Raw genomic sequence first — 121896 nt, 5'->3', positions numbered from 1 at the left:
TTATAAAAGGGGCTCAGCACTGAACCTGGTGGCACAGCCACACCTACTGACTTGTATATAATAGCACTATGTTTCTGTTTGCTTCTCTTTCTTTAGCTTTGTTGTCCTTGTTTAGCTGTATGCTAATATTCACACCTTCCTCTACATTTGTTCTTGCTGCGGTGTGAAAGTATATTGAGAGCTAATTCCAACCAGAGTCAAATGACTTGTAGGCGTCAACATACATGGTCCATGAAGTTGATTCAGTTTCTGATGATTTGCTCTGAAGACAAACTGAAATCCATAAAAACAAACTGTTTCTAAAACACACACTGTGATTTTTCACTTTATTGAGAATGTTACAGTGAAAGAATTGAACAAAGCTGCCACACTCTGCATAATGTATTAAAAAGAAAGACAAGAAGAGAAAAATACTAAAACAATCAAATATCTAGCAGACAGCTAATGATTCAGCTTCATGTTCTATTATTATACAAGTCACAATTCAAAGTGGAAATAAACTAGAGAATGAAAATAACACTATACCACAGAATTTATACTCAGTCACTGCAGATATATATGTGTATATATGTATTTATATATGTAGGATGACTGAATCTAACCTGTGCATCAAAAGATTCATTTTACAACCAACCACAAAACATGAACATTGACATTTGTGACTGCTGATCAAAGTGATCAATGAGACGAACTGATGAGATCTGATGGTGAGAAAAGGCGAGCAGGAAACAGTCAGTCAGCATGTGAGCAGCTGGTGGACGGTCCCTTGTTTCAGAGGATCCTCAGCAGAGAGAGTCCACAGCAGTACACCAGACTCTTCACTATCAGCACTGTGTAGAGCACACAGAGCAGCTTCACCCTGCACTGAGACTGGAAGGACACTGACACACACACACACACACACACACACACACACACACACACACACACACACACACAGACAGTGTTAGTTTCACCTTTCACTGCACACACAGTCATTAGATTCATTCTTCATATAGAAATATTTATAGTGGAGCTTTAAGATATAATCCTCAAAGTTTCTATAGCAGCCTCAAAGGCCAAAATGTAATATAGTGGCCCTAAAACATGTGATTTGTCAGAGTGTGGAGTGAAAGCTCTGTCACTGGGATTAGTTGTGCTGTTGGACACTCTAACAGAATCAGGGAGTGTCTGTTTAACTCCTTCAATGATGAGCAGAAAGTGAACAGACTGATCTGCAGCCCTAACTGCAGCAGAACATTGGAGCTGTCCATGCAGAGAGGCAGCAGGTGATCTTACAGTCAGCTTGCTGCAGAGCTGGCAGGTCTGCTGGCTCTCTCTCTGGAGGACAGGAGGCTGCTGGAGCTGCTGGAACCTCTGAAACAGAAAAGAGGCCAAAAGAAATGTCAGTCCTCTGCTCCTCTGCTCTCTTTGACAGCGTCTCCACATGAAGCTGAATCACTGCTGAACACAGTCACCAAGCCTTCATCACCTTGTTCTGTTGGGGCCTCCACTGTGCCCCACTCGTGCTGGACGGAGCAGTGGTATTTATACGTGGAGGTGGCGTTCCCGTCAACCAGCAAGATGGCGGCGGTGCGTTCCGACGCTCTGAGCTCCAGCTGCTCTCCCTCAGCAGGGAGCCACTGCTCCTGATCCTCCTTTCGTCTTTTCCAGGAGAAGCGGACCAGAGGAGGAAACATGGCTGAGGCCACACACAGCAGGGAGCTCCTCCCCTCCAGGTGGGCTCTGGATGCTGCTGGGTACACGCTCACCACGGGCTTCACTACCTGCTCATCTGAAGTTTGACAGCAGCAACAAGCAGCACAGACACACATTGACACAGTCAACAGCAGCTTCCAGCACTGCACTGCATTCAGTGTGATCCTGGAAACTACATGAACTCTGATCACTAAACTACTCATCAATACAGCACAAAGTTCAACACATAGACTGGATTCACCTGCACATCAAACACACTCATCATGTCATGTCATCATATGTTATATGGGGACAAACAACATTATGTGTTCAGCACTTCTTTCTTTCAATCTGCACATTCATCATTATTATGACTCTTACTGATAATAATATAACATCATATTTTCATTTTCACATTTTAATGTTTACATCATCCACCACATATTATAAATATTTTTAAAAAATGCATCTTGAATTTCATGTTGTTCTTAAATTTCCTAAATTACAAATAAATGTTTTCACATGACTAGTGTGAATAAAGACATTATTCAATATAAGAGAAGGTAAAACTTTGTTGATTTAATTATATGAAACATGATATAATTGTGATAATGATTGTTGCAAAATTTAAGACCTTCTCTAAATATTATGCTAATATATATCTTATAATAAAATCTATTTTTACATTCACATAAAATACTTTTTAGTTGATTACAACATGTCTAACATATTACAGATTTAACATCCTGTACTTTAGTCCAGCTGCTAAAGAAAAACAGTTTATCAACAATATCAATAATTTGTTTTTCAGTATTTTAACATTTATACACAATTACAATGAAATGTTCAGGTAAGTTCAATTTGAATAATAAATGCTCTGTAATATAAGATGAAGACAGGTAATCATTTATTGATCATCACATTTAGTGATTAAATGTCATAATTAATATTATGTTATAAATTAGAATACAATATCGAATAACATAAGATGAGATAAGTTTTTTTAAAAACAGTATGTTGTACACGATATTTACCATCATGTGCTGCATACATTTACTTATTTGGATACTTATTTGAAATTAGGTTTGGAATTATTATTTTTCATTGTTTAAATGATATGTTAAATTATTAGTGAATATATTTATCATTATATTTAAAATATTTAAAAGTCTATCAGCATAGAAAATACATAGTTTCAGGTGCCACTGTATGTCTTATTGTAATGGGTTTTTTTTTAATCAAATATAATGTTTTTTTTATATTGTAGTATGGTTTCTTTATTATATATTTATTGTGATGCCATCTTCAGTGTTTGTCTTCATGTATAAATATATTTTACAATTAAAGACATTTGTACCATCAAATAAAATACAATGTCTTGATGCAGTTTGACATTTAAAATCAGAAATGTAATTATTGTAACATAACATGATATATAATATTAAATGAATATATAACACATCTCAGTTGAATTATAATATCTGCAGTGTCATATACACAATATTTACCATCATACATTTACACAATATATTTACTTTTAAATTGTGCAAGGCTTCATTTACTATTAACTACTACTATTTACTGTTAATTAATTAATTTACATTAAAATCAGATTAACATGAAACACATATACGTGTAACATTATATAACATCTGATATCACATCTTGAAATATATAAATTTATGTGCATTTATCAAATTTATTGTAACATCATGTTCAGTATGTGTTTGTCTTCATGTATAAATATATTTCACACTAAAAGACATTTGTACCATTATATGAAACACATTTGACCATTTATTAATGAATTATTAATGATCCTATACAACCTATTTAAAATTGTATGTTTTTCAAATATATTTACTGACATATATTAAATGATGTTTAATATCATATATGATGATGTTTCATTAAAACAAGAGATGGTGCTGAATTACTGAGAGGATCAAATACTGTATATTTGTAACATTGTCAATATCAAACTTTTTCTCTATGAATCAGTTTGATCTCCTGCAGAAATAAAGAAGAACTTCAGCTGTGCAGTGAGATTTAAACATCTTTTCAGGAGTTATGAACCTTTTTATGGAACAATAGCTGCACGGCTGCAAGAATTCTCTACTAATTATCAACAAACTAACATGTAAAGCCTGAAGCAGCAGAAACTCATTAAAAACACATTTTACACTTGTTCAATAAAACAACTGAAGGAAAATGAAGCTTTATTCTTACCTGTTACAACCAGTTTAGTTCCAGAGCCAAAGATCAGGTATCCATACCACGTGTTCCCCCACAGTGAGACAGAGTAATACAAAAACCTGTGTGCTGTTGAACGTGTCGGCTGAGGTGAACGAGTCCAAATGATGAAGCAGGATCATGTTTCAGCTCCATGATGTGTTTCTCTAATGTTCATATCAACATGACTGTCTCTTCTTTTATTGTCTTTTTAGACACACTAGCAGTGTTGCTCTGTGGATGCTGATGTCTGTCGCTCCACTACTTTAGTCCACATGGATTGGACCTGGACCAAAGGATGGATGGATGGACTGACATGACATTTTCTACAGACATTCTTGGTCCCCAGAGGATGAACTTCATTCATTGACTTGGTTGATTCTGACTTGTTATCTAGCTCCACCAGCAGGTCCACCAGTTCCTGGTCCTCAGTTTGCGGCCCAGTCGACACCTGTTCCTGCTTCCTTGTCTGCAGGTCAGCAGACTGGCTCCAGAGCCGGACCGGCGGTCTTTCCTGATCCCCGTCCAGACCTCCAGCTGCCGGCCTCCTGCTCTGCCTTGCAGCAGTCCTCTGTTCCTGTTCTGCAGCAACCTGTCTGAGCTGAGCTGCAGCTGTCTCCAGTTCCTGTGCTGAATCAGTCTCCTGTGGCTGTGGTTCTGTAACCTCTTGTTTTCCTGACTCTGACAGCTCCACCAGCTCCAGTGGCAGCTCCTGCCAAATCTCTCAGGGGGGCAACTGTTGTGATGATGTCTGAGGTGACTCAGGGAAATGAAGGCAGCTGATATTCATGAGTTCAGCCTCAAGACCCCTTTAGATGTAAAGGTAACGACATGTTAGAGCTTTAAAGGACAGTGGCTCTGGGCCTGATAATGTGCAATTAATAAAACTATTTACAGTTCAACCGTTGAGGAGATATAAATGCAGTGTTGTAATGTTCAATTTAAATTCACTGACTCACTGACTCACTGATTCACTTTACTTGAATAGTTCCATTTGATGCTACTTTATGCTTCTACCCAGAGGCAAATACTTGACCTTTTACTCGATCACATTTGTCTGACAGCTTTAGTTACTTTTAACCTTTCAGATTACAGATTTTCATCACCTTCCTGTCCAGTGAAAACCATGAATCTCCAGATGTGTTGATGTTGAACGTTTGTGATAAACTGAAGGATGAAGTGTTCCTTCATGTGTTGACTAAATTCTCATTCTTCTTCTTCAGCTGAATAAACTCTTATAGAATATGATGCATTGGTGTAGATAAACTAGCCAACAGTGCATAAAGTGGTGAATTTGCTGAGAAGCATGAATGTCTAACTAAATCTTCCAATCTGTTACATTTATTGCAAACTGTTGTTTAAAAAAAATGCACAGTTGGTTTAGCCATATTAAAACATGTTCATGTTTTAAACTGAAACTTTGTTGACCAGGATAACAAACTTCACCCTCCAAACTTCTCTTTCATAAGTGAAACTAGAATGCATAAAAAAGGAAGAGGTGTTAGTATTGGTTTAATGACTTACTCAAATGCAAGCGGGTGGTTTATGGATGTTTCTGTCTCTTCTCTGCAACATCAGAATGGAAAAAAGGAATGTCAAATTTAAGAACTGAAAAGGTCCAGGAAGTCCCGCTTCTCAGACATTATCACCAAAAACAATAATGATGCTTGTGCCCTGTTTGCTACTGTCAACAGGCTAACATAACTTCCTGTACCAGTAGCCTCTGAACTTCTATCTAACAAAGCCTGTTATGAATTTGCATCCTTCTTCATTGCCAAAATTCAGAAAATTAGACAAGCGGTCAGTGCCACCGCACCAGGTGCAGGAGGTGTGTTTTGTCCATCTCTGCTTCAATCTGTAGTGTATAAAACTACAAACCAAGACACAAACCTCAGTGTAATCATAGACTCAGACCTAAATCTCAGCAGCCACACTAAGACTTAAGAATATATCCATGATAAAAGGACTTCAGTCTCTGCAGGATTTGGAGAAACGTGTCCATGCATTTATCTTCAGCAGACTCGAATACTCTAACAGTGTTTTTGCAGGACTCTCCCAAAACTCCATCAGACAGCTGCAGCTGATTCAGAATGCTGCTGCTCGCATCTGAACAAGAAACCAAAAAAGTAGATCACATCACTCCAGTTCTTAGACATTTACACTGGAGAAGCAGCATTCAGTTATTATGAACCACATATCTGGAACATATTCCCTGAGAACTGCAGGTCTGCTCCGACTCTCACCTCTTTTAAATAAAGACTGAAGACCTTTCTGTTTGCCGCTGCTTTTAACTGAAACAATTTCAATTCTTTGAACTGCATTGTGACATTTATTCTTGTCTCTTTTAAACCTTTTCTATTTTAGCCTACTTGTTTTAATGTGTGTTTCTTGATGTATTCTTACTTGTTATTGAATGCAATTTTAATGTCTTCAAAAAACATTTTTACAGTCTTTTAATGTAATTTGTGTGCTCCAGTAAAGCACTGTGAGTTGCTTTGTGTCTGAATTGTGCTATACAAATAAACTTGCCTTGCCTTGTGGAACTCTTTACAGCAGCCCAGCACCATATCACTGACTCCCACCTATTGCTCCTAAGGAATTTTAGGAGGAACAAATGAGAAATGTTTGAGACCAAAAAAGACTAAAACGAGACTCAAATGAGAACTCTCATTGAGCTCCTTTACGGCTCCATAGCCCTAAAGGAGCAAGCTTTGAGCAGTAACATTTTCTCCTGGGCTCAGGACAAGGCTGTTGGCTTCAGAGATGCTGAAGGCCTGGTAACTGGAATCAGAGCCACTGGTAGATGGAAACAAGGTAGATTACTGAGGGCAAAAAGCAAAAGTGAGTTAGATCTCTTTGAGACGGGCACAAAAAACAACATGGGAAAACTCTTAAAGAGATTAGCACAAGCAGGGGCCATGTACTTCTCAGTACTGACAAAATCATCTCTAAGCAGGTGATACGGCCTCCTCCGTTATCTGGGTATGTGTATCTGATCGGTACGGCGTCTGGTAATCTCCCCCAACCATCAACCGCCCTCCAGACCATCACTCTGTTTAAATAGCTGCTCTCAGTTATGATTTGGCCCTTTGATCAACTGGCCTTGCATGTGTTGTGCTCCCCTGTGGTAAATGTGTTTACTTCTGTAGGAGCTTTAGTTAGTAATCCACAAGTGTGAAATCTTTGTGTTTCTTGTGTTACCTTAATCTGTGGACTGTGGTAAGGAAATTGGGCACGGATCTTAGTGGGGTTAACTGACACCAACCAATCTATTTCTTGAGTTAAGCAGCATCCAAAAGCATGTTCCTTTTGTACACCCTGCAAATAAATAACTTGCAATTTTACCAGAAACATTCTGGTTCATGTTTCTTACTTTTTCCCCATGAAAAAAAAAATGGGGGCTCATCCGGGATCACTCTTAATTGAGGTCCCAGTGCAAGTTATTTGTTGGCAGAGCATTTCCATTGGTTGATTGATTGTTTGACAATTTGTAAGGGAGTGCAGCTGGGTAAGTGTGCACTGTGGCTGAGCGATTTGATTTGAAGTACTTTGTAGCCAATCCTACCTTGAATCATATAGATAGCTGTCGGAAGGATGAGTTAGGCCAAATTGCAATCCACTTCGGAATCACTTTCACTAAACACCCATTGAAAAGGGAGCACAAAGCTCTAGTAATTGATAAGTTGGTGGAACAAGGAGTGATTGTAGGACCTGAGCAAACTGAATCTGCTGCCATTGTTGTTGGCATCCCAGCTCCAGCTGAGGAGGACCAAAGCCGTGAGACACAAACAGCCTCCAGGGTGGAAGTCGAGGCAGGTGGGTGGATGAAACACCATTCACACTTCCTCGCTATGATCCATCCCTTGCGATCAGTACTGGCTCTGGAGACGAGGCCTGACTGAAGGTCCACCTTGCCCATCTCCAGTTGGAAACCCAGGAAAAGGATCGTGAAAGGCAGGCACAGTTCCATCTTCAGCTGGAAGTAAAAAAGCTGGAGATTGAGGCTGACAAAGCTGTGAGGCTGCGGAAGCTTGAGCTTGAGACTCGAGGCGCACCTGCTGGTTCAGGTATGATACCTTTTTCCACCATCTCCACTTATGTTGGTAAAACAGCATTTGATTTTAGTAAGCATATTGCTTTAGCACCTGTGTTTCGTGAGACTGAAGTGGACTCCTATTTTGGTGTTTTTGAGTGTATTTCGGCTACATTGCAGTGGCCGGCTGAGGTGTGGTCACTATAACTTAAGCGTAAAATTCATGGAAAAGCCCAAGATGCCATTGCTGCCCTCTCCTTAGGAGACAGTTTGAGTTATGGTGCTGTGAAGACTGCAATTCTTCATGCTTACGAGTTAGTCCCTGAAGCGTATAGGCAGAAATTTAGAGGTCAGAGGAAAGCTCAGAGTCAAACTTATGTTGAGTTTGCTAGAAAGAAGGGAGTACTTTTTTGATAAATGGAGCACTATTTGTAAAGTTAATGACTTTAACTCAGTGAGGGAGTTAATTCTGGTAGAGGATTTTAAGAAATGTTTGCCCGAGCACATTGTAGTGTATCTCAATGAGCAGAAAGCAAGTGCCTTGTCTGAAGTGGCAGTCTTAGCGGATGAGTATGTGTCAACACACTAGGCTACTTTCTCCTCAGGTCCCGTTGAGGGGTCACGCCGTAACACCCCTCCTCATAACACACCCTGTAACCCTGTTTCTGCTCCTTCATTTCCTAGTCTGCCCAGAGTGCAGAGCGGAAGTGCTTCTACTGTCACCAGACAGATCATATAATCTCTATCTGTTTGGTCCTTAAAAACAAGGAGCAATCTGCTCGTGTTTCCCAGCCTAAAGGTGTAGGGTTGATTAAAGCTGAGTCTTGTGTAATCTCTGAGTGTGACAAGCAGTGAGATATTGACGTTGTTTTCAACACACTTATTTCTCTCACAGAGGAGCCTGCTGACCAGCACTCTAAGCATGTCGTGAGAGACACAGGTTGCTCTCAGTCCGTTATTCTGGCCACAGTGCTTCCATTTTCTGAACAATCAGCCAGCGGTCATGGCTCAATATTACGCGGCATTGAAATGGGATATCTTCCTCGAGCAGCACATAGTGTCCACATCCAATCTAAATTAGTTACTGGACTTTCTCCTGACGCTGTCTGTTTCGAGTTGCCAATCCAGTCGAACGTTCTATTGATGGGTAACGACATTGCCAGAGGTAAAGTCAACCCTGCACTGGAAGTGTTAGATTCACCGATGGGTGATGAATCATCTCCAGTAGCTCAGCTACCGTCCACTGTGTTTCCCACCTGTGCCATCACACGTGCTCGTGTGAGGAAGAGTGAAAATGATGTCTTTTATTTCTATTTATTTCATGTTTTGACCATAGCACATGAAAGCCAATGGTCTGGACATTTAGGAGTGACAATTCTAAAACATTTCTTTTGGCCCGGATTGAAATCAGATGTAGCTAAGTTCTGCCGTGGCTGTCATGTGTGCCAACTTGCAGGTAAACCAAATCAGCCTATTCCCCACGAGCCAGGTCGTAACAGTAGAGTGTAGACCAGAGCTTATCAGCTGGTGCTGATTGCCAACCTGATGCAGGTGTGTGTGTGTCAGCAGCTCCGCTGAGGGGAAAACCCCACGAGCCTCTCAGAGCACCTCTGAAAGGACAACAAGCACAGAAAAAAACAAAAACAGCGCAGCACAAACCCAACACAGAAAATGGACGACTGTGACAGGTTACAGCCAGGTGTTGTCGTCTCTAGTTCAGGTCATGTTAGCTTATTCAACTGTTAATGTTTTGAATGGTGGGAAGTGCTTAAAACTGCTTCAAAGGCCTGATTCAATTGTGTGTAACTTTATATACATTTCATTACATCTGACAATGCGCGTGACCCCAAGCCCATCGTGCCTTTCCCCTGAAACGCTAGAGCAGCCACCTGGGAAATCAAGAGCACAGTCCAAGAGGTCCAACACAGTCACCCTGACCCTGGTATAGGTACATCGAATCGCCTCTTCATACTAGGGGAGGTCCCAGGTGTTACAGTGGTGCCATACATCCAGGTTCACCTGGAGCCCAGCGGTCACTGTAATTCCTTCACCAGCACTTCTGGTGGCCTGGCCAAGCTCAGGACATGGTTGAGTTTGGGGCAGCCTGTGTTGTGTATGCCCAGAGCAAGTCATCCCATCACTCCCCCACTGGTCTCCTCAGGCCTCTGCCTGTTCCCAGTTGTCCCAGGTCCCACAAAGGATTTTGTCACTGGTCTTTCTCTCTCAGATGGACACACCGTCATTCTCACCATTGTGGACTGTTTCTCCAAGATGGTTTGCTACATCCCCTTGGTCAAACTTCCGTCCGCAGGGCGCCGTTTAGCTCAGTTGGTAGAGTGGGCGTCCCACGTACCTCTCTCTCATCCTATTTCCTGTCACCTCTTTAGCTGAACTATCAAATAAAGCCATAAAAGGCCAAAATAAATACTTAAAAAAAGAAACTCCCACCTATGAACTGCATCTTCTCTCCGTCCAGGAGGGTGAGATTGTAGTTTCTGGGCTGTCTTCCTCAAAGGTGTCGGCGTGTAGTAGGTTGATAAAAGAATTCTGCGGAGGCAAGGCTGGGTGGAATGATAGAGCAATCTTTATTAAAACAGACTTCAGATAGCCTAGCATCCAAACAGAGTGTGGCCACACATCTGGTGTTCTCCAATCTAGGGCAAAGTAATGCCAAACGCTTTGCCCTCTGCCCTATCAGAACTCCTACCGCCTTCGATCTCAGGAGATCTACCAAAATGCCACCCCCAGTCTCTACTCATGGGATCCTTCTTAAAGTCCCTTGGGCGGTACCTGCTTACTCCTAATTGGTCACTCTGGTGGGTTGAATGTCCATCTATCCAATCAACTAGAAAAGGAGGTGGTCTATCTCCCATAAATGACTAAATCTGTTACTGTCACTCCTTCAGTCTTGTACTCCTAAATTATCTAAATGAGCCCTCTATCCTTTTCTGGAGATGTATGTGTTTAGATATCATTCTCCATCTGACACAGGAGTCAGGCTCCATTTTAGTCCCTATAGTGGCCTTGTCCCCTGCTAACCTTTGACCCACACACAGCTGAATGCTGGCTCCAAGGTCTCTTGGAGCTGTGAGCCCCGTATTGTCTGCATTCCCTACCTCACACAAGGAGGAGGAACAGGTTATATTTAAACTTAGTTGAATTAAAGGCCAGAATGTGTTGCCGTCCAGAAACCTCAAGATCACTGTTTCTTCTGTCCAAGATAATATCAATCAGTTTGGTTTGGAGGTCAGCCTGTGATTTCATCACCCATTCCACCTGGCACAGTCAGCAGCTGGCAGATCATCACCATGTCCCTGCTCCCCAGTACCATCTGGGACAAAAGGTGTTGTTTTCCTCCCAGTATGGAGCTGAGAAATCAGCTGCATGGGGAGAACACTTTGTTTGCCGATTTGAGGTAGATAGAATAATCAACCCCATTCAAGATGCCCGCATCCTTACCTGTATACCTTACCTTACCTTACCGCTATATGTCATGTCTCGTAGCTCAGGCCCCTGTCTTTCAGTGAACTGCAGAGGTGCCTGAGAAGCTGGGCGGAGCTTGCCGCTCGCCAGAGCTGCTGACACAAGACAGGGACTTAGTCTGGGACTTTCCACATTATCACCTGCTAGTTCCACGTGAAGTCAATAAATTACCCTGTGCTCAACTCCTGCCTCAGTGTCTGCTTTGGGTGTACACTCTTGTAACCAAACATAACACATCCTCTGGGAAGCAGAGACATCCACAGGAAACTGATGGAAATGTGTCCAACAAGATGAGCATCCTAATGAGCTGCTGCGAGAAAGACAAAGTCCTGAGCTGACATGTATCCAATATTTGTCTTTTAAAATGTCCTGAAGTGAAATGATGTGGTGAAATGTGCTGAAAGGTGTTAAACAACAAGTGCTGCTGGAAGTGTTTTCATTCAGAGCACATTAGTGTTGTGAGGGACGGATGGACTTTATTCAGCAGCAGGACGTTGGGCTGTAAATATTTGATTCTGTTTGATATCATTTTATTGAAATATTCTGAAGTATGTTTGTTGTTTTACTGATTCATCTGGATTATGTTTGAGTTTGTAATTGAATTATTTTCCTCTTTATTTTCTCATTGTGTTTGTGTTTGTCTCCTTTTTCCTCTCTGTGTGAAACAACAATAAACCTGCTGGAATATCTGATCAACATATAAATAAATAGAATATGAAATAAATCCCTCAGTTCAGTGTGTTTGTGACTGTGGCTGAGATGGAGGTGAAACATGTGAACCTGGGCTGTGGTTTACTGCTCTCTTCCTGTCACAAACACTGTTTGACGTCTGTTCATCTGTTGGTTTTTGTTCAGGCTGCTCAGATCATTTCTCACTGTGGGATCACTCTTATAACAGGAGCAGTAGTAGGTGGCTGAATGAATGAGTTTAACTTTCTTGATCTCCAACTCACAGCCGTTCTGATTTTTCACAGCTGAGAAATCATTTTTCTGAGGATGATTGAACCTAGACTTTACACTACAATCGGTCATTTCAATAAGTATAATCCTTGTGAATGTGTCTTTCTTTTGGAACCAGAACACATCGGTGTAGTCACACTGGTAAGTTCGACAGCTGAAGGAGACGTCTCCATCAACTCTCCTGGTCAATGTTAAATCGTCCTGAATCACCTGTGCTGCCATGGCAACCAGCGCTGTAGAGAAGCAGACAGATAGATGAAGGTGAGTGTGACAGTGTTTGTTCCAGGTGGACTTTGTTGGCTCCTGATTGGCTGGAAACACTCACCTGAACACAGACAGCACAGAGCAGCAGCTGGGAGGAAAAGCATTTTGTGCAGTGGTGTTTCCTCTGGTGAACCTGGGGAGAAGTGGCGCTCTGACGCAGCTGAGGCCAAACCAGGACGAGCTGCCAGATCAGACGAGGGCCACGTGGTTTCTAACAGGTCCTCAGAGCTCCCATCAGCCCCTGCGGCTCACAGATAAGGCCGCCGCTGCCGATCGACGGCTCGGCTGAAGCTGCCGTGTGATAGAAATAGAAACCGACCGACTGATAGAAACTGACTTAGCTCTGCAATCTGACTCTGAATTTATAGAAGCACAGAGCCACACAGAAAAAAGAGTCCTGAGAGTTTAGTTTGTAGTTAAAACTTAATGTTTCATTACATCTGACAAATTGTTATAGAAACCTGGAATTTGTATTTACACAGTTTTGTTGGCAAATCACACAAAATACAAATATGTAAATATTGTTGCTGTAACGCAGGTTACAAATGATCTTCTGGAGCTTCGATGAAGAAGTTTTCTCTGACTCTCTCTGGACCATTGTTCCTCTGAATCCTGCCATTTTGTCACTTTGACAGAATTCTGAATGCTTTCTGTTCAAACTCGGGTCGGTCAGTTATTCTAGAAGCATTTTTTTGTTTTATTTATAGAAAATCTGTGAACATCCCGACAGCAATCAATAAATCAAACACTCTGACAGATAACAGAGAATAAATCCAGTATCTGTGGCTGCTGCAGGCCTCTAATCAGCACACATAAACAAACTTGTACAATCCTGCTTTTTCCAACTCCGGAACATCTCCAAAATCAATTCGATGCTAACAACCAGCCATCTTGAACTTCTAATCCACACCCTGATTTTCTCTCACCTTGACTAATGCAATGCTCTCTTCACCTGTCTCAGCCGTGCAGCCCTGTCTCGCCTGCAGCTCGTACAAAACGCTGCAGCCAGACTACAAACCAAAACCAATCGCAGATCCCGCATCACACCAGTTCTTGCATCCCTTCAATGGCCCCCAGTAAAATACAGAATAGACTTCAAGACACTACTCCTCACATACAAGGCCCTTCATGGTCTTGTCCCTCCCTACATTTCTGAACTCTTGCACCCTTACTGCACCTCTAGACCACTCAGATCTCCTGACCTCGGCCTCCTATCTGTACCCGCTGCTTCCTCAAATCTAAGGGTAACAATGCTTCTGCCGTCAGGGCCCCATCCCTCTGGAACAGTCTGCCCTCTTCTGTCAGAGCAGCTGAATCACTAAATATGTTTAAAGACCTTCTCAATACTCATCTCTACCTTCTTGCATTCCCTACAATACAACTGTAATTATTTTTTGCAGATATCTGTACATGCATGTTTGGTTTATTTTATCTTATCTAACTTATTTTGTCCACATTTATGTTGTTTAACAATATTTTCAATTATGTTTTATCTTTACGTTTCCCTGTACAGCACTTTGCAAACTTTGTCTTGAAAAAACTGCCTTTAAATCAAAACTTACTTACTTACTGTGTGTCCAAGATTTGTCTTTTAAAATGTCCTGAAGTGAAATGATGTGGTGAAATGTGCTGAAAGGTGTTAAACAACAAGTGCTGCTGGAAGTGTTTTCATTCAGAGCACATTAGTGTTGTGAGGGACGGATGGACTTTATTCAGCAGCAGGACGTTGGGCTGTAAATATTTGATTCTGTTTGATATCATTTTATTGAAATATTCTGAAGGATGTTTGTTGTTTTACTGACTGTGGCTGAGATGGAGGTGAAACATGTGAACCTGGGCTGTGGTTTACTGCTCTCTTCCTGTCACAAACACTGTTTGACGTCTGTTCATCTGTTGGTTTTTGTTCAGGCTGCTCGGATCATTTCTCACTGTGGGATCTTTCTTCGAACAGAGGCAGTAGTAGGTGGCTGAATGAAGGAGTTTAACTTTCTGGATCTTCAACACACAACCGTTCTGAATATTGACAACTGAGAAATCATCCTTCTGAGGATGATCGTCCTTGTGCTTTATGTCACAAGTGTTCCTGTCATAATACAAAATCCTTTTGAATGTTTCATTGTCTTTCTTCTGGTACCACTCTGGATGAAATTTATCATTGTCACACTGGTCAGTTACTCGACAGCTGAAGGAGACGTCTCCATCAACTCTCCTGGTCAATGTTAAATCGTCCTGAATCAGCTGTGCTGCCATGGCAACCAGCGCTGTAGAGAAGCAGACAGATAGATGAAGGTGAGTGTGACAGTGTTTGTTCCAGGTGGACTTTGTTGGCTCCTGATTGGCTGGAAACACTCACCTGAACACAGACAGCACAGAGCAGCAGCTGGGAGGAAAAGCATTTTGTGCAGTGGTGTTTCCTCTGGTGAACCTGGGGAGAAGTGGCGCTCTGACGCAGCTGAGGGCAAACCAGGACGAGCTGCCAGATCAGACGAGGGCCACGTGGTTTCTAACAGGTCCTCAGAGCTCCCATCAGCCCCTGCGGCTCACAGATGAGGCCACCGCTGCCGATTGACGGCTCGGCTGAAGCTGCAGTGTGATAGAAATAGAAACACACATTCATGTGAGCAGCAACACATTCAGGCTGGTGGTGAATTTAGTAGCACAGACTGTTATCTGTTGTTGAACAGCTGTGATGAAAAGACAAAAGGACAAATCCACAAAACTCCTCGACTGTGATTTGAAGCCTTAAACGTCTCCTTACATTTCTGTCATTTCACTGAATCTGGTTCTGTTCCCTGGAAGGAGCTCAGGGTTCTGCTCTCTACTTCCTCCAGGTAGAGGTCAAAAATCCAACAAATAAATGGAAAACAGCCCAAATTTCCCCCAAAGAATGCTGACTGACTGAGCAGGAATGAAATCTACACATTGAGACAAAGATGATTTAAACGGTGAAATGAAAAATAAAGCCTGACATGGAAAAAAAATAGCCGAACAGGTAAAATAACACTGAACTATGAACAGAGATGGGAACAATTTTTTTTTTTTGTTGGTCTGTGATGAGCTTCACTGAACTTTCATTGGAGCTTCATCTGAAAATAACTTTTACAGAAAACATTAAATAAAGACACAGCTGTTTGTCTGAGATTCTGAATGAAAAGAGCTAAAGGAAAATAAATACTAATACAAGTAGTTCTTCATTATATTCATGGACGTGAGCTCCAGGTGGGGGGTCACTGTTGGTCTCTGGGCTCAGTCTAACTTTGTGTGGGTGGAGGGCTCAGTGGAAAAAAGGCTTCCAGACAACAAGAGAAAAGACAAACCAGTCCAGAGAGGGAGAGGAGTTGATGAGTGTGTACAGCAGCAGATATGAATCTGTTCTCAGTGGTTATTAGGACTCAGAAAAAACTGTTGAGAGCCAACCAGCACTTCCTTTCCTGCAGCAGACGGGCTGTGTGGGTTTCTGCTCTGCAGCTTCAACAACACAACGACAGTTACAACAGTTACAGCGCTCAGTACTCACTGTCTCAGCTTCCATCTGTCTTATTCACCTGGGAGACAAACCTGGGAGCTGAGAAGCTCAAATAAAAGATCTGTTGATTCTGTTTGATTGATTCTGTAAAGGTGACAGTTTACTGACAGTTTCTGCAGCCTGACACCAACTTGGAAGGCCACTGATGAAGCTGCTGTGTGATCATTTTATAGCAGTTGTAGCTTGAAAGCAGCTCGCTCTGCTGTTTGTTCATGTGTGGAAACAACAGTGTCATCAGCGTAGAGTTTGACATCCACACTGACACAATTATAAAAGGGGCTCAGCACTGAACCTGGTGGCACAGCCACACCTACTGACTTGTATATAATAGCACTATGTTTCTGTTTGCTTCTCTTTCTTTAGCTTTGTTGTCCTTGTTTAGCTGTATGCTAATATTCACATCTTCCTCTACATTTGTTCTTGCTGCTGTGTGAAAGTATATTGAGAGCTAATTCCAACCAGAGTCAAATGACTTGTAGGCGTCACCATACATGGTCCATGAAGTTGATTCTGTTTCTGATGATTTGCTCTGACGACAAACTGAAATCCATAAAAACAAACTGTTTCTAACACACACACTGTGATTTTTCACTTTATTGAGAATGTTACAGTGAAAGAATTGAACAAAGCTGCCACACTCTGCATAATGTATTAAAAAGAAAGACAAGAAGAGAAAAATATTAAAACAATCAAATATCTAGCAGACAGCTAATGATTCAGCTTCATGTTCTATTATTATACAAGTCACAATTCAAAGTGGAAATAAACTAGAGGATGAAAATAACACTATACCACGGAATTTATACTCAGTCACTGCAGATATATATGTGTATATACGTATTTATATATGTAGGATGACTGAATCTAACCTGTGCATCAAAAGATTCATTTTACAACCAACCACAAAACATGAACATTGACATTTGTGACTGCTGATCAAAGTGATCAATGAGACGAACTGATGAGATCTGATGGTGAGAAAAGGCGAGCAGGAAACAGTCAGTCAGCATGTGAGCAGCTGGTGGACGGTCCCTTGTTTCAGAGGATCCTCAGCAGAGAGAGTCCACAGCAGTACACCAGACTCTTCACTATCAGCACTGTGTAGAGCACACAGAGCAGCTTCACCCTGCACTGAGACTGGAAGGACACTGACACACACACACACACACACACACACACACACAGACAGTGTTAGTTTCACATTTCACTGCACACACAGTCATTAGATTCATTCTCCATATAGAAATATTTATAGTGGAGCTTTAAGATATAATCCTCAAAGTTTCTATAGCTGCCTCAAAGGCCAAAATATAGTATAGTTGCCTTAAAACGTGTTATCTGTCAGAGTGTGGAGTGAAAGCTCTGTCACTGGTATTAGTTGTGCTGTTGGACACTCTAACAGAATCAGGGAGTGTCTGTTTAACTCCTTCAGTGATGAGCAGAAAGTGAACAGACTGATCTGCAGCCCTAACTGCAGCAGAACATTGGAGCTGTCCATGCAGAGAGGCAGCAGGTGATCTTACAGTCAGCTTGCTGCAGAGCTGGCAGGTCTGCTGGCTCTCTCTCTGGAGGACAGGAGGCTGCTGGAGCTGCTGGAACCTCTGAAACAGAAAAGAGGCCAAAAGAAATGTCAGTCCTCTGCTCCTCTGCCGTCTTTGACAGCGTCTCCACATGAAGCTGAATCACTGCTGAACACAGTCACCAAGCCTTCATCACCTTGTTCTGTTGGGACCTCCACTGTGCCCCACTCGTGCTGGACGGAGCAGTGGTATTTATACGTGGAGGTGGCGTTCCCTTCAACCAGCAAGATGGCGGCGGCGCGTTCCGACTCTCTGAGCTCCAGCTGCTCTCCCTCAGCAGGGAGCCACTGCTCCTGATCCTCCTTTCGTCTTTTCCAGGAGAAGCGGACCAGAGGAGGAAACATGGCTGAGGCCACACACAGCAGGGAGCTCCTCCCCTCCAGGTGGGCTCTGGATGCTGCTGGGTACACGCTCACCACGGGCTTCACTACCTGCTCATCTGAAGTTTGACAGCAGCAACAAGCAGCACAGACACACATTGACACAGTCAACAGCAGCTTCCAGCACTGCACTGCATTCAGTGTGATCCTGGAAACTACATGGACTCTGATCACTAAACTACTCATCAATACAGCACAAAGTTCAACACATAGACTGGATTCACCTGCACATCAAACACACTCATCATGTCATGTCATCATATGTTATATGGGGACAAACAACATCATGTGTTCAGCACTTCTTTCTTTCAATCTGCACATTCATCATTATTATGACTCTTACTAATAATAATATAACATCATATTTTCATACAATGGAAAATCTTCATCTGTATCATGATAAAAGACAGATTATAATAAAGGACATATTTACCCTCAAGTTTAATACACGCTGACATTTTAATGTTTACATTATCCACCACATATTATACATATTTTTAAAAATGCATCTTGAATTTCATGTTGTCTTAAATTCACTAAATTACAAATACATGTTTTCACATGACTAGTGTGAATAAAGACATTATTTAATATAAGAGAAGGTAAAACTTGATTTAATTATATGAAACATGATATAATTGTGATAATGATCGTCGCAAAATTTAAGACCTTCTCTAAATATTATGTTAATATATATCTTATAATGAAATATATTTTTACATTGACATAAAATACTTTTTAGTTGATTACAACATGTCTAACATATTACAGATTTAACATCCTGTACTTTAGTCCAGCTGCTAAAGAAAAACAGTTTATCAACAATATCACTAATTTGTATTTCAGTATTTTAAAATGTATACACAATTACAATGAAATGTTCAGTTCAATTTGAATAATAAATTATCTGTAATATAACATGAAGACAGGTGATAATTTATTGATCATCACATTTAGTGATCAAATGTCATAATATTATATTATAAATTAAAATACAATATCGAATAACATGATATACGTTTTTTTTTTAAAAAACAGTATGTTGTACACAATATTTACCATCATGTGCTGCATACATGTACTTATTTGGATACTTATTTGAAATTAGGTTTGGAATTATTATTTTTCATTGTTTAAATGATATGTTAAATTATGAGTCAATATATTCATTATTATGTTTAAAATATTTAAAAGTCTATCAACATAGAAAATACATAGTTTCAAGTGCCATTGTTCATCATACTGTAAAGTTTTTTTTTCAAAATATAATGTTTTTTTTATATTGTAGTATAATTTCTTTATTATATATTTATTGTGATGCCATCTTCAGTGTTTGTCTTCATGTATAAATATATTTTACAGTTAAAGACATTTGTACCATCATATAAAATACAATGTCTTGATGCAGTTTGAGATTTAAAATCAGAAATGTAATTTAAAATGTAATTCTTGTAACATAATATGATATATAATATAATATAAAATGAATATATAACGCGTCTCAGTTGAATTATAATATGTGCAGTGTCATATACACAATATTTACCATCATACGTTTACACAATATATTTACTTTTAAATTGTGCTAAGCTTCATTTACTATTAATTGTTATATTTACATTAACATCAGATTAACAAGGAAACACATATATGTGTGTAACATTATATAACATCTGATATCACATCTTGAAATATATAAATTTATGTGCATATATTATATTTATTGTAACATCATGTTCAGTATGTTTTTGTCTTCATGTATAAATATATTTCACACTAAAAGACATTTGTACCATCATATGAAACACATTTGACCATTTATTAATGAATTATTAATGATCCTATACAACCTATTTAAAATTGTATGTTTTTCAAATATATTTACTGACATATATTAAATGATGTTTAATATCATATATGATGATGTTTTATAAAAACAAGAGATGGTGCTGAATTACTGAGAGGATCAAATACTGTATATTTGTAACATTGTCAACATCAAACTTTTTCTCTATGAATCAGTTTGATCTCCTGCAGAAATAAAGAAGAACTTCAGCTGTGCAGTGAGATTTAAACATCTTTTCAGGAGTTATGAACCTTTTTATGGAACAATAGCTGCACGGCCGCAAGAATTCTCTACTAATTATCAACAAACTAACATGTAAAGCCTGAAGCAGCAGAAACTCATTAAAAACACATTTTACACTTGTTCAATAAAACAACTGAAGGAAAATGAAGCTTTATTCTTACCTGTTACAACCAGTTTAGTTCCAGAGCCAAAGATCAGGTGTACACCTCCTCCCACAGTGAGACAGAGTAATACAAAAACCTGTGTGCTGTTGAACGTGTCGGCTGAGGTGAACGAGTCCAAATGATGAAGCAGGATCATGTTTCAGCTCCATGATGTGTTTCTCTAATGTTCATATCAACATGACTGTCTCTTCTTTTATTGTCTTTTTAGACACACTAGCAGTGTTGCTCTGTGGATGCTGATGTCTGTCGCTCCACTACTTTAGTCCACATGGATTGGACCTGGACCAAAGGATGGATGGATGGACTGACATGACATTTTCTACAGACATTCTTGGTCCCCAGAGGATGAACTTCATTCATTGACTTGGTTGATTCTGACTTGTTATCTAGCTCCACCAGCAGGTCCACCAGTTCCTGGTCCTCAGTTTGCGGCCCAGTCGACACCTGTTCCTGCTTCCTTGTCTGCAGGTCAGCAGACTGGCTCCAGAGCCGGACCGGCGGTCTTTCCTGATCCCCGTCCAGACCTCCAGCTGCCGGCCTCCTGCTCTGCCTTGCAGCAGTCCTCTGTTCCTGTTCTGCAGCAACCTGTCTGAGCTGAGCTGCAGCTGTCTCCAGTTCCTGTGCTGAATCAGTCTCCTGTGGCTGTGGTTCTGTAACCTCTTGTTTTCCTGACTCTGACAGCTCCACCAGCTCCAGTGGCAGCTCCTGCCAAATCTCTCAGGGGGGCAACTGTTGTGATGATGTCTGAGGTGACTCAGGGAAATGAAGGCAGCTGATATTGTCATGTTGCAGTGAACTATTTGTATAGTTTGGATGAACATTACACAGTGATCATCCACAGATGGGTCGACAATCATGAGTTCACCCTCAAGACCCCTTTAGATGTAAAGGTAACTACCTGTTAGAGCTAATAAAGGACAGTGGCACCGGGCCTGATAATGTGCAATTAATAAAACTATTTACAGTTCAACTGTTGACGAGATATAAATGCGGCGTTGGGAGAAGAAACTGTTCTTCAGTCTGTTTGTTTCAGATCTGATAGATCTATATCTCTTCCCAGAGGGCAGGGGTGTAAATGTCTCTGAGAGGGGGTGTCGTCCCGATGACACGCTCTGCTTGTCCTCACCACCCTCTGCAGGTCCTTCCTGTCCCGTGTTGTGCAGCTGGAGAAACACTGTGCAGCAGCAGGTCAGGAGGCTTTCTGTCACTGACTGATAGAAGTTGGTCAGCAGTTGTTGAGGGAGGTGAGCGTGCTTTAGCTTTCTGAGGAAGTAATGTCTCGGCTGGGCCTTCACCGTCTGATGAGAGATGTAAGTACGATGAAAATTTAAATGAAACAAAAACACTCCGAAGAGGACAGCACACAGGCTATGAAAATTATCTACACTAAGTATATACAAAAGGTACAACAAAAAGTGCTCCACAAGGAGGAAATCAAATGGTTATGAAAGATTTTAAACTGAAAATCAAATCCTAATCAGAAAACTATTAAATCAAAATCACTCTTCTCAAGAGGAACAAATACAGAAAATAAAACTTGGCAATACTTCATTTGAGGAATGCAAGCCCGAATCCTGACGGCCCAGGCTGATCAGGATGATCCCGATGAAAGTCTGTCATGAGGTTGGTGTCTATGATGTGACGGGATGGTACCCATTGCCTGCCCTGGCCCTGGTTATGAACTGCCAACAGTCGCTTCACTTTGTACACTGGACCTCCTTCAATGACCTTGGATGGTGGTGGGGGCGTGGTGATCAGCACCATCTTGCTTTCCTTGACTGGCTTGACTTGACTTACATGGAAGGTTGGGTGTACCCGAAGGGACCGGGGCAGATGCAGTCGAACAGGCGCAGGACCAATAATCCTAGTGATGGGGAAGGGACCCACGAACTGAGGAGCTAACTTCTTGGATGGGACTTTGAGGTTCAAATCCTTCGCTGACAGCCATACTCTCTGACCCTGCTGATAGTTGGGAGCAGGACGCCTTCTAAGATCTGCCGTCCTTTCAACCTAGTCTCCCTGGCAGATCAGTACCTGTCGGGCGGCTGCCCAGATGCGTCGGCAACATCGAACCCATGGCGTAGGCGGAGGGAACCGACACTTCCATTTCATTGTCTGGAAACAGCGGGGGGTGCTAACCTAGGGCACAATGAAAGGGAGAAAGACCAGTAGCAGAGGTGGGCAACGAATTGTGAGCATACTCTACCCAGACCAGGTGTTTGCTCCATGTCGAAGGATGTCCTTAGGAAATCCGTGGACTCGAAACACATGGTTCATCATTTCCTCTGCCGTCTCCTTGGCGGATGGTAACTGGTGTGCCACTGCTGTGGTGTGCCAGTGTTTAGGATGAGAGTGGATGATGTGCGGCCTCCCATCCTGACGTTTTGTGGTCTGTTGCTAAGACAGTCCAGTATCCATATGCACAGTGAACTGTCTAGACCCAGGTTGCTCACTTTGAGGGGGATGACCCTGTTGAATACTCAGCTGAAGTCCACAAACAGCACTCTTACATATGTGTTGGGCTGGTCCAGGTGTGTAAGGGCTGTGCTGACAGCATCCTCTGTCCACCTGCTACTTGAAGATTTCTATTTGATGTTACTTTATGTTTCTACCCAGAGGCAGATATTTAACTCTACTCCACTACATTTGTCTGACAACTTTAGTTACTTTTAACTTTTCAGATTACAGATTTTCATCACCTTCCTGTCCAGTGAAAACCATGAATCTCCAGATGTGTTGCTGTTGAACGTTTGTGATAAACTGAAGGAGGAAGTGTTCCTTTATGTGTTGACTTCTCTCTTCCTTTTCTCTTCCTTTTCTCTTCCTTCTTCAGCTGAATAAACTCTTATAGAATATGATGCATTGCAGCAGATTAAACTAGCCAACAGTGCATAAAGTAGTTACAGTGAGCTCAACCTGCAGTAAAATGGCACATCACATTAATGCAGCTGCAATATTAATCCAGAAACATCATATATAAGAGGAGAGCTCTGACCATGTTACTGCAAAGATTCACGGTGATACGACTTCCCTCCCTCAGTAGAAACTTCCTGATAGTTAAACTTGCTCTGGTGTGTCTAATTTTTTAATTGTCAGGTCATCCTGAATACTGAGCTGTATTTCTCTGAACAGCACAATGAATTTGTAGCTCTGAGTTGTGGTTACGTTAGCCATGTTGACTTGACTGTGGGGGCTCGGGAAGTCACATTCTCCGGACTACAAAATTGGTGGGCGTGACTCGGGAAATCTCGTTAGAGAGACTACAGGAAACACCGAACATGACTTGTTGAAGTCACGTGAAAACACGAATTCAGAGGTGATGATTCTGATTCTGCTGAATCACATACCTTGAATTAAAAAATGGCGGGAGTAAGTGTGCTGACCAAAGATGATCATTGCACAAATACGTAAAATTTGAACAGTCGTCTTTGGCTTCATTTGCACTTTGATCACACCCGAGGTGAATTTGGAGGGGTTAGACCCACAGATCCTAAAAAGGGAGTTGTGTTACCAAGAGGCGTCTGCCTGTGCAGTCAGTAAGAAGGAAAATCGCTAGACACGTATGTTACAGTGGGGTTGTTAACTATAGGTCTCCAACAGATCGCTCATAAGATTACATATGTGTATTACCCGGGATATATATGCATGGAGGTGTGTGTGCGGATGTGTGAGTTAGTAAAAGGAAAGAAGCTAAGCGAGAGCTTACCAGACAACAAAGAATAACACAACGACCATACGGTGCACTATGGTCATCTCTCCCTCAACCAGTTGCGAATCGAAGTTCGCTCATCATCTGCTGAATACAACGTACTGTTATCACACACAGCAGCAAAACTGGAGCTTTGATGAAGAAGTTTTCTCTGACTCTCTCTGGACCATTGTTCCTCTGAATCCTGCCATTCTGTCAGTTTGACAGGATTCTGAATACTTTCTGTTCAAACTCGGGTCGGTCAGTTATTCTAGAAGCATTTTTTGTTATATTTACAGAAAATGTGTGAACATCCTGACAGCAATCAATAAATCAAACACTCTGACAGATAACAGAGAATAAATCCAGTATCTGTGGCTGCTGCAGGCCTCTAATAAGCCCGTCCAATGGTTTTATTGGACCCGTATGAAATGATTGGACAGGCTACCTGTCTGTCTACATCTGTACCTGTCTGTCTGCTCACTCTGACCTTTGCACTCTGCATCACTGTGTATGACCGGAGTCTTCCACAGGACCAGGTGATGTTTTGCTAAAGCTGTTAGCGAGCTAGTGGAACACGATGCTGATCAAATCTGAACACCAAACACATTTTAGTGCCAGATCCTTTGTTACCAGCCTGGTCTGTGTATCTTTTGGTCATTTGATTTTCCTTTCAGAAACGGATATTAAAAACAAAAAACTAGTGGTTATTTCATTTTGGTTTTAAATTTAAAAAATGAGATTGAAATAAAAGCCGTTTTTCTTTTTCATGGTCAAAAAGGGATGAGTCAAATTTGGAAAATCTATTTCATATAACAAAAAATAAAATCACTAGAAAACATAAATGGAAAAAAAAGCCTGTTTTTTCATATTCTGAGACTGGATGTTGTCATTTACAGGACGAAGCTGTGCAGAAGAAACAGGAGGCTACAGCAAGTTAATCTACCAGGACACATGGACATGGAACTATGCAACTACAATCAGTCAATGAGTAATTTCTCTTGTTTTGGTTTCTAATTTCAAAACGAAAACTGGACACAAATCCTTTCCTATTTCTTTGATTTTTGACTTCAAAAAGGAAATCTAATGGCCTCAAAGTACACAGACTGACATGTGTCCAAGATTTGTCTTTTAAAATGTCCTGAAGTGAAATGATGTGGTGAAATGTGCTGAAAGGTGTTAAACAACAAGTGCTGCTGGAAGTGTTTTCATTCAGAGCACATTAGTGTTGTGAGGGACGGATGGACTTTATTCAGCAGCAGGACGTTGGGCTGTAAATATTTGATTCTGTTTGATATCATTTTATTGAAATATTCTGAAGTATGTTTGTTGTTTTACTGATTCATCTGGATTATGTTTGAGTTTGTAGTTGAATTATTTTCCTCTTTATTTTCTCATTGTGTTTGTGTTTGTCTCCTTTTTCCTCTCTGTGTGAAACAACAATAAACCTGCTGGAATATCTGATCAACATATAAATAAATAGAATATGAAATAAATCCCTCAGTTCAGTGTGTTTGTGACTGTGGCTGAGATGGAGGTGAAACATGTGAACCTGGGCTGTGGTTTACTGCTCTCTTCCTGTCACAAACACTGTTTGACGTCTGTTCATCTGTTGGTTTTTGTTCAGGCTGCTCGGATCATTTCTCACTGTGGGATCTTTCTTCCAACAGGAGCAGTAGTAGGTGGCTGAATGAAGGAGTTTAACTGTCTGGATCTCCAACTCACAGGCGTTCTGATTATTCACAGCTGAGAAATCATTTTTCTGAGAATGATCGAACCTATGAAGTATGTTACAATCACTCAGCCTAATGAGTAGAATCCTTGTGAATGTTTCTGTGTCTTTCTTCTGGTACCAGTATACATAGCTGCCACACTGGTCAGTTCCTCGACAGCTGAAGGAGACGTCTCCGTGAACTCTCCTGGTCAATGTTAAATCGTCCTGAATCAGCTGTGCTGCCATGGCAACCAGCGCTGTAGAGAAGCAGACAGATAGATGAAGGTGAGTGTGACAGTGTTTGTTCCAGGTGGACTTTGTTGGCTCCTGATTGGCTGGAAACACTCACCTGAACACAGACAGCACAGAGCAGCAGCTGGGAGGAAAAACATTTTGTGCAGTGGTGTTTCCTCTGGTGAACCTGGGGAGAAGTGGCGCTCTGACGCAGCTGAGGCCAAACCAGGACGAGCTGCCAGATCAGACGAGGGCCACGTGGTTTCTAACAGGTCCTCAGAGCTCCCATCAGCCCCTGCGGCTCACAGATAAGGCCGCCGCTGCCGTTCGACGGCTCGGCTGAAGCTGCCGTGTGATAGAAATAGAAACCGACCGACTGATAGAAACTGACTTAGCTCTGCAATCTGACTCTGAATTTATAGAAGCACAGAGCCACACAGAAAAAAGAGTCCTGAGAGTTTAGTTTGTAGTTAAAACTTAATGTTTCATTACATCTGACAAATTTTTACAGAATCCTGGAATTTGTATTTACACAGTTTTGTTGGCAAATCACACAAAATACAAATGTGTAAATATTGTTGCTGTAACGCAGGTTACAAATGATCTTCTGGAGCTTTGATGAAGAAGTTTTCTCTGACTCTCTCTGGACCATTGTTCCTCTGAATCCTGCCATTCTGTCAGTCTGACAGGATTCTGAATGCTTTCTGTTCAAACTCGGGTCGGTCAGTTATTCTAGAAGAATTTTGTTTTATTTATAGAAAATCTGTGAACATCCCGACAGCAATCAATAAATCAAACACTCTGACAGATAACAGAGAATAAATCCAGTATCTGTGGCTGCTGCAGGCCTCTAATGAGCACACAGAAACAAACTTGTACAATCCTGCTTTTTCCAACTCCGGAACATCTCAAAAATCAAATCAATGCTAACAACCAGCCATCTTGAACTTCTAATCCACACCTGATTTTCTCTCATCTTGACTAATGCAATGCTCTCTTCACCTGTCTCAGCCGTGCAGCCCTGTCTCGCCTGCAGCTCGTACAAAACGCTGCAGCCAGACTACAAACCAAAACCAATCGCAGATCCCACATCACACCAGTTCTTGCATCCCTTCAGTGGCTCCCAGTAAAATACAGAATAGACTTCGAGACACTACTCCTCACATACAAGGCCCTTCATGGTCTTGCCCCTCCCTACATTTCTGAACTCTTGCACCCTTACTGCACCTCTAGACCACTCAGATCTTCTGACCTCGGCCTCCTATCCGTACCTGCTGCTTCCTCAAATCTAAGGGTAACAATGCTTCTGCCGTCAGGGCCCCATCCCTCTGGAACAGTCTGCCCTCTTCTGTCAGAGCAGCTGAATCACTAAATATATTCAAAAAACTTCTCAAAACCCATCTCTACCTTCTTGCATTCCCTACAATACAACTGTAATTATTCTTTGCACATATCTGTACATGTATGTTTGGTTAATTTTATCTTATCTATTTTATTTTGTTTACATTTATGTTGTTTAATGATATTTTCAATTATGTTTTATCATTACGGTTCCCTGTACAGCACTTTGCAAACTTTGTCTTGAAAAAAGTGCTTTTAAATAAAAACTTACTTACTTACTATGTGTCCAAGATTTGTCTTTTAAAATGTCCTGAAGTGAAATGATGTGGTGAAATGTGCTGAAAGGTGTTAAACAACAAGTGCTGCTGGAAGTGTTTTCATTCAGAGCACATTAGTGTTGTGAGGGACGGATGGACTTTATTCAGCAGCAGGACGTTGGGCTGTAAATATTTGATTCTGTTTGATATCATTTTATTGAAATATTCTGAAGCATGTTTGTTGTTTTACTGATTCATCTGGATTATGTTTGAGTTTGTAACTGAATTATTTTCCTCTTTATTTTCTCATTGTGTTTGTCTGCTTTTTCCTCTCTGTGTGAAACAACGATAAACCTGCTGGAATATCTGATCAACATATAAATAAATAGAATATGAAATAAATCCCTCAGTTCAGTGTGTTTGTGACTGTGGCTGAGATGGAGGTGAAACATGTGAACCTGGGCTGTGGTTTACTGCTCTCTTCCTGTCACAAACACTGTTTGACGTCTGTTCATCTGTTGGTTTTTGTTCAGGCTGCTCGGATCATTTCTCACTGTGGGATCACTCTTCTCACAGGAGCAGTAGTAGGTGGCTGAATGAAGGAGTTTAACTCTCTGGATTTCCAACTCCCAGCCATTCTGATTATTCACAGCTGAGAAATCATTTTTCTGAGGATGAGTACTGTACGACGTATCTATGTTACCATTACGCCTGTCAATATCAAGAATCACTCTGAATGTTTCTGTGTCTTTCTTCTGGTACCAGACTACATAGTTGCTGTCACACTGTTCAGTTCCTCGACAGCTGAAGGAGACGTCTCCATCAACTCTCCTGGTCAATGTTAAATCGTCCTGAATCAGCTGTGCTGCCATGGCAACCAGCGCTGTAGAGAAGCAGACAGATAGATGAAGGTGAGTGTGACAGTGTTTGTTCCAGGTGGACTTTGTTGGCTCCTGATTGGCTGGAAACACTCACCTGAACACAGACAGCACAGAGCAGCAGCTGGGAGGAAAAGCATTTTGTGCAGTGGTGTTTCCTCTGGTGAACCTGGGGAGAAGTGGCGCTCTGACGCAGCTGAGGCCAAACCAGGACGAGCTGCCAGATCAGACGAGGGCCACGTGGTTTCTAACAGGTCCTCAGAGCTCCCATCAGCCCCTGCGGCTCACAGATAAGGCCGCCGCTGCCGATCGACGGCTCGGCTGAAGCTGCCGTGTGATAGAAATAGAAACCGACCGACTGATAGAAACTGACTTAGCTCTGCAGTCTGACTCTGAATTTATAGAAGCACAGAGCCACACAGAAAAAAGAGTCCTGAGAGTTTAGTTTGTAGTTAAAACTTAATGTTTCATTACATCTGACAAATTGTTACAGAAACCTGGAATTTGTATTTACACTTTTGTGTTGGCAAATCACACAAAATACAAATATGTAAATATTGTTGCTGTAACGCAGGTTACAAATGATCTTCTGGAGCTTTGATGAAGAAGTTTTCTCTGACTCTCTCTGGACCATTGTTCCTCTGAATCCTGCCATTCTGTCAGTCTGACAGGATTCTGAATGCTTTCTGTTCAAACTCGGGTCGGTCAGTTATTCTAGAAGCTTTTTGTTTGATTTATAGAAAATCTGTGAACATCCTGACAGCAATCAATAAATCAAACGCTCTGACAGATAACAGAGAATAAATCCAGTATCTGTGGCTGCTGCAGGCCTCTAATAAGCTCGTCCAATGGTTTTATTGGACCCGTATGAAATGATTGGACAGGTTACCTGTCTGTCTACATACGTACCTGTCTGTCTGCTCACTCTGACCTTTGCACTCTGCATCACTGTGTATGACCGGAGTCTTCCACAGGACCAGGTGATGTTTTGCTAAAGCTGTTAGCGAGCTAGTGGAACATGATGCTGATCAAATCTAAACACCAAACACATTTTAGTAAAAGATACTTTGTTACCAGCCTGGTCTGTGTATCTTTTGGTCATTTGATTGTCCTTTCAGAAACGCGTATTAAAATACTAAAAACTAGTGGTTATTTGATTTTGGTTTTAAAATTAAAAAAACTAAATTGAAATACAAGGTGTTTTTCTTTTTCATGGTGAAAACGGGATGAGTCAAATTTAGAAAATCTATTTCATATAACAAAAAATAAAATCACTAGAAAACGGAAATGGAAAAAAAAGCCTGTTTTTTCATGTTCTGAGACTGGATGTTGTCATTTACAGGACGAAGCTGTGCAGAAGAAACAGGAGGCTACAGCAGGTTAATCTACCAGGACACATGGACATGGAACTATGCAACTACAATCAGTCAAAGTAATTTCTCGTTTTTTGGTTTCCGATTTTAAAACGAAAGCTGGACACAAATCCTTTCCCATTTTCTTTTATTTTGACTTCAAAAAGGAAATCTAATGGCTACAAAGTACACAGACTGACGTGTTCAAGATTTGTCTTTTAAAATGTCCTGAAGTGAAATGATGTGGTGAAATGTGCTGAAAGGTGTTAAACAACAAGTGCTGCTGGAAGTGTTTTCATTCAGAGCACATTAGTGTTGTGAGGGACGGATGGACTTTATTCAGCAGCAGGACGTTGGGCTGTAAATATTTGATTCTGTTTGATATCATTTTATTGAAATATTCTGAAGCATGTTTGTTGTTTTACTGATTCATCTGGATTGTGTTTGAGTTTGTAACTGAATTATTTTCCTCTTTATTTTCTCATTGTGTTTGTGTTTGTCTCCTTTTTCCTCTCTGTGTGAAACAACAATAAACCTGCTGGAATATCTGATCAACATATAAATAAATAGAATATGAAATAAATCCCTCAGTTCAGTGTGTTTGTGACTGTGGCTGAGATGGAGGTGAAACATGTGAACCTGGGCTGTGGTTTACTGCTCTCTTCCTGTCACAAACACTGTTTGACGTCTGTTCATCTGTTGGTTTTTGTTCAGGCTGCTCGGATCATTTCTCACTGTGGGGATCTCTCTTCCAACAGGAGCAGTAGTAGGTGGCTGAATGAAGGAGTTTAACTTTCTTGATCTCCAACTCCCAGCCGTTCTGATTGTTTACAGCTGAGAAATCATTTATCTGAGGATGAGTACTGTACGACTTATCTATGTCACCATTACGCCTGTCAATATCAAAAATCACTCTGAATGTTTCTGTGTCTTTCTTCTGGTACCAGTATACATAGTCACGGTCACACTGGCCAGTTCCTCGACAGCTGAAGGAGACGTCTCCATCAACTCTCCTGGTCAATGTTAAATCGTCCTGAATCAGCTGTGCTGCCATGGCAACCAGCGCTGTAGAGAAGCAGACAGATAGATGAAGGTGAGTGTGCCAGTGTTTGTTCCAGGTGGACTTTGTTGGCTCCTGATTGGCTGGAAACACTCACCTGAACACAGACACCACAGAGCAGCAGCTGGGAGGAAAAGCATTTTGTGCAGTGGTGTTTCCTCTGGTGAACCTGGGGAGAAGTGGCGCTCTGACGCAGCTGAGGCCAAACCAGGACGAGCTGCCAGATCAGACGAGGGCCACGTGGTTTCTAACAGGTCCTCAGAGCTCCCATCAGCCCCTGCGGCTCACAGATAAGGCCGCCGCTGCCGATCGACGGCTCGGCTGAAGCTGCCGTGTGATAGAAAAAGAAACACACATTCATGTGAGCAGCAACACATTCAGGTTGGTGGTGAATTTAGTAGCACAGACTGTTATCTGTTGTTGAACAGCTGTGATGAAAAGACAAAAGGACAAATCCACAAAACTCCTTGACTGTGATTTGAAGCCTTAAATGTCTCCTTACATTTCTGTCGTTTCACTGAATCATTTCATTTCTATGACACATCAAACCTTTTCCAGTACAAATACACACAGTACCCACCAGCAGAGATGTACTTCAACTAATACTGCAGTACTGTCTCAAGTGAAGTGACACAGTGCTGTGATCAGTTAGACTTCTATAGTTATAGTTAGTATAGTACATGTCAGAGTAATATGGCACCATCTACTGTAACAGGCAGCAGCAGAATAATATAGTAATAATATAGTTCATAATATAGTTGCAGTAGAAAAAGGATTTGAAGTATTTTTAGAAGTAGTACCAACAATAATGCCAGTAATACTCCTCATTTACTGCTGTGTGTTTTTTATCCACTAGATGTCACTGTGGGTTTGTCGCCAGTAAAATAAGAGGGCGGAGCGTCATCGTGTCGTCATGGCGACCGTCACCAGCATCACGTGGATGTCCACACAGAGAGGAGTTGATGAGTGTGTACAGCAGCAGATATGAATCTGTTCTCAGTGGTTATTAGGATTCATAAAAAACTGTTGAGAGCCAACCAGCACTTCCTTTCCTGCAGCAGACGGGCTGTGTGGGTTTCTGCTCTGCAGCCTCCTCACCGTTAGCTGCACTTTTTCACATGAACAACACAACGACAGTTACAACAGTTACAGCGCTCAGTACTCACTGTCTCAGCTTCCATCTGTCTTATTCACCTGGGAGACAAACCTGGGAGCTGAGAAGCTGAAATAAAAGATCTGTTGATTCTGTTTGATTGATTCTGTAAAGGTGACAGTTTACTGACAGTTTCTGCAGCCTGACACCAACTTGGAAGGGGACTGATGAAGCTGCTGTGTGATCATTTTATAGCAGTTGTAGCTTGAAAGCAGCTCGCTCTGCTGTTTGTTCATGTGTGGAAACAACAGTGTCATCAGCGTAGAGTTTGACATCAACACTGACACAATTATAAAAGGGGCTCAGCACTGAACCTGGTGGCACAGCCACACCTACTGACTTGTATATAATAGCTCTATGTTTCTGTTTGCTTCTCTTTCTTTAGCTTTGTTGTCCTTGTTTAGCTGTATGCTAATATTCACATCTTCCTCTACATTTGTTCTTGCTGCTGTGTGAAAGTATATTGAGAGCTAATTACAACCAGAGTCAAATGACTTGTAGGCGTCAACATACATGGTCCATGAAGTTGATTCTGTTTCTGATGATTTGCTCTGAAGACAAACTGAAATCCATAAAAACAAACTGTTTGTAAAACACACACTGTTATTTTTCACTTTATTGAGAATGTTACAGTGAAAGAATTGAACAAAGCTGCCACACTCTGCATAATGTATTAAAAAGAAAGACAAGAAGAGACAAATACTAAAACAATCAAATATCTAGCAGACAGCTAATGATTCAGCTTCATGTTCTATTATTATACAAGTCACAATTCAAAGTGGAAATAAACTAGAGGATGAAAATAACACTATACCACAGAATTTATACTCAGTCACTGCAGATATATATGTGTATATATGTATTTATATATGTAGGATGACTGAATCTAACCTGTGCATCAAAAGATTCATTTTACCACCAACCACAAAACATGAACATTGACATTTGTGGCTGCTGATCAAAGTGATCAATGAGACGAACTGATGAGATGTGATGGTGAGAAAAGGCGAGCAGGAAACAGTCAGTCAGCATGTGAGCAGCTGGTGGACGGTCCCTTGTTTCAGAGGATCCTCAGCAGAGAGAGTCCACAGCAGTACACCAGACTCTTCACTATCAGCACTGTGTAGAGCACACAGAGCAGCTTCACCCTGCACTGAGACTGGAAGGACACTGACACACACACACACACACACAGACAGTGTTAGTTTCTTCAGAATGGTTCTCTGGTCAGTGATTGTCTTTGTACGTGAAGAACTCACCTGCTTGACGCTGTGTTACGATGGACTTGGGCAATTTGCTGGATGTGGTGTTGCTGATGTTTGTTGTCTCACCTGCAGCTGTATTCAAACATACAGTACATCCACACTGTTACACCACTGCATGAAGGCTGTTGTGTCATTCTATGTCATATAAAGTAGACACTGTACAAATAAGCTTCATTTAATCTGACTAAGACTGTTTTTAATTAGTAACAAGGTTTAACTGTAACATTAAGCAAAACTAATGATATTAATAATAATAATAATAATAATAATAATAATAATAATAATAATAATAATAATAATGACAACATAGCAGTGGATCAGAGACGTAATGATTTCCACCACAGAATTGTATCTGTTTTTAATGCAGTCTGAGGCCTGAACATCACGGCCCTCCAGTATTACTTTTCTTCCCTTTCCCTTGCATACAGAGATTTATTTACATTCTGTAAATTTTTTAATTGTTTTATGTAATGGAGACAAAGCCCACAGTAACATATAACTAACAGAACTCACCTGCTTCAGGCTGCGTTACGATGGAGGTAGGTGGTGCGCTGGATGTGGTGGTGATGCTTCTGCTTGTTGTTTGAACTGCAGCTGTATTCAAACATACAGTACATCCATACTGTTACACCACTGCATGAAGTCTGTTGTGTCATTCTACTTCATATAAAGTAGACACTGTGCAAATTAGAAAACAAAAACTGTACAAATTGGCAGATTAGAAGGTTCTTCTCCAGCAGCTTCTGCAACACTTTCCTGAGAGCATCTGGACAGTTACAGAGTCAATTAGCCTGATTATTATAGTACAACAAAAACATGTAGCTGCAGCAGACAGAGAAGGACAAACAGCTGCTGCAGCCTGCACACTGCTACTTACAGCAGTGAGTCAACATGACACGTTATTACCTACTTGTGATTATGCAGTAGGAATGTAAAAGGTTGCACTTCAATTAAATAGTTACACATGCCCGGCAATGTGTCTAATTATTGATCAGTGAATTTCAGCACAATGTGAAACAGTCTAGGTATGAGGAGGAACACTGAACAGCAGCAACAGCAGCAGGTGAGCAGATAAGTTAACAGGCTCGACATTCAGATGATTCATAAACATCCTGAGCAGCTAACAAAGCTTCATTATCAGGCCTGTCACTCTCTCTCTGACCTGAGATCCACATCAGTAACCGTCCTCCACTTTCAATGTGCAGCACAGTCAGTGCTCATATGACACGACAACCCAAGTGCAGACCAGAGTCATGGCCAGGTCAAATGATTCTTTCTCTCTTTCTTCAGCACAACACACTCATTACCTTGTTCTGTTTGGCCCTCCACTGTGCCCCCCTCGTGCTGGACGGTGCAGCGGTATTCATACGTGTCGAGAGCGTCCCGATCAAGCGGCAAGATGGTGGCGGTGCATCCCGACTCTGTGAGCTCCAGCTGCTCTCCCTCAGCAGGGAGCTGCTCCACCTGATCTTGCCTTCGTCTTTTCCAGGAGAAGCGGACCAGAGGAGGAAACATGGCTGAGGCCACACACAGCAGGGAGCTCCTCCCCTCCAGGTGGGCTCTGGATGCTGCTGGGTACACGCTCACCACGGGCTTCACTACCTGCTCATCTGAAGTTTGACAGCAGCAACAAGCAGCACAGACACACATTGACACAGTCAACAGCAGCTTCCAGCACTGCACTGCATTCAGTGTGATCCTGGAAACTACATGGACTCTGATCACTAAACTACTCATCAATACAGCACAAAGTTCAACACATAGACTGGATTCACCTGCACATCAAACACACTCATCATGTCATGTCATCATATGTTATATGGGGACAAACAACATTATGTGTTCAGCACTTCTTTCTTTCAATCTGCACATTCATCATTATTATGACTCTTACTAATAATAATATAACATCATATGTTCATACAATGGAAAATCTTCATCTGTATCATAAAAGACAGATTATAATAAAGGACATATTTACCCTCAAGTTTAATACACGCTGACATTTTAATGTTTACATTATCCACCACATATTGTAAATATTTTTAAAAATGCATCTTGAATTTCATGTTTTCATAATTATTTACAGTTAATTTAAAATAACAAATACATGTTTTCTTTTGACTAATATGTAAAAAGATGTAATTTAATAAACATTATGTTGAAATAAATTTTACAATGAAATAAATATTTATGTTCACATGAAATTCTTTTTAAAGTTATTACAACATGTCAAACATATTAAAGATTTTTGACCGTGTACTTTAGTCCAGCTGCTAAAGAAAAACAAATCAGTTCATCAATAATATTATAATTGTTTTCTTAGTATTTTTACATTAATTAACAATTACAATGAAATGTTCGGATACGTCAAATATGAGTTATAATTACTTTGTAATATAATATGAAGAAAGGGGAGAATTTATTGATCCATTACAGGAACTTCACATGTGATCAAAAAAATGTGATAATATAACACAACATAATATGAAATAATATAATATAATATGATATTATATGTCTTTCTGAAAACAGTATGTTGTACACAACATTTACAATCACACGCTGCCAATCAATTTAAGTATTTTAAATTAGGTTTGGAATTTTTTTTCGTTTAAATTATATGTAAAATATATATGAATATATTTAACATAATATATAAATTATTGTAAGTCAAACATAAAAACGGCACATTTTCATGTGCCGTTGTAAATAATACAATGTATTTGTATATGTTTTTTAAAAATATTTTACTGTAATTTGTATGTTTTATATTTATTGTAACATTTTATTCAATACACGTTCTTCTTCATATATAAATATATTTCACACTAAAATACATTTGTACCATCATATAGAATACATTTGGTCATTCATTAATCAATTATTATTGATCGTATGCAACATATTTAAAATGATATGTTCTTCAAAGACATTTACTGACATAAATTAAATGATGTTTAATATCATATATGATGATGTTTTATAAAAACAAGAGATGGTGCTGAATTACTGAGAGGATCAAATACTGTATATTTGTAACATTGTCAACATCAAACTTTTTCTCTATGAATCAGTTTGATCTCCTGCAGAAATAAAGAAGAACTTCAGCTGTGCAGTGAGATTTAAACATCTTTTCAGGAGTTATGAACCTTTTTATGGAACAATAGCTGCACGGCTGCAAGAATTCTCTACTAATTATCAACAAACTAACATGTAAAGCCTGAAGCAGCAAAAACTCATTAAAAACACATTTTACACTTGTTCGATAAAACAACTGAAGGAAAATGAAGCTTTATTCTTACCTGTTACAACCAGTTTAGTTCCTGAGAGAAAGGTGAAGTATCTGTTTCCTCCCACAGTGAGACAGAGTAATACAAAAACCTGTGTGCTGTTGAACGTGTCGGCTGAGGTGAACGAGTCCAAATGATGAAGCAGGATCATGTTTCAGCTCCATGATGTGTTTCTCTAATGTTCATATCAACATGACTGTCTCTTCTTTTATTGTCTTTTTAGACACACTAGCAGTGTTGCTCTGTGGATGCTAATGTCTGTCGCTCCACTACTTTAGTCCACATGGATTGGACCTGGACCAAAGGATGGATGGATGGACTGACATGACATTTTCTTCAGACATTCTTGGTCCCCAGAGGATGAACTTCATTCATTGACTTTGTTGATTCTGACTTGTTATCTAGCTCCACCAGCAGGTCCACCAGTTCCTGGTCCTCAGTTTGCGGCCCAGTCGACACCTGTTCCTGCTTCCTTGTCTGCAGGTCAGCAGACTGGCTCCAGAGCCGGACCGGCGGTCTTTCCTGATCCCCGTCCAGACCTCCAGCTGCCGGCCTCCTGCTCTGCCTTGCAGCAGTCCTCTGTTCCTGTTCTGCAGCAACCTGTCTGAGCTGAGCTGCAGCTGTCTCCAGTTCCTGGGCTGAATCAGTCTCCTGTGGCTGTGGTTCTGTAACCTCTTGTTTTCCTGACTCTGACAGCTCCACCAGCTCCAGTGGCAGCTCCTGCCAAATCTCTCAGGGGGGCAACTGTTGTGATGATGTCTGAGGTGACTCAGGGAAATGAAGGCAGCTGATATTGTCATGTTGCAGTGAACTATTTGTACAGTTTGGATGAACATTATACAGTGATCATCAGCAGATGGGTCGACATTCATGAGTTCACCCTCAAGACCCCTTTAGATGTAAAGTTAACTACATGTTAGAGCTCATAAAGGACAGTGGCACCAGGCCTGATAATGTGCAATTAATAAAACTATTTACAGTTCAACTGTTGACGAGACAGGAGGAACAATGCGGTTTTCGTCCGAGCCGCGGAACACTGGACCAGCTCCATACCCTCCGCAGGGTGCTCGAGGGTTCATGGGAGTTTGCCCAACCAGTCCACATGTGTTTTGTGGACTTGGAGAAAGCATTCGACTGTGTCCCTCGTGGCATTATGTGGGAGGTGCTCTGGGAGTACGGGGTTGGAGGCCCTCTGTTAAGGGCCGTACGGTCCCTGTACGAGCGGAGCAGGAGCTTGGTTCGCATTGCCGGCAGTAAGTCAGACCTGTTCCCGGTGCATGTTGGACTCCGTCAGGGCTGCCCTTTGTCACCGGTTCTGTTCATTATTTTCGTGGACAGAATTTCTAGGCACAGCCACGGGCCGGAGGGGATCTGGTTCGGGAGCCACAGGATTTCATCTCTGCTTTTCGTGGATGATGTGGTCTTGTTGGCTCCTTCGAGCCGGGACATCCAGCATGTCCTGGGGCGGTTTGCAGCCGAGTGTGAAGCGGCTGGGATGAGAATCAGCACGTCCAAATCCAAGGCCATGGTTCTCGACCGGAAAAAGGTGGCTTGTCCCCTCCGGGTTGGGGGAGAGCTACTGCCTCAGGTGGAGGAGTTCAAGTATCTCGGGGTCTTGTTCACGAGTGAGGGAAGGATGGAGTGTGAGGTTGACAGGCGGATCGGTGCGGCGGCCGCAGTAATGCGGTCGTTGTACCGGTCTGTCGTGGTGAAGAGAGAGCTGAGTCGAAAGGCGAAGCTCTCGATTTACCGGTCAATCTACGTTCCTACCCTCACCTATGGTCATGAACTTTGGGTCATGACCGAAAGCATAAGATCCCGAATACAAGCGGCTGAAATGAGTTTCCTCCACAGGGTGGCAGGGCGCTCCCTTAGAGATAGGGTGAGGAGCTCTGTCACCCGGGAGGAGCTTGGAGTAGAGCCGCTGCTCCTCCACATCGAGAGGAGCCAGTTGAGGTGGCTTGGGTATCTGTATCGGATGCCCCCGGGACGCCTTCCTTGGGAGGTGTTCCTGGCATGTCCCGCTGGGAGGAGACCCCGGGGAAGACCCAGGACACGCTGGAGTGACTATGTCGCCCAGCTGGCCTGGGAACGCCTTGGGATCCTCCCAGAAGAGCTGGAGGAAGGGGGTGGTGTCGTCATGATGACACGCTCCACTTCCTTCACCACCCGCTGCAGGTCCTTCTCGTCCCGTGTTGTGTAGCTGGAGAAACACTGTAAACCAGTAGTTCAGGAAGCTGTTTAACGCTGACCGATAAAAGTTGGTCACCAGGTGTTGAGGGAGGTGAGCGTGCTTTAGCTTCCCGAGGAAGTAAAGTCTCTGTTGGGCCTTGTACACCTGATGAGAGATGTGTGTGGTCCAGGTGAGGTCTGCAGAGATGTGAACCCCAACGATCTTAAAGCTCTCTACCTCCTCTCTGTGCATGTAGAGGGCAGAGAGCTCTACAGTTCCTTGGTTTTTTAATGTGTTTAAGTCTAGATTATTGTCTGAACTCTGTCAGATGTTGAATCTCTTCCCTCTAGGCTGACTCGTTATTTGTTATCAGTCCTACTATGGTCGTGCCATTAGCAAAATTGATGATGGTGTTGGTGGGGTGGATGGGGGAGCAGTAATGTGTGAGGAGGGGGCTGAGGACACATCCCTGTGGTGTGCCAGTGTTCAGGATGAGAGTGGATGATGTGCGGCCTCCCATCCTGACGTTTTGTGGTCTGTTGCTAAGTAAGTCCAGTATCCATGTGCACAGTGAACTGTCTAGACCCAGGTTGCTCAGTTTGTGGGTTAGTTTGTGGGGGGTGACCATGTTGAATGCTCAGCTGAAGTCCACAAACAGCACTCTTACATATGTGTTGGGCTGGTCCAGGTGTGTAAGGGCTGTGCTGACAGCATCCTCTGTCCACCTGCTACTTGAATATTTCCATTTGATGCTACTTCATGCTTCTACCCAGAGGCAGATATTTAACTCTTTACTCCACTACATTTGACTGACAGCTTTAGTTACTTTTAACTGTTCAGTTTTTCATCACCTTCCTGTTCAGTGAAAACCATGAATCTCCAGAAGTTGATCCTCCAGATGATGATAAGCCAGCCGCCTCTGTAGAGATTGAGGTGTCTGCACAGTTTCACATTCAGAGCTTAGCTTTAATAGAGATAGTTTGTGTTCCCTATCTGTGAGGGAAGAGATGTGACCGATGTGATGTTTACATATCTAGGGGCCCCGGAGCAATTAAACAGCTCTGTGTGTGGTAAAGTTTAGCTGGAGGACAGGCCTGTATGGAGCACTTAAAACTGTTGTTCAGAGCTGACTTAAGGTATACATTTTCCATATAAGCATGAAGAGACAATCCTGTCACTTTTAGGCTGTAATCTCCAAGCGGTGACATCAGCAAAGTTAGATAATGTACAGAAGGAGGCAGGTTAACTTCTCTCTCAGCTATTGGATAGATGGACTCTCAAAGTGACCAATTAGAAGAAGTCGGAAGATGCAAGTGAAGAGACTTTAAAAAGGGCTCGCAGAAGTAGAGAAGGGGGTGGTATTTTGTAGACGTCCGCGATCGAATCTGATCGAGCAGAGGACAAAGCACTGGGCAGAACTTTGTCATACATTTGAGAACCCCAGGTAGTGGCTGTCAGGTCGGGGTAAAAAGGGGAAAACTATGGAAAGGGAAGGTGGACCCAAACGCAGTTACCGGAGGCAAGATCAGGGAAACAAAAGGCGAGCTTTATTTAAAAGCTGTTTACAAAAAACCAAAAGCAGACAAACGTAAAAAATCCAAACCTACCAAACAGGAGCAGGAGCAAACAGGAAACAGAAAACATTGACCAGACAAGGAGTGAGGGGAACACAGAGACTAAATACACAGACACTAATGACATGACGAGGAACAGGTGAGGAGAGAGAGGAGGAAGGAAGCCAGGTGAGATAATGAGGGGAGGAGCACAGAGGAACAGACCAGGAGGGAACAAGACAACAGACAGAGGGAGCCAGAGGGGAGAACACAGGAGAAACTTAAAGGACACATGAGGGCCTGGAAAAACAAAACATAACACAAGACATGATACAATGACGTAAATCAAATACAAGAAACCAAAAACCAGATACAAGAACAAACAAAAACAGGAGTCATGACAGTGGCCACCTGGTACAGATGTGGGCATTGAGGTCTGTTTGAATAAAGATTGCTCTATCGTTCCACCCAGCCCTGCCTCCGCAGAATTATTTTAACATACTACACACCACCACCTTTGATGAAGGAAGCCAGATACTACAAGATCTTCCTTTACCAGCGGTCACCCGTCCCTCTTGAGCTCCACGGGCCTTCAGGGTCGTCCTCCTCTGTGGAGGTGAGGGTGGTCGGGGCACGACTGCAGGAGAGAGAGAGATGGAGAACGCTCAGGAGAGCAGAGCCAGGTGACTGATTGACAGAGCTGGCACCAGTCACTAATCATTCACTCCCTTTTAAATGCAGTAGTGTGCTGGACCTCAGATGGCAGAGGCATGAGAGGACACCCGGACAGGAGACGAGAGCAGGATGGGAGCAGTGAGAGCAGTACGAGACATACGAGACGCACAAGAGGCACAAGCCGTGTTCGATTCCTGGGTCTGCTTCAGTGTGTTTGTGGGCTTGAGTGAATAAAAGAAGCTTAAACCAGCAGCAATGCGCGTGGTGTTTACGAGCAGAACTCACCGTTAGCTGGAAAGGGCTACAGAGCCGTTTTTCTATTTTTCGACTTCAAAATGGAAATCAAAGGGCCACAAAGTACCGGATCAACATGTGTCCAAGATTTGCCTTTTAAAAATGTCCTGAAGTGAAATGATGTGGTGAAATGTGCTGAAAGGTGTTAAACAACAAGTGCTGCTGGAAGTGTTTTCATTTTGGTGATTGAATTATTTTCCTCTTTATTTTCTCATTGTGTTTGTGATTGTCTCCTTTATTCCTCTCTGTGTGAAACAACAATAAACCTGCTGGAATATCTGATCAACATATAAATAAATAGAATATGAAATAAATCCCTCAGTTCAGTGTGTTTGTGACTGTGGCTGAGATGGAGGTGAAACATGTGAACCTGGGCTGTGGTTTACTGCTCTCTTCCTGTCACAAACACTGTTTGACGTCTGTTCATCTGTTGGTTTTTGTTCAGGCTGCTCGGATCATTTCTCACTGTGGGATCACTCTTATAACAGGAGCAGTAGTAGGTGGCTGAATGAAGGAGTTTAACTGTCTGGATCTTCAACTCACAGCCGTTCTGATTATTCACAACTGAGAAATCATTTTTCTGAGGATGATCGACCTGCCACCTATGTTACAATTGTCATGGTCAAAGTACAGAATTCTTTTGAATGTTTCTGTGTCTTTCTTCTGGTACCAGTATGAATAATAACTACTGTCACACTGGTCAGTTCCTCGACAGCTGAAGGAGACGTCTCCATCAACTCTCCTGGTCAATGTTAAATCGTCCTGAATCAGCTGTGCTGCCATGGCAACCAGCGCTGTAGAGAAGCAGACAGATAGATGAAGGTGAGTGTGACAGTGTTTGTTCAGGTGGACTTTGTTGCTCCTGATTGGCTGGAAACACTCACCTGAACACAGACAGCACAGAGCAGCAGCTGGGAGGAAAAGCATTTTGTGCAGTGGTGTTTCCTCTGGTGAACCTGGGGAGAAGTGGCGCTCTGACGCAGCTGAGGCCAAACCAGACGAGCTGCCAGATCAGTCAGACGAGGCCACGTGGTTTCTAACAGGTCCTCAGAGCTCCCATCAGCCCCTTCGGCTCACAGATAAGGCCGCCGCTGCCGATCGACGGCTCGGCTGAAGCTGCCGTGTGACAGAAATAGAAACCGACCGACTGATAGAAACTGACTTAGCTCTGCAGTCTGACTCTGAATTTATAGAAGCACAGAGCCACACAGAAAAAAGAGTCTGAGAGTTAGTTTGTAGTTTAAAACTTAATGTTTCATACATCTGACAAATTGTTACAGAAACCTGGAATTTGTATTTACACAGTTGTGTTGGCAAATCACACAAAATACAAATATGTAAATATTGTTGCTGTAACGCAGGTTACAAATGATCTTCTGGAGCTTTGATGAAGAAGTTTTCTCTGACTCTCTCTGGACCATTGTTCCTCTGAATCCGGCCATTCTGTCAGTCTGACAGGATTCTGAATGCTTTCTGTTCAAACTCGGGTCGGTCAGTTATTCTAGAAGCTTTTTGTTTGATTTATAGAAAATCTGTGAACATCCTGACAGCAATCAATAAATCAAACCTCTGACAGATAACAGAGAATAAATCCAGTATCTGTGGCTGCTGCAGGCCTCTAATAAGCTCGTCCAATGGTTTATTGGACCCGTATGAAATGATTGGACAGGCTTACCTGTCTGTCTACATACGTACCTGTCTGTCTGCTCACTCTGACCTTTGCACTCTGCATCACTGTGTATGACCGGAGTCTTCCACAGGACCAGGTGATGTTTTGCTAAAGCTGTTAGCGAGCTAGTGGAACATGATGCTGATCAAATCTAAACACCAAACACATTTTTAGTAAAAGATACTTTGTTACCAGCCTGGTCTGTGTATCTTTTGGTCATTTGATTGTCTTTCAGAAACGCGTATTAAAATACTAAAAACTAGTGGTTATTTGATTTGGTTTAAAATTAAAAAAACTAAATTGAAATACAAGGTGTTTTTCTTTTTCATGGTGCACAAAGGGATGAGCTCAAATGTAGAAATCTATTTCATATAACAAAAAATAAAAATCACTAGGAAAACTGAAATGGAAAAAAAAGCCTGTTTTTTCATATTCTGAGACTGGATGTTGTCATTTACAGGACGATGCTGTGCAGAAGAAACAGGAGCTACAGCAGGTTAATCTACCAGGACAAATGGACATGGAACTATGCAACTACAATCAGTCAAAGAGTAATTTTCGTTTTTTGGTTTCCGATTTTAAAACGAAAAGCTGGACACAAATCCTTTCCCTATTTTCTTTTATTCTGATTTCAACAAGGAAATCTAATGGCTACAAAGTACACAGACGACAGGTGTCAAGATTTGTCTTTTAAAATGTCCTGAAGTGAAATGATGTGGTGAAATGTGCTGAAAGGTGTTAAACAACAAGTGCTGCTGGAAGTGTTTTCATTCAGAGCACATTAGTGTTGTGAGGGACGGATGGACTTTATTCAGCAGCAGGACGTTGGGCTGTAAATATTCTGATTCTGTTTGATATCATTTTATTGAAATATTCTGAAGCATGTTTGTTGTTTTACTGATTCATCTGGATTATGTTTGAGTTTGTAATTGAATTATTTCCTCTTTATTTTCTCATTGTGTTTGTGTTTGTCTCCTTTTTCCTCTCTGTGTGAAACAACAATAAACCTGCTGGAATATCTGATCAACATATAAATAAATAGAATATGAAATAAATCCCTCAGTTCAGTGTGTTTGTGACTGTGGCTGAGATGGAGGTGAAACATGTGAACCTGGGCTGTGGTTTACTGCTCTCTTCCTGTCACAAACACTGTTTGAACGTCTGTTCATCTGTTGGTTTTTGGTTCAGGCTGCTCGGATCATTTCTCACTGTGGGGATCTCTCTTCCAACAGGAGCAGTAGTAGGTGGCTGAATGAAGGAGTTTAACTTCTTGATCTCCAACTCCCAGCCGTTCTGATTGTTTACAGCTGAGAAATCTTTTATCTGAGGATGAGTAATTTACGAAGTTTATATGTCACCTTTACGCCTGTTAATTTCAAAAATCACTCTGTATGTTTCTTTGTCTTTCTTCTGGTACAAGTATAAATAGTCACGGTCACACTTGCCAGTTCCTCTACAGCTGAAGGAGACGTCTCCATCAACTCTCTGGTCAATGTTAAATCGGGCCTGAATCAGCTGTGCTGCCATGGCAACCAGCGCTGTAGAGAAGCAGACAGATAGATGAAGGTGAGTGTGCCAGTGTTTGTTTCCAGGTGGACTTTTTTGGCTCCTGATTGGCTGGAAACACTCACCTGAACACAGACACCACAGAGCAGCAGCTGGAGGAAAAGCATTTTGTGCAGTGGTGTTCCTCTGGTGAACCTGGGAGAAGTGGCGCTCTGACGCAGGCTGAGGCCAAACCAGGACGAGCTGCCAGATCAGACGAGGGCCACGTGGTTTCTAACAGGTCCTCAGAGCTCCCATCAGCCCCTGCGGCTCACAGATAAGGCCGCCGCTGCCGATCGACGGCTCGGCTGAAGCTGCAGTGTGATAGAAATAGAAACACACATTCATGTGAGCAGCAACACATTCAGGTTGGTGGTGAATTTAGTAGCACAGACTGTTATCTGTTGTTGAACAGCTTGTGATGAAAAGACAAAAGGACAAATCCACAAAAACTCCTTGACTGTGATTTGAAGCCTTAAATGTCCTCCTTACATTTCTGTCGTTTCACTGAATCATTTCATTTCTATGACACATCAAACCTTTTCCAGTACAAATACACACAGTACCCACCAGCAGAGATGTACTTCAACTAATACTGCAGTACTGTCTCAAGTGAAGTGACACAGTGCTGTGATCAGTTGGACTTCTATAGTTATAGTTAGTATAGTACATGTCAGAGTAATATGGCACCATCTACTGTAACAGGCAGCAGCAGAATAATATAGTAATAATATAGTTCATAATATAGTTGCAGTAGAAAAAGGATTTGAAGTATTTTTAGAAGTAGTACCAACAATAATGCCAGTAATACTCCTCATTTACTGCTGTGTGTTTTTTATCCACTAGATGTCACTGTGGGTTTGTCGCCAGTAAAATAAGAGGGCGGAGCGTCATCGTGTCGTCATGGCGACCGTCACCAGCATCACGTGGATGTCCACACAGAGAGGAGCTGATGAGTGTGTACAGCAGCAGATATGAATCTGTTCTCAGTGGTTATTAGGATTCTAAAAAAACTGTTGAGAGCCAACCAGCACTTCCTTTCCTGCAGCAGATGGGCTGTGTGGGTTTCTGCTCTGCAGCCTCCTCACCGTTAGCTGCACTTTTTCACATGAACAACACAACGACAGTTACAACAGTTACAGCGCTCAGTACTCACTGTCTCAGCTTCCATCTGTCTTATTCACCTGGGAGACAAACCTGGGACTGAGAAGCTGAAATAAAAGATCTGTTGATTCTGTTTGATTGATTCTGTAAAGGTGACAGTTTACTGACAGTTTCTGCAGCCTGACACCAACTTGGAAGGGGACTGATGAAGCTGCTGTGTGATCATTTTATAGCAGTTGTAGCTTGAAAGCAGCTCGCTCTGCTGTTTGTTCATGTGTGGAAACAACAGTGTCATCAGCGTAGAGTTTGACATCAACACTGACACAATTATAAAAGGGGCTCAGCACTGAACCTGGTGGCACAGCCACACCTACTGACTTGTATATAATAGCTCTATGTTTCTGTTTGCTTCTCTTTCTTTAGCTTTGTTGTCCTTGTTTAGCTGTATGCTAATATTCACATCTTCCTCTACATTTGTTCTTGCTGCTGTGTGAAAGTATATTGAGAGCTAATTACAACCAGAGTCAAATGACTTGTAGGCGTCAACATACATGGTCCATGAAGTTGATTCTGTTTCTGATGATTTGCTCTGAAGACAAACTGAAATCCATAAAAACAAACTGTTTGTAAAACACACACTGTTATTTTTCACTTTATTGAGAATGTTACAGTGAAAGAATTGAACAAAGCTGCCACACTCTGCATAATGTATTAAAAAGAAAGACAAGAAGAGACAAATACTAAAACAATCAAATATCTAGCAGACAGCTAATGATTCAGCTTCATGTTCTATTATTATACAAGTCACAATTCAAAGTGGAAATAAACTAGAGGATGAAAATAACACTATACCACAGAATTTATACTCAGTCACTGCAGATATATATGTGTATATATGTATTTATATATGTAGGATGACTGAATCTAACCTGTGCATCAAAAGATTCATTTTACCACCAACCACAAAACATGAACATTGACATTTGTGGCTGCTGATCAAAGTGATCAATGAGACGAACTGATGAGATGTGATGGTGAGAAAAGGCGAGCAGGAAACAGTCAGTCAGCATGTGAGCAGCTGGTGGACGGTCCCTTGTTTCAGAGGATCCTCAGCAGAGAGAGTCCACAGCAGTACACCAGACTCTTCACTATCAGCACTGTGTAGAGCACACAGAGCAGCTTCACCCTGCACTGAGACTGGAAGGACACTGACACACACACACACACACACAGACAGTGTTAGTTTCTTCAGAATGGTTCTCTGGTCAGTGATTGTCTTTGTACGTGAAGAACTCACCTGCTTGACGCTGCGTTACAATGGAGTTGGGCAATTTGCTGGATGTGGTGTTGCTGATGTTTGTTGTTTGAACTGCAGCTGTATTCAAACATACAGTACATCCACACTGTTACACCACTGCATGAAGTCTGTTGTGTCATTCTACTTTATATAAAGTGGACACTGTGCAAATAAGCTTCATTTAATCTGAATAAGACCTTTTTTTAATCAGTAATATGGTTTAACTGTAACATTAAGCAAAACTAATGATAATAATAATAACAATAACAACAACAACAATAATAATAATATTAATAATAATAATAATAATAACGATAACATAACGTTGGATCAGAGACGTGATGATTTCCACCACAAAATTGTAACTGTTTTTAATGCAGTCTGAGGCCTGAGCATCACGGCCCTCCAGTATTACTTTTCTTCCTTTTCCCTTGCATACAGAGATTTATTTACATGCTGTGAATCTTTTAATTGTTTTATGTAATGGAGTCAAAGCCCACAGTAACATATAACTAACAGAACTCACCTGCTTCAGGCTGCGTTACGATGGAGGTAGGTGGTGCGCTGGATGTGGTGGTGATGCTTCTGCTTGTTGTTTGAACTGCAGCTGTATTCAAACATACAGTACATCCATACTGTTACACCACTGCATGAAGTCTGTTGTGTCATTCTACTGCATATAAAGTAGACACTGTACAAATTAGAAAACAAAAACTGTACAAATTGGCAGATTAGAAGGTTCTTCTCCAGCAGCTTCTGCAACACTTTCCTGAGAGCATCTGGACAGTTACAGAGTCAATTAGCCTGATTATTATAGTACAACAAAAACATGTAGCTGCAGCAGACAGAGAAGGACAAACAGCTGCTGCAGCCTGCACACTGCTACTTACAGCAGTGAGTCAACATGACACGTTATTACCTACTTGTGATTATGCAGTAGGAATGTAAAAGGTTGCACTTCAATTAAATAGTTACACATGCCCGGCAATGTGTCTAATTATTGATCAGTGAATTTCAGCACAATGTGAAACAGTCTAGGTATGAGGAGGAACACTGAACAGCAGCAACAGCAGCAGGTGAGCAGATAAGTTAACAGGCTCGACATTCAGATGATTCATAAACATCCTGAGCAGCTAACAAAGCTTCATTATCAGGCCTGTCACTCTCTCTCTGACCTGAGATCCACATCAGTAACCGTCCTCCACTTTCAATGTGCAGCACAGTCAGTGCTCATATGACACGACAACCCAAGTGCAGACCAGAGTCATGGCCAGGTCAAATGATTCTTTCTCTCTTTCTTCAGCACAACACACTCATTACCTTGTTCTGTTTGGCCCTCCACTGTGCCCCCCTCGTGCTGGACGGTGCAGCGGTATTCATACGTGTCGAGAGCGTCCCGATCAAGCGGCAAGATGGTGGCGGTGCATCCCGACTCTGTGAGCTCCAGCTGCTCTCCCTCAGCAGGGAGCTGCTCCACCTGATCTTGCCTTCGTCTTTTCCAGGAGAAGCGGACCAGAGGAGGAAACATGGCTGAGGCCACACACAGCAGGGAGCTCCTCCCCTCCAGGTGGGCTCTGGATGCTGCTGGGTACACGCTCACCACGGGCTTCACTACCTGCTCATCTGAAGTTTGACAGCAGCAACAAGCAGCACAGACACACATTGACACAGTCAACAGCAGCTTCCAGCACTGCACTGCATTCAGTGTGATCCTGGAAACTACATGGACTCTGATCACTAAACTACTCATCAATACAGCACAAAGTTCAACACATAGACTGGATTCACCTGCACATCAAACACACTCATCATGTCATGTCATCATATGTTATATGGGGACAAACAACATTATGTGTTCAGCACTTCTTTCTTTCAATCTGCACATTCATCATTATTATGACTCTTACTAATAATAATATAACATCATATGTTCATACAATGGAAAATCTTCATCTGTATCATAAAAGACAGATTATAATAAAGGACATATTTACCCTCAAGTTTAATACACGCTGACATTTTAATGTTTACATTATCCACCACATATTGTAAATATTTTTAAAAATGCATCTTGAATTTCATGTTTTCATAATTATTTACAGTTAATTTAAAATAACAAATACATGTTTTCTTTTGACTAATATGTAAAAAGATGTAATTTAATAAACATTATGTTGAAATAAATTTTACAATGAAATAAATATTTATGTTCACATGAAATTCTTTTTAAAGTTATTACAACATGTCAAACATATTAAAGATTTTTGACCGTGTACTTTAGTCCAGCTGCTAAAGAAAAACAAATCAGTTCATCAATAATATTATAATTGTTTTCTTAGTATTTTTACATTAATTAACAATTACAATGAAATGTTCGGATACGTCAAATATGAGTTATAATTACTTTGTAATATAATATGAAGAAAGGGGAGAATTTATTGATCCATTACAGGAACTTCACATGTGATCAAAAAAATGTGATAATATAACACAACATAATATGAAATAATATAATATAATATGATATTATATGTCTTTCTGAAAACAGTATGTTGTACACAACATTTACAATCACACGCTGCCAATCAATTTAAGTATTTTAAATTAGGTTTGGAATTTTTTTTCGTTTAAATTATATGTAAAATATATATGAATATATTTAACATAATATATAAATTATTGTAAGTCAAACATAAAAAACGGCACATTTTCATGTGCCGTTGTAAATAATACAATGTATTTGTATATGTTTTTTAAAAATATTTTACTGTAATTTGTATGTTTTATATTTATTGTAACATTTTATTCAATACACGTTCTTCTTCATATATAAATATATTTCACACTAAAATACATTTGTACCATCATATAGAATACATTTGGTCATTCATTAATCAATTATTATTGATCGTATGCAACATATTTAAAATGATATGTTCTTCAAAGACATTTACTGACATAAATTAAATGATGTTTAATATCATATATGATGATGTTTTATAAAAACAAGAGATGGTGCTGAATTACTGAGAGGATCAAATACTGTATATTTGTAACATTGTCAACATCAAACTTTTTCTCTATGAATCAGTTTGATCTCCTGCAGAAATAAAGAAGAACTTCAGCTGTGCAGTGAGATTTAAACATCTTTTCAGGAGTTATGAACCTTTTTATGGAACAATAGCTGCACGGCTGCAAGAATTCTCTACTAATTATCAACAAACTAACATGTAAAGCCTGAAGCAGCAAAAACTCATTAAAAACACATTTTACACTTGTTCGATAAAACAACTGAAGGAAAATGAAGCTTTATTCTTACCTGTTACAACCAGTTTAGTTCCTGAGAGAAAGGTGAAGTATCTGTTTCCTCCCACAGTGAGACAGAGTAATACAAAAACCTGTGTGCTGTTGAACGTGTCGGCTGAGGTGAACGAGTCCAAATGATGAAGCAGGATCATGTTTCAGCTCCATGATGTGTTTCTCTAATGTTCATATCAACATGACTGTCTCTTCTTTTATTGTCTTTTTAGACACACTAGCAGTGTTGCTCTGTGGATGCTAATGTCTGTCGCTCCACTACTTTAGTCCACATGGATTGGACCTGGACCAAAGGATGGATGGATGGACTGACATGACATTTTCTTCAGACATTCTTGGTCCCCAGAGGATGAACTTCATTCATTGACTTTGTTGATTCTGACTTGTTATCTAGCTCCACCAGCAGGTCCACCAGTTCCTGGTCCTCAGTTTGCGGCCCAGTCGACACCTGTTCCTGCTTCCTTGTCTGCAGGTCAGCAGACTGGCTCCAGAGCCGGACCGGCGGTCTTTCCTGATCCCCGTCCAGACCTCCAGCTGCCGGCCTCCTGCTCTGCCTTGCAGCAGTCCTCTGTTCCTGTTCTGCAGCAACCTGTCTGAGCTGAGCTGCAGCTGTCTCCAGTTCCTGGGCTGAATCAGTCTCCTGTGGCTGTGGTTCTGTAACCTCTTGTTTTCCTGACTCTGACAGCTCCACCAGCTCCAGTGGCAGCTCCTGCCAAATCTCTCAGGGGGGCAACTGTTGTGATGATGTCTGAGGTGACTCAGGGAAATGAAGGCAGCTGATATTGTCATGTTGCAGTGAACTATTTGTACAGTTTGGATGAACATTATACAGTGATCATCAGCAGATGGGTCGACATTCATGAGTTCACCCTCAAGACCCCTTTAGATGTAAAGTTAACTACATGTTAGAGCTCATAAAGGACAGTGGCACCAGGCCTGATAATGTGCAATTAATAAAACTATTTACAGTTCAACTGTTGACGAGACAGGAGGAACAATGCGGTTTTCGTCCGAGCCGCGGAACACTGGACCAGCTCCATACCCTCCGCAGGGTGCTCGAGGGTTCATGGGAGTTTGCCCAACCAGTCCACATGTGTTTTGTGGACTTGGAGAAAGCATTCGACTGTGTCCCTCGTGGCATTATGTGGGAGGTGCTCTGGGAGTACGGGGTTGGAGGCCCTCTGTTAAGGGCCGTACGGTCCCTGTACGAGCGGAGCAGGAGCTTGGTTCGCATTGCCGGCAGTAAGTCAGACCTGTTCCCGGTGCATGTTGGACTCCGTCAGGGCTGCCCTTTGTCACCGGTTCTGTTCATTATTTTCGTGGACAGAATTTCTAGGCACAGCCACGGGCCGGAGGGGATCTGGTTCGGGAGCCACAGGATTTCATCTCTGCTTTTCGTGGATGATGTGGTCTTGTTGGCTCCTTCGAGCCGGGACATCCAGCATGTCCTGGGGCGGTTTGCAGCCGAGTGTGAAGCGGCTGGGATGAGAATCAGCACGTCCAAATCCAAGGCCATGGTTCTCGACCGGAAAAAGGTGGCTTGTCCCCTCCGGGTTGGGGGAGAGCTACTGCCTCAGGTGGAGGAGTTCAAGTATCTCGGGGTCTTGTTCACGAGTGAGGGAAGGATGGAGTGTGAGGTTGACAGGCGGATCGGTGCGGCGGCCGCAGTAATGCGGTCGTTGTACCGGTCTGTCGTGGTGAAGAGAGAGCTGAGTCGAAAGGCGAAGCTCTCGATTTACCGGTCAATCTACGTTCCTACCCTCACCTATGGTCATGAACTTTGGGTCATGACCGAAAGCATAAGATCCCGAATACAAGCGGCTGAAATGAGTTTCCTCCACAGGGTGGCAGGGCGCTCCCTTAGAGATAGGGTGAGGAGCTCTGTCACCCGGGAGGAGCTTGGAGTAGAGCCGCTGCTCCTCCACATCGAGAGGAGCCAGTTGAGGTGGCTTGGGTATCTGTATCGGATGCCCCCGGGACGCCTTCCTTGGGAGGTGTTCCTGGCATGTCCCGCTGGGAGGAGACCCCGGGGAAGACCCAGGACACGCTGGAGTGACTATGTCGCCCAGCTGGCCTGGGAACGCCTTGGGATCCTCCCAGAAGAGCTGGAGGAAGGGGGTGGTGTCGTCATGATGACACGCTCCACTTCCTTCACCACCCGCTGCAGGTCCTTCTCGTCCCGTGTTGTGTAGCTGGAGAAACACTGTAAACCAGTAGTTCAGGAAGCTGTTTAACGCTGACCGATAAAAGTTGGTCACCAGGTGTTGAGGGAGGTGAGCGTGCTTTAGCTTCCCGAGGAAGTAAAGTCTCTGTTGGGCCTTGTACACCTGATGAGAGATGTGTGTGGTCCAGGTGAGGTCTGCAGAGATGTGAACCCCAACGATCTTAAAGCTCTCTACCTCCTCTCTGTGCATGTAGAGGGCAGAGAGCTCTACAGTTCCTTGGTTTTTTAATGTGTTTAAGTCTAGATTATTGTCTGAACTCTGTCAGATGTTGAATCTCTTCCCTCTAGGCTGACTCGTTATTTGTTATCAGTCCTACTATGGTCGTGCCATTAGCAAAATTGATGATGGTGTTGGTGGGGTGGATGGGGGAGCAGTAATGTGTGAGGAGGGGGCTGAGGACACATCCCTGTGGTGTGCCAGTGTTCAGGATGAGAGTGGATGATGTGCGGCCTCCCATCCTGACGTTTTGTGGTCTGTTGCTAAGTAAGTCCAGTATCCATGTGCACAGTGAACTGTCTAGACCCAGGTTGCTCAGTTTGTGGGTTAGTTTGTGGGGGGTGACCATGTTGAATGCTCAGCTGAAGTCCACAAACAGCACTCTTACATATGTGTTGGGCTGGTCCAGGTGTGTAAGGGCTGTGCTGACAGCATCCTCTGTCCACCTGCTACTTGAATATTTCCATTTGATGCTACTTCATGCTTCTACCCAGAGGCAGATATTTAACTCTTTACTCCACTACATTTGACTGACAGCTTTAGTTACTTTTAACTGTTCAGTTTTTCATCACCTTCCTGTTCAGTGAAAACCATGAATCTCCAGAAGTTGATCCTCCAGATGATGATAAGCCAGCCGCCTCTGTAGAGATTGAGGTGTCTGCACAGTTTCACATTCAGAGCTTAGCTTTAATAGAGATAGTTTGTGTTCCCTATCTGTGAGGGAAGAGATGTGACCGATGTGATGTTTACATATCTAGGGGCCCCGGAGCAATTAAACAGCTCTGTGTGTGGTAAAGTTTAGCTGGAGGACAGGCCTGTATGGAGCACTTAAACTGTTGTTCAGAGCTGACTTAAGGTATACATTTCCATATAAGCATGAAGAGACAATCCTGTCACTTTTAGGCTGTAATCTCCAAGCGGTGACATCAGCAAAGTTAGATAATGTACAGAAGGAGGCAGGTTAACTTCTCTCTCAGCTATTGGATAGATGGACTCTCAAAGTGACCAATTAGAAGAAGTCGGAAGATGCAAGTGAAGAGACTTTAAAAAGGGCTCGCAGAAGTAGAGAAGGGGGTGGTATTTTGTAGACGTCCGCGATCGAATCTGATCGAGCAGAGGACAAAGCACTGGGCAGAACTTTGTCATACATTTGAGAACCCCAGGTAGTGGCTGTCAGGTCGGGGTAAAAAGGGGAAAACTATGGAAAGGGAAGGTGGACCCAAACGCAGTTACCGGAGGCAAGATCAGGGAAACAAAAGGCGAGCTTTATTTAAAAGCTGTTTACAAAAAACCAAAAGCAGACAAACGTAAAAAATCCAAACCTACCAAACAGGAGCAGGAGCAAACAGGAAACAGAAAACATTGACCAGACAAGGAGTGAGGGGAACACAGAGACTAAATACACAGACACTAATGACATGACGAGGAACAGGTGAGGAGAGAGAGGAGGAAGGAAGCCAGGTGAGATAATGAGGGGGAGGAGCACAGAGGAACAGACCAGGAGGGAACAAGACAACAGACAGAGGGAGCCAGAGGGGAGAACACAGGAGAAACTTAAAGGACACATGAGGGCCTGGAAAAACAAAACATAACACAAGACATGATACAATGACGTAAATCAAATACAAGAAACCAAAAACCAGATACAAGAACAAACAAAAACAGGAGTCATGACAGTGGCCACCTGGTACAGATGTGGGCATTGAGGTCTGTTTGAATAAAGATTGCTCTATCGTTCCACCCAGCCCTGCCTCCGCAGAATTATTTTAACATACTACACACCAACACCTTTGATGAAGGAAGCCCAGATACTACAAGATCTTCCTTTACCAGCGGTCCCACCCGTCCTCTTGAGCTCCACGGGCCTTCAGGGTCGTCCTCCTCTGTGGAGGTGAGGGTGGTCGGGGCACGACTGCAGGAGAGAGAGAGATGGAGAACGCTCAGGAGAGCAGAGCCAGGTGACTGATTGACAGAGCTGGCACCCAGTCACTAATCATTCACTCCCTTTAAATGCAGTAGTGTGCTGGACCTCAGATGGCAGAGGCATGAGAGACACCCGGACAGGAGGACGAGAGCAGGATGGGAGCAGGAGAGCAGTACGAGACATACGAGACGCACAAGAGGCACAAGCCGTGTTCGATTCCTGGGTCTGCTTCAGTGTGTTTGTGGGCTTGAGTGAATAAAAGAAGCTTAAACCCAGCAATGCGCGTGGTGTTTACGAGCAGAACTCACGGTTAGCTGGAAAGGGCTACAGAGCCGTTTTCTATTTTTCGACTTCAAAATGGAAATCAAAGGGCCACAAAGTACACGGATCAACATGTGTCCAAGATTTGCCTTTTAAAATGTCCTGAAGTGAAATGATGTGGTGAAATGTGCTGAAAGGTGTTAAACAACAAGTGCTGCTGGAAGTGTTTTCATTTTGTGATTGAATTATTTTCCTCTTTATTTTCTCATTGTGTTTGTGATTGTCTCCTTTTTCCTCTCTGTGTGAAACAACAATAAACCTGCTGGAATATCTGATCAACATATAAATAAATAGAATATGAAATAAATCCCTCAGTTCAGTGTGTTTGTGACTGTGGCTGAGATGGAGGTGAAACATGTGAACCTGGGCTGTGGTTTACTGCTCTCTTCCTGTCACAAACACTGTTTGACGTCTGTTCATCTGTTGGTTTTTGTTCAGGCTGCTCGGATCATTTCTCACTGTGGGATCACTCTTATAACAGGAGCAGTAGTAGGTGGCTGAATGAAGGAGTTTAACTGTCTGGATCTTCAACTCACAGCCGTTCTGATTATTCACAACTGAGAAATCATTTTTCTGAGGATGATCGAACCTGCCACCTATGTTACAATTGTCATGGTCAAAGTACAGAATTCTTTTGAATGTTTCTGTGTCTTTCTTCTGGTACCAGTATGAATAATAACTACTGTCACACTGGTCAGTTCCTCGACAGCTGAAGGAGACGTCTCCATCAACTCTCCTGGTCAATGTTAAATCGTCCTGAATCAGCTGTGCTGCCATGGCAACCAGCGCTGTAGAGAAGCAGACAGATAGATGAAGGTGAGTGTGACAGTGTTTGTTCCAGGTGGACTTTGTTGGCTCCTGATTGGCTGGAAACACTCACCTGAACACAGACAGCACAGAGCAGCAGCTGGGAGGAAAAGCATTTTGTGCAGTGGTGTTTCCTCTGGTGAACCTGGGGAGAAGTGGCGCTCTGACGCAGCTGAGGCCAAACCAGGACGAGCTGCCAGATCAGACGAGGGCCACGTGGTTTCTAACAGGTCCTCAGAGCTCCCATCAGCCCCTGCGGCTCACAGATAAGGCCGCCGCTGCCGATCGACGGCTCGGCTGAAGCTGCCGTGTGACAGAAATAGAAACCGACCGACTGATAGAAACTGACTTAGCTCTGCAGTCTGACTCTGAATTTATAGAAGCACAGAGCCACACAGAAAAAAGAGTCTTGAGAGTTTAGTTTGTAGTTAAAACTTAATGTTTCATTACATCTGACAAATTGTTACAGAAACCTGGAATTTGTATTTACACAGTTTTGTTGGCAAATCACACAAAATACAAATATGTAAATATTGTTGCTGTAACGCAGGTTACAAATGATCTTCTGGAGCTTTGATGAAGAAGTTTTCTCTGACTCTCTCTGGACCATTGTTCCTCTGAATCCGGCCATTCTGTCAGTCTGACAGGATTCTGAATGCTTTCTGTTCAAACTCGGGTCGGTCAGTTATTCTAGAAGCTTTTTGTTTGATTTATAGAAAATCTGTGAACATCCTGACAGCAATCAATAAATCAAACACTCTGACAGATAACAGAGAATAAATCCAGTATCTGTGGCTGCTGCAGGCCTCTAATAAGCTCGTCCAATGGTTTTATTGGACCCGTATGAAATGATTGGACAGGCTACCTGTCTGTCTACATATGTACCTGTCTGTCTGCTCACTCTGACCTTTGCACTCTGCATCACTGTGTATGACCGGAGTCTTCCACAGGACCAGGTGATGTTTTGCTAAAGCTGTTAGCGAGTTAGTGGAACATGATGCTGATCAAATCTAAACACCAAACACATTTTAGTAAAAGATACTTTGTTACCAGCCTGGTCTGTGTATCTTTTGGTCATTTGATTGTCCTTTCAGAAACGCGTATTGAAATACTAAAAACTAGAGGTTATTTGATTTTGGTTTTAAAATTAAAAAAAACTAAATTGAAATACAAGGTGTTTTTCTTTTTCATGGTCACAAAGGGATGACTCAAATGTAGAAAATCTATTTCATATAACAAAAAATAAAATCACTAAAAAACTGAAATGGAAAAAAAAGCCTGTTTTTTCATATTCTGAGACTGGATGTTGTCATTTACAGGACGATGCTGTGCAGAAGAAACAGGAGGCTACAGCAAGTTAATCTACCAGGACACATGGACATGGAACTATGCAACTACAATCAGTCAATGAGTAATTTTTCGTTTTTTGGTTTCCGATTTTAAAACGAAAACTGGACACAAATCCTTTCCTATTTTTTTTTATTCTGATTTCAACAAGGAAATCTAATGGCTACAAAGTACACAGACCGACATGTGTCCAAGATTTGTCTTTTAAAATGTCCTGAAGTGAAATGATGTGGTGAAATGTGCTGAAAGGTGTTAAACAACAAGTGCTGCTGGAAGTGTTTTCATTCAGAGCACATTAGTGTTGTGAGGGACGGATGGACTTTATTCAGCAGCAGGACGTTGGGCTGTAAATATCTGATTCTGTTTGATATCATTTTATTGAAATATTCTGAAGCATGTTTGTTGTTTTACTGATTCATCTGGATTATGTTTGAGTTTGTAATTGAATTATTTTCCTCTTTATTTTCTCATTGTGTTTGTGTTTGTCTCCTTTTTCCTCTCTGTGTGAAACAACAATAAACCTGCTGGAATATCTGATCAACATATAAATAAATAGAATATGAAATAAATCCCTCAGTTCAGTGTGTTTGTGACTGTGGCTGAGATGGAGGTGAAACATGTGAACCTGGGCTGTGGTTTACTGCTCTCTTCCTGTCACAAACACTGTTTGACGTCTGTTCATCTGTTGGTTTTTGTTCAGGCTGCTCGGATCATTTCTCACTGTGGGATCACTCTTATAACAGGAGCAGTAGTAGGTGGCTGAATGAAGGAGTTTAACTGTCTGGATCTTCAACTCACAGCCGTTCTGATTATTCACAGCCGAGAAATCATTTTTCTGAGGATGATTGTACCCTTTATCTACGGAACCACTATTCCTGCTAATATCAAGAATCCTTGTGAATGTTTCTGTGTCTTTCTTCTGGTACCAGTATACATAGCTGCCGTCACACTGGTCAGTTCCTCGACAGCTGAAGGAGACGTCTCCATTAACTCTCCTGGTCAATGTTAAATCGTCCTGAATCAGCTGTGCTGCCATGGCAACCAGCGCTGTAGAGAAGCAGACAGATAGATGAAGGTGAGTGTGACAGCGTTTGTTCCAGGTGGACTTTGTTGGCTCCTGATTGGCTGGAAACACTCACCTGAACACAGACAGCACAGAGCAGCAGCTGGGAGGAAAAGCATTTTGTGCAGTGGTGTTTCCTCTGGTGAACCTGGGGAGAAGTGGCGCTCTGACGCAGCTGAGGCCAAACCAGGACGAGCTGCCAGATCAGACGAAGGCCACGTGGTTTCTAACAGGTCCTCAGAGCTCCCATCAGCCCCTGCGGCTCACAGATAAGGCCGCCGCTGCCGATCGACGGCTCGGCTGAAGCTGCCGTGTGATAGAAATCGAAACCCACATTCATGTGAGCAGCAACACATTCAGGTTGGTGGTGAATTTAGTAGCACAGACTGTTATCTGTTGTTGAACAGCTGTGATGAAAAGACAAAATGACAAATCCACAAAACTTCTCGACTGTGATTTGAAGCCTTAAACGTCTCCTTACGTTTCTGTCATTTCACTGAATCATTTAATTTCTATGACACATCAAACCGTTTCCAGTACAAATACACACAGTACCCACCAGCAGAGATGTACTTCAACTAATACTGCAGTACTGTCTCAAGTGAAGTGACACAGTGCTGTGATCAGTTAGACTTCTATAGTTATAGTTAGTATAGCACATGTCAGAGTAATATGACTCCATCTACTGTAACAGGCAGCAGCAGAATAATATAGTAATAATATAGTTCATAATATAGTTGCAGTAGAAAAAGGATTTGAAGTATTTTAAGAAGTAGTACCAACAATAATGCCAGTAATACTCCTCATTTACTGCTGTGTGTTTTTTATCCACTAGATGTCACTGTGGGTTTGTCGCCAGTAAAATAAGAGGGCGGAGCGTCATCGTGTCATCATGGCGACCGTCATCAGCATCCCGTGGGTGTCCACACAGAGAGGAGCTGATGAGTGTGTACAGCAGCAGATATGAATCTGTTCTCAGTGGTTATTAGGACTCAGAAAAAACTGTTGAGAGCCAACCAGCACTTCCTTTCCTGCAGCAGACGGGCTGTGTGGGTTTCTGCTCTGCAGCCTCCTCACCGTTAGCTGCACTTTTTCACATGAACAACACAACGACAGTTACAACAGTTACAGCGCTCAGTACTCACTGTCTCAGCTTCCATCTGTCTTATTCACCTGGGAGACAAACCTGGGAGCTGAGAAGCTGAAATAAAAGATCTGTTGATTCTGTTTGATTGATTCTGTAAAGGTGACAGTTTACTGACAGTTTCTGCAGCCTGACACCAACTTGGAAGGCCACTGATGAAGCTGCTGTGTGATCATTTTATAGCAGTTGTAGCTTGAAAGCAGCTCGCTCTGCTGTTTGTTCATGTGTGGAAACAACAGTGTCATCAGCGTAGAGTTTGACATCCACACTGACACAATTATAAAAGGGGCTCAGCACTGAACCTGGTGGCACAGCCACACCTACTGACTTGTATATAATAGCTCTATGTTTCTGTTTGCTTCTCTTTCTTTAGCTTTGTTGTCCTTGTTTAGCTGTATGCTAATATTCACATCTTCCTCTACATTTGTTCTGGCTGCTGTGTGAAAGTATATTGAGAGCTAATTACAACCAGAGTCAAATGACTTGTAGGCGTCACCATACATGGTCCATGAAGTTGATTCTGTTTCTGATGATTTGCTCTGACGACAAACTGAAATCCATAAAAACAAACTGTTTCTAACACACACACTGTGATTTTTCACTTTATTGAGAATGTTACAGTGAAAGAATTGAACAAAGCTGCCACACTCTGCATAATGTATTAAAAAGAAAGACAAGAAGAGAAAAATATTAAAACAATCAAATATCTAGCAGACAGCTAATGATTCAGCTTCATGTTCTATTATTATACAAGTCACAATTCAAAGTGGAAATAAACTAGAGGATGAAAATAACACTATACCACGGAATTTATACTCAGTCACTGCAGATATATATGTGTATATACGTATTTATATATGTAGGATGACTGAATCTAACCTGTGCATCAAAAGATTCATTTTACAACCAACCACAAAACATGAACATTGACATTTGTGACTGCTGATCAAAGTGATCAATGAGACGAACTGATGAGATCTGATGGTGAGAAAAGGCGAGCAGGAAACAGTCAGTCAGCATGTGAGCAGCTGGTGGACGGTCCCTTGTTTCAGAGGATCCTCAGCAGAGAGAGTCCACAGCAGTACACCAGACTCTTCACTATCAGCACTGTGTAGAGCACACAGAGCAGCTTCACCCTGCACTGAGACTGGAAGGACACTGACACACACACACACAGACAGTGTTAGTTTCACATTTCACTGCACACACAGTCATTAGATTCATTCTCCATATAGAAATATTTATAGTGGAGCTTTAAGATATAATCCTCAAAGTTTCTATAGCTGCCTCAAAGGCCAAAATATAGTATAGTTGCCTTAAAACGTGTTATCTGTCAGAGTGTGGAGTGAAAGCTCTGTCACTGGTATTAGTTGTGCTGTTGGACACTCTAACAGAATCAGGGAGTGTCTGTTTAACTCCTTCAGTGATGAGCAGAAAGTGAACAGACTGATCTGCAGCCCTAACTGCAGCAGAACATTGGAGCTGTCCATGCAGAGAGGCAGCAGGTGATCTTACAGTCAGCTTGCTGCAGAGCTGGCAGGTCTGCTGGCTCTCTCTCTGGAGGACAGGAGGCTGCTGGAGCTGCTGGAACCTCTGAAACAGAAAAGAGGCCAAAAGAAATGTCAGTCCTCTGCTCCTCTGCCGTCTTTGACAGCGTCTCCACATGAAGCTGAATCACTGCTGAACACAGTCACCAAGCCTTCATTACCTTGTTCTGTTGGGACCTCCACTGTGCCCCACTCGTGCTGGACGGAGCAGTGGTATTTATACGTGGAGGTGGCGTTCCCTTCAACCAGCAAGATGGCGGCGGCGCGTTCCGACTCTCTGAGCTCCAGCTGCTCTCCCTCAGCAGGGAGCCACTGCTTCTGATCCTCCTTTCGTCTTTTCCAGGAGAAGCGGACCAGAGGAGGAAACATGGCTGAGGCCACACACAGCAGGGAGCTCCTCCCCTCCAGGTGGGCTCTGGATGCTGCTGGGTACACGCTCACCACGGGCTTCACTACCTGCTCATCTGAAGTTTGACAGCAGCAACAAGCAGCACAGACACACATTGACACAGTCAACAGCAGCTTCCAGCACTGCACTGCATTCAGTGTGATCCTGGAAACTACATGGACTCTGATCACTAAACTACTCATCAATACAGCACAAAGTTCAACACATAGACTGGATTCACCTGCACATCAAACACACTCATCATGTCATGTCATCATATGTTATATGGGGACAAACAACATCATGTGTTCAGCACTTCTTTCTTTCAATCTGCACATTCATCATTATTATGACTCTTACTAATAATAATATAACATCATATTTTCATACAATGGAAAATCTTCATCTGTATCATGATAAAAGACAGATTATAATAAAGGACATATTTACCCTCAAGTTTAATACACGCTGACATTTTAATGTTTACATTATTCACCACATATTGTAAATATTTTTAAAAATGCATCTTGAATTTCATGTTGTCTTAAATTCACTAAATTACAAATACATGTTTTCACATGACTAGTGTGAATAAAGACATTATTTAATATAAGAGAAGGTAAAACTTGATTTAATTATATGAAACATGATATAATTGTGATAATGATCGTCGCAAAATTTAAGACCTTCTCTAAATATTATGTTAATATATATCTTATAATGAAATATATTTTTACATTGACATAAAATACTTTTTAGTTGATTACAACATGTCTAACATATTACAGATTTAACATCCTGTACTTTAGTCCAGCTGCTAAAGAAAAACAGTTTATCAACAATATCACTAATTTGTATTTCAGTATTTTAAAATGTATACACAATTACAATGAAATGTTCAGTTCAATTTGAATAATAAATTATCTGTAATATAACATGAAGACAGGTGATAATTTATTGATCATCACATTTAGTGATCAAATGTCATAATATTATATTATAAATTAAAATACAATATCGAATAACATGATATACGTTTTTTTTTTAAAAAACAGTATGTTGTACACAATATTTACCATCATGTGCTGCATACATTTACTTATTTGGATACTTATTTGAAATTAGGTTTGGAATTATTATTTTTCATTGTTTAAATGATATGTTAAATTATGAGTCAATATATTCATTATTATGTTTAAAATATTTAAAAGTCTATCAACATAGAAAATACATAGTTTCAAGTGCCATTGTTCATCATACTGTAAAGTTTTTTTTTCAAAATATAATGTTTTTTTATATTGTAGTATAATTTCTTTATTATATATTTATTGTGATGCCATCTTCAGTGTTTGTCTTCATGTATAAATATATTTTACAGTTAAAGACATTTGTACCATCATATAAAATACAATGTCTTGATGCAGTTTGAGATTTAAAATCAGAAATGTAATTTAAAATGTAATTCTTGTAACATAATATGATATATAATATAATATAAAATGAATATATAACGCGTCTCAGTTGAATTATAATATGTGCAGTGTCATATACACAATATTTACCATCATACGTTTACACAATATATTTACTTTTAAATTGTGCTAAGCTTCATTTACTATTAATTGTTATATTTACATTAACATCAGATTAACAAGGAAACACATATATGTGTGTAACATTATATAACATCTGATATCACATCTTGAAATATATAAATTTATGTGCATATATTATATTTATTGTAACATCATGTTCAGTATGTTTTTGTCTTCATGTATAAATATATTTCACACTAAAAGACATTTGTACCATCATATGAAACACATTTGACCATTTATTAATGAATTATTAATGATCCTATACAACCTATTTAAAATTGTATGTTTTTCAAATATATTTACTGACATATATTAAATGATGTTTAATATCATATATGATGATGTTTTATAAAAACAAGAGATGGTGCTGAATTACTGAGAGGATCAAATACTGTATATTTGTAACATTGTCAACATCAAACTTTTTCTCTATGAATCAGTTTGATCTCCTGCAGAAATAAAGAAGAACTTCAGCTGTGCAGTGAGATTTAAACATCTTTTCAGGAGTTATGAACCTTTTTATGGAACAATAGCTGCACGGCCGCAAGAATTCTCTACTAATTATCAACAAACTAACATGTAAAGCCTGAAGCAGCAGAAACTCATTAAAAACACATTTTACACTTGTTCAATAAAACAACTGAAGGAAAATGAAGCTTTATTCTTACCTGTTACAACCAGTTTAGTTCCAGAGCCAAAGATCAGGTGTACACCTCCTCCCACAGTGAGACAGAGTAATACAAAAACCTGTGTGCTGTTGAACGTGTCGGCTGAGGTGAACGAGTCCAAATGATGAAGCAGGATCATGTTTCAGCTCCATGATGTGTTTCTCTAATGTTCATATCAACATGACTGTCTCTTCTTTTATTGTCTTTTTAGACACACTAGCAGTGTTGCTCTGTGGATGCTGATGTCTGTCGCTCCACTACTTTAGTCCACATGGATTGGACCTGGACCAAAGGATGGATGGATGGACTGACATGACATTTTCTACAGACATTCTTGGTCCCCAGAGGATGAACTTCATTCATTGACTTGGTTGATTCTGACTTGTTATCTAGCTCCACCAGCAGGTCCACCAGTTCCTGGTCCTCAGTTTGCGGCCCAGTCGACACCTGTTCCTGCTTCCTTGTCTGCAGGTCAGCAGACTGGCTCCAGAGCCGGACCGGCGGTCTTTCCTGATCCCCGTCCAGACCTCCAGCTGCCGGCCTCCTGCTCTGCCTTGCAGCAGTCCTCTGTTCCTGTTCTGCAGCAACCTGTCTGAGCTGAGCTGCAGCTGTCTCCAGTTCCTGTGCTGAATCAGTCTCCTGTGGCTGTGGTTCTGTAACCTCTTGTTTTCCTGACTCTGACAGCTCCACCAGCTCCAGTGGCAGCTCCTGCCAAATCTCTCAGGGGGGCAACTGTTGTGATGATGTCTGAGGTGACTCAGGGAAATGAAGGCAGCTGATATTGTCATGTTGCAGTGAACTATTTGTATAGTTTGGATGAACATTACACAGTGATCATCCACAGATGGGTCGACAATCATGAGTTCACCCTCAAGACCCCTTTAGATGTAAAGGTAACTACCTGTTAGAGCTAATAAAGGACAGTGGCACCGGGCCTGATAATGTGCAATTAATAAAACTATTTACAGTTCAACTGTTGACGAGATATAAATGCGGCGTTGGGAGAAGAAACTGTTCTTCAGTCTGTTTGTTTCAGATCTGATAGATCTATATCTCTTCCCAGAGGGCAGGGGTGTAAATGTCTCTGAGAGGGGGTGGTGTCGTCCCGATGACACGCTCTGCTGTCCCGTGTTGTGCAGCTGGAGAAACACTGTGCAGCAGCAGGTCAGGAGGCTTTCTGTCACTGACTGATAGAAGTTGGTCAGCAGTTGTTGAGGGAGGTGAGCGTGCTTTAGCTTTCTGAGGAAGTAATGTCTCGGCTGGGCCTTCACCGTCTGATGAGAGATGTAAGTACGATGAAAATTTAAATGAAACAAAAACACTCCGAAGAGGACAGCACACAGGCTATGAAAATTATCTACACTAAGTATATACAAAAGGTACAACAAAAAGTGCTCCACAAGGAGGAAATCAAATGGTTATGAAAGATTTTAAACTGAAAATCAAATCCTAATCAGAAAACTATTAAATCAAAATCACTCTTCTCAAGAGGAACAAATACAGAAAATAAAACTTGGCAATACTTCATTTGAGGAATGCAAGCCCGAATCCTGACAGCCCAGGCTGATCAGGATGATCCCGATGAAAGTCTGTCATGAGGTTGGTGTCTATGATGTGACGGGATGGTACCCATTGCCTGCCCTGGCCCTGGTTATGAACTGCCAACAGTCGCTTCACTTTGTACACTGGACCTCCTTCAATGACCTTGGATGGTGGTGGGGGCGTGGTGATCAGCACCATCTTGCTTTCCTTGACTGGCTTGACTTGACTTACATGGAAGGTTGGGTGTACCCGAAGGGACCGGGGCAGATGCAGTCGAACAGGCGCAGGACCAATAATCCTAGTGATGGGGAAGGGACCCACGAACTGAGGAGCTAACTTCTTGGATGGGACTTTGAGGTTCAAATCCTTCGCTGACAGCCATACTCTCTGACCCTGCTGATAGTTGGGAGCAGGACGCCTTCTAAGATCTGCCGTCCTTTCAACCTAGTCTCCCTGGCAGATCAGTACCTGTCGGGCGGCTGCCCAGATGCGTCGGCAACATCGAACCCATGGCGTAGGCGGAGGGAACCAACACTTCCATTTCATTGTCTGGAAACAGCGGGGGGTGCTAACCTAGGGCACAATGAAAGGGAGAAAGACCAGTAGCAGAGGTGGGCAACGAATTGTGAGCATACTCTACCCAGACCAGGTGTTTGCTCCATGTCGAAGGATGTCCTTAGGAAATCCGTGGACTCGAAACACATGGTTCATCATTTCCTCTGCCGTCTCCTTGGCGGATGGTAACTGGTGTGCCACTGCTGTGGTGTGCCAGTGTTTAGGATGAGAGTGGATGATGTGCGGCCTCCCATCCTGACGTTTTGTGGTCTGTTGCTAAGACAGTCCAGTATCCATATGCACAGTGAACTGTCTAGACCCAGGTTGCTCACTTTGAGGGGGATGACCCTGTTGAATACTCAGCTGAAGTCCACAAACAGCACTCTTACATATGTGTTGGGCTGATCCAGGTGTGTAAGGGCTGTGCTGACAGCATCCTCTGTCCACCTGCTACTTGAAGATTTCTATTTGATGTTACTTTATGTTTCTACCCAGAGGCAGATATTTAACTCTACTCCACTACATTTGTCTGACAACTTTAGTTACTTTTAACTTTTCAGATTACAGATTTTCATCACCTTCCTGTCCAGTGAAAACCATGAATCTCCAGATGTGTTGCTGTTGAACGTTTGTGATAAACTGAAGGAGGAAGTGTTCCTTTATGTGTTGACTTCTCTCTTCCTTTTCTCTTCCTTTTCTCTTCCTTCTTCAGCTGAATAAACTCTTATAGAATATGATGCATTGCAGCAGATTAAACTAGCCAACAGTGCATAAAGTAGTTACAGTGAGCTCAACCTGCAGTAAAATGGCACATCACATTAATGCAGCTGCAATATTAATCCAGAAACATCATATATAAGAGGAGAGCTCTGACCATGTTACTGCAAAGATTCACGGTGATACGACTTCCCTCCCTCAGTAGAAACTTCCTGATAGTTAAACTTGCTCTGGTGTGTCTAATTTTTTAATTGTCAGGTCATCCTGAATACTGAGCTGTATTTCTCTGAACAACACGATGAATTTGTAGCTCTGAGTTGTGGTAACGTTAGCCATGTTGACTTGACTGTGGGGGCTCGGGAAGTCACATTCTCCGGACTACAAAATTGGTGGGCGTGACTCGGGAAATCTCGTTAGAGAGACTACAGGAAACACCGAACATGACTTGTTGAAGTCACGTGAAAACACAAATTCAGAGGTGATGATTCTGATTCTGCTGAATCATATACCTTGAATTAAAAAATGGCGGGAGTAAGTGTGCTGACCAAAGATGATCATTGCACAAATACGTAAAATTTGAACAGTCGTCTTTGGCTTCATTTGCACTTTGATCACACCCGAGGTGAATTTGGAGGGGTTAGACCCACAGATCCTAAAAAGGGAGTTGTGTTACCAAGAGGCGTCTGCCTGTGCAGTCAGTAAGAAGGAAAATCACTAGACACGTATGTTACAGTGGGGTTGTTAACTATAGGTCTCCAACAGATCGCTCATAAGATTACATATGTGTATTACCCGGGATATATATGCATGGAGGTGTGTGTGCGGATGTGTGAGTTACTAAAAGGAAAGAAGCTAAGCGAGAGCTTACCAGACAACAAAGAATAACACAACGACCACACGGTGCACTATGGTCATCTCTCCCTCAACCAGTTGCGAATTGAGGTTCGTCATCTGCTGAATACAACGTACTGTTATCACACACAGCAGCAAAACTGGAGCTTTGATGAAGAAGTTTTCTCTGACTCTCTCTGGACCATTGTTCCTCTGAATCCTGCCATTCTGTCACTTTGACAGGATTCTGAATGCTTTCTGTTCAAACTCGGGTCGGTCAGTTATTCTACAAGCATTTTTTCTTATATTTACAGAAAATCTGTGAACATCCTGACAGCAATCAATAAATCAAACACTCTGACAGATAACAGAGAATCAATCCAGTATCTGTGGCTGCTGCAGGCCTCTAATAAGCCCGTCCAATGGTTTTATTGGACCCGTATGAAATGATTGGACAGGCTACCTGTCTGTCTACATACGTACCTGTCTGTCTGCTCACTCTGACCTTTGCACTCTGCATCACTGTGTATGACCGGAGTCTTCCACAGGACCAGGTGATGTTTTGCTAAAGCTGTTAGCGAGTTAGTGGAACATGATGGTGATCAAATCTAAACACCAAACACATTTTAGTACCAGATCCTTTGTTACCAGCCTGGTCTGTGTATCTTTTGGTCATTTGATTTTCCTTTCAGAAATGGATATTAAAATACTAAAAACTAGCAGTTATTTGATTTTGGTTTTAAAATAAAAAAAACTAAATTGAAATACAAGGGTTTTTCTTTTTCATGGTCAAAAAGGGATGAGTCAAATTTGGAAAATCTATTTCATATAACAAAAAATAAAATCACTAGAAAACGGAAATGGAAAAAAAAGCCTGTTTTTTCATATTCTGAGACTGGATGTTGTCATTTACAGGACGAAGCTGTGCAGAAGAAACAGGAGGCTACAGCAGGTTAATCTACCAGGACACATGGACATGGAACTATGAAACTACAATCAGTCAATGAGTAATTTGTCATTGTTTTGGTTTCTAATTTCAAAACGAAAACTGGACACAAATCCTTTCCTATTTCTTTGATTTTTGACTTCAAAAAGGAAATCTAATGGCTACAAAGTACACAGACTGACATGTGTCCAAGATTTGTCTTTTAAAATGTCCTGAAGTGAAATGATGTGGTGAAATGTGCTGAAAGGTGTTAAACAACAAGTGCTGCTGGAAGTGTTTTCATTCAGAGCACATTAGTGTTGTGAGGGACGGATGGACTTTATTCAGCAGCAGGACGTTGGGCTGTAAATATTTGATTCTGTTTGATATCATTTTATTGAAATATTCTGAAGTATGTTTGTTGTTTTACTGATTCATCTGGATTATGTTTGAGTTTGTAATTGAATTATTTTCCTCTTTATTTTCTCATTGTGTTTGTGTTTGTCTCCTTTTTCCTCTCTGTGTGAAACAACAATAAACCTGCTGGAATATCTGATCAACATATAAATAAATAGAATATGAGATAAATCCCTCAGTTCAGTGTGTTTGTGACTGTGGCTGAGATGGAGGTGAAACATGTGAACCTGGGCTGTGGTTTACTGCTCTCTTCCTGTCACAAACACTGTTTGACGTCTGTTCATCTGTTGGTTTTTGTTCAGGCTGCTCGGATCATTTCGCACTGTGGGGATCTCTCTTCACACAGGAGCAGTAGTAGGTGGCTGAATGAAGGAGTTTAACTTTCTTGATCTCCAACTCCCAGCCGTTCTGATTGTTTACAGCTGAGAAATCATTTATCTGAGGATGAGTACTGTACGACTTATCTATGTCACCATTACGCCTGTCAATATCAAAAATCACTCTGAATGTTTCTGTGTCTTTCTTCTGGTACCAGTATACATAGTCAAGGTCACACTGGCCAGTTCCTCGACAGCTGAAGGAGACGTCTCCATCAACTCTCCTGGTCAATGTTAAATCCTGCTGAATCAGCTGTGCTGCCATGGCAACCAGCGCTGTAGAGAAGCAGACAGATAGATGAAGGTGAGTGTGACAGTGTTTGTTCCAGGTGGACTTTGTTGGCTCCTGATTGGCTGGAAACACTCACCTGAACACAGACAGCACAGAGCAGCAGCTGGGAGGAAAAGCATTTTGTGCAGTGGTGTTTCCTCTGGTGAACCTGGGGAGAAGTGGCGCTCTGACGCAGCTGAGGCCAAACCAGGACGAGCTGCCAGATCAGACGAGGGCCACGTGGTTTCTAACAGGTCCTCAGAGCTCCCATCAGCCCCTGCGGCTCACAGATAAGGCCGCCGCTGCCGATCGACGGCTCAGCTGAAGCTGCCGTGTGACAGAAATAGAAACTGACTGACTGATAGAAACTGACTTAGCTCTGCAATCTGACTCTGAATTTATAGAAGCACAGAGCCACACAGAAAAAAGAGTCCTGAGAGTTTAGTTTATAGTTAAAACTTAATGTTTCATTACATCTGACAAATTGTTACAGAAACCTGGAATTTGTATTTACACAGTTGTGTTGGCAAATCACACAAAATACAAATGTGTAAATATTGTTGCTGTAACGCAGGTTACAAATGATCTTCTGGAGCTTTGATGAAGAAGTTTTCTCTGACTCTCTCTGGACCATTGTTCCTCTGAATCCTGCCATTCTGTCAGTCTGACAGGATTCTGAATGCTTTCTGTTCAAACTCAAGCATTTTTTGTTTTATTGATAGAAAATCTGTGAACATCCTGACAGCAATCAATAAATCAAACACTCTGACAGATAACAGAGAATAAATCCAGTATCTGTGGCTGCTGCAGGCCTCTAATCAGCACACATAAACAAACTTGTACGATCCTGCTTTTTCCAACTCCGGAACATGTCAAAAATCAAATTGATGCTAACAACCAGCCATCTTGAACTTCTAATCCACACCTGATTTTCTCTCACCTTGACTAATGCAAGGCTCTCTTCACCTGTCTCAGCCGTGCAGCCCTGTCTCGCCTGCAGCTCGTACAAAACGCTGCAGCCAGACTACAAACCAAAACCAATCGCAGATCCCACATCACACCAGTTCTTGCATCCCTTCAATGGCTCCCAGTAAAATACAGAATAGACTTCAAGACACTACTCCTCACATACAAGGCCCTTCATGGTCTTGCCCCTCCCTACATTTCTGAACTGTTGCACCCTTACTGCACCTCTAGACCACTCAGATCTTCTGACCTCGGCCTCCTATCTGTACCCGCTGCTTCCTCAAATCTAAGGGTAACGATGCTTCTGCCGTCAGGGCCCCATCCCTCTGGAACAGTCTGCCCTCTTCTGTCAGAGCAGCTGAATCACTAAATATATTCAAAAAACTTCTCAAAACCCATCTCTACCTTCTTGCATTCCCTACAATACAACTGTAATTATTTTTTGCAGATATCTGTACATGCATGTTTGGTTTATTTTATCTTATCTAACTTATTTTGTTTACATTTGTTTTTTAATGATATATTTAATGATGTTTTATCTTCACGGTTCCCTGTACAGCACTTTGCAAACTTAGTTTTGAAAAAAGTGCTTTTAAATCAAAACTTACTTACTTACTATGTGTCCAAGATTTGTCTTTTAAAATGTCCTGAAGTGAAATGATGTGGTGAAATGTGCTGAAAGGTGTTAAACAACAAGTGCTGCTGGAAGTGTTTTCATTCAGAGCACATTAGTGTTGTGAGGGACGGATGGACTTTATTCAGCAGCAGGACGTTGGGCTGTAAATATTTGATTCTGTTTGATATCATTTTATTGAAATATTCTGAAGCATGTTTGTTGTTTTACTGATTCATCTGGATTATGTTTGACTTTGTAATTGAATTATTTTCCTCTTTATTTTCTCATTGTGTTTGTGTTTGTCTCCTTTTTCCTCTCTGTGTGAAACAACAATAAGCCTGCTGGAATATCTGATCAACATATAAATAAATAGAATATGAAATAAATCCCTCAGTTCAGTGTGTTTGTGACTGTAGCTGAGATGGAGGTGAAACATGTGAACCTGGGCTGTGGTTTACTGCTCTCTTCCTGTCACAAACACTGTTTGACGTCTGTTCATCTGTTGGTTTTTGTTCAGGCTGCTCGGATCATTTCTCACTGTGGGATCACTCTTATAACAGGAGCAGTAGTAGGTGGCTGAATGAAGGAGTTTAACTTTCTGGATCTTCAACTCACAGCCGTTCTGATTATTTACAACTGAGAAATCATTTTTCTGAGGATGATCGTACCTGTTACCTATGTTACAACCGTTCCTCCAAAGATACAGAATCCTAATGAATGTTTCTGTGTCTTTCTTCTGGTACCAGACTACATAGCTGTAGTCACACTGTTCAGTTCCTCGACAGCTGAAGGAGACGTCTCCATCAACTCTCCTGGTCAATGTTAAATCGTCCTGAATCAGCTGTGCTGCCATGGCAACCAACGCTGTAGAGAAGCAGACAGATAGATGAAGGTGAGTGTGACAGTGTTTGTTCCAGCTGGACTTTGTTGGCTCCTGATTGGCTGGAAACACTCACCTGAACACAGACAGCACAGAGCAGCAGCTGGGAGGAAAAGCATTTTGTGCAGTGGTGTTTCCTCTGGTGAACCTGGGGAGAAGTGGCGCTCTGACGCAGCTGAGGCCAAACCAGGACGAGCTGCCAGATCAGACGAGGGCCACGTGGTTTCTAACAGGTCCTCAGAGCTCCCATCAGCCCCTGCGGCTCACGGATAAGGCCGCCGCCGCCGATCGACGGCTCGGCTGAAGCTGCCGTGTGATAGAAACAGAAACCGACCGACTGATAGAAACTGACTTAGCTCTGCAATCTGACTCTGAATTTATAGAAGCACAGAGCCACACAGAAAAAAGAGTCCTGAGAGTTTAGTTTGTAGTTAAAACTTAATGTTTCATTACATCTGACAAACTGTTACAGAAACCTGGAATTTGTTTTTACACAGTTGTGTTGGCAAATCACACAAAATACAAATGTGTAAATATTGTTGCTGTAACGCAGGTTACAAATGATCTTCAGGAGCTTTGATGAAGAAGTTTTCTCTGACTCTCTCTGGACCATTGTTCCTCTGAATCCTGCCATTCTGTCAGTCTGACAGGATTCTGAATGCTTTCTGTTCAAACTCGGGTCGGTCAGTTATTCTAGAAGTTTTTTGTTTGATTTATAGAAAATCTGTGAACATCCTGACAGCAATCAATAAATCAAACACTCTGACAGATAACAGAGAATAAATCCAGTATCTGTGGCTGCTGCAGGCCTCTAATCAGCACACATAAACAAACTTGTACAATCCTGCTTTTTCCAACTCCGGAACATCTCAAAACTCAAATCGATGCTAACAACCAGCCATCTTGAACTTCTAATCCACACCTGATTTTCTCTCACCTTGACTAATGCAATGCTCTCTTCACCTGTCTCAGCCGTGCAGCCCTGTCTCGCCTGCAGCTCGTACAAAACGCTGCAGCCAGACTACAAACCAAAACCAATCGCAGATCCCACATCACACCAGTTCTTGCATCCCTTCAATGGCTCCCAGTAAAATACAGAATAGACTTCAAGACACTACTCCTCACATACAAGGCCCTTCATGGTCTTGCCCCTCCCTACATTTCTGAACTCTTGCACCCTTACTGCACCTCTAGACCACTCAGATCTTCTGACCTCGGCCTCCTATCTATACCCGCTGCTTCCTCAAATCTAAGGGTAACAATGCTTCTGCCGTCAGGGCCCCATCCCTCTGGAACAGTCTGCCCTCTTCTGTCAGAGCAGCTGAATCACTAAATATATTCAAAAAACTTCTCAAAACTCATCTCTATCATCTTGCATTCCCTACAATACAACTGTAATTATTCTTTGCAGATATCTGTACATGCATGTTTGGTTTATTTTATCTTATCTAACTTATTTTGTCCACATTTATGTTGTTTAACAATATTTTCAATTATGTTTTATCTTTACGTTTCCCTGTACAGCACTTTGCAAACTTTGTCTTGAAAAAACTGCTTTTAAATCAAAACTTACTTACTTACTATGTGTCCAAGATTTGTCTTTTAAAATGTCCTGAAGTGAAATGATGTGGTGAAATGTGCTGAAAGGTGTTAAACAACAAGTGCTGCTGGAAGTGTTTTCATTCAGAGCACATTAGTGTTGTGAGGGACGGATGGACTTTATTCAGCAGCAGGACGTTGGGCTGTAAATATTTGATTCTGTTTGATATCATTTTATTGAAATATTCTGAAGCATGTTTGTTGTTTTACTGATTCATCTGGATTATGTTTGAGTTTGTAATTGAATTATTTTCCTCTTTATTTTCTCATTGTGTTTGTGTTTGTCTCCTTTTTCCTCTCTGTGTGAAACAACAATAAACCTGCTGGAATATCTGATCAACATATAAATAAATAGAATATGAAATAAATCCCTCAGTTCAGTGTGTTTGTGACTGTGGCTGAGATGGAGGTGAAACATGTGAACCTGGGCTGTGGTTTACTGCTCTCTTCCTGTCACGAACACTGTTTGACGTCTGTTCATCTGTTGGTTTTTGTTCAGGCTGCTCGGATCATTTCTCACTGTGGGGAACACTCTTCCAACAGGAGCAGTAGTAGGTGGCTGAATGAAGGAGTTTAACTGTCTGGATCTTCAACTCACAGCCGTTCTGATTATTCACAACTGAGAAATCATTTCTCTGAGGATGATCGAACCTGTGCTCTATGTTACAACTGGTCCTGTCATGGTACAGAATCCTTGTGAATGTTTCTGTGTCTTTCTTCTGGTACCAGACTACATTTGGCCAGCCGCTATAACACTGTTCAGTTCCTCGACAGCTGAAGGAGACGCTTCCATCAACTCTCCTGGTCAATGTTAAATCGTCCTGGATCAGCTGTGCTGCCATGGCAACCAGCGCTGTAGAGAAGCAGACAGATAAATGAAGGTGAGTGTGACAGTGTTTGTTCCAGGTGGACTTTGTTGGCTCCTGATTGGCTGGAAACACTCACCTGAACACAGACAGCACAGAGCAGCAGCTGGGAGGAAAAGCATTTTGTGCAGTGGTGTTTCCTCTGGTGAACCTGGGGAGAAGTGGCGCTCTGACGCAGCTGAGGCCAAACCAGGACGAGCTGCCAGATCAGACGAGGGCCACGTGGTTTCTAACAGGTCCTCAGAGCTCCCATCAGCCCCTGCGGCTCACAGATAAGGCCGCCGCTGCCGATCGACGGCTCGGCTGAACCTGCCGTGTGATAGAAATAGAAACACACATTCATGTGAGCAGCAACACATTCAGGTTGGTGGTGAATTTAGTAGCACAGACTGTTATCTGTTGTTGAACAGCTGTGATGAAAAGACAAAAGGACAAATCCACAAAACTCCTCGACTGTGATTTGAAGCCGTAAACGTCTCCTTACATTTCTGTCATTTCACTGAATCATTTCATTTCTATGACACATCAAACCTTTTCCAGTAAAAATACACACAGTACCCACCAGCAGAGATGTACTTCAACTAATACTGCAGTACTGTCTCAAGTGAAGTGACACAGTGCTGTGATCAGTTAGACTTCTATAGTTATAGTTAGTATAGTACATGTCAGAGTAATATGGCTCCATCTACTGTAACAGGCAGCAGCTGAATAATATAGTAATAATATAGTTCATAATATAGTTGCAGTAGAAAAAGGATTTGAAGTATTTTTAGAAGTAGTACCAACAATAATGCCAGTAATACTCCTCATTTACTGCTGTATGGTTTTTTTATCCACTAGATGTCACTGTGGGTTTGTCGCCAGTAAAATAAGAGGGCGGAGCGTCATCGTGTCGTCATGGCGACCGTCATCAGCATCACGTGGATGTCCACACAGAGAGGAGTTGATGAGTGTGTACAGCAGCAGATATGAATCTGTTCTCAGTGGTTATTAGGACTCAGAAAAAACTGTTGAGAGCCAACCAGCACTTCCTTTCCTGCAGCAGACGGGCTGTGTGGGTTTCTGCTCTGCAGCCTCCTCACCGTTAGCTGCACTTTTTCACATGAACAACACAACGACAGTTACAACAGTTACAGCGCTCAGTACTCACTGTCTCAGCTTCCATCTGTCTTATTCACCTGGGAGACAAACCTGGGAGCTGAGAAGCTGAAATAAAAGATCTGTTGATTCTGTTTGATTGATTCTGTAAAGGTGACAGTTTACTGACAGTTTCTGCAGCCTGACACCAACTTGGAAGGCGACTGATGAAGCTGCTGTGTGATCATTTTATAGCAGTTGTAGCTTGAAAGCAGCTCGCTCTGCTGTTTGTTCATGTGTGGAAACAACAGTGTCATCAGCGTAGAGTTTGACATCCACACTGACACAATTATAAAAGGGGCTCAGCACTGAACCTGGTGGCACAGCCACACCTACTGACTTGTATATAATAGCTCTATGTTTCTGTTTGCTTCTCTTTCTTTAGCTTTGTTGTCCTTGTTTAGCTGTATGCTAATATTCACATCTTCCTCTACATTTGTTCTGGCTGCTGTGTGAAAGTATATCGAGAGCTAATTACAACAAGAGTCAAATGACTTGTAGGCGTCAACATACATGGTCCATGAAGTTGATTCTGTTTCTGATGATTTGCTCTGAAGACAAACTGAAATCCATAAAAACAAACCGTTTCTAAAACACACACTGTGATTTTTCAATTTATTGAGAATGTTACAGTGAAAGAATTGAACAAAGCTGCCACACTCTGCATTATGTATTAAAAAGAAAGACAAGAAGAGAAAAATACTAAAACAATCAAATATCTAGCAGACAGCTAATGATTCAGCTTCATGTTCTATTATTATACAAGTCACAATTCAAAGTGGAAACAAACTAGAGGATGAAAATAACACTATACCACAGAATTTATACTCAGTCACTGCAGATATATATGTGTATATATGTATTTATATATGTAGGATGACTGAATCTAACCTGTGCATCAAAAGATACATTTTACAACCAACCACAAAACATGAACATTGACATTTGTGGCTGCTGATCAAAGTGATCAATGAGACGAACTGATGAGATCTGATGGTGAGAAAAGGCGAGCAGAAAACAGTCAGTCAGCATGTGAGCAGCTGGTGGACGGTCCCTTGTTTCAGAGGATCCTCAGCAGAGAGAGTCCACAGCAGTACACCAGACTCTTCACTATCAGCACTGTGTAGAGCACACAGAGCAGCTTCACCCTGCACTGAGACTGGAAGGACACTGACAGAAACACACACACACACACACACACACACACACACACACACACACACACACACACACACACACACACACACAGTGTTAGTTTCTTCAGAATGGTTCTCTGGTCAGTGATTGTCTTTGTACGTGAAGAACTCACCTGCTTGACGCTGCGTTACGATGGACTTGGGCAATTTGCTGGATGTGGTGTTGCTGATGTTTGTTGTCTGACCTGCAGCTGTATTCAAACATACAGTACATCCACACTGTTACACCACTGCATGAAGGCTGTTGTGTCATTCTAATGCATATGAAGTAGACACTGTTAAAATAAGCTTCATTTAATCTGAATAAGACCTGTTTTTAATTAGTAACATGGTTTAACTGTAACATTAAGCAAAACTAATGATAATAACAACAACAACAATAATAATAATAATAATAATAATAATAATAATAATAATAATAATAATAATAATAATAATAATGACAACATAACGGTGGATCAGAGACGTAATGATTTCCATCACTGAATTGTAACTGTTTTTTATGCAGTGTGAGGCCTGAACATCACGGCCCTCCAATATTACTTTTCTTCCTTTTCCCGTGTGTACAGAGATTCATTTACATTCTGTGAATCTTTTAATTGTTTATGTAATGGAGACAAAGCCCACAGTAACATATAACTAACAGAACTCACCTGCTTCAGGCTGCGTTACGATGGAGGTCGGTGGTGCGCTGGATGTGGTGATGATGCTTCTGCTTGTTGTTTGAACTGCAGCTGTATTCAAACATACAGTACATCCATACTGTTACACCACTGCATGAAGTCTGTTGTGTCATTCTACTGCATATAAAGTAGACACTGTGCAAATAAGCTTCATTTAATCTGACTAAGCCCTATTTTTATTTAGTAACAAGGTTTAACTGTAACATTAAGCAAAACTAATGATGATAATGATAACAATATAATAATAATAATAATAATAATCATAATCATAATAATAATCATAATAATAATCATAATAATAATAACAACATAACAGTGGATCAGAGACGTAATGATTTCCACCACAGAATTGTAACTGTTTTTTATGCAGTCTGAGGCCTGAACATCACGGCCCTCCATTATTACTTTTCTTCCTTTTCCCGTGTGTACAGAGATTTATTTACATTCTGTGAATCTTTTAATTGTTTTATGTAATGGAGACAAAGCCCACAGTAACATATAACTAACAGAACTCACCTGCTTCAGGCTGCGTTACGATGGAGGTAGGTGGTGCGCTGGATGTGGTGATGATGCTTCTGCTTGTTGTTTGAACTGCAGCTGTATTCAAACATACAGTACATCCATACTGTTACACCACTGCATGAAGTCTGTTGTGTCATTCTACTTCAGATAAAGTAGACACTGTACAAATAAGCTTCATTTAATCTGACTAAGACTGTTTTTAATTAGTAACATGGTTTAACTGTAACATTCAGTAATAATAAAACCAACAACAGTCTGAATAATAATAACACAGCAGTGTATCAGAGACCACATTATTCTAAATTCTCTGATGCTTCAGAGAGTTGTGTATATGGCAGATTAGAGTCAATCAGCCTGATTATTATAGTACAACAAAAACATGTAGCTGCAGCAGACAGAGAAGGACGAATAGCTGCTGCAGCCTGCACACTACTACTTACAGCAGTGAGTCCACATGACACATTATTACCTACTTGTACCTACATGCAGTAGGAAAGTAAAAGAGGTTGTACTTCAATTAAATAGTTACACATGCCCGGCAATGTGTCCAATTATTGATCAGTGAATTTCAGCACAATGTGAAACAGTCTAGGTATGAGGAGGAACACTGAACAGCAGCAACAGCAGCAGGTGAGCAGATAAGTTAACAGGCTCGACATTCAGATGATTCATAAACATACTGAGCAGCTAACAAAGCTTCATTATCAGGCCAGTCACTCTCTCTCTGACCTGAGATCCACATCAGTAACCGTCCTCCACTTTCAATGTGCAGCACAGTCAGTGCTCATATGACACGACAACCCAAGTGCAGACCAGAGTCATGGCCAGGTCAAATGATTCTTTCTTTCTTTCTTCAGCACGACACACTCATTACCTTGTTCTGTTTGGCCCTCCACTGTGCCCCCCTCGTGCTGGACGGTGCAGCGGTATTTATACTTGTTGAGAGCGTCCCGATCAACCAGCAAGATGGTGGCCTTACATCCCGACTCTGTGAGCTCCAGCTGCTCTCCCTCAGCACGGAGCCGCTTCACCTGATTCTTCTTTTGTCTTTTCCAGGAGAAGCGGACCAGAGGAGGAAACATGGCTGAGGCCACACACAGCAGGGAGCTCCTCCCCTCCAGGTGGGCTCTGGATGCTGCTGGGTACACGCTCACCACGGGCTTCACTACCTGCTCATCTGAAGTTTGACAGCAGCAACAAGCAGCACAGACACACATTGACACAGTCAACAGCAGCTTCCAGCACTGCACTGCATTCAGTGTGATCCTGGAAACTACATGGACTCTGATCACTAAACTACTCATCAATACAGCACAAAGTTCAACACATAGACTGGATTCACCTGCACATCAAACACACTCATCATGTCATGTCATCATATGTTATATGGGGACAAACAACATCATGTGTTCAGCACTTCTTTCTTTCAATCTGCACATTCATCATTATTATGACTCTTACTAATAATAATATAACATCATATTTTCATACAATGGAAAATCTTCATCTGTATCATGATAAAAGACAGATTATAATAAAGGACATATTTACCCTCAAGTTTAATACACGCTGACATTTTAATGTTTACATTATGCACCAAATGTATCTTGAATTTCATGTTGTTTATAAACTTTCAAAATTACAAATACATGTTTCCACATGACTAGTGTGAATAAAGACATTATCCAATATTAGAGAAGGTAAAAGTTTGTTGATTTAATTATATGAAACACAATATGATTGTGATCATGATTTATGTACAATTTAAGACCTTCTCTAAATATTATGTTAATATATATCTTATGATGAAATATATTTTTACATTCACATAAAATACTTTTTAGTTGATTACAACATGTCTAACATATTACAGATTTAACATCCTGTACTTTAGTCCAGCTGCTAAAGAAAAACAGTTTATCAACAATATCAATAATTTGTTTTTCAGTTTTTCAACATTTATACACAGTTACAATGAAATGTTCAGTTCAATTTGAATAATAAATGCTCTGTAATATAAGATGAAGACAGGTGATCATTTATTGATGATCACATTTAGTGATTAAATGTCATAATATTATATTATAAATTAGAATACAACATCAAATAACATAACATGATATAAGTTTTTTAAAAACAGTATGTTGTACACGATATTTACCATCATGTGCTGCATACATTTACTTATTTGGATACTTATTTGAAATTAGGCTTGGAATTATTATTTTTCATTGTTTAAATGATATGTTAAATTATTAGTGAATTCATTTATCATCATATTTTAAATATTCTAGTCTATCAGCATAAAAAATACAAAGTTTCATGTGCCATTGTATATCATACTGTAAAGTTTTTTTTCCAAATATGATGTTTTTTATATTGTAGTATAATTTCTTTATTATATATTTATTGTGATGCCATCTTCAGTGTTTGTCTTCATGTATAAATATATTTTACAATTAAAGACATTTGTACCATCATATAAAATACAATGTCTTGATGCAGTTTGACATTTAAAATCAGAAATGTAATTATTGTAACATAATATGATGTATAATATTATATAAAATGAACATATAACGCGTCTCAGTTGAATTATAATATCTGCAGTGTCATATACACAATATTTACCATCATACGTTTACACAATATATTTACTTTTAAATTGTGCTAAGCTTCATTTACTATTAATTGTTATATTTACATCAGATTAACATGGAAACACAGATACGTGTGTAACATTATATAACATCTGATATCACATCTTGAAATATATAAATTTATGTGCATATATTATATTTATTGTAACATCATGTTCAGTATGTGTTTGTCTTCATGTATAAATAAATTCCACACTAAAAGACATTTGTACCATCATATGAAACACATTTGACCATTTATTAATGAATTATTAATGATCCTATACAACATATTTAATATTATATGTTTTTCAAATATATTTACTGACATATATTAAATGATGTTTAATATCATATATGATGATGTTTTATAAAAACAAGAGATGGTGCTGAATTACTGAGAGGATCAAATACTGTATATTTGTAACATTGTCAATATCAAACTTTTTCTCTATGAATCAGTTTGATCTCCTGCAGAAATAAAGAAGAACTTCAGCTGTGCAGTGAGATTTAAACATCTTTTCAGGAGTTATGAACCTTTTTATGGAACAATAGCTGCACGGCTGCAAGAATTCTCTACTAATTATCAACAAACTAACATGTAAAGCCTGAAGCAGCAGAAACTCATTAAAAACACATTTTACACTTGTTCAATAAAACAACTGAAGGAAAATGAAGCTTTATTCTTACCTGTTACAACCAGTTTTGTTCCAGAGCCAAAGATCAAGTAGTTATACCCCGTATCCTCCCACAGTGAGACAGAGTAATACAAAAACCTGTGTGCTGTTGAACATGTCGGCTGAGGTGAACGAGTCCAAATGATGAAGCAGGATCATGTTTCAGCTCCATGATGTGTTTCTCTAATGTTCATATCAACATGACTGTCTCTTCTTTTATTGTCTTTTTAGACACACTAGCAGTGTTGCTCTGTGGATGCTGATGTCTGTCGCTCCACTACTTTAGTCCACATGGATTGGACCTGGACCAAAGGATGGATGGATGGACTGACATGACATTTTCTACAGACATTCTTGGTCCCCAGAGGATGAACTACATGCATTTACTTGGTTGATTCTGACTTGTTATCTAGCTCCACCAGCAGGTCCACCAGTTCCTGGTCCTCAGTTTGCGGCCCAGTCGACACCTGTTCCTGCTTCCTTGTCTGCAGGTCAGCAGACTGGCTCCAGAGCCGGACCGGCGGTCTTTCCTGATCCCCGTCCAGACCTCCAGCTGCCGGCCTCCTGCTCTGCCTTGCAGCAGTCCTCTGTTCCTGTTCTGCAGCAACCTGTCTGAGCTGAGCTGCAGCTGTCTCCAGTTCCTGGGCTGAATCAGTCTCCTGTGGCTGTGGTTCTGTAACCTCTTGTTTTCCTGACTCTGACAGCTCCACCAGCTCCAGTGGCAGCTCCTGCCAAATCTCTCAGGGGGGCAACTGTTGTGATGATGTCTGAGGTGACTCAGGTAAATGAAGGCAGCTGATATTGTCATGTTGCAGTGAACTATTTGTTACAGTTTGGATGAACATTACACAGTGATCATCAACAGATGGGTCGACAATCATCAGTTCACCCTCAAGACCCCTTTAGATGTAAAGGTAACTACATGTTAGACCTAATAAAGGACAGTGGCACTGGGCCCGATCATGTGCAATTAATACAACTATTTACAGTTCAACTATTGAGGAGATATAAATGCAGTGTTGGGAATGGTCAATTTAAATTCAGCTGACTGACTTTACTTGAATATTTCCATTTGATGCTTTATGCTTCTACCCAGAGGCAAATACTTGACCTTTTACTCCACTACATTTGTCTGACAGCTTTAGTTACTTTAACTTTTAAAATTACAGTTTTTCACCTTCCCGTCCAGTTGAAAAAAAAACATGAATCTCCAGCTGTGTTGATGTTGAGCGTTTGTTATAAACTGAAGGAGGAAGTGTTCCTTTATGTGTTGACTAAATTCACCTCTTTCTTCAGCTGAATAAACTCTTACAGAACATGATGCATTGCTGTAGATTAAACTAGCCAACAGTGCATAAAGTAGTTACAGTGAGCTCAACCTGCACAGAAAATGAAACCTCACCCTTACAGACTCCTGCAGCTGGCAAGGTCCCAGCAAACATGCTGATGGAGCTCCGAAAGCAATGTAAGAATTCAAGCCATCAGAAACGAGGAAGAAGAGCATGATAGAGGGTAGGCTCATTCAGGACAGTAGTAGCCCTTGGGCTGCTCCTATCGCCTTGGTGTGGAAGAAATGTGGGGCTTGGCGGTTTTGTGTAGACTATCGCAAACTTAATAACATCACCCAGAATGACGCCTTCCCCCTGCACTATCGAGGACTCTTCGACAAACCTGAACAAAGTGGAGTAGAGTGGTACCCCATATTCGACCCAGCCTGTGGCTATTGGCAGGTTGAAGTGGAGGAAGGTGATAAAGAAAAGATTGCATTCAAAACACCATTCAGCTTATTTGAGTTTCAAAGAATGCTGTTCGGCCTGTGCAATGCACCTGCCACCTCTCAAAGGTTAATGCAAAGATGTCTAAGGGAACAGCTAGCGGAGATTGTGTTTTACAGAAATTTTGCAGATCACCTGGACCATTTGTAGTCAGTGTTCCAGGCCCTGGGACACCACAGTCTCAAAATCTGCCTGGAAAAGTGCCAGCTCTTCCAAAAATAAGTGAAGTTCTTGGGACATGTGGTTAGCAGCCAGGGAAATTCGCCTAATCCTGAGAAGTAGCTGCTGTTGCAGATTGGCAGTTGGCAGATTGCTAAGCCCCTCAATGAACTCTTAGCTGGTTATGGTCGCAGCCGAGGGTGACGTTCACCTTCTATTCAGTGGACTGAGCAATGCAAAGTGGCTTTTCAGCAACTTAAGCAAGAGCTTCTCCAAGCGCCCATTTTAGGTATGCTGATTACACACTGCCATTTATTGTCTACACTGATACCAGTAATAGTGGGCTGTCCTGGCTCAGGAACAAGATGGCTTTGAACAAGTCATTGCATATGCCAGCAGTAGCCTTCACCCACCTGAACGTAATGATGCCAACTACAGTTCATTCCTATTAGAGTTTCTCCCTATGAAGTGGGCGGTAGTAGAGTTTAAAGACTGTCTGTGGAGGGCAAAGGTTACTGTAGTCACAGACAACAACCCCTTGGTGCACCTACAAACTGCAAAGCTGGGGGCTATGGAGCAAAGATGGGTTGCACAATTGGCTAATTTTAATTACATCATTGAATAGAAAGGACAACATTAATGCTGATGTTCTCTCTAGGCTCCAGGCTGTCTCCACAGGCGCTTGTCAGAGAGTTGGGAAGAAGCCAGAGGCAGGGAAACGTGAGTGTTGTTGTAACCCTACCTTCTCCACAGGCAAACTGAGGACCCTACCCTCTCTAAGGTGAAAGAATACCTGGAACAAGGTAGGCTTCCTAATGTTACAGAGAGGCAATCACTGGCTTTGCCTGTCAAAAGACTATTGAGTCATTGGAAACAGTTTAGGGGAAGGTGTTGTGTGCAGAAATGCACAGGATTCACAGACTATTGAGACTTAACAGCAGATTGTCACCCCTTCTGCCCAGGCCAAATCACTGTGGGAGGCCTAGGCTGTCCCCATTCTTGACCAAACAGCTCTAACAACAGCCCGGGCTCCATGGACTCATGTTATCCAGCCATTTGGCTGTCCTGAAGTGGTCCTCTCGGACCAAGGTCCTAACTACAAGTCGAGGCTGATCAAAAAATGTGTTAAATCTATGGGCACCATAAAAGTTGGACCACTCCCTATCATCCAATGAGACTCTCCTGAACCTCCTTTGCACCATGGAATCTCAGAAACAAAACAGGTGGGTGGAGTACTTATCTGGGCTAGTTCAAGCATATAATAACACTGTTCATGTCTGAACAGGGTATGCACCAACCTTCCTTATGTTTGGCCAACACTTGCGGATCCCTGCTGATATGTTGTCTGGAACTCATGGACCCACTACACCTGACAGTACTGTGGACTGGGTGAGTAGACATCAGGAACAGTTACACTATGCTTACAGAAAAACATCTGACAGCCTACAAAAAGCAGTGGACAAGAGCAAAAGACAATATGAAGAGAGGTCCCCCTTCTACCTGGCGAAGAATTTTTAGTTCTGGACCAGAGAAGTCGACGGTGGGTAAACTGAGTGACAGGTGGGAGGAGCAGCCATATGTAGTGGTTAGTCTGTCACATCTGGAGCACCGGCTAGCGACTGGTGTTTGTTTCCCCTCCGTGGGTGGTCCTCGATTTACTCCCAGCTGATGTTGACGCCTTTGCTCTTAATTACACGATGGCGGAGTTAAAAACAAACATATTTCAAAATAAAAGCATGCAATAAAATAAAGTTAAAACACAGCAAATAGTAAAAACAGGGTCAAATAAAAGCATGCTTTAATAAAATCAAAGTCAATTCTGCCTCGTGACAAACACATGCGCACAGCTGCCTCGCACACACACACACACTAGTAGAGGTGAGCTGCAGAAATGTCGAGTCTGGAGGGTGTCACATCGCGGTGAGGTTGTCTTGTCTTTGGGATCTGTCTTGTGGATTCATGTTTTATTTTGAAAGTAACTTCCCTCTCGTTTCAGATCACGTGCCCTTCCTCCTGTGTTCCTGGTCTGACGTCATCCCTAATCCCTGAGTGTTTGCACCTGTGTCTCCCTCCCTCATGTGTATAAAGTCTTTGTCTTCCCCTGTCTGCGTCGCCTAAGTATTTCGTCATCTCGTCGTGTACCCAAGCCTTGTCTCACAGCCTTGAATTCTCGTCCTGATAAGTATTGTCTTGTTTTGTTTTTCTGTATTTGTCCTCTTGAGAGAGTGGTTTTGATTTTGTAAATTTTCTGGTTAGGATTTTGTGTTTCAGTTTAGCCTGTTCTTTTAGCTGTTTCTTTTCCTCCCTCGGGAGTGCCTTTTGTTGTAATTTTTTGATATTTGATAGAATAGTATATTTTTCATAGCCTTGTGCCATCCTCTGCGGAGTGACTTTTCTTTTGTAAATTTCATATCTCAGATATTAAGAATAGTGTAGGTTTTCCTCCTTCGGGAGCGTCTTATGTTTTTGTGTGTTTTGTGTTTGTTCATCTTTTCTGTCCCCATAGAGTTTCATAGCTTTTCATTTATCATCTCGTCTGAAGAGTTGCGAATCAGAAAAATAAAACTTGATTCTACTTCTGTCCAATCTGCATCTGAGTCCTCTCTTTTGTCCCAAGTCTGACAGTATACTTAGGCCAGACATGGACTCAGCAGAGGCAGAGCGACTCTCAGAGGTTCTACGAACTCAAGAAGCCCGTCTGAGTCGTCAGGAGGAGTTCCAGACCGCCATGGCAGCCAACATGGCACAGATCTCATCACAGCTGCAAGACCTGCTGGGCCAAGTCTGTCGGCCCAACCCCGCACCTCCGACTCCGCCTCCTCCAGCATTTCCGGAAGCACCGGTTCACTCCGGAGGAGCCTCCTGCAAACTAGCGCCTCCGACCCAGTACACCGGTGAACCCGGGCTCTGCCGGACCTTCTTGATAGACTGCTCGATTCATTTCGAGTTCATGCCACAAGCTTTCTCGACCGAGCATGCTAAGGTGGCATTTATGACTTCCCACCTGGCAGAACGAGCCAAAGCCTGGGCTTCGGCTGAATGGAGCAGGAATTCCACGATATGCGAGACCGTTGCCGGTTTTCAGACGGCACTAACTAAAACCTTTGATCCTGTTTGTTCTAGCAGAGAGAAGGCTCAGGAACTCAGCTCCTTAAGACAAGGTAAAGACTGTTTGTGATTACGCGATCCACTTCCGCACTCTGGCCGCGGAAAGCAGGTGGAACAATGCTGCTGTATACGATATCTTTCTGAAAGGGCTGTCATCTGATATCCAAGATCTTCTCGTGCCCCTGGACCTACCTACGAGTTTAGATGCACTCATCGCCCTCGCCATCTGCACGGATAATCATCGGAATCAACTCCAAAAACAGTGGGAGGCGAGACGGGGAGAGTACAACGGAGCTACAGCCATGCCAGAAACAAGATGGCCGACATCGCTGCGAGCGTTTCCAGAGAACGCCACAAGCCGAAATGACGAGGAGCCCATGCAACTGGGACGAACTAGGCTTACACAAGAGGAATGCCAGAGGAGACGCCAGGAAGGAAGGTGTTTTTACTGCGGTGAAACCGGCCATCTCGTCAGCTCCTGTCCCGTCAAGAAAACTCATGTGGTGAGTTCTAACCAGGTCTCCAAGACCGCTGTCCGCGTCCTCACCAAAGTTAAGCTAGACTCACAATACGATATGGAGGCGATGATAGATTCAGGAGCAGACGAAAGTCTGATGGACTGGAATCCGGCTCGAAAATTGCAACTAGACTGTGAAACCCTAGCCAGACCTATCCGAGCTCGTTCCCTAAACGGGACAGACATATTCGTCATCACTCATATAAGCAAACCCGTCCAATTGACCATTGGAAACCACCATGAACAGATTCAGTTTCATCTCTTCACATCCACATCTCACGCTTTGATTTTGGGGCAGCCATGGCTCTTCGTCCACAATCCTCACATCAACTGGAAGAACGGGCAAATTAAAGGATGGGGGGAAGACTGTACTAATCACTGCTATCCTGACCAAGTTGCTGAAATAAACCTGTTTTCTGCTGATCCTGTCACAGACCCAGAATATCCGGACCTGACCTCGGTTCCGACCTGTTATCATCACCTTAAAGAAGTGTTTAATAAAACTAAAGCACTGTCTCTTCCTCCTCATCGCCCCTACGACTGCGCCATAGATCTGATTCCTGGATCCACCATTCCTAAGGGGCAGCTCTATTCCATCTCCGGACCTGAGCGACGGCCATGAACAAATACATCTCCGCGTCCCTGAAAGCGGGATTAATCCGTCCCTCGTCATCTCCGGCCAGAGCCGGTTTCTTCTTCGTGGAAAAGAAAGATGGATCTCTTCGACCATGCATTGACTACAGTCCGCTGAACAACATCACCGCCAAGAACCGCTACCCACTGCCTCTGATGACGTCGGTGTTCGACCAGCTCCAACAGGCAAAGGTTTTCACCAAACTTGACCTTAGAAATGCATATCACTTAGTTCGCATCAGAGAAGGGGATGAGTGGAAAACCGGTTTCAACACCCCCAGCGGTCATTATGAGTACTGCGTCATGCCTTTTGGGCTTACTAATCCTCCTGCTGTGTTTCAGGCCATGATTAATGATGTACTAAGAGACTTCCTGGACCAGTTTGTGTATGTGTATTTGGACGACATCCTAATCTACTCTCCTAACCTTGCTGTACATCAAGACCATGTTAATCAGGTGTTGAAAAGACTCCTTGACCACTACCTGTATGTCAAAGCTGAAAAAAGTGTTTTTCATGCCGACACTGTCTCGTTCCTGGGCTTCATTGTAGCCCCTGGAAGAGTACAGATGGATCCGGCTAAAGTAAGCACGGTGGCTAATTGGCCCACTCCAGACAGCCGCAAGAAGGTTCAGCAATTCCTTGGATTTGCGAACTTTTACAGGTGGTTTGTCAGGGGCTTCAGCGCAACAGCTGCTCCTCTCCATGCTCTTACCTCCACCCAGGTCTCGTTTCATTGGAATCCCGAGGCAGAAAAGGCGTTCCAGGAACTCAAACGACGATTCACCACAGCACCCATCCTCACCTTGCCAGACCCGCAACGACAATTCGTGGTGGAGGTAGATGCTTCGAACGACGGGGTAGGAGCAGTTCTATCCCAGCGGTCAGAGAAGGACGGCAAGATGCATCCCTGCGCATTCCTGTCGAGGCAGCTGTCCCAAGCAGAGAGGAACTATGACGTCGGTAACCGAGAGCTACAAGCCGTGAAAGTTGCGTTGAAAGAATGGCAACACTGGCTAGAGGGGGCCAAACAACCTTTCATTGTCTGGACTGATCACAAGAATCTTGAATTTATTCGTAAGGCCAAGAGACTAAACTCTCGCCAGGCCAGGTGGGCTTTCTTCTTTAACCGGTTCTCTTTTACTTTGTCTTACAGGCCGGGATCCCGAAACGTCAAACCTGATGTCCTCTCTCGCCTCTTTGATCCCGAGCCTAAGACCAAGCAGACCGAAAATATCCTTCCACTGAACTGTGTGGTTGGAGCGGTGTCTTGGCCTATAGAAAAGTAGTTCAGCACGCAAATGGTGGAGCCCCGTCGCCTAAGGGCTGTCCCGACAATTGTCTGTATGTCCCGGCTGAGCTGCGGCCACAGGTGATTCATTGGGCTCACACCTCGCTGCTTTCCTGTCATCCGGGAGTCAAGAGAACCATGTATGTCATCTCCTGGAGGTTCTGGTGGCCCGCTATGGAGACGGAGGTCCAGGAGTACATAGAGGCTTGTTCGGTCTGCGCACGAAACAAGACATCATCTAAGGCTCGTTCAGGACTTCTTCAACCGCTTCCTATTCCCTCCAGACCATGGGCAGACATCTCATTGGACTTTGTTACAGGGCTCCCGGTCTCCCAGGGGAACACCACCGTCCTCACGGTGGTCGACCGATTCTTGAAGATGGCGAGATTTGTTGCATTACCCAAGTTACCCTCCGCAAAAGAAACCGCAGAGGTCATGATGAACCAAATCTTCAGAGTCCATGGGTTCCCGAAAGACATTGTCTTGGACCGGGGGCCTTAGTTTGTGTCAAGATTTTGGAAAGAATTCTGCAGACTAATCGGAGCCACAGCCAGCCTAACGTCGGGGTATCACCCAGAAGCTAATGGCCAGACCGAACGGCTCAATCAGCAGCTGGAAACCGGCCTCCATTGCGTGGTACACCAGAATCCCTCTACAGGGAGCAAGCACCTGGTCTGGGTAGAGTATGCACACAATTCGTTACCCACTTCTGCTAGTGGTCTTTCTCCCTTTCATTGCGCCCTAGGTTATCAACCCCCACTGTTCCCGGACAATGAAAAGGAAGCGTCGGTTCCCTCGGCCTATGCCATGGTTCAACGTTGCCGACGCATCTGGGCAGCTGCCCGGCAAGCACTGATTCGACAAGGAGACCAAGTCGAACGGAGCGCAGATCGTAAGAGCCGTCCAGCTCCGGATTACCAACCCGGACAGAGGGTGTGGTTATCCGCCAAGGATCTGAACCTCAGGGTCCCATCCAGGAAATTGGTTCCGCGGTTCGTGGGGCCATTCACCATCACCCGGAACGTTAGTCAAGTCAAAGCTGTAAAAGAAAGCATGATGGTACCTTAAGAATAGTGTAGGTTTTCCTCCTTCGGGAGCGTCTATCATCTCGTCTGAAGAGTTGCGAATCAGAAAAATAAAACTTGATTCTATTTCTGTCCAATCTGCATCTGAGTCCTCTCTTTTGTCCCAAGTCTGACAGAGGGAAAGTTTTCAAAGTGGAAGTACAGACACTACTTTAATCTCCACATCTTTTGTAAGCAACTCTAATCTAATGAAGCATCTCTCAGCGCCACACGCTTCTACAACGCTAGTGGCCAAAAACACTGCTGTTGACTGTTGATGATGACAGCAGGCCAGGTGCAGCTAACGTGAGCTCTACTAACAAAGAAGGACACTGAGCTGTCCAAGCACCTACAGCTGTATTTTTCTGTTCCAGCTTCACACAGACTTGTGACACAGACTGAACTGAATGCAATGATCGGCAGGTATGTTGTTGAGAACATGCTGCAGTTATCAACAGGTGACTCAGACTCCTTCAGAGCACTCACTGGTAAAATACCTGGGAGAGCAGGTGCCGGTCCACGATGCAGAAAGACATTTTCTAAATACATAGATGCCGAGTACGCTAAAATGAATGCTGAACTCAAAAGGGGGAATAATTAAAAGTAAAGCAATAGTTACTTTTTCTGGTAACTAGTTACTTTTATAGTGGAGTAATTCCATTACTAACTCAGTTGTTTCTTCCAAAAAGTAACTAGTAACTATAACCTCTTACTTTTTAAAAGTAATGTGCCCAACGCTGGAGACATGAGGTGTTGGGTATGGTTAGCGATGACGATGTGCACTGTCCACAGCCTCTGAGCTGCTCTTCACCAGCTCAGGGATCAGGGATGATGTCAGACCGGGTACACAAGAGGAAGGGCATGTGACCTGAAACGAGAGGGGAGTTAGACTTTCAAAATAAAACAGGAAGTTCACGAGACAAAAGGCCCAGACAAGACAAAACCTCACCACTGTGTGACAGTTGATTAACAATCAATTCGTTAACTTTCAAGATGCTGAAGTCTCGGTCTGGAGACACTTTTGTCCTGATGGTGGCGCTAGAGGAAAGTTCAGATGGTCACCGTAAATGTTAGGGATCATCCTCTGGGGAGCAGAAACATCCACAGGAAACTGATGGAAATGCGTCCAACAAGATGAGCGTCCTGATGAGCTGCTGTTAGAAGGACAAAGTCCTGAGCTGACATGTGTCCAAGACTTGTCTTTTAAAATGTCCCAAAGTGAAATGATGTGGTGAAATGTGCTGAAAGGTGTTAAACAACAAGTGCTGCTGGAAGTGTTTTCATTCAGAGCACATTAGTGTTGTGAGGGACGGATGGACTTTATTCAGCAGCAGGACGTTGGGCTGTAAATATTTGATTCTGTTTGATATCATTTTATTGAAATATTCTGAAGCATGTTTGTTGTTTTACTGATTCATCTGGATTATGTCTGAGTTTGTACTTGAATTATTTTCCGCTTTATTAGGGCCCGAGCAGGGAACCTGCAAGGACCCTATTGTTTTTGAAAGGATACTTTATTTTTGTTTTTTTTGTTTTTTTCTTTGGACAAAATGATTGCATTTTTCACTGCCTGGACATACCCCAAAACTCACCAAACTTTGAATATAAGTCACACCTGGCGAAAAATTTTAGAATCTATTGTCGTCCTGAATTTCCACCATTAGGTGGCGCTGTTATTAAAGAAAGTGCGTTTTGGCTAATAACTCCCATATACTTTGTTGCACATTCAAAAACCTTATATCCACGCGTTCAGTGAATTGTGCTGAGTCTCTTGGTATAGGCCACGCCCATTTCCGCCTCCGTTTTTTTTCGCTATGTCATAAAATGTTGAAAACCTACTTTTTCGAACTCCTCCCAGGCGATTTCACTGATTTGCACGAAACATGGCACACCGCATCTGTGTTCCCTCCTGACAAAAAGTTATTAAAAGAATTTCAATAGGCCAAACAATACTCAAGTTATTAAATAACAACTTCCTGCAGATTTCCTGCCAAACAGGAAGTGTTGGATATCTCTACAATGGTGTGTCCAAATGACATGAAACTTAAGATAATACTTTGACATGAGTTCCTGAGGATGTGTCCAAAAGTTTAGGCGATGACCACAAGGTGGCGCTCTTTAAATTCAAATACTTTATATCTCCACATCGGTTGGGCGGATTGACACCAAACTTGGTATAATGATTGCCACTGCCCTCTTGAGGATATCTGACAAAGGACTTATTAATCGGCCACTAGGTGGCGCTCTGGTGCCAGTTTAATTTTAGATTTGGCCCTGTGCCCACACCTTAACACTTATAGAAATGAAATTCATAGGGGTGGTATAGACTAGCCCCTGCAACTTACACGCCAAACATGACCAGCAGGTGGCGCTATTTTCCATGTGAAAGAGTTTTTGGCCCATAACTCACACATATTGTGTCAGACATTGTTAAACCTTATATCTACATGTTCCCTCAATTCAGCTGAATTATTTGGTGTAGGCCCCGCCCACTTTCGAGCTAACTTTCCATTCGCAAAATTGCAACAAATGCAAAACCTACTTTTTCGAACTCCTCCTTGGCAATTTGACCAATTTGCAATTAAACTTTGCGTGAAGCATCTATGGACCCTCCTGACAAAGAGCTATCATAAGAATTTTGATAGTCCATAAAACGCCTGAAATTTAAAACAACAACTTACTGCATATTTTGTTGAAAGCAGACAATCTTGCACATCTAAACAAAACACTGTCTGATTATCAAGTAAATGTTCATAATTGTGTTTCATGGACTGATGAGGCTTTGTGTAAAATTTGGTGCAAATTGGCCAATAGGTGGCGATCTGGTCGCAGTCTAATTAGTTTGAATGGAAAGTAAATGGGGAAAATCTTAAAATCCTCTTCAAAACTCATCGACTTTCAACCTCTTCTTCTGCATCATGCTTTGAGCTACAGATACCATTCCACCTTTGAAAGAGTCAGAAGACCTTGAACTGTTGGGCATGTATTCAGTTTTTAAAAATCTTTTACGGTTTCCAAATCATCACCGTTTTAGTTTTAAGGATTTTTAGGCCTGCTTCTGATTTTGTAATGGGTGTGTATCGCGTGAGCTAGAGGGCGTGACATCATCGCTAGAGTGTAGAGCAGCTGGACGAACTGGATCTTGATTTGGATCCCACGTCTTTTACTTCACATAGATACTATATACATAGAAATGTAGGACATCTTGTTGACTTTCAGCTGATGGTCCTATTTCAGATGTAGGACTTACACTTTTGGCTGTAGAGGTCCTAGACCGACAAGCACTCCAGCAGCTCCCCCATAAACCGCAATGTTAATTTTGAGCCTAGGTTTCTGGAGGAGAGCAGACAGGATTGTTTTATCTCTCGCTTTATCTCTCTCGCTCTGCCGCTGTCATTTTTCACTCTCCAGATATAAAAAATGACATCACAGATTTCTGCAGTGTCTCCTGTACTCAATATATAAATATTGTGGTGATAACCATGACATTTTTTTCGAAACTGTTCCCCATTAGTTAATCAGTTCTTCTCTGATTTGGCTGGATTCTCTCCCAAGAGAACCAGTGTGATTGATAGAGTGCTGGCACACAGACTCCCAAGAGCAAGCACAGTAAGATGGAACTTCCATCTCTGTGCCAGAACACTGTGTTTGAGCACGAGTGTGACATCATCCAGCGTCTTGAATTCATCAGGGGAGTTTTAGCCGACCACTCTGCGGGAAACTTGAGGGTTTGTGCGGCTACTGGATGATGATACTTTGAGCTTCTTCCTTAAACTATTTCATTGAATTATACATTGTGTGGACATTTTCTTCAGCCAGCTCAAGAAGCGGACCATCAACTCAGTCTTTGTCTGGGGAATCATGCAGCAGTACATGCACTTTTTCTGACTTCAGCATACATTATTTAATATTAGCGGGAGCAGGCAACCAAAATATGAAGGAACAGCTACTCATCGCAAGGGGTTGCGTGTAGAAGCCCTGACGGGCCCATTCAACACTGCTTGCATCTTTAATTTTCTCATTGTGTTTGTGTTTGTCTCCTTTTTCCTCTCTGTGTGAAACAACAATAAACCTGCTGGAATATCTGATCAACATATAAATAAATAGAATATGAAATAAATCCCTCAGTTCAGTGTGTTTGTGACTGTGGCTGAGATGGAGGTGAAACATGTGAACCTGGGCTGTGGTTTACTGCTCTCTTCCTGTCACAAACACTGTTTGATGTCTGTTCATCTGTTGGTTTTTGTTCAGGCTGCTCGGATCATTTCTCACTGTGGGATCACTCTTATAACAGGAGCAGTAGTAGGTGGCTGAATGAAGGAGTTTAACTTTCTGGATCTTCAACTCACAACGGTTCTGATTATTCACAACTGAGAAATCATTTTTCTGAGGATGATCGAACCTGTGCTCTATGTTACAATTCCACCTGTTAAGATACATAATCCTAATGAATGTTTCTGTGTCTTTCTTCTGGTACCAGAATAGTTCTCTGTATTGACACTGGTCATATCGACAGCTGAAGGAGACGTCTCCATCAAGTCTCCTGGTCAATGTTAAATCGTCCTGAATCAGCTGTGCTGCCATGGCAACCAGCGCTGTAGAGAAGCAGACAGATAGATGAAGATGAGTGTGACAGTGTTTGTTCCAGGTGGACTTTGTTGGCTCCTGATTGGCTGGAAACACTCACCTGAACACAGACAGCACAGAGCAGCAGCTGGGAGGAAAAGCATTTTGTGCAGTGGTGTTTCCTCTGGTGAACCTGGGGAGAAGTGGCGCTCTGACGCAGCTGAGGCCAAACCAGGACGAGCTGCCAGATCAGACGAGGGCCACGTGGTTTCTAACAGGTCCTCAGAGCTCCCATCAGCCCCTGCGGCTCACAGATAAGGCCGCCGCTGCCGATCGGCGGCTCGGCTGAAGCTGCTGTGTGATAGAAATAGAAACACACATTCATGTGAGCAGCAACACATTCAGGTTGGTGGTGAATTTAGTAGCACAGACTGTTATCTGTTGTTGAACAGCTGTGATGAAAAGACAAAAGGACAAATCCACAAAACTCCTCGACTGTGATTTGAAGCCTTAAACGTCTCCTTACATTTCTGTCATTTCACTGAATCATTTCATTTCTATGACACATCAAACCTTTTCCACACACAGTGTCACATCTTTATTTTGTCTCCTGTTGTTCAGTCTCTTCATTAAAGCTACAGGATGTTTCACTGAGGGAAAGATTCAAAGTCAAGACTCCATCAGATGGAACATTTCAACATGTCTGCTGCATCATTTTACACACATTTCCCCAAAATCCAGCCTGACACATTTGGTGGTGTTGTAAACTTTGGGATCTCCACCAGAAGGTCAGATAAAGTTCAGAGGGTCAGTTTGTAAAGACGAAGCCAGCAGAGGCTTCAGAAGAGTTGAAATCCAGCTGTGCTCCTCATATGTGAAGCAGTGGTTCTGGTTCTGTTCCCTGGAAGGAGCTCATGGCTCTGCTCTCTACTTCCTCCATGTAGAGGTCAGCCACGATGGGAGACACTGGTGAAGCCACCACAGCTGTGCTGCTGCCTGTAAAAACCCTCCTGGGATGTGAAACAGGTGGTATTCAGGCAGAAATTGTGTCCAAAAAGTGGTCCAAATGAAAAGAGACAATGTGTGGTTTGTAAGTGAGCTTTAAAACGACACAAAGAAGTGTTTTCTGATATGATGAAACTATCAGCAGGACCACATCATTTGTCTCTGTCTGTCAAAAGTCTCCAATAAGAAGACAAATCAAAATAGAAACTATAGAAGAGCAATTCAAGTCCAACTTACAAGGCAAGCAGTACAAATACACACAGTACCCACCAGCAGAGATGTACTTCAACTAATACTGCAGTACTGTCTCAAGTGAAGTGACACAGTGCTGCGATCAGTTAGACTTCTATAGTTATAGTTAGTATAGTACATGTCAGAGTAATATGACACCATCTACTGTAACAGGCAGCAGCAGAATAATATAGTAATAATATAGTTCATAATATAGTTACATTAGAAAAAGGATTTGAAGTATTTTTAGAAGTAGTACCAACAATAATGCCAGTAATACTCCTCATTTACTGCTGTGGGTTTTTTTATCCACTAGATGTCACTGTGGGTTTGTTGCCAGTAAAATGAGAGGGCAGAGCGTCATCGTGTCATCATGGCGACCGTCATCAGCATCACCTGGATGTCCATACAGAGAGGAGTTGATGAGTGTGTACAGCAGCAGATATGAATCTGTTCTCAGTGGTTATTAGGACTCAGAAAAAACTGTTGAGAGCCAACCAGCACTTCCTTTCCTGCAGCAGACGGGCTGTGTGGGTTTCTGCTCTGCAGCCTCCTCACCGTTAGCTCCACTTTTTCACATGAACAACACAACGACAGTTACAACAGTTACAGCGCTCAGTACTCACTGTCTCAGCTTCCATCTGTCTTATTCACCTGGGAGACAAACCTGGGAGCTGAGAAGCTGAAATAAAAGATCTGTTGATTCTGTTTGATTGATTCTGTAAAGGTGACAGTTTACTGACAGTTTCTGCAGCCTGACACCAACTTGGAAGGCGACTGATGAAGCTGCTGTGTGATCATTTTATAGCAGTTGTAGCTTGAAAGCAGCTCGCTCTGCTGTTTGTTCATGTGTGGAAACAACAGTGTCATCAGCGTAGAGTTTGACATCCACACTGACACAATTATAAAAGGGGCTCAGCACTGAACCTGGTGGCACAGCCACACCTACTGACTTGTATATAATAGCTCTATGTTTCTGTTTGCTTCTCTTTCTTTAGCTTTGTTGTCCTTGTTTAGCTGTATGCTAATATTCACATCTTCCTCTACATTAGTTCTTGCTGCTGTGTGAAAGTATATCGAGAGCTAATTACAACCAGAGTCAAATGACTTGTAGGCGTCAACATACATGGTCCATGAAGTTGATTCTGTTTCTGATGATTTGCTCTGAAGACAAACTGAAATCCATAAAAACAAACTGTTTCTAAAACACACACTGTGATTTTTCACTTTATTGAGAATGTTACAGTGAAAGAATTGAACAAAGCTGCCACACTCTGCAGAATGTATTAAAAAGAAAGACAAGAAGAGAAAAATACTAAAACAATCAAATATCTAGCAGACAGCTAATGATTCAGCTTCATGTTCTATTATTATACAAGTCACAATTCAAAGTGGAAATAAACTAGAGGATGAAAATAACACTATACCACAGAATTTATACTCAGTCACTGCAGATATATATGTGTATATATGTATTTATATATGTAGGATGACTGAATCTAACCTGTGCATCAAAAGATTCATTTTACAACCAACCACAAAACATGAACATTGACATTTGTGGCTGCTGATCAAAGTGATCAATGAGACGAACTGATGAGATCTGATGGTGAGAAAAGGCGAGCAGGAAACAGTCAGTCAGCATGTGAGCAGCTGGTGGACGGTCCCTTGTTTCAGAGGATCCTCAGCAGAGAGAGTCCACAGCAGTACACCAGACTCTTCACTATCAGCACTGTGTAGAGCACACAGAGCAGCTTCACCCTGCACTGAGACTGGAAGGACACTGACACACACACACACACACACACACACACACACACAGACACACACACACCCACACACACACACACATACAGTGTTAGTTTCACCTTTCACTGCACACACAGTCATTAGATTCATTCTTCATTTAGAAATATTTATTTAGATATAATCCCCAAAGTATCTATAGCAGCCTCAAAGGCCAAAATGTAATATAGTTGCCTTAAAACATGTTATCTGTCAGAGTGTGGAGTGAAAGCTCTGTCACTGGGATTAGTTGTGCTGTTGGACACTCTAACAGAATCAGGGAGTGTCTGTTTAACTCCTTCAATGATGAGCAGAAAGTGAACAGACTGATCTGCAGCCCTAACTGCAGCAGAACATTGGAGCTGTCCATGCAGAGAGGCAGCAGGTGATCTTACAGTCAGCTTGCTGCAGAGCTGGCAGGTCTGCTGGCTCTCTCTCTGGAGGACAGGAGGCTGCTGGAGCTGCTGGAACCTCTGAAACAGAAAAGAGGCCAAAAGAAATGTCAGTCCTCTGCTCCTCTGCTCTCTTTGACAGCGTCTCCACATGAAGCTGAATCACTGCTGAACACAGTCACCAAGCCTTCATTACCTTGTTCTGTTGGGGCCTCCACTGTGCCCCCCTCGTGCTGGACGGAGCAGCGGTATTTATAAGTGGAGGTGGCGTTCCCGTCAACCAGCAAGATGGCGGCGGCGCGTTCCGACTCTGTGAGCTCCAGCTGCTCTCCCTCAGCAGGGAGCCACTGCTCCTGATCCTCCTTTTGTCTTTTCCAGGAGAAGCGGACCAGAGGAGGAAACATGGCTGAGGCCACACACAGCAGGGAGCTCCTCCCCTCCAGGTGGGCTCTGGATGCTGCTGGGTACACGCTCACCACGGGCTTCACTACCTGCTCATCTGAAGTTTGACAGCAGCAACAAGCAGCACAGACACACATTGACACAGTCAACAGCAGCTTCCAGCACTGCACTGCATTCAGTGTGATCCTGGAAACTACATGGACTCTGATCACTAAACTACTCATCAATACAGCACAAAGTTCAACACATAGACTGGATTCACCTGCACATCAAACACACTCATCATGTCATGTCATCATATGTTATATGGGGACAAACAACATTATGTTCAGCACTTTCAACAGTGGCGGTTTCGGGCATGGGCGAACCGGGCAGCCGCCCAGGTCGGCATCTCTTTTCCATAACGTATGGGGCGGCACGACTGCTTAAAAAAAAAAAAAAATTATAGGCGCCGCAAAATGGTTTTCCATTATCAATATCGCCTGTTTGAGAAATTGGCAAATTAGCGCCCCCTGCAGCTGCAGGCGCCCCTAGAAGTTGACGCATTATGCACACTGCACAGAGATGCTGGGAAAGGCCAAGGGGAGGGGTTCAGGGGGGACAGTTCACCTCTGGGTCTTTTAAATGAAACGCAATGTAAAGGGGGACGGTGGTGGGGTCCATTTATAGTACAATATTATAATGTAATTAGTTGCCAGTCACACCTTGACTTTCTTCCAAACAAAGCAAATCTCATTCATAATATTATGAATGCAGGCCATGAATCCTGCACCTTTTATGAATCGTGAGAAATGACTAATAAAAATAGGTGCCAAGGCGATTCAGAGGTCACCCAGGTGAATTGGTTTGGTCTTGACTTTTGGTCGCGAGTGCCAATGTTGGGGGATGGGAATTTGTGGATTGCCCTGCCAAATAAACACAGAGATGGACAGAAAGTGGTCAAAGCCATCAGGTGCCCAGTTCAGAAAAAAAAGAAAAGAAGAAGAGGAGAAACGAGCAAAGGATAAAGGTATGCAATATCCTGTCTATGATAACAGTATCAAGGGCTAACGTTAAGGTTAACGTTAGTAATGTTAGGCTATAACTTAAACGTTTGTTAGCCATCTTGCTTTGTTATTTGCTATGCTTAGCCTATAAAATAATAATTCGGTTTTAACAAACCCGACAATTTACTTCACCATTCGATTATGCTTTGCAACTAAACTGTTAAAAGTACAGTAATTATTTATTTAGATCATTTCGGTTAACGTTGGGCCTGTAGCCAATGCAATTTTCTCATGTAACGTTAACAAAGTTTCAAAGACGGAACACTTGCCATTTGATAACGTTACAACTCCATGTCGTGACAAAGGAAAGTTTAACCACAATACATTAGTCATAGTGTGCAAAGCATAGAATTCGAAGCAGTGACCTAATTTAATATATGATCAGACATTTAGCATGTAAGGGCATTTTTATGAAATTTGCATTTATGGATGTTTTGTTTTGTAAGTGCTTAGTTATAGCCTGTTGATGAGCATTTCAACTGCATTTTCAGGGGCACTTCTGAAATATTTTGGAGCATCCTCAAGATGAGCCACCCACCACCCCCATTACACATCAGCTACTCAGGCCTCTTCTGAAATGGTCCCTGTCATTGAGGAAGAGCACCTATCCATGTCTCCAGAAACATCTCCCTGTACGTCTGCTTCTCCACAGCACGAACCTTCAGGTGCGTTTCTCATCTCTCTCTCTCTCTCTCTCTCTCTCTCTCTCTCTCTCTCTCTCTCTCTGAGGGTGTATGCCACTTTTATGGATATAGTGAATATTTTCAAATTTGTGTGATTTTATTTAATACTTTGTATTATTGTTCTCTGCTCTTCTTACATTTTTATTTTAGATCGTAAGCTATACATTTGCCACTTTATCGTGCACTGTTTTGTGCAAAATTGCCTCATTGTCATTTGGCAGTGTTGGGGAGTCTTTTCCAATCTGATTGTAAGCTATATGTTTGTCACTTTTATATAGTGAATATTTTCAAATTTGTGTTTTTACTTAATATTTTTATAGTTCTCTGCTCTTGTTACTTAAGTATTTTAAGCTAAATAAATTATTTATACAGGTTTGTGCACTTTAAAAGTAACATTTATAGTGTTTTAATAAAAGGGTTAGTTTAATAAAAGTGGCCTTTTTTCTGAGTAGGGGGGGTCGTGGGGGGGGGGGGGGGGGGGGGGCGCTCAGCGTGAGTCTCGCCCGGGGATTAATTCAGTGTCAAACCGCCACTGACTTTCAATCTGCACATTCATCATTATCATGACGCTTACTGATAATAATATAACATCATATTTTCATACAATGGAAAATCTTCATCTGTATCATGATGAAAGACAGATTATAATAAAGTTCATATTTACCCTCAAGTTTAATACACGCTGACATATTAATGTTTAAATTATCCACCACATATTATAAATATTTTTAAAAAATGCATCTTGAATTTCATGTTGTTCATAAATTTATGAAATTACAAATACATGTTTTAACATGACTAGTGTGAATAAAGACATTATTTAATATTAGAGAAGGTAAAACTTGTTGATTTAATTATATAAAACATGATATAATTGTAATAATGATCGTTGCAAAATTTAAGACCTTCTCTAAATATTATGTTAATAATCTTATAATAAAATATATTTTTAGATTCACAAAGTACTTTTTAGTTGATTACAACATGTCTAACATATTACAGATTTAACATCCTGTACTTTAGTCCAGCTGCTAAAGAAAAACAGTTTATCAACAATATCAATAATTTGTTTTTCAGTATTTTAACATTTATACACAATTACAATGAAATGTTCAGTTCAATTTGAATAATAAATGCTCTGTAATATAAGATGAAGACAGGTGATCATTTATTGATCGTCACATTTAGTGATCAAATGTCATAATTATATTATATTATAAATTAGAATACAATATCGAATAACATAACATGATATAAGTTTTTTAAAAACAGTATGTTGTACACGATATTTACCATCATGTGCTGCATACATTTACTTATTTGGATACTTATTAGAAATTAGGTTTGGAATTATTATTTTTCATTGTTTAAATGATATCTTAAATTATTAGTCAATATATTTATTATTATATTTAAAATATTTAAAAGTCTATCAGCATAGAAAATACAAAGTTTCAAGTGCCATTGTATGTCTTATTGTGAAGGTTGTTTTTTTTTCAAATATAATGTTTTTTTATATTGTAGTATAATTTCATTATTATATATTTATTGTGATGCCATCTTCAGTGTTTGTCTTCATGTATAAATATATTTTCCAATTAAAGACATTTGTACCATCAAATAAAATACAGTGTCTTGATGCAGTTTGACATTTAAAATCAGAAATGTCATTATTGTAACATAATATGATATATAATATAATATAAAATGAATATATAATGCGTCTCAGTTGAATTATAATATGTGCAGTGTCATATACACAATATTTACCATCATACGCTTACACAATATATTTACTTTTAAATTGTGCAAGGCTTCATTTACTATTAATTGTTATATTTACATTAAAATCAGATTAACATGGAAACACATATACATGTGTAACATTATATAACATATGATATCACATCTTGAAATATATACATTTATGTGCATATATTACATTTATTGTAACATCATGTTCAGTATGTGTTTGTCTTCATGTATAAATATATTTCACACTAAAAGACATTTGTACCATCATATAAAACACATCTGACCATTTATTAATGAATTATCAATGATCCTATACAACATATTTAATATTATATGTTTTTCAAATACATTTACTGACATATATTAAATGATGTTCAATATCAAATATGATGATGTTTTTCAAAAAACAAGAGATGGTGCTGAATTACTGAGAGGATCAAATACTGAATATTTGTAACATTGTCAATATCAAACTTTTTCTCTATGAATCAGTTTGATCTCCTGCAGAAATAAAGAAGAACTTCAGCTGTGCAGTGAGATTTAAACATCTTTTCAGGAGTTATGAACCTTTTTATGGAACAATAGCTGCACGGCTGCAAGAATTCTCTACTAATTATCAACAAACTAACATGTAAAGCCTGAAGCAGCAGAAACTCATTAAAAACACATTTTACACTTGTTCAATAAAACGACTGAAGGAAAATGAAGCTTTATTCTTACCTGTTACAACCAGTTTAGTTCCTGAGAGAAAGGTGAAGCATATGTTTCCTCCCACAGTGAGACAGAGTAATACAAAAACCTGTGTGCTGTTGAACGTGTCGGCTGAGGTGAACAAGTCCAAATGATGAAGCAGGATCATGTTTCAGCTCCATGATGTGTTTCTCTAATGTTCATATCAACATGACTGTCTCTTCTTTTATTGTCTTTTTAGACACACTAGCAGTGTTGCTCTGTGGATGCTGATGTCTGTCGCTCCACTACTTTAGTCCACATGGATTGGACCTGGACCAAAGGATGGATGGATGGACTGACATGACATTTTCTACAGACATTCTTGGTCCCCAGAGGATGATCTTCATTCATTGACTTGGTTGATTCTGACTTGTTATCTAGCTCCACCAGCAGGTCCACCAGTTCCTGGTCCTCAGTTTGCGGCCCAGTCGACACCTGTTCCTGCTTCCTTGTCTGCAGGTCAGCAGACTGGCTCCAGAGCCGGACCGGCGGTCTTTCCTGATCCCCGTCCAGACCTCCAGCTGCCGGCCTCCTGCTCTGCCTTGCAGCAGTCCTCTGTTCCTGTTCTGCAGCAACCTGTCTGAGCTGAGCTGCAGCTGTCTCCAGTTCCTGTGCTGAATCAGTCTCCTGTGGCTGTGGTTCTGTAACCTCTTGTTTTCCTGACTCTGACAGCTCCACCAGCTCCAGTGGCAGCTCCTGACAAATTATTATTATCTTTATATTGACAGACTCAAGTACCAGATATAAAAGACACACACAATATACAGACAAACTGTCACACAGTGGTGAGGTTTTGTCTTGTCTGGGCCTTTGTCTTGTGAACTTCCTGTTTTATTTTGAAAGTCTAACTCCCCTCTCCTTTCAGGTCACGTGCCCTTCCTCTTGTGTCCCTGGTCTGAGTCATCCCTGATCCCTGATTGTTTCCACTTGTTCCTCTCTCCCTCATGTGTTAAATAGTCTGCGTCTGCGTTTGTCTTGTGCCATTGTGTTTTGTATTTTTCGTTCACCTCAGCCTTGTTCCCAGCCTTACCAAGCCAAGATCCCAAGTTTGTATATTCTACTTGATTCCTCTTAAATGAGTGACTTTTTGTTTGTTAAAATTTTCAGATTGCAGCATAGATAATTTCATAGTCATTTGTTTGCGTCTGTTGGAGTGCCTCTTTATGTTGCCATTTGCTTTCCTCCTTTGGAGTGATTTTCTGTTAAGTTTTTTATAGCCCTAGTGTGCCAGCGTAGTTCAGTTATAGTCTTTTTCTTTACCTCCTTGGGGAGTGATTTTGTGTTCATTTTTTTTTTTTTTGATTTTGAGGTCGTTTGCCTCCTTGTTGGTTCTGTTTTGTCTCTTTTGAGATTAGATAAGTGTGGTTTCGTAGCCATTTCTTTGTCACCGTTTAAGTGTGAATTTCAGAATAAAAGCCTGCTTGAATCGCCCTGATTCTGCATCTGAGTCCACTATTCTGTCCAGGCCTGACACAAACACAAGATTACACAGACATGTGTCCTCACTGGTTAAAAAACATGCAAATATTCCATCCATCCATCAGGGACACCCAGACTTCCCTCACCCCGGACACTTCCTCCAGCTCTTCTGGGAGGATCCCAAGGCGTTCCCAGGCCAGCTGGGTGACATAGTCGCTCCAGCGTGTCCTGGGTCTTCCCCGGGGTCTCCTCCCAGCGGGACATGCCAGGAACACCTCCCGAGGAAGGCGTCCCGGGGGCATCCGAAACAGATGCCCGAGCCACCTCAACTGGCTCCTCTCGATGTGGAGGAGCAGCGGCTCTACTCCGAGCTCCTCCCGGGTGACAGAGCTCCTCACCCTATCTCTAAGGGAGCGCCCTGCCACCCTGCGGAGGAAACTCATTTCAGCCGCTTGTATCCGGGATCTTATTCTTTCGGTCATGACCCAAAGTTCAAGACCATAGGTGAGGTTTGGACCGTAGATTGACCGGTAAATCAACAGCTTCGCCTTTTGACTCAGCTCTCTCTTCACCACGACAGACCGGTACAACGACCGCATTACTGCGGCCGCCGCACCGATCAGCCTGTCAATCTCACGCTCCATCCTTCCCTCACTCGTGAACAAGACCCCAAGATACTTAAACTCCTCCACCTGAGGCAGTAGCTCTCCCCCAACCCGGAGGGGACAAGCCACCTTTTTCCGGTCGAGAACCATGGCCTCGGATTTGGAGGTGCTGATTGTCATCCCAGCCTCGGCTGCAAACCGCCCCAGGACATGCTGGAGGTCCCGGCTCGAAATAGCCAACAAGACCACATCATCCGCGAAAAGCAGAGATGAAATCCTGTGGCTCCCGAACCAGATCCCCTCCGGCCCGTGGCTGCGCCTAGAAATTCTGTCCATAAAAATAATGAACAATGCAAATATTGGTTTCAATATTTCCAAAAGCTGGAAGAATATCTTGTCTCACTTCAGGTCAGTCAAAGACATTATAATCCTTTTCAATTAGCTGACATAAATTTATACATATAATTCCTAAGTAATGCCTGAAAAGTGGGAACATTACTGTTGCAGCTTTCAATCCCTTAAAAGTCTCTTGAGAGGTAGAGAATAGGTCCTGTGTATTTATATGATCAAGCTGCTGCTGCTGATGCAGAGAAGCACGCTGAGTCCAGGTAAGCTTCAGGGTATTTAATAACAGAAGAGCTACTACAGCGGCTTTCAGATTACATCATGGAGAGAGGTGTGTGATCTGTTGTGACCAGACTATACAGGATCTCAGTCTCATTAAGCGATCGTGAGCATCGGCTGTACATATACAGAGATCCAGCCAGGATGTTGTATGCCATGCTTCACTAATGTATGTATAGCTATTAGCTGGTAACATCACTTTGCTGGTTAGGACTAACTTGTCGTTTACACAGAACTGATTCAGGTGTCAAATAAGGACCCATCATCCGAAATATCAGCATTCAAGTCACCCAATACAAACATGCATGTAAATTCACTTTCTTTGATAAAAGAGCTGATAAAGGCCTGACGAATGAGGTATTCATTTTCATTTTGGCAGCTTTCATATGGAGTGTAAATATCTAAAATAATAAAGGTGCTCTCTTCGTGTCCAACCTTGATTGCTCTGGCCCAGTCAACCTCTAGACAGATCACACTAATCAGTGGGTCGTATTTCTTCCACCAGAATGTCCACCCCTCTGGGTATTCTACCACATATTATTCCCAGACTTAAATCTGTTGTGGACTCCTCATAGAAGTCATCATGCACAGAATTAAGTTGATCTAGATCTTGTTTAGGTAGCAGAGTCTCTTGTAAAGCCTGTTTCTGCACCTCGGTCGGAGGCCCGCCCGAGGCTAGGAGATAATCCGGTGGTACCAGGACTTTGTAACAAACCCCACCAGTAGGGCTCGTCAAATCGCTGCAAGCAAACTTTTCTTTCAAGCTCATGACTCAGCCCTTGCCTCAGTCCATGCCTCAGCTCCAGCCTCAGCCCATGCCACAGCCGAAGTGTCTCCTTTCTGGGGAACCCGGCTTGCCTACAAAGTGCCCCCACCGAGAAAGCGACGAGCCCGTCCACGTCCTGGCTCCCTGAAGTCAGGCTCAGGGGCCTCAACCCATGCCTCAGCTGCAGCCACAGCCGAGCTCCCAGCCCAGCACCTCGGTCGGAGGCCCGGCCGAGGCCTGTTCCTGCACATCAGTCCGAGGCCCGTCCGAGGCCCATGCCAAGTCCAGTGCCTGTTCCTGCACCTTGGTCGGAGGTCCTGCCGAGGCCTGTTCCTGCACCTCTGTCGGAGGCCCGGCTGAGGCCTGTTCCTGCACCTCGGTCGGAGGCCCGGCCGAGTCCCACGCCAAGTCCAGTGCCAGCGCCTGCACCTCGGTCGGAGGCCCGTCCGAGACCAGTTCCTGCACCTCGGTCGGAGGCCAGGCCGAGTCCCACGTCAAGTCCAGTGCCTGCCCCTCGGTCGGAGGCCCGGCCAAGTCCAGTACCTGTTCCAGGCCGCGCCTACGCCTTCGTCGCCGGCCTCCAGCAGGATCCAGCCTGGGGTTCTGTCATGATTCCTGTTTTTGTTTGTTCTTGTATCTGGTTTTTGGTTTCTTGTATTTGATTTACTTCATTGTATCATGTCTTGTGTTATGTTTTGTTTTTCCATGTCTTGTGTCTCATGTTTTGATTTTCCATGCCCTCATGTGTCCTTTAAGTTTCTCCTGTGTTCCCCCCTCTGGCTCCCTCTGTCTGTTGTCTTGTTCCCTCCTGGTCTGTTCCTCTGTGCTCCTCCCCCTCATTATCTCACCTGGCTTCCTTCCTCCTCTCTCTCCTCACCTGTTCCTCATTATGTCATTAGTGTCTGTGTATTTAGTCTGTGTGTTTCCCTCTCTCCGTGTCCGGTCATTGTTTTCTGTTTTCTGTTTTCTGTTAGTCTTTGCCTGTCCATGCTCCTGTCCCGTTTGTCTTTCCCCTTTAAAACTCCAACCTGACAGGTTCAGACATTTCGGCCACATCATTGCATTCAGCAGTGACTTTCAATGAGTTATATCACCTCTGGACACTGTCTATTTTTGACAGCTTCCATCATGATGTAGTTTGTCTTTCAGGTACCAAGCCAATGCTTCTGAATTTACATCAGGTGAGAATGTTGTAGCGACGACACTCACCTGTTTAGTCTTTACAACCTGTATGGATCCCCTGCACTGGTTCCAACAATGCTGCTTCAGTCTCAGCAGGATTTGGAGAAACGTGTCTATGCATTTATCTTCAGCAGACTCGACTCCTGTAACAGCGTCTTTACAGGACTCTCTGAATCCATCAGACAGCTGCAGCTGATTCAGAACGCTGCTGCTCGAATCCTAACAAGGACCAAAGAAGTGGATCACATCACTCCAGTTCTTAGACATTTACACTGACTTCATGTCAGTCAAAGAATAGATTTCAAAATGCTGCTGTTGGTTTATGAAGCACTGAAAGCTTTTGGGCCAAAATACATTTCTGATCTGCAGCCACGTCATGAACCATCCAGACCTCTGAGATCTTCAGGTTCGAAACCTCTGTCAACGTGTTGTTGAAACCATCTCAGCAATAACATTCATCACATCTTTGGAAAACGACTAATTTCCCATAATTCGCCTCAAAATCAGAAACCTAAAAACAGGAAATGACTCGTTGACTGATGTTCGGTGCTTTGCAGTGGACACGACTGTGCTGTCAGACGCACACCGAGCACTGGAGACAGTTCAGTCTCTGCACACACACTCTGCCTTCTCCAGTCAGCTCACCTGGATCATCGTCACCACCTGTGAATATGGATTGTATGATTTATGAAAGCACAAGAAACATTTAAGTTTTTGTTTTTGGACACGTGAAGCAGTCAGTGTGATCGAACACACCAGAAAGTTTCTTGTGTGCACAAGAAATGTTTAACTCTTGTTTTTTCCCCATGTCTCTTTAAATCTCCTTAACAAAGTGGTCAGTCAGTGATGTGGATATATCACCACTGGACATCTCACTTAACCTCCTGGCTGGAATAAACTCAGAATATTCATATAAAGACATGATGAAGACTTCAGATCATTGAGATCGCCTCACAACCGGATGCAGAGATCACCAGTCAGCTCTGTAGATGTGAGCGGGACGACTACGCTGGTCTCAGAATCAGATCAATTGTTATGGTGGTAAAGAGTTCCTACAGCTCATTAAAAAAAGACCTACGGTAAAATCTGAAATGAAGAATAGCACTGTTATTATTATTCACAGTTTCCATTTATGAACACAGAACCTACAATCAGTCAGGGAGTAATTTCACATTGTTGTTTTTTCCCCTGTGTTTCCGATGTTAAAACAAAAAGCTGGACGTGAATCACTGTTTGTTGTTTTTTTCGTTTTCGACTTCAAAACTGAAATCTAATAGCCTCAAAGTACACAGACTGACATGTGTCCAAGATTTGTCTTTTAAAATGTCCTGAAGTGAAATGATGTGGTGAAATGTGCTGGAAGGTGTTAAACAACAAGTGCTGCTGGAAGTGTTTTCATTCAGAGCACATTAGTGTTGTGAGGGACGGATGGACTTTATTCAGCAGCAGGACGTTGGGCTGTAAATATTTGATTCTGTTTGATATCATTTTATTGAAATATTCTGAAGCATGTTTGTTGTTTTACTGATTCATCTGGATTCTGTTTGAGTTTGTAACTGAATTATTTTCCTCTTTATTTTCTCATTGTGTTTGTGTTTGTCTCCTTTTTCCTCTCTGTGTGAAACAACAATAAACCTGCTGGAATATCTGATCAACATATAAATAAATAGAATATGAAATAAATCCCTCAGTTCAGTGTGTTTGTGACTGTGGCTGAGATGGAGGTGAAACATGTGAACCTGGGCTGTGGTTTACTGCTCTCTTCCTGTCACAAACACTGTTTGACGTCTGTTCATCTGTTGGTTTTTGTTCAGGCTGCTCGGATCATTTCTCACTGTGGGGATCTTCCTTCCAACAGGAGCAGTAGTAGGTGGCTGAATGAAGGAGTTTAACTCTCTGGATCTTCAACTCACAGCCGTTCTGATTATTCACAGCCGAGAAATCATTTTTCTGAGGATGATTGTACCCTTTATCTACGTAACCACTATTCCTGTCAATATCAAGAATCCTTGTGAATGTTTCTGTGTCTTTCTTCTGGTACCAGAATACATAGTCAAGGTCACACCGGTCAGTTCCTCGACAGCTGAAGGAGACGTCTCCATCAACTCTCCTGGTCAATGTTAAATCGTCCTGAATCAGCTGTGCTGCCATGGCAACCAGCGCTGTAGAGAAGCAGACAGATAGATGAAGGTGAGTGTGACAGTGTTTGTTCCAGGTGGACTTTGTTGGCTCCTGATTGGCTGGAAACACTCACCTGAACACAGACAGCACAGAGCAGCAGCTGGGAGGAAAAGCATTTTGTGCAGTGGTGTTTCCTCTGGTGAACCTGGGGAGAAGTGGCGCTCTGACGCAGCTGAGGCCAAACCAGGACGAGCTGCCAGATCAGACGAGGGCCACGTGGTTTCTAACAGGTCCTCAGAGCTCCCATCAGCCCCTGCGGCTCACAGATAAGGCCGCCGCTGCCGATCGACGGCTCGGCTGAAGCTGCCGTGTGATAGAAATAGAAACCGACTGACTGATAGAAACTGACTTAGTTCTGCAATCTGACTCTGAATTTATAGAAGCACAGAGCCACACAGAAAAAAGAGTCCTGAGAGTTTCGTTTGTAGTTAAAACTTAATGTTTCATTACATCTGACAAATTGTTACAGAAACCTGGAATTTGTATTTACACAGTTGTGTTGGCAAATCAAACAAAATACAAATGTGTAAATATTGTTGCTGTAACGCAGGTTACAAATGATCTTCTGGAGCTTTGATGAAGAAGTTTTCTCTGACTCTCTCTGGACCATTGTTCCTCTGAATCCTGCCATTCTGTCACTTTGACAGGATTCTGAATGCTTTCTGTTCAAACTCGGGTCGGTCAGTGATTCTAGAAGCATTTTTTGTTATATTTATAGGAAATCTGTGAAAATCCCGACAGCAATCAATAAATCAAACACTCTGACAGATAACAGAGAATAAATCCAGTATCTGTGGCTGCTGCAGGCCTCTAATCAGCACACATAAACAAACTTGTACAATCCTGCTTTTTCCAACTCCGGAACATCTCCAAAATCAAATCGATGCTAACAACCAGCCATCTTGAACTTCTAATCCACACCTGATTTTCTCTCACCTTGACTAATGCAATGCTCTCTTCACCTGTCTCAGCCGTGCAGCCCTGTCTCACCTGCAGCTCGTACAAAACGCTGCAGCCAGACTACAAACCAAAACCAATCGCAGATCCCACATCACACCAGTTCTTGCATCCCTTCAATGGCTCCCAGTAAAATACAGAATAGACTTCGAGACACTACTTCTCACATACAAGGCCCTTCATGGTCTTGCCCCTCCCTACATTTCTGAACTCTTGCACCCTTACTGCACCTCTAGACCACTCAGATCTTCTGACCTCGGCCTCCTATCTATACCCGCTGCTTCCTCAAATCTAAGGGTAACGATGCTTCTGCCGTCAGGGCCCCATCCCTCTGGAACAGTCTGCCCTCTTCTGTCAGAGCAGCTGAATCACTAAATATATTCAAAAAACTTCTCAAAACCCATCTCTACCTTCTTGCATTCCCTACAATACAACTGTAATTATTTTTTGCACATATCTGTACATGCATGTTTTGTTTATTTTATCTTATCTAACTTATTTTGTCCACATTTATGTTGTTTAACAATATTTTCAATTATGTTTTATCTTTACGGTTCCCTGTACAGCACTTTGCAAACGTTGTCTTGAAAAAAGTGCTTTTAAATCAAAACTTACTTACTTACTATGTGTCCAAGATTTGTCTTTTAAATTGTCCTGAAGTGAAATGATGTGGTGAAATGTGCTGAAAGGTGTTAAACAACAAGTGCTGCTGGAAGTGTTTTCATTCAGAGCACATTAGTGTTGTGAGGGACGGATGGACTTTATTCAGCAGCAGGACGTTGGGCTGTAAATATTTGATTCTGTTTGATATCATTTTATTGAAATATTCTGAAGTATGTTTGTTGTTTTACTGATTCATCTGGATTATGTTTGAGTTTGTAATTGAATTATTTTCCTCTTTATTTTCTCATTGTGTTTGTGTTTGTCTCCTTTTTCCTCTCTGTGTGAAACAACAATAAACCTGCTGGAATATCTGATCAACATATAAATAAATAGAATATGAAATAAATCCCTCAGTTCAGTGTGTTTGTGACTGTGGCTGAGATGGAGGTGAAACATGTGAACTTGGGCTGTGGTTTACTGCTCTCTTCCTGTCACAAACACTGTTTGACGTCTGTTCATCTGTTGGTTTTTGTTCAGGCTGCTCGGATCATTTCTCACTGTGGGATCACTCTTCACACAGGAGCAGTAGTAGGTGGCTGAATGAAGGAGTTTAACTGTCTGGATCTCCAACTCACAGGCGTTCTGATCATTCACAACTGAAAAATCATTTTTCTGAGGATGATCGAACCTGTAACCTATTCTACAACTTTTCTTGTCATGGTACAGAATCCTTGTGAATGTTTCTGTGTCTTTCTTCTGGTACCACCATACATAGTTGCTGGCACACAGGTCAGTTCCTCGACAGCTGAAGGAGACGTCTCCATCAACTCTCCTGGTCAATGTTAAATCGTCCTGAATCAGCTGTGCTGCCATGGCAACCAGCACTGTAGAGAAGCAGACAGATAGATGAAGGTGAGTGTGACAGTGTTTGTTCCAGGTGGACTTTGTTGGCTCCTGATTGGCTGGAAACACTCACCTGAACACAGACAGCACAGAGCAGCAGCTGGGAGGAAAAGCATTTTGTGCAGTGGTGTTTCCTCTGGTGAACCTGGGGAGAAGTGGCGCTCTGACGCAGCTGAGGCCAAACCAGGACGAGCTGCCAGATCAGACGAGGGCCACGTGGTTTCTAACAGGTCCTCAGAGCTCCCATCAGCCCCTGCGGCTCACAGATAAGGCTGCCGATCGACGGCTCGGCTGAAGCTGCCGTGTGATAGAAATAGAAACTCGCATTCATGTGAGCAGCAACACATTCAGGTTGGTGGTGAATTTAGTAGCACAGACTGTTATCTGTTGTTGAACAGCTGTGATGAAAAGACAAAAGGACAAATCCACAAAACTCCTCGACTGTGATTTGAAGCCTTAAACGTCTCCTTACATTTCTGTCATTTCACTGAATCATTTCATTTCTATGACACATCAAACCGTTTCCAGTACAAATACACACAGTACCCACCAGCAGAGATGTACTTCAACTAATACTGCAGTACTGTCTCAAGTGAAGTGACACAGTGCTGTGATCAGTTAGACTTCTATAGTTATAGTTAGTATAGTACATGTCAGAGTAATATGACTCCATCTACTGTAACAGGCACCAGCAGAATAATATAGTAATAATATAGTTCATAATATAGTTGCAGTAGAAAAAGTGTTTGAAGTATTTTTAGAAGTAGTACCAACAATGATGCCAGTAATACTCCTCATTTACTGCTGTGTGTTTTTTATCCACTAGATGTCACTGTGGGTTTGTCGCCAGTAAAATAAGAGGGCGGAGCGTCATCGTGTCGTCATGGCAACCGTCATCAGCATCACGTGGATGTCCACACAGAGAGGAGTTGATGAGTGTGTACAGCAGCAGATATGAATCTGTTCTCAGTGGTTATTAGGACTCATAAAAAACTGTTGAGAGCCAACCAGCACTTCCTTTCCTGCAGCAGACGGGCTGTGTGGGTTTCTGCTCTGCAGCCTCCTCACCGTTAGCTGCACTTTTTCACATGAACAACACAACGACAGTTACAACAGTTACAGCGCTCAGTACTCACTGTCTCAGCTTCCATCTGTCTTATTCACCTGGGAGACAAACCTGGGAGCTGAGAAGCTGAAATAAAAGATCTGTTGATTCTGTTTGATTGATTCTGTAAAGGTGACAGTTTACTGACAGTTTCTGCAGCCTGACACCAACTTGGAAGGCGACTGATGAAGCTGCTGTGTGATCATTTTATAGCAGTTGTAGCTTGAAAGCAGCTCGCTCTGCTGTTTGTTCATGTGTGGAAACAACAGTGTCATCAGCGTAGAGTTTGACATCCACACTGACACAATTATAAAAGGGGCTCAGCACTGAACCTGGTGGCACAGCCACACCTACTGACTTGTATATAATAGCTCTATGTTTCTGTTTGCTTCTCTTTCTTTAGCTTTGTTGTCCTTGTTTAGCTGTATGCTAATATTCACATCTTCCTCTACATTTGTTCTGGCTGCTGTGTGAAAGTATATCGAGAGCTAATTACAACCAGAGTCAAATGACTTGCAGGCGTCAACATACATGGTCCATGAAGTTGATTCTGTTTCTGATGATTTGCTCTGAAGACAAACTGAAATCCATAAAAACAAACTGTTTCTAAAACACACACTGTGATTTTTCACTTTATTGAGAATGTTACAGTGAAAGAATTGAACAAAGCTGCCACACTCTGCATAATGTATTAAAAAGAAAGACAAGAAGAGAAAAATACTAAAACAATCAAATATCTAGCAGACAGCTAATGATTCAGCTTCATGTTCTATTATTATACAAGTCACAATTCAAAGTGGAAATAAACTAGAGGATGAAAATAACAATATACCACAGAATTTATACTCAGTCACTGCAGATATATATGTGTATATATGTATTTATATATGTAGGATGACTGAATGTAACCTGTGCATCAAAAGATTCATCATACAACCAACCACAAAACATGAACATTGACATTTGTGACTGCTGATCAAAGTGATCAATGAGACGAACTGATGAGATCTGATGGTGAGAAAAGGCGAGCAGGAAACAGTCAGTCAGCATGTGAGCAGCTGGTGGACGGTCCCTTGTTTCAGAGGATCCTCAGCAGAGAGAGTCCACAGCAGTACACCAGACTCTTCACTATCAGCACTGTGTAGAGCACACAGAGCAGCTTCACCCTGCACTGAGACTGGAAGGACACTGACACACACACACACACACACACACACACACACACACACACACACACACACACACACACACAGACCGTGTTAGTTTCAACTTTCACTGCACACATAGTCTTTAGATTCATTCTTCAGAGCTTTAAGATATAATCCTCAAAGTTTCTATAGCAGCCTCAAAGGCCAAAATGTTGTATAGTGGCCCTAAAACGTGTTATTTGTCAGAGTGTGGAGTGAAAGCTCTGTCACTGGGATTAGTTGTGCTGTTGGACACTCTAACAGAATCAGGGAGTGTCTGTTTAACTCCTTCAATGATGAGCAGAAAGTGAACAGACTGATCTGCAGCCCTAACTGCAGCAGAACATTGGAGCTGTCCATGCAGAGAGGCAGCAGGTGATCTTACAGTCAGCTTGCTGCAGAGCTGGCAGGTCTGCTGGCTCTCTCTCTGGAGGACAGGAGGCTGCTGGAGCTGCTGGAACCTCTGAAACAGAAAAGAGGCCAAAAGAAATGTCAGTCCTCTGCTCCTCTGCTCTCTTTGACAGCGTCTCCACATGAAGCTGAATCACTGCTGAACACAGTCACCAAGCCTCCATTACCTTGTTCTGTTGGGGCCTCCACTGTGACCCCCTCGTGCTGGACGGAGCAGCGGTATTTATACGTGGAGGTGGCGTTCCCGTCAACCAGCAAGATGGCGGCGGCGCGTCCCGACTCTCTGAGCTCCAGCTGCTCTCCCTCAGCAGGGAGCTGCTCCACCTGATCCTCCTTTTGTCTTTTCCAGGAGAAGCGGACCAGAGGAGGAAACATGGCTGAGGCCACACACAGCAGGTAGCTCCTCCCCTCCAGGTCAGCTCTGGGTACTGCTGGGTACACGCTCACCACAGGCTTCACTACCTGCTCATCTGAAGTTTGACAGCAGCAACAAGCAGCACAAACTACTCATCAATACAGCACAAAGTTCAACACATAGACTGGATTCACCTGCACATCAAACACACTCATCATGTCATGTCATCATATGTTATATGGGGACAAACAACATCATGTGTTCAGCACTTCTTTCTTTCAATCTGCACATTCATGATTATTATGACTCTTACTAATAATAATATAACATCATATTTTCATACAATGGAAAATCTTCATCTGTATCATGATAAAAGACAGATTATAATAAAGGACATATTTACCCTCAAGTTTAATACGTGCTGACATTTTAATGTTTACATCATTCACCACATATTATAAATACTTTTTAAAAATGCATCTTGGATTTCATGATTTTCATAAATATTTACACATAACACACAATTACAAATACATTTTCTCATACAAGTTATGTGATAAAAGATGTAATTGAATTCAAAATAAGGTAAAACTTTGTTGGTTTAATGATACAAAATATGATATAATTATGAAAAAGTTACTTTGCAAAATACAAAAGCTTATTTAAATATTATGTTAATATTTTATAATAAAATATATATTTCAAAGTTATTACAACATGTCTAACATGTTACAGATTAACCATAATGTACTTTAGCTCGGCCGCTCAAGAAAAACAAATCACTTCATCAATAATATCATAATCAAACGATATATATATTTTTACATTTACACAATTACAATAAAATGTTCAGATATGTTAAATATTAATAATAACAGCTTTGTAATATAAGGTTATCAGTTATTGATCCTTTACAGGTATATAATATAACATAATATAATATAATATAATATAATATAATATAATATAATATAATATAATATAATATAACATGATATAATATAATATAATATAATATAATATAATATAATATAATATAATATAATATAATATGTCTTATTAAATACATTATGTCATACACAATATTTACAAACACATGCTGCTAGTTAATTCACTTTTAAGTATTTGAAATAAGTTTAAAGTTACAATATTAAGTACAATTATATGTGAAATGATTAATGAATGAACACATTTATTATCATCTATGAATTATTTAATAGTCAATCAAAATTTAAAAAATTATGTTTTCATGTGCTGTGTTTATCATACTCATATTTTTGAATAGAATGTTTTTTCATATCTTAGTATAATTTGTATATTTCATGTTTGATCATATTCAGTGTCTGTTTGTTTTCATGTATAAATATATTTTACACTTAAAGACATTTGTACCATCATATAAAATACAATGTCCTGATGCAGTTTGACCATTTAAAATCAGAAATGTAATTTAATATATAATTCATGTAACTTAATATATGATATGATCTAAAAAAATATATCACACGTTTCAGTGATATCAGTGATATATTCAATTTTTGCAGTATCATATACACAATATTATACATACATCATACATTTACATAATGTATTTTTCTTTAAATATTATAAATAATTTACAGCTTAATTTACTATTAATTTATATATTTACAGTAAAAGTGAATTAACACACAAACCCATATGTGTTTGACATTATGGAACAATAGCTGCACGGCTGCAAGAATTCTCTACTAATTATCAACAAACTAACACGTAAAGCCTGAAGCAGCAGAAACTCATTAAAAACACATTTTACACTTGTTCAATAAAACAACTGAAGGAAAATGAAGCTTTATTCTTACCTGTTACAACCAGTTTAGTTCCAGAGCCAAAGATCAAGTAGTTATACCCCGTATTCTCCCACAGTAAGACAGAGTAATACAAAAACCTGTGTGCTGTTGAACATGTCGGCTGAGGTGAACGAGTCCAAATGATGAAGCAGGATCATGTTTCAGCTCCATGATGTGTTTCTCTAATGTTCATATCAACATGACTGTCTCTTCTTTTATTGTCTTTTTAGACACACTAGCAGTGTTGCTCTGTGGATGCTAATGTCTGTCGCTGGATGGATGGATGGACTGACATGACATTTTCTACAGACATTCTTGGTCCCCAGAGGATGAACTTCATTCATTGACTTGGTTGATTCTGACTTGTTATCTAGCTCCACCAGCAGGTCCACCAGTTCCTGGTCCTCAGTTTGCGGCCCAGTCGACACCTGTTCCTGCTTCCTTGTCTGCAGGTCAGCAGACTGGCTCCAGAGCCGGACCGGCGGTCTTTCCTGATCCCCGTCCAGACCTCCAGCTGCCGGCCTCCTGCTCTGCCTTGCAGCAGTCCTCTGTTCCTGTTCTGCAGCAACCTGTCTGAGCTGAGCTGCAGCTGTCTCCAGTTCCTGTGCTGAATCAGTCTCCTGTGGCTGTGGTTCTGTAACCTCTTGTTTTCCTGACTCTGACAGCTCCACCAGCTCCAATGGCAGCTCCTGCCAAATCATTATTATCTTTATATTGACAGACTCAAGGTCCAGATATAAAAGACACACACAATGTACAGACAAACTGTCACACAGTGGTGAGGTTTTGTCTTGTCTGGGCCTTTTGTCTTGTGAACTTCCTGTTTTATTTTGAAAGTCTAACTCCCCTCTCGTTTCAGGTCACTTGCCCTTCCTCTTGTGTCCCCGGTCTGAGTCATCACTGATCCCTGATTGTTTCCACCTGTTCCTCTCTCCCTCATGTATTAAATAGTCTGCGTCTTAGTTTGTCTTGTGCCATTGTGTTTTGTATTTGTCATTCACTTCAGTCTTGTTCACAGCCTTACCAAGCCAAGATCCCAAGTTTGTATATTCTACTTGATTCCTCTTAAAGGAGTGACTTTTTGTTTGTTAAAATTTTCAGATTGAAGCATAGATAATTTCATAGTCATTTGTTTGCGTCTGCTGGAGTGCCTCTTTTTGTTGATAGTTTTTATAACCAGCCGATAGAGCAGTTTAAGTTTATAGCCGTTTGCTTTCCTCCTTTGGAGTGATTTTCTGTTAAGTTTTTTTTATAGCCCTAGTGTTTTAGTCTTCAGTCATAGTCTTTTTCTTTACCTCCTTCGGGAGTGATTTTGTGTTCATTTTTTTTTTTTTTTTGGTTTGATTTTAAGGTCATTTGCCTCCTTGTTGGTTCTGTTTTGTCTGTTTCTGAGATTAGATAAGTGTGGTTTCAGCCATTTCTTTGACACCGTTTAAGTGTCAATTTCAAAATAAAATCCTGCTTGAAACGCCCTAATTCTGCATCTGAGTCCTCTATTCTGCCCAGGCCTGACACAAACATAAGATTACACAGACATGTGTCCTCATTGGTTAAAAAACATGCAAACATTGGTTTTAGTATTTCCAAAAGCTGGAATAATATCTTGTCTCACTTTTGGTCAGTCAACGACATAATAATCCTGTTCCTTGACTCAATTAGCCGACATAAATTTATGCATATAATTCCTAAGTAATGTAGTATCTGTGTGTTTCCTACACATCCTGGGTTCTAAGACAATAGTGAATAGGAGGAAGACAGGATGAGACGAGACCAGATGCTCCCCTTAGACAACTGCGGGAATGTGACAGTGTGAGGGTCCCCACAACCAGGTGCCCTGATCAGCCCTGAAGTGGGCATCAGAGATAAGTTACAGGAAGGAGCCCACACCAGAGGTTAAGAGCTGACCCAAGGTATACATTGTCATTTAAGTATAGAGAGACCATCCTGTCCACTTTAGCTGACATCAGCAAAGTTAAGTAACACACACAAGAGTTATTTCATAGAGGATGTGAGGCAGACCCACCCTTCTCTTCTTTCCCATTGGATAGATGTACCTTGAACCCACCAAAGCGACCAATTGGGAGAAGTAGGCGGTTATGGAGAACAGACTTTAAAAAAGGCCCCCACACCAGAGGAAGGGGGGTGGCATTTGGTAGAATTCCTAAGATCGAGGGCGTAGGAGTTCTGATAGGGCAGAGGGCAAACACGTTTGGCATTACTTTGCCCTAGATTGGAGAATATCAGAGGTGTGGCCACACTCTGTTCGGATGCTAGGCTCAAGTCTGTTTTAATAAAGATTGCTCTATCATTCCACCCAGCCTTGCCTCCGCAGAATCTTTTATCAACATACTACACGCCGACACCTTTGAGGAAAACAGCCCAGAAACTACAGTAATGCCTGAAAAGTGGGAACATTACTCTTGCAGCTTTCAATCCCTTAAAAGTCGCTTGAGAGGTAGAGAATAGGTCCTGTGTATTTATATGATCACGCTACTGCTGATGCAGAGAAGCACGCTGAGTCCAGGTAAGCTTCAGGGCATTTAATAACAGAAGAGCTACTACAGCGGCTTTCAGATTACATGCAGACATTTGGATATTTAGAAAACGTGTACACTGTTTGCATATGTGCATTAAAATGATCAAACTTCAACAAAGGCGGTCAACAAAACTGAAGGCTACCTAACTCCCCTCTCTCCTCCTTCAGTGCAGGTGATACAGCCCCTGTTGTAACCTGCTATGGTGTCCATGTGACCCAAGCACCACATATCACAGTGACAACCAGACCAAACAAATCAAAACACAAATAATCCTCAAAACAATGTGTGGCTCCTACAATTACAGTTCACAAACATCTTGCTGGCACTTTCCCACCTTGGATACTTTAACAAGATTCTAAGAGCATCATTAAATGCCACCTTGATCTCATTCATCTTTGCTTTACTATGGCTACAGTATAAGTGTGCTGTGTAAAGTGGAGTGATGCTCATTGTTCTTGTAATCAATGTTGTTATACATGATAGCATCAATTTGTATATCAATATCACTGGGACTTTGATCAGTCGGGGAGTTACACTTCCAGAGATCATATTCTGTGAGTCTTGCCCAGTCAACTTTCCTTTGTTCATGAGCCTCATAGCTGGACAGCTCAGGTAAACTATCAAGGTCTAATATCATGGAGAGAGGTATGTGATCTGCTGTGGCCAGACTGTCATGATTCCTGTTTGTGTTGTGTTCTGGTATCTGGTTTTTGGTTTCTTGTATTTGGTATCATGTCTTTGTATCATGTCTTCTGTGTTTTGTTTTTCCATGTCTTGTGTCTTCCATCCATCCATCCATCCATCTTCTACCGCTTTATCCGTTACCGGGTCGCGGGGGCAGCTGTCTGAGCAGGGACACCCAGACTTCCCTCACCCCGGACACTTCCTCCAGCTCTTCTGGGAGGATCCCAAGGCGTTCCCAGGCCAGCTGGGCGACATAGTGGCTCCAGCATGTCCTGGGTCTTCCCCGGGGTCTCCTCCCAGTGGGACATGCCAGGAACACCTCCCGTGGAAGGCGTCCCGGGGGCATCCGAAACAGATGCCCGAGCCACCTCAACTGGCTCCTCTCGATGTGGAGGAGCAGCGGCTCTACTCCGAGCTCCTCCCGGGTGACAGAGCTCCTCACCCTATCTCTAAGGGAGCGCCCCGCCACCCTGCGGAGGAAACTCATTTCAGCCGTTTGTATCCGGGATCTTATTCTTTCGGTCATGACCCAAAGTTCATGACCATAGGTGAGGGTAGGAACGTAGATTGACCCGGTAAATCTCTTCACCACGACAGACCGGTATAACGACCGCATTACTGCGGCCGCTGCACCGATCCGCCTGTCAATCTCGCGCTCCATCCTTCCCTCACTCGTGAACAAGACCCCAAGATACTTAAACTCCTCCACCTGTGGCAGTAGCTCTCCCCCAACCCGGAGGGGACAAGCCACCTTTTTCCGGTCGAGAACCATGGCCTCAGATTTGGATGTGCTGATTCTCATCCCAGCCGCTTCACACTCGGCTGCAAACCGCCCCAGGACATGCTGGAGGTCCCGGCTTGAAGGAGCCAACAAGACCACATCATCCGCGAAAAGCAGAGATGAAATCCTGTGGCTCCCAAACCAGATCCCGTCCGGCCCGTGGCTGCGCCTAGAAATTCTGTCCATGAAAGTAATGAACAGAACCGGTGACAAAGGGCAGCCCTGCCGGAGTCCAACATGTACCGGGAACAGGTCTGACTTACTGCCGGCAATGCGAACCAAGTTCCTACTCCGCTCGTACAGGGACTGTACGGCCCTTAACAGGGGGCCTCCGACCCCGTACTCCCGGAGTACCTCCCACAGAATGCCACGAGGGACACGGTCGAATGCCTTCTCCAAGTCCACAAAACACATGTGGACTGGTTGGGCAAACTCCCATGAACCCTCGAGCACCCTGCGGAGGGTATGGAGCTGGTCCAGTGTTCCGCGGCCCGGATGAAAACCGCATTGTTCCTCCTGGATCTGAGGTTCGACTATCGGCCGAATTCTCCTCTCCAGTACCCTGGAATAGACTTTCCCAGGGAGGCTGAGGAGTGTGATCCCCCGATAGTTGGAGCACACCCTCCGGTCCCCCTTTTTAAATAGGGGGACCACCACCCCGGTCTGCCAGTCCAGAGGCACTGTCCCCGACTGCCATGCAATGCTGCAGAGACGTGTCAACCAAGACAGCCCTACAACATCCAGAGACTTGAGGTACTCAGGGCGGATCTCATCCACCCCCGCTGCTTTGCCACCGAGGAGCTTCCCAACTACCTCAGTGACTTCGGCTTGGGTGATGAATGAGTCAACCTCCGAGTCCCCAGCCTCTGCTTCCTCTATGGAAGACATGTCAGCGGGATTGAGGAGATCCTCGAAGTATTCCTTCCACCGCCCGACAATATCCCCAGTCGAGGTCAACAGCTCCCCACCTCCACTGTAAACAGTGTTGGTGGAGAACTGCTTCCCCCTCCTGAGGCGCCGGATGGTTTGCCAGAATTTCTTCGAGGCTGACCGATAGTCCTCCTCCATGGCCTCTCTGAACTTTTCCCAGACCCGAGTTTTTGCTTCCGCGACTGCCCGCGTTGCCGCCCGCCTGGCCTGCCGGTACCCGTCAGCTGCTTCAGGAGTCCCCCGGGCCAACCAGGCTCGGTAGGACTCCTTCTTCAGCTTGACAGCATCCCTTACTTCCGGCGTCCACCACCAGGTTCGGGGATTGCCGCCACGACAGGCACCGGAGACCCTACGGCCACAGCTCCGGACAGCCGCGTCAACAATAGAAGTGGAGAATATGGTCCATTCGGACTCAATGTCCCCAGCCTCCCTCGGGATCAGGTCCAAGCTCTCCCGGAGGTGGGAGTTAAAGACCTCTTTGACAGAGGGTTCTGCCAGACGTTCCCAGCAGACCCTCACAATACGTTTGGGTCTGCCAGGTCTGTCCAGCTTCCTCCCCTGCCAACGGATCCGACTCACCACCAGGTGGTGATCAGTTGACAGCTCAGCCCCTCTCTTCACCCGAGTGTCTAAGACATACGGCCGGAGGCCAAATGACACGACCACAAAGTTGATCATTGACCTCCGGCCTAGGGTGTCCTGGTACCATGTGCACATATGGACACCCTTATGCTTAAACATGGTGTTCGTTATGGACAAACTGTGACTAGCACAGAAGTC

General features: G+C 42.2%; 5 protein-coding genes and 2 pseudogenes across 6 annotated transcripts; all 7 read right to left on the bottom strand.

Annotated features, from left to right (window-relative positions):
- Positions 1–345: 345 nt before the first annotated feature.
- Positions 346–12753, bottom strand: LOC119010681 (immunoglobulin lambda-1 light chain-like). The gene is made up of 6 exons (XM_037083038.1): positions 12711–12753; positions 12304–12618; positions 3907–3948; positions 1472–1774; positions 1279–1356; positions 346–881 (listed from the first exon to the last, which is right to left on the bottom strand). The coding sequence occupies exons 1-6, from the start codon at positions 12751–12753 to the stop codon at positions 772–774; spliced, it is 891 nt and encodes a 296-aa protein (XP_036938933.1). The 3' UTR covers positions 346–771.
- A 795-nt stretch (positions 12754–13548) lies between these two features.
- LOC119011208 lies at positions 13549–28640 on the bottom strand (annotated as a pseudogene).
- A 4077-nt stretch (positions 28641–32717) lies between these two features.
- LOC119010674 lies at positions 32718–42245 on the bottom strand (annotated as a pseudogene).
- A 4081-nt stretch (positions 42246–46326) lies between these two features.
- On the bottom strand, positions 46327–55860 carry LOC119010675. The gene is made up of 7 exons (XM_037083032.1): positions 55818–55860; positions 55408–55725; positions 50253–50300; positions 48254–48556; positions 47460–47540; positions 46934–47011; positions 46327–46844 (listed from the first exon to the last, which is right to left on the bottom strand). The coding sequence occupies exons 1-7, from the start codon at positions 55858–55860 to the stop codon at positions 46735–46737; spliced, it is 981 nt and encodes a 326-aa protein (XP_036938927.1). The 3' UTR covers positions 46327–46734.
- A 4099-nt stretch (positions 55861–59959) lies between these two features.
- Positions 59960–64319, bottom strand: LOC119010689 (immunoglobulin lambda-1 light chain-like). 2 transcript variants are annotated; one of them, XM_037083048.1, is made up of 4 exons: positions 63500–64319; positions 61007–61309; positions 60814–60891; positions 59960–60462 (listed from the first exon to the last, which is right to left on the bottom strand). In XM_037083048.1, the coding sequence occupies exons 1-4, from the start codon at positions 63636–63638 to the stop codon at positions 60347–60349; spliced, it is 636 nt and encodes a 211-aa protein (XP_036938943.1). In that variant the 5' UTR covers positions 63639–64319; the 3' UTR covers positions 59960–60346. The 2 variants fall into 2 exon arrangements, with proteins under 2 accessions (XP_036938943.1, XP_036938945.1); XM_037083050.1 differs by having other exon boundaries at positions 59963–60456; positions 63500–64308.
- Positions 64320–75854: 11535 nt separating this feature from the next.
- LOC119010668 (immunoglobulin lambda-1 light chain-like) lies at positions 75855–94192 on the bottom strand. Its single transcript, XM_037083025.1, has 8 exons — positions 94148–94192; positions 93733–94055; positions 80929–80983; positions 78474–78776; positions 77594–77674; positions 77048–77128; positions 76508–76585; positions 75855–76368 (listed from the first exon to the last, which is right to left on the bottom strand). Exons 1-8 carry the CDS (start codon positions 94188–94190, stop codon positions 76259–76261), a joined length of 1074 nt encoding a protein of 357 aa, XP_036938920.1. The 5' UTR covers positions 94191–94192; the 3' UTR covers positions 75855–76258.
- A 2321-nt stretch (positions 94193–96513) lies between these two features.
- LOC119010690 lies at positions 96514–102968 on the bottom strand. Its single transcript, XM_037083051.1, has 4 exons — positions 102046–102968; positions 97636–97938; positions 97443–97520; positions 96514–97045 (listed from the first exon to the last, which is right to left on the bottom strand). Exons 1-4 carry the CDS (start codon positions 102182–102184, stop codon positions 96936–96938), a joined length of 630 nt encoding a protein of 209 aa, XP_036938946.1. The 5' UTR covers positions 102185–102968; the 3' UTR covers positions 96514–96935.
- Positions 102969–121896: the final 18928 nt, after the last annotated feature.

Source organism: Acanthopagrus latus, chromosome 21 (assembly GCF_904848185.1).
Source record: "Acanthopagrus latus isolate v.2019 chromosome 21, fAcaLat1.1, whole genome shotgun sequence".
Classification (NCBI taxonomy): Eukaryota; Metazoa; Chordata; class Actinopteri; order Spariformes; family Sparidae; genus Acanthopagrus; species Acanthopagrus latus.
This window is presented reverse-complemented; position numbering and strand designations above follow the sequence as displayed.

Bases quoted from the DNA above. Each gene is read 5' to 3' on its own strand.
- LOC119010690 (XM_037083051.1), bottom strand. From the start codon at position 102,184: ATGATCCTGCTTCATCATTTGGACTTGTTCACCTCAGCCGACACGTTC. The intron at 97,521-97,635 runs GTAATGAAGGCT...TTTCTGTTTCAG, and splicing joins GGAGGCCCCAACAGAACAAG to AGGTTCCAGCAGCTCCAGCA. The intron at 97,046-97,442 runs GTAAGATCACCT...TGTGTGTGTCAG, and splicing joins AGCTCTGCAGCAAGCTGACT to TGTCCTTCCAGTCTCAGTGC.
- LOC119010668 (XM_037083025.1), bottom strand. From the start codon at position 94,190: ATGCTTTTCCTCCCAGCTGCTGCTCTGTGCTGTCTGTGTTCAG. The intron at 94,056-94,147 runs GTGAGTGTTTCC...GCTTCTCTACAG, and splicing joins TCTGTGCTGTCTGTGTTCAG to CGCTGGTTGCCATGGCAGCA. The intron at 76,586-77,047 runs GTGAGTTCTGTT...GTTTGAATACAG, and splicing joins CGTAACGCAGCCTGAAGCAG to CTGCAGGTCAGACAACAAAC.
- LOC119010689 (XM_037083048.1), bottom strand. From the start codon at position 63,638: ATGATCCTGCTTCATCATTTGGACTCGTTCACCTCAGCCGACACGTTC. The intron at 61,310-63,499 runs GTAAGAATAAAG...GTCAAACTTCAG, and splicing joins AACTAAACTGGTTGTAACAG to ATGAGCAGGTAGTGAAGCCC. The intron at 60,892-61,006 runs GTAATGAAGGCT...TTTCTGTTTCAG, and splicing joins GGAGGTCCCAACAGAACAAG to AGGTTCCAGCAGCTCCAGCA.
- LOC119010675 (XM_037083032.1), bottom strand. From the start codon at position 55,860: ATGCTTTTCCTCCCAGCTGCTGCTCTGTGCTGTCTGTGTTCAG. The intron at 47,012-47,459 runs GTGAGTTCTGTT...GTTTGAATACAG, and splicing joins CGTAACGCAGCCTGAAGCAG to CTGCAGTTCAAACAACAAAC. The intron at 46,845-46,933 runs GTGAGTTCTTCA...TGTGTGTGTCAG, and splicing joins TGTAACGCAGCGTCAAGCAG to TGTCCTTCCAGTCTCAGTGC.
- LOC119010681 (XM_037083038.1), bottom strand. From the start codon at position 12,753: ATGCTTTTCCTCCCAGCTGCTGCTCTGTGCTGTCTGTGTTCAG. The intron at 1,357-1,471 runs GTGATGAAGGCT...TTTCTGTTTCAG, and splicing joins GGAGGCCCCAACAGAACAAG to AGGTTCCAGCAGCTCCAGCA. The intron at 882-1,278 runs GTAAGATCACCT...TGTGTGTGTCAG, and splicing joins AGCTCTGCAGCAAGCTGACT to TGTCCTTCCAGTCTCAGTGC.